The sequence below is a fragment of the Anolis carolinensis genome, chromosome 6 (assembly GCF_035594765.1).
Source record: "Anolis carolinensis isolate JA03-04 chromosome 6, rAnoCar3.1.pri, whole genome shotgun sequence".
Taxonomy (NCBI): domain Eukaryota; kingdom Metazoa; phylum Chordata; class Lepidosauria; order Squamata; family Dactyloidae; genus Anolis; species Anolis carolinensis.
This window is the reverse complement of record NC_085846.1, coordinates 115,384,244-115,491,513: the sequence shown is the minus strand read 5'-3', so window position 1 is coordinate 115,491,513 and position 107,270 is coordinate 115,384,244. Positions and strand designations below refer to the sequence as shown.

The 107,270-nt window shown below is 42.1% G+C and overlaps 1 protein-coding gene across 1 annotated transcript; it reads left to right on the top strand.

Annotated features, from left to right (window-relative positions):
* Positions 1–18,877: 18,877 nt before the first annotated feature.
* Positions 18,878–106,828, top strand: wnt3a (Wnt family member 3A). The gene is made up of 4 exons (XM_062984458.1): positions 18,878–19,990; positions 66,556–66,797; positions 98,331–98,596; positions 99,742–106,828. Exons 1-4 carry the CDS (start codon positions 19,857–19,859, stop codon positions 100,219–100,221), a joined length of 1,122 nt encoding a protein of 373 aa, XP_062840528.1. The 5' UTR covers positions 18,878–19,856; the 3' UTR covers positions 100,222–106,828.
* The last annotated feature ends 442 nt before the right edge of the window (positions 106,829–107,270 follow it).

Genomic DNA, 107,270 nt, shown 5'->3' with positions numbered 1-107,270 from the left:
TGATTCCGGGCATGAAAGCCTTCAACAACACATTTAAAACTTTTAATAAGAAGCCACTCCTAAACCAACAAGACTAGATGGCCTCAATTGGTCCCTTCAAAATCATAACATTGGTGCCAATGAATCCTGGTTTCATTTGTTGCCACTGCTCCTAGAAAAAGCAACCGAGCGAGCTTAGATGGGAAAGGTTTCATGCTGCTCTTGTATCTTGCCTTTATAAGATTTAATATTCGGGATCTGGTGTTTATTTTCTTGCCGAGGCTTGATATGCACCAGGGGTTTCAGAGACGAGGATGGTCGAACCAAAAAGGTCCGATTGAATCAATAAAGGGACACGTTCCTCCGCTGTGGGTTGTTTGCCTTCGCAGTTTATCGCAGGTCAGGACCGAGCTGGAGTTGACTTAGCCGGCAGGTGACCCGCAGCTGGGCCTCGGAAACATCTGGAAATCTCTCCCGCTCCATCTGAGAAGGAAGGAATGCCAGGCCACAGGTTGCCTTTGGCTTTGGATACGTTGCTATGATTTTTAAGGAACCCTAGCATGACTCTACTATAGAGCAGTCCTGGGCCAACTTGGGCCCTCCGGGTGTTTTGGACTTCAACTCCCACAATTCCTAACAGCCAGTAGGCTGTTAGGAATTGTGGGAGTTGAAGTCCAAAACACCCGGAGGGCCCAAGTTGGCCCAGGACTGCTCTATAGTAGAGTCAACATCTTCTAAGTCATCTAGTCCTTCAATAAGCAATGTTTTGTTGGCTATGATTGCTTTACTGTAAGAGGAGAAGAAGGACTCTGGTCACTGAGGATGGACCCATGGACCATTTTTCTGAGTGACAAACAGCGACATCTAGTGGCGATGGTGAGCACTGCACGTGAAGAGTCACTTCATCCCGAAAGACACAACTGTTGGTTCCTATTTTGCCCCAGAACAGAGCTAACAGATGAGAAATGCCTTCAAGGAAACACCAAACAACTACATATTGTGTGTTCCTGTGTTCAATTTATTTGCAAGCACATCGCATGTTTAGGCCATTTGATACTGATTTTTCTCTAGGTATCTATGTGTTTCTTTGTGCCGTATGACAAAAAAACTTGTCCAGTTGTTTCAAATCTTGAGTGGACTTTTCAATCTCATACTTGGGTTGTTCTTTTTTTAAAAAAAATTATTGGTTTTCTTAAGATACATCAATACATCAGTACCATCAACATTCTTATATTTCACACTTATTTAATTGCATCAACTGTATATGGCCCAGGCTGTGGTGCAGGCGGGAGAGCAAGCCAGCTGCAACCAGCTGCAATGAATCACTCTGACCAGGAGGTCATGAGTTCGAGGCCCGCTCGGAGCCTATGTTTGTCTTGTCTTTGTTCTATGTTAAAAGGCATTGAATGTTTGCCTATATGTGTAATGTGATCCACCCTGAGTCCCCTTCGGGGTGAGAAGGGTGGAATATAAATGCTGTAAATAAGTAATAAATAAATATGTATATATATCTTGTATGTTGTTTTATTCACCTCTGTGCTGCCGCCCCTCTGAACCACTTCTATTTACATTCTCCTTCCAAAATACCATTTCTTCTTGTGGAGGTAACTTCCCATCTACTTCTTTTAAATGCCAAATTTATTTAATGCTTAGACCATAGGTCTTTCGCATGCAAGACAAACAAACAAATACACAAAAGCCAGACCATCAAATACAATATAAAACATGCCATTAAAACCCTATATAAATCATTAAAACATTAAAATGCTGCAAATATCAATCTCAGGATATGCCCTTCAAATACTACATATGTCATGGATTAGCACCAACATAATTAAAAACAAGATAAAACCAAGTAAGTACAGCATTATTAAAACCCAAGCAGTGAACACCTTGGATATAAAAAACCACTATTAGTTAAAAGCATCCCCAGCACAGTTGACCGCGACATCCGAGATCAGTTTTGCCCGGATCTACTTCTTTTAAACCCTTCTCAATAAATTTTTCCCAAACCTCGTCATTTTCCTTCCATACCCCTTTCCTAACTCTTAACCTACATGTCAACTTATCATTTATTGCTAATTTCCATAGTTCTTTATACCATTTTTCTATTTGTATATTTATTTTACCTTTCCAGTTCCTTGCTGTCAACAACCTTGCTACCGTTAACATGTTGTTTATGGCATCCTTCTCTGTTTTTTGTTTTTTTTTTCAAATTTCTTGACATTAAATAATGACAACAATGCAATACTTGCACTTTTTCCCATCTTCATATCCATTATGGCTTCTATTTCTCTAAATACCTTCCCCCAAAATTCATTTACATATTTACATTGCCATCACGTATGTATATATGTACCCATCTCCAACAATTTTTTGTGGCATTTTTATTGATGTTTGCTATTTTTACTGGTGTTAAATACCATTTCCAAACCAATTTATAATAATTTTCTTTAACACGTATCGATAAGTTCCTTAAATGTCTTTGATTCCATAGCTGTATCCAATCCACTTCCCTTATCTTAATTTATTTATTTATTTATTTACAGCATTTATATTCCACCCTTCTCACCCCGAAGGGGACTCAGGGCGGATCACATTACACATATAGGCAAACATTCAATGCCTTTTTTAACATAGAACAAAGACAAGACAAACACAGGCTCCGAGCGGGCCTCGAACTCATGACCTCCTGGTCAGAGTGATTCATTGCAGCTGGTTGCAGCTGGCTTGCTCTCCAGCCTGCGCCACAGCCCGGGCCTAAATCTAATCCCTAAATCTTCCTCCCATATCTCTCTTTATAATGCATCCTTTATTTTTTTCCCCTTGATTTCAATTATTATCTTGTATGTTTTGCTGCTTATTCCTTTTATTCCTAATACTTGGGATGTTCTGATTGGTCTTGGACAAATCATAGAATCATATTTCTATGATTCTATTATTTATCATTATCTATCATAATCCTCAATGCAGTGTTTTGGCAACAATGCGCACCAGCGGGGAGGGGTGACCAGCTGGTTGAGGACGCAAGTGGCAGAGTTTTGTGGGGAAGGAGTTGCCAAGCTCATTCATTGCTATGAGAAGTGCCTAGATTTGAATGGCGACTACGTGAGCTGTGGTATTCGGGTGTGGCTTTCAACTGCATATAGTAAATGTTTTCTCCTATACTTTGTTCATTTTTAATTCCAAAACGTAATCTACATTCTGGATAACCCTCATATATTACAGAATGATAATCTTGGAAGAAGTACCCAATAGGTCAGTGGTTCTCAACCTGTGGGTTCTCAGGTGTTTTGGCCTACAACTCCCAGAAATCCCGGCCAGTTTACCAACTGTTAGGATTTCTGGGAGTTGAAGGCCAAAACATCTGGAGACCCACAGGTTGAGAACCACTGCCATAGGTCATCTAGTCTGACTCTCTGCTCCATTTAGGATCTTAATATAAAGCATCATAAGCAGGGAAACAGAATGGAAAGAGACCCTTTTCTCTGGGCAATTGGCTCCATTGCCAAACTGCTCTTATGATCAAGATGTTCCTTCTCATGTGCAACCAAGATCTACCCTCCTGTTTCCTCAAACCATTAGACCTGGTTCTATCTTCTGAGATATTGAACAAAGCGGCCCCCTCTATTAGCAGTACTCTAATATCAATTAAAATAGCAGGGAATACATCCAAGGTGTAGTATTATTCCAGGGAATTAAGCACACAGTTGTTATCTAAATACTGCCAGTAAGTGGCAGCAGAGCCTCAACGGTATCATGATTTTCTTTTTTGGAGAACTCAAGGTGAGGAAAATATGGCTTGAATATAGGGCAGGCATGGGCAAACTTTGGCCCTCCAGGTGTTTTGGACTCCAACTCCCACAATTCCTAACAGCCGGTAGGCTGTTAGGAATTGTGGGAGTTGAAGTCCAAAACACCTGGAGGGCCCAAGTTTGCTTGTGCTTGATATATATAATATAATAATATAAAATTATCATTAATTATAGTATTATTGGGTTTGCACTTGGGTCCCATCTCCAAAATAATTCACAATTATGAGTATACGCAAGTATTCCAACATGTTGGAAAACAATTCAAATTACAGCACATTTCTAACCTTTTGGATAAGGAAGGCTGAACCTGTCCTTCTCAGAACACCAGGCGGCAGTCTTGGCTGGGAAAATCCATATCCAAGGAACTGCAAGATTTCCTTGACTAATTCCTTGTATCTGTTTGTTCTGTCCCCCAAATCCTGCTCTTTGCCAAGGGCTAGCATTTAAATTTTGCCTCCTTTTGCTCCTGATTTGCTCACCACTCCATCCCTTGGCCACATCCTTCAATAGTTTGAATTAAATGAGGACTAAAAAGCACCAGATCCTGATCTTGGGAGCTAAGCAGGGTCAACCCTGGTTAGCATTTGGATGGGAGACCACTGATAAATATCGCTATGGGCTGGATTTCTGAGGAAGGGACTTGCAAAGCTGCCTCTAGATCCTCCCTACCTTAAAAAACCCCTACAAAACTCATAAGATCATCCTAAGTAAATGAGCAACTTGATGGACATCTGCCGGGGGTGCTTTGATTGTGCTTTTCCTGCATGTCAGGTTGTTGGACTAGATGGCCCATATGGGCTCTTACAACTCTGTTATTCTATGACTCTAAAGCACATATGCATACAAGATCTGACCACAGGCCCCTTCTACACTGCCATATAAAATCCAGATTATTCAACTGGATTATATTGCAGTGTAGACTCATATAATCAAGTTCAAAACAGATAACCTGGATTTATCTGATTTGATAATCTGGATTATATGGCTGTTTAGAAGGGGCCTCAGTCCTTCTTGTCCAATTGCAGCAGGCCTTGAATTTCCAAAGGACAGTAGAGTCTCACTTATCCAACATTCGCTTATCCAATGTTCTGGATTATCCAACGCAGTCTGCGTTTTAGTAGACAATGTTTTTGTAGTCAATCTTTTCAATATATTGTGATATTTTGGTGCTAGATTCGTAAATAACAGTAATTACTACGTAGCATTACTGTGTATTGAACTATTTTTTTCTGACAAATTTGTTGTATAACATGATGTTTAGGTGCTTCATTTGTAAAATCATAACCTAATTTGATGTTTAATAGGCTTTTCCTTAATGCCTCCTTATTATCCACCATATTCACTTGTCCAACGTTCTGCTGGCCCGTTTATGTTGGATAAGTGAGACTCTACTGTATCAGGAAAGCTGCCTTTTTGGACTGTCACTCAAAAAGGACTAGGCTATGATGGAGACCAGGGTTCGAATCTTTGATAGTGAAAGAATCTATATATATAAAAGAGTGATGGCATCACGGCAGTGGACAAAACAACAAAAGTAAACACCCCACAACCTCAAAAATTGACAGCACAACCCCTCATCCATGCCTCTAGGTTGATACAACAAAAAGCAAAGAAAAATAAAGTCCTAATTAGAGGGAGAGGAAGAATTGTTTTTATCCAATTGCTGCCAGTTAGAAGGCTAAGCTCCACCCACTTGGTCTCCTAGCAACCCACTCAGCCCAGGGGACCCTTTACCTTAACTACCACCAATTCCTCAATACTTTATTTCCCATACCACCATACTTCGCCACAGCAACGCGTGGCCGGGCACAACTAGTTGCTATATATGTAAAAGACCCTTCCACACAGCCATATAACCCAGAATATCAAGGCAGATAATGTACATTATCTGATTTGAATTGGATTATCTGAGTGCACATTGCCATATAATCCAGTTCAATGTGAATTTTATATGGCAGTGTGGAAGGAGTCAAAGTCAGGCCTTGATGCAGAAAGAATTGCTATATTCTAAGATGAAGACCCAGGTTTCAAATGCTTTGCTTTGATAGGAAAATAGACTCCAAAACAAGTGGAGCAACCAAAACTCCTGGCTTGGAGGGATCTGCCCAGCCATGCCCTCTTCCACACATTTTTGGGAGATGATGCACATTAACCGGGAATGTGCATCATTAAGGTGCATGCATGCTCCAAGGAGCTCTCGGGGAGGATGTGTATTGGCCATTGATGATATCACGGTGAGACAATAATGCATTCGCCATTGAAACAATGCCATTCCCCTGAGAATACCCAACAAACCTGTGGGAGATTCCCCCCATTGCGCCAAAGGGTACAACATTCCTCTGAGAACTATGTCTCCCTTAAGGCCGGGGAGGAGGAGATATCTTGACCAGGGAATAAGCACAATTCCCTTCCCATGAATAGATCATTATGCGCACATTCTTCACAGGAGTGGTCATGAACCCAAAGGCAAACCATTACCATACCTACGTATATGAGATGCCCAGTTTACCTTAGCCGTAACATCTATCTCCAGATTTGTGCATCTACACTGTGGAATTTATGCAGTTTGACACCACTTTAACGGCCCATAGCTCATTGCTATGGGATCCTGGGAGTTGTAGTTTGGTGAGACACCCAAAGGCTAAAGATCTTGCAAAACTACAACTCCATGGGGTTGCCTAGCATTGAGCCATTGACAATTCAAATGGTGTCAAACTGCATTCTTTCTACAATGTAGACTCACTCTCAGTCTCCATATTAAGATATAGTCACTCTTTCCCAACAAAGGACAGGATTGAAACCCATGTTTCCATCTTATTATATCTATCTATCTATCTATCTATCTATCTATCTATCTATCTATCTATCTATCTATATATAAATGCAATGTGCATAATTAGGACTGAGTTAACAACAAAACCACTGGGCCAAATCACACCAAATTTGGACACAATATTCATCACTTTCCAAGGAGTAACCATCAAAAAAGAAAGGGAAAAAATAGAGACAGGGCCAGAAAAAGCCCATTGTTACCCAACTTGAATAATAATAATAATAATAATAATAATAATAATAATAATAATAGACACTGACAAAATTATGATCTGACAACTGCAAAAGGCCACCCTACTGGGACCTGCACGCATCATCCGAAAATACATCACACAGTCCTAAATGCTTGGGAAGTGTTTAACTTGTGATTTTGTGATACGAAATCCAGCATGTCTATCTTGTTTGCTGTGTCATAATAAAATAATAGTAATAAAATAAAACTTTATTTATACCCCGCCACCATCTTCCCACGGGGACTCGGGGCGGCTCACATGGGGCAAGGCCCGACCACCATAATTTACAAAGACAACAGCATAAATACATTGCACAATATACAAAAAATAAAACACAGTAAGACAATAAAACAGGAGTTAATACAGCAGTAATAATATCAATCAACCACCAAGTACAATTCAGTCGACTTCATTGGGGGGGGGGGGGACTGAATAGCCTTGCAGCTTCAAAGCCTGGCTGCTTCATACCTAAGGAGTCCATTGTTGGCCAAATTGAATACCACTGAATAGCCTTGCAACTTCAAAGCCTGGCTGATTCATACCTAGGGGAGTCCATTGTTGGCCAACTTGAATATCATTGAATAGCCTTGCAGCTTTAAAGCCTGTCTGCTTCATACCTAAGGGACTGTTTTCTAGGCCATCTTGAATGCCACAAAAAAAACAAAAACAAAAAAACACTTAGAACTACACCAGAGCAACGCGTGGCCGGACACAGCTATTTATTGTGTGTGTGTGTGTGTGTATATATGTGTGTGTGTGTGTGTGTGTGTGTGTGTGTGTGTGTGTGTATATATATATATATATATATATATATATATATATATATAATATAAGATGAAAACGTGGGTTTGAATCCTGTCATGTTAAATATCATTCAGCCTCCATTGAATGATAAATTAGGGTCGTGTAAGCCCCATTCATTTAATGGGGCTACCAATTTGATATCATGTTAAATATGTTTGAAGGCATCAATCAATGTAAATGATGTGATATAGTAAAGTTTTCCCCCTGAGGTTAAGTCCAGTCATGACCGACTCTGGGGGTTGGTGCTCATTTCCATTTCTAAGCCAAAGAGCCAGCGTTGTCCTTAGACACCTCCAAGGTCATGTGGCTGCCATGACTGCATGGAGCTCTGTTACCTTCCCACCGGAGCGGTACCTATTGATCTACTCACATCTGCATGTTTTCGAACTGCTAGAAGAGAGAGGGGGGGGGGAATATATTTATATTTATATATATATATATATATACACACACACACACACACACACATATATACATACATACAGTAGAGTCTCACTTATCCAACATTCTGGATTATCCAATGCATTTTTGTAGTCAATGTTTTCAATGCATCGTGATATTTTGGTGCTAAATTCGTAAATACAGTAATTACTACATAGCATTACTGCATATTGAACTACTTTTTCTACTATTTAACTTTTTCTGTCAAATTTGTTGTCTAACATGATGTTTTGGGGCTTAATTTGTAAAATCCTAACCTAATTTGATGTTTAATAGGCTTTTCCTTAATCCTTCCTTATTATCCAACATATTCGCTTATCCAACGTTCTGCCGGCCCATTTATGTTAGATAAGTGAGACTCTACTGTATATCTCACATCATTTACATTGACTGATGCCTTCAAACATATTTAACATGATATCAAATTGGTAGCCCCACTGAATGAATTGGACTTCTATGCCTCAGTCAATGGAGACCCAGTGGGAAATATTGGTTTGCATGTTGACTCTAGAGACCAGGGTTTGACTCCCCGCATGGCCATCAAAACCCATTGAGTGACCTTGGAAAAGTCACACTCTCTAAGTTTCGGAGGAATGCAATCACTGGACAAATCTCTCGAGGTCAACCCTGTGATAGGTTCACCTCAAGGCCTCCATGAATCGGAAATGTCTTCAAGGCACAGCACCGCATTCCTTTCATAATCCAAATGGCTGGAAGGAGCACTTAAGCATCATAAACCTTACAAAAGACCTGCTCCTTGCCGGAAGCGAAAGCGCCCAGAACAGATTTCCTTTTGTAACCCAAGTCCCTCTGCCTTGAGTGGGCAGTTAAGAGCTATGGCCCTCGCCCACGGAAACTAGCTCTTGAGCCAAAGGGGAAACTCTGAGAATGGATTCCCTTTCATAATCCTAAAGGTTGAAGGTGTGGGAAAGTAACTTTATCTTCAATAGACAGACAAGTCTAATTGGCTTTACCAGGGAGTGCATCTACACTTAACAGTTTGGCACCACTTTAACTGCCATGGCTCAGTGAGAGGGAATGCTGGGGTTGCTAGTTTGGTGAGGCAAAGGCATTCTTGGGCAGAGAAGGCTAAAGATCTTATCAAACTACAGCTCCTTGAATTTCATAGCATTGAACCTTGGAAAGCTACAACTCTTGGGAGTTCATAGCGTTAAACCTTGTAAAATTACAACTCCTGGGATTTCGTAGCATTGAACCTTGGAAAACTACAACTCCTGGAGTTCAAAGCGTTAAACCTTGTAAAATTGCAACTCCTGGGATTTCATAGCATTGAACCTTGTAAAACTTAGAATCCTGGGAAGTCATAGCATTGAAACTTGTCAAACTACAACTCCCAGTATTTCATAGCACTAATCCTTGAAAAACTACAACTCCCAGGATTTCATAGCATTGAACTTTTTCAAACTACAACTCTACAAACTACAAACTACGGAATTCATAGCACTAAACCTTGCAAAACAACAATGGGAATTTCGTAGCATCAGATCTTTAAAACTACAACTCCTGAGGTTTCATAGCCTTGAACCTTATCAAACGACAACTCCCATGATTTCATAGTATTGAACCTAGTCAAACTACAACTGGGATTTCATAGCTTTGAACCTTATAAAACTACAACTCCCAGGATTTCATAGCATTGAACCTTGTCAAACAGGCATGGCCAAACTTCGACCCTCCAGGTGTTTTGGACTTCAACTCCCACAATTTCTAAAAGCCAGTAGACTGTTAGGAATTGTGGGAGCTGAAGTCCAAAACACCCGGAGAGCTGAAATTTGCCCATGCTTGTTTTAAAATTACAACTCCTGGGGGTTCATAGCATTGAACCTTGTAAAAACTACAACTCTGGGAATTTCATAGCATTGAATCTGGTCAAACTACAACACCTGGGACATCTATGGGTTGCTGTGAGTTTTCCAGGCTGTATGGCCATGTTCCAGAAGCATTCTCTCCTGACGTTCCAGAGAAGTCAGCCATAGCAAAGCACTTGTTGAACCAATCTGGACACAGCATATTATTATTTCTGGACACAGAAATGCTGGACCACTTTCACAACCAGCATGCCAGACTACACAGAGAGGCCATTGAAATCCACAAGAAGCATGTGGACAATTACAACAGAAAGGAGGAAACCATGAAAATGAACACAATCTAGTTACCAGTACAGTAGAGTCTCACTTATCTGCTTATCCAACATTCTGGATTATCCAACACAGTCTGCTATTTAGTAGTCAATGTTTTTGTAGTTACTGTTTTCAATACATCGTGATATTTTGGTGCTAAATTTGTAAATACAGTAATTATAACATAGCATTACTGCGTATTGAACTACTTTTTCTGTCAAATTTGTTGTATAACATGATGTTTTGGTGCTTAATTTGTAAAATCATAACCTAATTTGATGTTTAATAGGCTTTTCCTTAATCCCTCCTTAATATCCAACATATTCGCTTATCCAACGTTCTGCTGGCCTGTTTATGTTGGATAAGTGGGACTCTACTGTATTTTAAAAATCAGGACAGTAAATAAAGAGCAACACTAAAAAGCAGGGGAATTCCAGACAGAAAACAATCAGGGCCAGCTAACACCTCACAACAAAGGGTTCCCCCAGGCAGGAAGCAACCAGGATTTGAAGCTGCAAGAATTTTCAGTGCTAATCAAGGTGATTAATTGCAGCATTCACACTTGCTTCAAACAGACAAGAGTTCTTTCTTGCACCCTGGACATTATTCCACAGATACATAAATCTCACTTGCCTCGTTTCCAACAGACCTTACAACCTCTGATAATGTCTGCCATAGATGTGGGTGAAACATCAGGAGAGAATGCTTCTGGAACATGGCCATACAGCCCGGAAAAATCAGAGCAACCCAGTTATTCCAGCCATGAAAGCCTTTGACAACACATCATCATCATCATCATCATCCTCATCATTATGGATCATGTTAAACCCTTTCCCCAAAAAAACCATTAGCAAAACTGGGCTTTTCATGTTCTTTTGTTTTGTATTGGGAAGGGCACGTGTTTGGGGCTGTGCACCGCAGTTTGCAAGAGAAACCCTCTCCTTTGAAACAAGGCTGTGAAAAAACAAATCACAATAATAATATTATGAAAGAGGGAGAAAGAGACAGAGTGAAAGAAATCCCCCTGCCTTTGAACGCTGGGGAGCTTGGGCTCTTTTTTCCCCCTGAGTGGGTAATGCCATAATTGCTTGGGATTTTCATCTAATGCAGTCGGAAAATCCTGGAGAGAGAGAAAAGAGACTGGGTTTTGCCTCTTTTCTGTCTCCTTCCCTCCCTTCCTGAGATGTCTCCTTGTCCTTCCCTCAGTCTCTCCCACTCCCACCTTAGTATTTCCCTAGTGGTTGGACTGAAACTCCCATCATCCACAACCTGTCATGGGAGAATGGGGTTTTTAGTCCATGTTCGCCCTCCCATTCCCCCTTATCATCATCTCCTTGTTCTTTCCTCATTCTCTACCATTCACATCACCACTTTTTTCTCCACGTAATTGGGCTGAAATGCCCATCATCCACAGCCTGAGATATTGGGGATGATGGAGTGTGTAGTACACATCCTCCTTCCCTAACTCTCCCCAACTTTTCCCTCCTCTCCTTGCCCATTCTTCATTCTTTACCACTTCCGCTCTCAGCTTTGGACTGAAATGCCCATCATCCACAGCCTGAGATATTGGGGATGATGGAGTGTGTAGTACACATCCTCCTTCCTAAATTCTCCCCAACTTTTCCCTCCTCTCCTTGTCCATTCTTCATTCTTTACCACTTCCGCCTCTCAGCTTTGGACTGAAATGCCCATCATCCACAGCCTGAGAGGTTGGGGATGATGGGCTGTGTAGTACACATCCTACTTCTCTAGCTCTCCCCAACTTTCCCCTCCTCTCCTTGTCCATTCTTCATTCTTTACCACTTCCGCCTCTCAGCTTTGGACTGAAATGCCCATCATCCACAGCCTGAGAGGTTGGGGATGATGGGACGTGTAGTACATATCCTCCTTTCCTAACTTCCCAACTTTCCCCTCCACTCCTTGTCCTTTCTGCATTCTTTACCACCTCCGCTCTTAGCTTATTTTATTGATTTATTGATTTATTTACAACATTTCTACCTTGCAGAGGGGACTCAAGGCTTTGGACTGAAATGCCCATGATCCACAATCTGAGAGGTTGGGGATTATGGGGTGTGAAATACATATCCTCCTTCCCTAACTCTTCCCTCTTCTCCTTGTCCTTTCTTCATTCGGCCCTCAGCTTTGGACTGAAAATCCCATCATCCATGCCCTGTGATGTTGGGGATGATTGGGTGTGTAGTCCACATTCTTCTCTCATTGTCTCCTTGTTCTTTCTCCATTCTCCATCAAGTGAAGCCAAGGCTGGCTTTGCAAGACTGGAGCAGGGCTGCGGTAGGCCAGGAAGACTTGGAGGTCTTCCATTCTTAGGTTGGGGTTGACTTGACAACACCCAAGGAGAAGAATAAGGTAGAAGAGATGAAGAAAAGAGGAAAGATGTATTCCAAGCAGATAGACTTCATCAAGGAAGAATTAAGTTTGCAAGACCTGAGCAACCTTGTTGGGGAAAAGTTGAATTGGAGGTCTCTCCTTCATGGGATCATCACAAGTTGAAGTCTACTTGATGGCATTTGAGATCAACAAGAAGGGAGAAGGCCTTATTCCAGATGGAGAGACTCCAACAAGGAAGCCATGAAAGTGTTGTTGATGCTTTCATGGCCGGACTCACTGGGTTTACTCATTTACCTAGTTTCCAACAGACCTCACAACCTCTGAGGATGCCTGCCATAGATGTGTGCGAAACATCAGGAGAAAATGCTTCTGGAACATGACCAGACAGCCTGGAAAACTAACAGCAACCCAAGCCATGGAAGACTGTGCAAGACCAAAGCAGAGCTGTTGAGGATAGAGGGACTTGAAGGTCTGTCATTTATGGAGTCATCATAGGTTGAGGTTGACTGGAGAGAAGTTAAGGACACCAAGAAGGAAGAAGGAGAGCTGTTGAGGATAGAGGGACTTGAAGGTCTGTCATTCATAGGTTCATCATTGGTTGAGGTTGACTGCAGAGAAGTTAAGGACACCAAGAAGGTAGAAGGAGAGCTGTTGAGGACAGAGGGACTTGAAGGTCTGTCATTCATAGGGTCATTATTGGTTGAGGTTGACTGGAGAGAAGTTAAGGACACCAAGAAGGTAGAAGGAGAGCTGTTGAGGACAGAGGGACTTGAAGGTCTGTCATTCATAGGTTCATCCTAGGTTGAGGTTGACTGGAGAGAAGTTAAGGACACCAAGAAGGTAGAAGGAGAGCTGTTATGGACAGAGGGACTTGAAGGTCTGTCATTCATAGGTTCATCCTAGGTTGAGGTTGACTGGAGAGAAGTTAAGGACACCAAGAAGGTAGAAGGAGAGCTGTTATGGACAGAGGGACTTGAAGACCTGTCATTCATAAGTTGAGGTTAACTGGAGAGAAGTTAAAGACAGGAATAAGGAAGAAGGCAGTCAGAAAAGAAGGCCTTGTACCAGATGGAGAGACTCCATCATCGTTGGAAGACACTGCTGACATGAGTTTGCAAGACGTGAGAATGGGGCAACTTGGTGACCTCTCCTTCATAGGATCACCAGAGGTTGAAGTGTACCTGGTGGAGATGAAGAGCAAAAAGGTCGAAGACCTTAGGAAAAGAGGAAAGCCATATTCCAGAGGGAAAGACTCCATCAAGGAAGCCATGGTGAATTTTGCAAGACCTGAGCAGATCTATTGAGGATATGTGTGCCTTGGAGATCCCTCCTTCATGGGATCACTAGAAATTGAAGTTGACTTGTGTTGGAAATAGCAACCTCCCAAGCAACCTCCTACATTTGTTAATGTATATATTTGCTAAGCTTTATTCTATGTGTATGTTGATTTGACAGTTTACTGCACTTCTATGGTGTGGAAAGGTTTATAGACATGTGATTATACTGAGCATGTTCAGACTCAGGACTCTATTGTGTACTCAGTATCTGTTAACACCTGGTGGATGTGTATCTGCTATCACCTCAGTGGAGGTGGATACATGTCACTGTTTGGACTTCAGTAGAGAAGTATGACTTATGGACTTCAGAGAGTACAACTATACCTAAAAGCTATAGACTATTGATTAAGGATGATACCCTGTGTACTCAACACACAGAGAGAACTGCATCCTATCTGTAACTGAACTTAAATAAGAAATGTGCCTGTATGGTGAATTAATACAAGATGTTTGTGAGTAAACAATATATGTTATTTTTCAAAAAAAAAAGACTTTGGTTTTTTTATCTCTGAGTGCATATTTTAAACTAAGAGGTTTCAAGAGAGTGTATATCTTTTGGGAAACTGGAATTACAAATTACAGATTGAAACTGCAATTTCAGCTTCAAAGAAAAAACCATCATCTACTAACCATATATACAATATATATTGTAACGAAATCAGTTTTTGTCTATCATTTATCTATATATATACAGTAGAGTCTCACTTATCCAACACTCGCTTACCCAGCGTTCTGGATTATCCAATGCATTTTTGTAGACAATGTTTTCAATACATTGTGATATTTTGGTGCTAAATTCGTAAATACAGTAATTACTACATAGCATTACCATGTATTGAACTACTTTTTCTGTCAGATTTGTTGTATAACATGATGTTTTGGTGCTTAATTTGTAAAACCATAACCTAATTTGATGTTTAATAGGCTTTTTCTTAATCCCTCCTTATTATCCAACATATTTGCTTATCCAACATTCTGCTCGCCCGTTTATGTTGGATAGGTGAGACTCTACTGTATGTGTGTGTGTGTGTGTGTGTGTGTGTGTATTAGCACGTCTTTGTCCTTGGAAGTTCAAAGACATGGTTCTTCAGTTTAACAGCTGAGTCACCTGTGTGCCCTTACATGAATGCTTATGAATATCACTTGTTCAAAGGGCTGACTTCCAACAAAGTAATGCTTTTCTTGACTAACGGTTTTCAAAAGGTGGTCTTCACATGTTCATGGAGATTCACATTTGCCAGACGGATATGACATCATTCTTTCCCCCTTTTCAATAAGGTTGTGATTGCGTTTATTACCAAAGTGATATCTGCCCAGAGACTGGATGCAGTTATTTCCAATAGGTTATGTCCAATAATTTGATACCAATTTAAACCAGGACGGGCTTTTGGGATGCTTAAAATGAAAGAACGCCTGCACTGACTTTATCCTCTTATAAGTAATTTTATTATTATTATTATTATTATTATTATTATTATTATTATTATTATTATTATTATTATTATTATTTTCCAGGGGGGGTTGAGGAGGAGCCTTTGTTATAAGAAGTAAGAGACCTACAAGCTCCAAAAACCACTCTACACCAATTGCAAACATAAGGAACCCTTGTAACGAAACCGGTTTCAATCCGGATTATCCCCGACTGCCAACCCAAGGATCCCCTTGCGTTTGACTTGATGTAACCAAGCCTGGGGGGAGTTCCTTGAAGAAACTACACATCCCATCATCTTCAACCAGCATCTGTGAGCAAAGAATATGGCTGAAGGCTTGCCTGATGACTGAGGAGTGAAGTCCCCTTGTTTTGGAACAACAGCTCCCAGAATCCCCCAGACAGCTGGGACCTGCAGTCTAACAACAGAGGACGGGGAATAATATACAGTTAAACCTCTCTACTTATTATTTATCTCTATCATCTATTAACCTATTATTTATTGAAAGTCTTGTAAAGCAGTGCAGATTTTTTTTCATTCCTTTCCCCCTTTTTTGGATTACAACTCCCCCTGATTTTTTGTAACTACAGATCCCAGAATCCCCCGCCACCTGGGAGCTGTAGTCCAAACTACATATATATCGCAATTTAGAAGCGGTTCTGTTGGGGCGGGAAGCGTCAGATCCTGAAGAACAAAACGAAGCGATTCCTAGATAGATAGATAGATAGATAGAAACATAGATGATAGATAGATAGATAGATAGATAGATAGATAGATAGATAGACAGAGATAGATAGACAGACAGATAGATACATAGATAGATACATAGATAGATAGATAGATAGATAGATAGATAGATAGATAGATAGATAGAAACATAGATGATAGATAGATAGATAGATAGATAGATAGATAGATAGACAGAGATAGATAGACAGACAGATAGATACATAGATAGATACATAGATAGATAGATAGATAGATAGATAGATAGATAGATAGATAGATAGATAGATAGACACATAGATAGGCAGATGGATAGATACATAGATAGACACATAGATAGATAGATAGATAGATAGATAGATAGATAGATAGATAGATAGATAGATAGATAGATAGACAGACACATAGATAGGCAGATGGATAGATACATAGATAGACACATAGATAGATAGATAGATAGATAGATAGATAGATAGATAGATAGACAGACAGAGATAGATAGACAGACAGATAGATACATAGATAGATAGATAGACACATAGATAGACAGATGGATAGATACATAGATAGACACATGATAGATAGATAGATAGATAGATAGATATAGATAGATACATAGACAGATAGATAGATAGATAGATAGATAGATAGATAGATAGATAGATAGATAGATAGTCGATATAGACAGACACATAGATAGACAGATAGATAGACAGACAGATAGATAGATAAATAGATAGATAGATAGATAGATAGACAGACAGACAGATAGATACATAGATAGACAGATAGATAGACAGACAGATAGATAGATAAATAGATAGATAGATAGATAGATAGATAGATAGATAGATAGATAGATAGATAGACAGACAGACAGACAGACAGACAGACAGACAGACAGACAGACAGACAGACAGATAGATAGATAGATAGATAGATAGATAGATAGATAGATAGGCAGACAGATGGATAGATAGATAGATAGATAGACAGATAGATAGATAGATAGACACATAGATAGATAGATAGATAGATAGATAGATAGATAGATAGATAGATAGATAGATAGATAGATAGATAGATAGATAGATAGATAGGCAGACAGATGGATAGATAGATAGATAGATAGATAGATAGATAGATAGATAGATAGATAGATAGACACATAGATAGATAGATAGATAGATAGATAGATAGATAGATAGATAGATAGATACCTAGATAGATAGATAGATAGATAGATAGATAGATAGATAGATAGATGGATAGATAGATAGATAGACACATAGATGATAGATAGATACTACTAGACACTAGTATATCCCCAATTGCTCCAATTTGGAAGTGAAATGTAAATATTACACATGCGAAAGGGGGAATAGACTTGGGGAAAGAAAAGAGGGGAGAAGAAGGAAGGAACGAAGGAAGATGGGAAAGAAAGAGAAAGGGGGGAAGAAAAAAGAATCATGGAATCCTAGGGTTGGAAGAGACCTCATGGGCCATCCAGTCCAACCCCATTCTGCCAAGAAGTAGGAAAATCTCCTTCAAAACACCCCCGACAGATGGCCATCCAGCCTCTGTTTAAAAGCCTCCACAGAAGGAGCCTCCACCACACTCCGAGGCAGAGAGTTCCACTGTTGAACAGCTCTCTCTCACAGTGAGGAAGTTCTTCCTCATGTTCAGTTGGAATCTCCTTTTTTTCCTGAAGTTTGAAGCCATTGGAAGGAAGGGAAAGGGAAAAAGAAGGGAGGAATTGGGGTAAAGGAAGAAGGAAAGAAAGAAAAGAAAGGAGGAAAAGAAAGGAAGGAAGATTTAAAAGGAAGGGAAAGGAGGAAGGAAAAGCTAGAGGAAGAAAGAAGGAAGGAGAAGAAACAAAGAGAAGAGGAGGGAGGAAGAAAAAAGAAAGAGAAAGGAAGGAGGGAGGGAGGGAGGGAGGGAGGAGGAAGGAAGGAAAAAAAGAAAGGAGGGAGGAATAGGATGGGACGGACGATCGAAGGAAGAAAAAGAAAAGAAAAGAAAAAGAAAAGAAAGGAGAAGGAAGGATGGAAGGAAGGAAGGAGAGAAGGGAAGACCCGGCATAGGGCGGAGAGAGGCCCGGGAAGCTCTTTTCCCTTGAGGGAGGGGAGAAGGATAGGAAAGAAAGAGAAAGGGAGGAAGAAAAAAGAAGGAAAAACGAAGGAAGGAGAGAGAAAGAAGAATGGAGAGAGGAAGGAAGGAAGGGAGGTAGAGAGAAAAAGAAGAAAAGAAGGCAGAAAGGGATGGAAAGAGGAAGGAAGGAAGGGTTAGGAAGGGAGGGATAAAAAAAGGAAGGGAAAGGGAAAAGAAGGAAATAAGGGAAAAGAAAGAAGGGAGGAAAGAAAAGAAGGGAGTAAGGAAAAGAGAGAAAGGATTTAAAAGGAAGGAAAGGAAGGAAGGAAAAGCAAGAGGAAGGTGGAGTGAAAGAAGGAGAAACAAAGAGAGGAAGGAAGAAAAAAAGAAAGAGAAAGGAAGGAAGGAAGGAAGGAAAAGGAAGGAAAGAAAGTAAAGAAGGAAGGAAGGAATAAGGAAGGAAAGAAGAGAGAAGGGGAGAAAAGAAGGAAGGCAAAGGGGAAAGAGGGAAGGAATAGGGGAAAAGAAAGAAGGGCGGTAAGAAAAGAAGAATATGAGGAAAGGAAAGGAAGGATAGAAAGGAAGGAAAAGCAAGAGAAAGGTGGAGTGAAAGAAGGAGAAACAAAGAGAGGAAGGAAGAAAAAGAAAGTGGAAGGAAGGAAGGAAAGGAGGAAAGAAGAAATGAATAAGGAAGGAAGGAAAAGGAAGGAAGGAAAGAAAGTAAAGAAGGAAGGAAGGAAGGAATAAGGAAGGAAAGAAGGACGAAAAGAAAGAAGGAAGGAAGGAATAAGGAAGGAAAGAAGGAAGAAAGGAGAGAAGGAAGGAAGGAAGGAAGGAAGGAAGGAAGGAAGGAAGGAAGAGAAGGGAAGACCCGGTCCAGGGCGGAGAGAGTCCAGGGAAGGCCCTTTCCCCTCCTTTCCCCGCGTGGCGTGTTCCTGCGTGTTTCTGTCACGCGTGACCCCGAGAGCCAGCCCCCCAGTTTCCCATAAGTGAACATTGGACGACCCTCCTTCCCCAAAGACACCCCCACCCAAACCCACCCAGAGGCACGCGCTTCGGAAGCCCTTCCACGCAGGGAGTGAAACGCGAGGGTTCCCTTCCCTCCTCCCCACGCCCCGGGGGATCTTTCCTCCTCCAGACCTCCCTTCCCTTTTTTTTTTCTTTGATTCCTTCTCTCTTTTTTTGGCAACACCCTCCCCTTCTCCTTCTCCTTCTTCTTCTTCTCCTTCCCTCCCTCCTTCCCCTTTCGCTCCACTTCGCTTCCCTTTGGCCCGACTTCTCCTTAATCCGTATTAAAGCCCCATCCTGAGGCCACGAGCTCAGTCCTTGCTGCCTGTCGGGACTGAGAAGCCGGATTTCCACCCACAACCTTGACTCTCTCTTTTTTTTTTGCCTTTTCAAACCTTTCCCTCCCTCACCTCGAAGCAGGGAAGAGGAGGAAGAGGAGGAGGAGAGAGCGACTTATAGAGAGAGACCGAGAAGGGATCCACTCGGAGATCCATCTGTCCCGGGAAGGAAGTCAGTCGGACCAGAGAGATCCACCTGCGTGGGCTGGAGGGGTCTCATTCCTATTACTATTAGTATTATTCTCACTATCTTGGTGGGAAATAATTTGTTGGGAGAATAAAATCTCCCTTTTTTTTCCCTTTTTGCCTGGAAGAAGACTTGGGTCTACTAGATGTTAATACAGATAATCCGAATTTGGCCAAGTGTGGGACCCCCGCGTGGGGAGGGCGAAATGGCCCTCTTGGGATCTTGCCTCGTCTTCCTCGTCGGGATCTCGCCCGTCTTCTCCAGCTATCCCATCTGGTGGTGAGTCGCCTTTTTTTATCTCTATTGATACCCTATTCCATGCATTTCCGTGTATTTTCCACGAGGGAATGATTCACGCGTGGGAGGCGGACAGGATTTGACTTCGGGTTTCTCTCCGCCAGATGTCGTTGGCTTTCTACATTGCTTTTTTCCCTCTTTCGCCTGTGGATTATTATTATTATTATTATTATTATTATTTTATTGTATAACACAGCAAACACAGCAAACAGCTGGATATCATATCACAAAATCCCAAGTCGAACACTTCCCAAGTGTCTAGGACTGTGTGATGTATTTTCGGATGGTGCGCGCAGATCCCAGTAGGGTGGCCCTTTTGCAGTTGGCAGAACGTAATTTTGTCCATGTCTATTGTTTCCAAATGCCCATCACCACCGGGACCACCTGCACTGGTTATTATTATTATTATTATTATTATTATTATTATTATTATTATTATTATTATTATTATTATTATTATTTTGCCCAAAAGCGATTTGAAGACCTCTAATCTGTTTACTTTTCCTATTTATCTAAGCGCCGGTTTAGATAGAGCCATTGGTCTCCTACCTACTGTACAAAGGAAGAAAATGATATGATAGGTAGACAGACAGATAGATGCACACATACATATAAATATACATACACAGCACATGCACACCCTTCTTCCCTTCCTTCTTCCCTTCCTTATTCATTCTTCCCTTCTTCCCTTCTTTCTTTCTTTCCTTCCTTCCTTCTTTCCTTCTTCCTTCCTTTCTTTCTTTCTCTCTCTCTCTCTTTCTTTCTTTCTTTCTTTCTTTCTTTCTTTCTTTCTTTCTTTCTTTCTTTCTTTCTTTCTTTCTTTCTTTCTTCTTCCTTCCTTCCTTCTTCCCTTCCTTCGTTCCTTCGTTCCTTCCTTCGTTCCTTCCTTCCTTCCTTCTTTCTTTCTTCTTTCTTTCTTCCCTTCCCTTCCCTTCCCTTCCCTTCCCTTCCTTCCTTCCTTCCTTCCTTCCTTCCTTCCTTCCTTCCTTCCTTCCTTTCTTCCTTCCTTCTTCGTTCGTTCCTTCTTTCTTTCCTTCTTCCCTTCCTTCTTTCCTTCCTTCTTTCCTTCCTCTCTTCCTTCCCTTCCTTCTTTCTTTCCTTCCTGATTCCTTCCTTCCTTTACAGTAGGAAAAATGTGTGTGTGTGCATATGTATTTGACTTTCTCCTACTTTCTCCTACACACACACACACACACACACATTTCCAACTTTGCTATAAGATAAAGTAGGAGATATATGTGTGTTTTTTCTCCAACTGAAAAATAAGAAATTAATATAGACATATATGTCTATATTAATATATAATGTCAATATATATATAATGAGATCTATAGACAGATAGATAGATAGATAGATAGATAGATAGATACTAGACATACATACATACAGATCTCGTTATATACATACACACACTTTCCCAACTTTGCAGTAGGGGAAAGTAGGATAGCTATAGATATATTTTTACCTTACTATAAAGTTGGAAAAGTATATCCAGACATTTTCCCAGCTTTACCGAGGGGATAGCTTTATGATCTATCCATTTAGCTATTCAGCTATCTATCTATCTGTATATAATCTATCTAGTCTTCTATCTTTCTGTATATCTTCTATCTTTCTGGAAGGGACTCAAGGCGGCTTACAACTATATATATATTACACGCACACACTTTTCTAACAGTAAATATTAAAGAACAACACTCAGGGAAATTCTAGACAGGAAACAATCAGGGCCAGCTAACACCTCCCAACAAAGGATTCCCCCAGGCAGGAAGCAGCCAGGCTTTGAAGCTGCAAGCTAATCAAGGTGGCCAATTGCCTCCAACAGAGAAGAATTCCTTCTCCCATCCTGGACATTATTCTACATATATATATAAATCCGGCTCGCATAGTTTTCCAACAGACCTCACAACCTCTGAGGATGCCTGCCATAGATGTGGGCGAAACATCAGGAGGGAATGCTTCTGGAATATCACTATATAGCCGGAAAACTTTCAACAACCCAGGCCAACATGATCTTTCTATCTATATCTATATTCCTATTTTTCCCTACTGTAAAGTTGGAAAATTGTGTGTGTGTGTGTATTATACACACACATACATGCACTTTTCTAACTATACCTTAAGAGAAAGTAGGATATATCTTCAGCTATCTCTATTTACATATGATTTTCCAACTTTCCCGCATGGGAAAGTGGCATAAATATATTCATTCATATACAGCTTCACCACTTCAAGGGGAAAGTCTTATGTCGGTCTCCACTTTTTCCTTACTGTAAAGTTGAGAAATAATGACAATCTCTGTCTGTCTGTCTGCCTGGGAAAGAGAAAGCCAGGAGAAGAGGAGAGTCTTGTCTCTCTGTCTCTCTCTCTCTCTTTTTTTCCTCCCCAAAAAAGAAAGTGCGCTTTGATCCTCTCCTGCCAAGAACAAAAGGTACCGGGCGAATTAAATAGATAGTGATACAAGTCAACACGAGTTTTTGCAAGGTGGTTTTAAGCTCGTCATGTGGAAAAGCAGGAGGAGGGAGGGAAGGAGGGAGGAAAGAAAGAAAGAAAGAAAGAAAGAAAGAAAGAAAGAAAGAAAGAAAGAAAGAAAGAAAGAAGAGGAGAGGATGGATGGAAGGGGTTTCTTGCCTTTTTCAAGGGTCTCCTGGACCAGAACAGGGCAAATAATTTGCTGATTTGGAAGCAAAAGGAAAAAAGAGCATCAAACTCAAGGGGAATCCCGAAAGAGAAGGGAAATCGCGTAAAATAGAGAGAAAGTGCCTGACTTCTCACTCAGAACCCCAAAGGAGAGTGTTGAAAATGTTGGATAAGATTCCGAGATATATTATATTTTTGTATAATATACATATTATATTTTATTATTTATTATGTATAATATACATATTATATTGTATAATATCTTTGTAATTTATTATATTTGTGTATAATATATATATCATATTTTTGCAATATATTATATTTTTGTAATATATTTTATTTTTGTATTACATATAATTCGATATTATATTTTTGTATAACATATCATATTACATTGTACGTGTGTATATTTATATACACTATATTATATTATAACTTTGCATTATATATAATAATATATTTTATTTTTGTATTATATTATATTTATGTGTGTGTGTATATATATATATATATATTGTATAATATATCATATTATTTTATACTTGTGTGTATAAACTATTATAGATTTTTGTTTATAATATAATATTTTTGTATTGTATATTATATTTTGTATTATAAATAATACCATATTATATTTGTGTGTATATATAAACATAGTAATATATTTTAATATAATATAATATATTTTGTATTATATATATATATATATATATATATATATATATATATATTGTATTATATATAATACCATATTATATTTGTGTGTATAGTAATATATTTTATATAATATATTTTTGTACAATATAATAATTTATATATATATATATATATATATATATATATATATATATATATATATAATACTATGTTATATTTTAGTATAATATATACTATTATATTTGATATAGTTCGGCAAAGGGACACTTTAATAGTATTTTATCTTCTTTTTTTCTTTCTTTTTTTGCAAACCTGCTAGGAGTAAAACAAGGCACGAAAAATGAACAGCTCCACCAAATACGCACACAATGCATATAGTCTTCCAAATATATATAAAAATATATATTCCGGAAAGCTCTTAGTCTTCCCCCTATATTTTTGTCTGCCTTCCCGAAAACTCTTAATCTTCCAAATATTGCTATAGATATATCAATAGAGAATCCTGAAAGTCTCCTGTGCATGTGTATTCGTGTGTGTGTGTGTGTGTGTATTCTGCCTTCCTGAAAACTCTTTAGACTTTCAAATATCGATGTACCATATGTAGATAAGGATAGATATTCCGGAAAGTGCTTAGTCCTCTCATATATCTCGTAGTCTCCCAAATATAGATCTATATTCCTGAAAGCCCTGAACGTTCAATGTGTGTGTATTTTTGCCTTCCAAATATTTGCATAGATCTAGATTCCTCAAAGATTTAAATCTATCTATCTATTCATCTATCTATTTGAGGACCAAGATCTTTCAGAAGTATATGTAACACCTCCCAACAAAGGATTCCCCCAGGCAGTAAGCAGCCAGACCTTGAAGCTGAAAGGCTCTTCAATGCTAATCAAGCATGGCCAATTGCAACATTCACACTTGTCTCAGGCAGATAAGAGTTCTTTCTCCCACCCTGGACATTATTCCACAGATATATAAACCCCACTTGCTTAGTTTCCAACATACCTCACAACCTCTGAGGATGCCTGCCATAGATGTGGGCGAAACGTCAGGAGAGAATGCTTCTGGAACATGGCCAGACAGCCCGGAAAACTCATAGCAACCCAATCTATATGTGTGTTTAAGAATATCTATATCAGGCCTGGACAAACTTGGGCCCTCCAGGTGTTTTGGACTCCAACTCCCACAATTCCTAACAGCCGGTAGGCTGTTAGGAATTGTGGGAGTTGGAGTCCAAAACACCTGGAGGGCCAAAGTTTGCCCAAGCCTGATCTATATGCATGTATCAATTCTGCCTTGGTGAAAAATCTTAGTTTTCCAAATACTGATATTGATATTACATACACACACATATGCATATATATGTATATAATATATATATATATATACATATGTATATGTATAGATAATGTATATACATGTATTCCGAAGTGATATTGATATATATTCCGAAGCCCAGCATCTCGCTTAGGGATTCTATAGGATAAAGGTCTGGGGGAGGAAAGAGAAGCCCCTCTTGCAATTTGGGGTCCTAGGAAAGTTCCAGGCAAATATTTGGTCTGAATATCCGAATATTTGGCTCCTTTTCCCCATCCATATTCACTCTGGGATTTCTGGAGGGAAAATAGACATCATGGCAAAGAGTTAGGGAGAGATTCAGCCCAAGAAGCTTCCACTACATGGAATATGGGAGCTTTGTCGGGGGGAAATAGACTTAGAAGGACGTGAAGATCTCACTCGTTTGGATGGGAGAACTTGGTTCTGATCAGGAGAAAGGTAAAGGAAAGAAGGAGCAAGAGCCCCAGAGAAGAGGGGCTGGAGAAAGAGGAGGAGGAGGAGGAGGAGGAGGAGGAGGGCTGTTGTCGGCTCCTCCGCCGGGCAAGTCGGAGCAGATCCCACCCACCGGCGGTAATGATAGACTCCAGGCTGGGATTGTTTTGGGGGGGAAGAAGAAGAAGGAGAAGGAGAAGGAGGAGAAGTTCCTTCCCTCTCAAACCCCCAAGTCCCTTGGCAGGGAAGGATCAAGAAGGCGAGGAAATGGGCCCCAGAGGAGGAAGAAGCAAAAGGGAGAGAGGGAGTAAGAAGGGTTTTTTGGCATTGGGTTCCCAGGAAAGAACATTGCGCTTAGGGAGGAAAGAAGGAGAGAAAATGGAAGGGAGAGAAAGAAGCGAAGGAAGGAAGGAAGGAGGGAGGGAGGGAGGGAGGGAGGGAGAGAGAGAGAGAGAGAGAGAGAGAGAGAGAGAGAGAGAGAGGAAGGAAGGAAGGAAGGAAGGAAGGAAGAAGAGAGAGAGATGGTAGGGAAAAGAAAGACGGAACCCAAGGAAGGAATGAGAGAGGGGGACTAAGAAAGGAAGGAGAGAGAGAGAGAAAGGGAGGGAGGGAGGAAGACAAGGAGGAGAAAGAAGTAAGGGGAAAAGAAATGAGGAGGAAAATAGGAAGGAAGGAATGAAGGGAGGGAGGGAGGGAGGGAGGAAAGAAGAAAGAGAAAGAGAGGTAGAAAAAAAGAAAGATGGATCCCAAGGAAAGAATGAGTGAAGTGGAAGAAGAAAGGAAGTAGAGAGAGAGAGAGAAAGGAAGGAAGGAAGGAAGGAAGGAAGGAAGGAAGGAAGGAAGGAAGGAAGGAAGGAAGGAAGGAAGGAAGGAAGGAAGGCAAAGAGGAGAAAGTAGTAAGGAAAAAAGAAATGAGGAGGAAAATAAAAGGAAGGAAGAAAGGGGAGAGAGAAAGAAAGGGAGGGAGGAAGACAAGGAGGAGAAAGAAGTAAGAGAAAAAGAAATGAGGAAGAAAATAGGAAGGAGAGAGAGAGAAAGGGAGAGAGAGAAGGTAGGGAAAAGAAAGACGGGAACCCAAGGAAAGAATGAGAGAATTGGAACAAGAAAGGAAGGAGAGAGAGACAGAAAGGGAGGGAGGAAGACAAGGAGGAGAAGGAAGTAAGGGAAAAAGAAACGAGGAGGAAAATAGGAAGGAAGGAAGGAAAGGGAGGGAGAAAAAAGAAAGCAGGAGGCAAAGGAAAAGAGTGGTAGGGGAGGAAGGAAGGAAGAAAAGAGAGAGGGGGAAGACAAGGAGGAGAAAGAAGGAAGGAAAAGAGGGGAAGAGGAAAATAGGAAGGAAGGAGAAGGGAGGAATGAGAAAGAATGAGAGAGTGAGAGAAGGGAAGGAGGAAGGAAAAACGAAGGAAGGGAGGAAATAGATAAAGAGAGAAGGAAGGAAGACAAGAAGGAAAAAGCAGTGAGGAGAAAAGAAAGGAGGAGGAAAATAGGAAGGAAGAATGGAGAAGGAAGGAAGGAAGGAAGGGAGGAAGGGGCAGGCAAAGAGAAAGAGAGAAAAAAGGAAGGAAGACAAGAAGAAAGAAGTAAGGAAAAAAGAAAGGAGGGGGAAATAGGAGGGAAGGATGGAGAAAGAAGAGAGAAAGGAAGGAAAGAAAGCAGGAGGTAAAGAGGAAGAATGATAGGGGAAGAAGGTTGGAAGAAAAGAGAGAGGAAGAATGGAATGCAGAAGAAAAAGGAAGAAAAGTAAAAAGAAGTAGGGAAAAAGAAAGGAGGAAAAATAGGAAGGAAGAACAGGGAGGGAGAGAGGGAGGAAAGAGGATGAATGAGAGAGGGAGAAAAAAGGAAGGAAGGGGGAGGAGAGAGAGGGAGAGGAGGAGGAAGAAAAAGGAAGGAGGGAAGGAGGAGAGAGAAGGTAGGAAAAAGAAAGACAGAAACAAAGATGAGAGAAGTGGAAGAAGAAAGGAAGGAAAGATAGAGAGAGAGAGAAAGAAAAGGAAGAAAGACAAGAATTCCTACTGGCTGTTAGGAATTGTAGGAGTTGGAATCCAAAACACCTGGAGGGCCCAAATTTGCCCATGCCTGATCTAGACACCATCCTCCTCTGGATGCAGCCTAGAATTACATTGGGTTTTTTGGCTGCACATCACACTCTTGGCTCCTGTTCAGCTTGTGGTCTCCTAAAACTCCGAGATCTTTTTCAGGTGGAAGGTATCCAAGCCAGGTGTCAGTCATCCAATACCTGTGCATTTCATGTTTTCTACCTACACTGGTTTAATGAATGCAGTTTGACCCCACTTGAACTGCCATGACTTATAGAATCCTAGAATTGGAAAAGAACTGGTGGGCCATCCAGTCCAACCCCATTCTGCCAAGAAGCAGGAAAATCACATTCAAAGCACCCTCAACAGATGGCCATCCAGCCTCTGCTTCAAAGCCTCCAAAGAAGGGGCCTCCGCCACATTCCTGGGCAGAGAGTTCCACTGCTAAACAACTCTTCTCACAGTTAGGAAGTTCTTAGAATCATAGAATTCTTCCTCATGTTCAGGTGTTCATGTTCACGTGGAATCTCCTTTCCTGTTGTTTGAAGCTGTTGTTCCATTGCGTCCTAGTCTCCAGGGCAGCAGAAAACTAGCTTGCTCCCTCCTCCCTAGGACTTCCCCTCACATGTTTATATATGGCTCTCATGTCTCCTCTCAGCCTTCTCTTCTGCAGGCTAAACATGCCCAACTCTTTCAGCCGCTCCTCATAGGAATTGTTCTCCAGACCCTTGATCATTTAGTTGCCCTCCTCTAGACGTTTTCCAGCTTGGAGTCAACATCTTCCTTAAATTGCGATGCCAGAATTGGACACAGTGTGATTCCAAGTGTGTTCTTCCCAAAGCAGAATAGAATAGAGAAGTAGCATGACTCCCCTGGATCTAGACACGAGACTCCTCTTGATGCAGGCCAAAATCGCATTGGTTTTTTTGACTGCTGCATGACATTCCTGGCTCATGTTCTCCTTCCTCCCCAGGAGGACTCCAAGACCTTTTTCACACGTCCTGCTGTCGAGCCAGGCATCCTCTATTCTGTCTCTTTGCACTTCACGTGTGATCCGGTTTCTTCTTTCAGAGCCAAGGAGAACCTGGTTGAAGAATTCCCCAAATTCTTCAGGAATGGCTGAGGGCGCAAGATAATAAAATGCAAATAGAGGCTTTGATAAGACAGGTTGCCTGCGCACCTGGGATTGCGAGCAGTGGTTTTGGAGAAAGAAAGAAAGAAAACAACCAACCATACTGCACTTGCATTTGTCTTTAAGCAAAAAATCCCCTGATATAGAAAAGCCTGTTTGGGAAATTTTCCTCCTTGCATGGCAGATATCAAATGGGAAAGGCAAAGATTGGGGGTGCATCTACATGGTAGAATTAATGCAGTTTGATACCATTTTAAATGCCGTGGAGTCCTGGAAGTTGTAGTTTGGGACACTAGCACTCTGCAGAAAAGGTTAAAAAGGCCTTGACAAACTACAACTCCCAGGATTCCATAGCACAGAGCTGTGGCAACTGAAATGGTGCTAAACTGCATTATATCTATAGTATGGATGCACCCATTGGTACATGTCAGTGGGAGATGTTGAAAGTAGATCCTTTCATTTAAACCAAATGTCAGTACTGTAGTAGATGTTGAAAGAAGTTCCTTTCATTTAAAGCCGAGAAACCAAATCGCTGTCCAATCAAAACAAAGCAAAGTAATTGAGCAAAGGAGGTGAATCTACACTTTAGATCCATGCTATTGAGGAGTAATTGGGAGGAAAAGGTTAAGATAAGATAAGGAAATAGGAGAAAAAGGCTAAAACAAAAAATGCAATATCTTAAGTGTTGAACCTCCATTGGAAAATAATGCTAATCAAGGTGATTAATTACAACATTCACACTTGCCGCCATCATACAAGAGTACTGTATATACTCGAGTATAAGCCTAGTTTTTCAGCCCTTTTTTAGGGCTGAAAAGGCTCCCCTCGGCTTATACTCGAGTGAGGATCCTGGCCAGCTTCTATTCAGGTCGGCTTATACTTGAGTATAGAGGTATTCAGAGTTGGACAGTCTTATTATTATCTTAAATTACAGTTTTATATAATATTCAAAAACATTTATCTTACTGATCCCTCAAAAGCATTTAACCTACATAGCATAGCACCTACCACTGCATAGTTGTCTGTTGTGTGAAAAAGTGACAAAAAGGCTTATGAGATGTAAAGACGAACATGTTGTTGTTGTTGTTGTTGTTGTTGTATGCCTTTAAGTGGTCTCTGACTTATTGAGACCCTAAGTCAGGCATGGGCAAACTTGGGCCCTCCGGGTGTTTTGGACTGCAACTCCCACAATTCCTAGCAGCCGGTAGGCTGCTAGGAATTGTGGGAGTTGCAGTCCAAAACACCCGGAGGGCCCAAGTTTGCCCATGCCTGCCCTAGGTCGTTTTCTGGGGTTCCCTTCTTTGAAAAATAAATGTGTTTTCTTCTCCACCAGAAAAAATAGGAAGAGGAGGGAGGGAATCAGATAGGATCTGGCATTATTTTGCGGTGAGCATTTTTTTTCCTTGCCGCCTCAAAACCCGAAATTCCAACTGCCTTGAAACTGCCTGGAAGGTTTTGTCGAGGTGTAATTTTCTGGGGAATCGGTGCCATCTGTCTACACACCTAATTTGTTTCCCTGTGTAAACTAGTTTGGATTGCTTAATGATTTTATTTCAAAAGCGTCATTATTTCAGGGGCTTGGATGCAGGCAAACGATCCTGGCAAGTCGATTTGGTGTGACTCAGGGGTGCCAATGCTGTTGTTGTTGGAAAATAATGCCTTTGAATTGCAGAAAAAAAGACTTTCAAGGTGACCTCATCATGAAATATAATCAAAGAGTAGGAAAAAATGGCATCAAATTGCAAAAAAAGGCTTTCACCTTACTATTAGGGAGGTTTTTCAGCAGAGGGTAGATGGCCATCTGTCTGGAGGGCTTTGGTTGTGTTTTCTTGTGTTGGAATGGATTGCCTTTAGGGACATCTTCCAATTTGAGTGAAATATAGACTATCTTTGAGTCTGGTAGAGTCTCCTTCTCTGGAGGGTTTCAGAGGCTAGATGGCCATCTGTCTGGAAGGTTTGAATTGTGTCTTTCTATACAGTAGAATGGATTGCCCTTTGGGTTTCTTCCAACTACAGGATTGTAGACCAAAGTCCTATTTAGTAGATGTAGCTGATGGTGGCTTCCATGTCAACATAGCATTGATCCATTCCATTTCAGTTCAAACTCTAAAGGAAGTCTCCAAGGTGCTGAATGAGGGTTGGACTAGATGGCCATTGGGGTCTCTTCCATATCTAGGATTCTGATTCTAAACCTTGATGATATTATTGTCCGCAGTTGCCCATAATCTGCCATTCAAATTCAACATACATACAACATACAGAAGATGGGTTGCTGTGAGTTTTCCAGGCTGTATGGCCATGTTCCAGAAGCATTCTCTCCTGACGTTTCACCCACATCTATGGCAGGCATCCTCAGAGGTTGTGACCTCAAAACCTCTGAAGATGCCTGGCATAGATGCGGGTGAAATGCCAGGAAAGAAGGCTTCTGGAACATGGCCATACAGCCTGGAAAACTCACAGCAACCTAGGGATTCTGGCCATGAAAGCCTTCAACAATAGAGAAGATGCATTTACAGTAGATTCTCAATTAACTCATGTCCCCCATGAAGACTGATAGATGCCGAATAAATGTTGTTTCCGGTTGCTTGAGAGTTATTGTTAAAAATAGGCCTAATATTATACTCAATGCTATAGTCTCTGTTTTAATATCAGTATTGAGATACAGTCATTAAAAGCAAATTGAGGCAATATAGACTGCCTGGGAGTCTGGTGAAGTGTCTGTCTCTGGAGGGTTTTGAATGCTAGCTGGCCACCTTTTGGGAGGGTTTGGATTGTGCCTTCCTGAATGGAAAAGTGTATAGCTGAATACAGATTTTTTTTCCTATAAAGTATTATTTTTTCCGTGTTGCAAGTCACTTCTGGTTGTGAGAAAATCAACCGTCTACAAAGAATTTGCACAGGGGATGCCCGGATGTGTCATGATCCTGCAGGGGGCCGGGCTGTGGTGCAGGCTGTTGAGCAACCAGCTGCAGCCAGCTGCAACAAATCACTCTGACCAAGAGGTCATGAGTTCGAGGCCAGCTCGGAGCCTATGTTTGTCTCTGTTTTTGTTCTATGTTAAGGCATTGAATGTCTGCCTTATATGTGTAATGTGATCCGCCCTGAGTCCCCTTCGGGGTGAGAAGGGCAGAATATAAATACTGTAAATAAATACATAAATAAATTCTCTCCTGTTCCCCACTGCCTGGGAAGGAATCCCACTGGAGCATTGCAGCACACCAAAATACCTGGGAGTTACCCTGGACTGTGCTCTGACTTACAAGAAGCACTGCTTGAATATCAAGCAAAAAGTGGGCGCTAGAAATAATATCCTACGAAAGCAGACTGGCACAACCTGGGGATCACAACCAGACACAGTGAAGACATCTGTCCTTGCGCTTTGCTACTCTGTGCTGAATACGCAGTGTGGAACACATCTCACCACATTAAAACAGTGGATGTGGCTCTTAATGAGACATGCCACATTATCATAGCATGCCTACACCTGGCACTGCTGGAGGAATTATACTGCTTAGCCGGCATTGCACCACCTGACATCTGTTGAGAAGTAGCAGCCAGCAATGAAAGGACCAAGGCATTGACATCTCCAGTCCATCCTCTGTTCGGATATCAGTCAGCATGGTAACACCTTAAATCAAGAAATAGCTTTCTAAGATCTACAGAGATACTCGCAGTAACACTTCAGCAAGCAAGAGTCCAAAAGTGGCAGGTTAAAACCCAGTGGCTGATAGCGGATGAGAGATTCCCTCCTGGGCACACAGAAGACTGGGTGACTTGGAAGGTGCTGAACAGACTGTGTTCTGGCACAATGAGGTGCAGAGCCAGTCTTAGGAAATGAGGCAACAAAGTGGAGTCCACGACATGCAAGTGTGAAGAAGAACAAACCACATACCACTTACTGCAATGCAGTCTGAGCCCTGCAACATGCACAATGGAGAACCTTCTTTTAACAACACCAGAGGCACTCCAAGTGACCAGCTACTGGTCAAAGAACATTTACCGTGTTTCCCCGAAAATAAGACAGTGTCTTATATTAATTTTTGCTCCCAAAGATGTGCTAGGTCTTATTTTCAGGGGATGTCTTATTTTTCCATGAAGAAGAATTCACTTTTATTGTTGAACAAAAAAATGGACATTTATTATATACTGTACAGTGGATGTCATTGCAAACCAACATAACCAAACAAACTGTAGAATCATAGAATCATAGAATCATAGAATCATAGAATAGTAGAGTTGGAAGAGACCTCAAGGGCCATCTAGTCCAACCCCCCGCTAAGAAGCAGGAAATCGCATTCAAAGCACCCCTGACAGATGGCCATCCAGCCTCTGCTTAAAAGCCTCCAAAGAAGGAGCCTCCACCACAGTCCGGGGGAGAGAGTTCCACTGCCGAACAGCCCTCACAGTGAGGAAGTTCTTCCTGATGTTCAGGTGGAATCTCCTTTCCTGTAGTTTGAAGCCATTGTTCCGTGTCCTAGTCTGCAGGGCAGCAGAAAATAAGCTTGCTCCCTCCTCCCTATGACTTCCCCTCACATATTTGTACATGGCTATCATGTCTCCTCTCAGCCTTCTCTTCTGCAGGCTAAACATGCCCAGCTCTTTAAGCCTCTCCTCATAGGGCTTGTTCTCCAGACCCTTAATCATTTTAGTTGCCCTCCTCTGGACGCTTTCCAGCTTGTCAGCATCTCCCTTCATCTGCGGTGCCCAAAACTGGACACAGTATTCCAGGTGTGGTCTGACCAAGGCAGAATAGAGGGGGAGCATGACTTCCCTGGATCTAGACGTTATTCCCCTATTGATGCAGGCCAAAATCCCATTGGCTTTTTTAGCTGCCGCATCACATTGTAGGCTCATGTTTAACTTGTTGTCCACGAGGACTCCAAGATCTTTTTCGCACACACTGCTGTCAATCCTAGCAAGAATTTCTTGTTACTACAGTAGAGTCTCACGTATCCAACACTCGCTTATCCAACGTTCTGGATTATCCAACGCATTTTTGTAGTCAATGTTTTCAATAAATCGTGATATTTTGGTGCTAAATTCGTAAATACAGTAATTACTACATAGCATTATTTCGTATTGAACTACTTTTTCTGTCAAATTTGTTGTATAACATGATGTTTTGGTGCTTAATTTGTAAAATCATAAACTAAGTTGATGTTTAATAGGCTTTTCCATAATGCCTCCTTATTATCCAACATATTCGCTTATCCAACGTTCTGCCGGCCCGTTTATGTTGGATAAGCGAGACTCTACTGTACCATTATTTTCATGTATGTACATTTACGAATCCTGCATTCTCTGGTGTGCTGTTTGGCGAGCATAATTCCAAACAAAAACTTTGCTAGGTCTTACTTTTGGGGGAAGCCTTATATTTAGCAATTCAGGTCTTATTTTCTGGGGATGTCTTATTTTCGGGGAAACAGGGTAGTATAATGCCAAGTCTTTTTAACTTTGTTTTTGTTTTCAAATACATCAAGAAAGAACTTGAAGACCTGTCTGTTCCAATGTGCCTTCCCAGATTAATAGGAAATCTCCAATACCTAGTCCTATAAGCACTTTATTAGAACTTAGATTGCATATTGCACCCTGCACTTGCCCTATAAGCCTGTCACATTAGCACTTTTAATCTTGTACCCATTACTCTGGCCCGGCCCAGTTTTATTGTGTTTTAGCGTATTGTTTACTGCTTGTTGTTTATACTGTTTTAATTGTTTTAATTTGCCTTTTGTTGTATTGTTATATTGTGTGTTGAGGCCTTGGCCTTTGTAAGCCGCATCGAGTCCTTCGGGAGATGCTAGCGGAGTACAAATAAAGTTTAATAATAATAATAATAATAATAATAATAATAATAATAATAATAATAATTACAACTTGTACCTTCAGTTCACTTCTGACACGATAAATAAATCAATATCTTTCCCCAAAGTTCCAGTTAACTCAAAGTTTTCAAGACTGTGTTCTCACCCTTTGCTTGAAGGCCAGAGAAGGTGCTTCAGGCCCTGAGATCAGAGAACTTGGTTGGCGAGATGTATTTGGTGGCTTTGTATGTGTGTATTTGTGGCCCAAGTCCTAGGTTGTACCAAAGACCATAAAAGGCACCGTGTGGTTGTGATGTGACCCACAACATAAACCCGTTCCGCTGCAATGTGGCAACAGGGCGAATGATTTGAGGGCACATTGGTTGCAACCGCGGCTCCCACCCCTGCTGCCGACACGCCTGGCGTTCTCCCCATCAAAGGCGTGCGCTAAGCCGGCGGAGTTAAGAAGCGCTCTCCCTGGAACGGTTTTGAAACTGGATGGGACAAAGCCCTGAAAAAATGTACAGTAGGGAACATGTCCCCGGAGGGAATGGAATGCATGAGCTCATCCCAGAGGCTCTGCAGCCAGGTATGTGCGCCACGGGAGCAAAGCGGCTCTTCTGTTCCTCCGAGTCCCCTTACACCCAGTTGCAAAATCCCAGCTGGGAAGAATAATAGCAATCATGGCTCAGACATCAACTTGGAGAAGATGTTCTGCTTGCATTTCATGTGGGATAGAGCAGGCCTGGCAAACTTTGTCCCTCCAGGTGTTTTGGACTTCAACTCCCACCATTCCTAACAGCCTCAGGCCCCTTCCTTTTCCCTCTCAGCCGCTTAAGCAGCTGAGAGGGAAAAGGAAAGGGCCTGAGGCTGTTAGGAATGGTGGGAGTTGAAGTCCAAAACACCTGGAGGGACAAAGTTGGTCCATGCCTGGGAGAGAACCATGGCAATTAAAGCAACATACATGTTATATAGAAAGTGAAAGAGGAAATACGCCATGTGCCTTCTCTTTATTGAGCAACGTTTCAGCTTCCGTTCCCATTCCTCGAGTACACGGTTTGAATAACAGGATGCCCTGAAATGGACTTTATGAGCCATGATCGCTGGACTGACTAAGCACTTCACAAGCAGAAGGAAATCCTCTGTTCTGAGTCACACCATTTCATGTTCAGGATGGGTAGTGCTGGAACGCTCCCTGGCACACTGGTGTAGTGGCACACGAACGGCATACAATGTATATGGACCACAGGTAATTTTCAAGTGTAAGCGAACAGAATTTTGGCGCTGCCCCCCCCCCCCAAACCAATCACTGAAAAATAAAAGCGTTGGATAAGCAAAAATGTTGGATAATAAGGAGGGATTAAGGAAAAGCCTACTAAACACCAAATTACATGATGGTTTTACAAATTAAGCACCAAAACATATTTCACAACAAATCAACAGAAAAAGCAGTTCAATACATGGTAATGTTATGTAGGAATTACTATATTTGTGAATTTAGCACCAAACATTGAACTGGGCTATAGGGTGGAGGTCCCTCAATGGCGTCCCCTAGAGGTTGGCGCCTTCAGCAACCGCATAATTTGCCTAATGGTTGAATCACCCCTGATAGACCATATCTCCAAAAGGATGCTGTGAGATTGCCAAGAGAGCAGTTAGCAAAGCTATTTTCAGGGTGCTTAACCAACTTTATGATTCTGTTCTATATACGAGGGTTATCCAGAAAGTAGATTACGTTTTGGAATTAAAAATGAACAAAGTATAGAAGAAAACATTTACTATATGCAGTTGAAAGCCACACCGAAATACCACTTCTCAACATAGTCGCCATTCAAATCTAGGAACTTATCATAGCGATGAATGAGCTTGGAAACTCCTTCCCCACAAAACTCTGCTGCTTACGTCCTCAAAAAGTATAGGAGAAAACATTTACCATATGCAGTTGAAAGCCACACCCAAATACCACTTCTCAACATAGTCGCCATTCAAATCTAGGCACTTCTCATAGTGATGAATAAGCTTGGCAACTCCTTCCCCACAAAACTCTGCTGCTTACATCCTCAAAAAGTATAGGAGAAAACATTTACCATATGCAGTTGAAAGCCAGACCCAAATACCACTTCTCAACATAGTCGCCATTCAAATCTAGGCACTTCTCATAGTGATGAATGAGCTTTGCAACTCCTTCCCCGCAAAACTCTGCCGCTTGTGTCCTCAACCAGAACGAGCGTGGGGGAAAGTTCAGCGCGTTTAGGCGACGATGCGCATCAGCAGGAAGGGGTGACCAGCTGGTTGAGGACGCAATTGGCAGAGTTTTGTGGGGAAGGAGTTGCCAAGCTCATTCATCAATATGATAAGTGCCTAGATTTGAATGGCGACTATGTTGAGAAGTGGCATTTGAGTATGGTTTTCAACTGCATATGGTAAATGTTACTCTCTCATTCTGGAAATGGAGACATGCCCGTACATGTTGCGGGGTGGCAATTGGCCACTTCCAAATCATGAAAAGGAAACCCATCTTCCTCTCACCCCCAACACACAAACATACAAAGAGGTCCAGAGACAATGTTATTGTGTCCCATTTATGTGCAAATTTGCAAGTTTATGTGCCCATCTGCAAGCATTCATGACAAGAATTTTAAATGTATTGCAAATGTCTGAGAGTATGTGATGTGCTTGCGCCTTGTAAATCCATGCATGCTTTGTGGATGCATTTATTTAAAGTATTCTGTTATTAATATCTTGCCCATGGCTTCTCCCAAAATGATAAATACATAAACACCAATAAAAAGCATTGCAATACAATGATCAAAACATTTTTGAAACACATTAAAATACTCCTTAAAGGGCAGCCTAAAACATAGTTTTGAAATAGTCAGAACAAATGGTTCAAATGCTGAATATGAAACAACAGTTGGGGCTAGTTTCACTTTGAGTCTACTTGTTGTAGTTTTGCAAGATGTGTATTCTTCCCTGTCAGAGAGTGCAGGTGCCTCACCAAACTAAAGCTCCCAGGATTCCATAGCATAGAGCCATGGAAGTTAAAGTGGTTTCAAACTGCATTAATTCTTACAGTGTAGATGCACTCTTGGACTATTTGTGTCTCTATCTGTTCAGGACAGGAGGATTATAGCTGGGCGGAAGAGTGCATGGTTTGCATGCAGAAGGTCTCAAAGCCAATCCTGGGCATTTCCAGGTACAGCTGGCAAAGACAACTGCCTAAAAGCGCGGTACAGGTGTTACCAGTCCATGTGAATGGTTGTAGGCTCCATGGGACAGTGGTCAGTTTGGATGAGGCAGAGTAATACAAGGGCAGGAGAAATACATTTTAGAGAGCTATCTATGCATCTGGTAGCTTCTGCTCTGTCCAAGTCTGCTTGTTGTAGTGATATGCTACTCTCTTTACACCCCTGCAATTAGAATCATAGATTCCTAGAGTTGGAAGAGACCACAAGAGACCATCTAGTCCAATCCCCATCTTCCCTGCAGGAAGACACAATGCAAACCCTTCCGAAAGATGGCCATCCAATCTTTGCTTTGAAACCTCCAGTGAAGGAGACTCCAATGAACTCCAAGGAAGCAGATGGACAACTCCTGTGTTGAACAGATCTTTCCATCAGGAGATTCCTCCTAAAATTTATGTAGAATCACTTTTTCTGTAAATTGAATCCATCGCTCCATTCTGTCCTAGTCTTTGGAGCACCCTTTCAGCCATTTAAACATGGCTTTCATGTTCCTTCTTCACCTTCTCTTCTCCCAGCTAAATATCCCCATCTCCCTAAGACATTCCACAGAAGGATATATGCTTTCCAGACCTCTGACTATATCAGTGGTCCTCCTCCAGACATCTTTAGTCTTGTCCATGTTCTCCATGAATTTGGTGCCTAGCACTGGACACAGGGTTATTCCAGGTGACCAAAGGAGAATAAAGTGGGATGACGACTTTCCTCTATGCAGACATTATACTCCTCTTGATGCTCCTATTGATGCAGCCTAGAATCACATTTGCTTTTTTGCTTCATTCCTGCCTGGCAGGAGAGGGTTGGACTGGATGGCCCTTGAGATCCCTTCCAAGTCAATGAATCCATGAATCTATCTAAGCTCAATGGTCATTCCCTGGAGCAGGAGAGAGATATTGCAGAGTATGATTCTGTCCAAGCTCAGTGAAACAATGTTCAGTCCCAGGATAAGTCAAGGGCAAGAAAGAGATATTGGAGAGACCTTGCAATACCTCTGGTAGCTTCTGCGCTCTCCAATCTGCCCATCATTGTGACGGACAGCTCCCTCTCCACCTGCAAAACAGCAAGGAAACACAACTTGAGGTTGAAACGATTGCAGTCAGGGCTTCCTCTGTGTGTTTTTCCAGTTGATTGTTGGCATCACCTGCCAGTGCCGAATGAAAAGCAGTTAATAGCTGTCTTCGGCTGATGTTGGCAAGCGGAGAGATTGAGAGGGAGCAGGGCCCAGCCTCCTGTCACCGCTGTTGTGATAGCGGCTTAGCTCTCGCAAAGTCATATTGAGTTACAGCAAACAGGTCTCGGTGCCAATCCTCCAGTGACTGATCTGCAGCAGCCTTTTGTGGGTTGCCCCTCCCTAGACTCCGGTGTGCCTGGTGGCCTTAAAGTCCCACAAAATGACATTGAGTAGAGAGAGTCTACTTTTGCAATTTATTAGAATATATATATATATATATATATATATATATATATATATATATATATATATACATACATACATACATACACACTAGCTGTGCCCGGCCACGTGTTGCTGTGGCATAGACCTAAGTGGGGTTTTCTTCATGGCACTCAAGGTTGCCTAGAAAGGATTCCCCTAGGTATGAAGCAGCCAGGCTTTGAAGCTGCAAGGCTATTCAATGGTATTCAGGTTTGCCAACAATGTAGTCCCCTACTATGAAGCAGCCAGGCTGTGAAGTTGCAAGAGTATTCAATGGTATTCAGGTTTGCCAACAATGTAGTCCCTTAGGTATGAAGCAGCCAGGCTGTGAAGCTGCAAGGCTATTCAATGGTATTCAAGTTGACCAAAAATGTAGTCCCTTAGGTATGAAGCAGCCAGGCTTTGAAGCTGCAAGGTCACTCCTCAGAAAGTGATAAGTATTGTGGCCAAATTTGGTGTGATGTGGACCAGTGGTTTTGTTGTTAACTCGGTCCTAATTACGCACTATACACACACACACACACACACATATATCTTCTTCTATCATGATCTGAAGGAAGCATAAAATACAACCAAGCTCACCAATTTCAAAGGAATGTGATCAGAAGTCTCCATGCACCTGAAGCTGCAGGCTAAGGCTTCATTGTAGACTGTATGCAGTTTGAAACTACTTGAACTGCAGTGACTCAATACAATTGAATCATGAGAAATGTAGCTTTACAAGAACTTTAGCCTTCTCTGCCAAAGAGTGCTGGGGCCTCACCAAACTACAGATCCCGGGATTGATCTCATTGAACAATGGCAGCTAATGTAGCATCAAACTGCATTTATTCTACAGTGTAGATGTGCTCTAAGTAACAGCAGACATCAAACTGGGGAGTTGTTGGGATCTCTGGTTTCAGATAGAAAAGAAATATGGATGCATCTGCATCAGGCATGAGAAAACTTGGTCTCTCCAGGTGTTTTGGACTTCAACTCCCACAATTCCTAACAGTCTATTGGGGTTTGAAGTCCAAAACACCTGGAGGACCCAAGTTTGCCCATGCCTGATCTACACTGTGGACATAATTTTAACTGCAACGGCTCAGTCCTATAGAATCCTGGGAGTTCTAGTTTGGTGAGGCATCAGAAATCTTTGGCAGAGAGGGCCAAAGATCTTGCAAAACCACAACTCCCAGGATTCCATAGCATTGAGCCATGGCAGTTCAAGTGGTGCCAAACTGCATTCATTCTCCAGTGTAGATGCATCCAGTGAGGTGCCAATCGCAAACCCAGCTTGAGAGCCACCATGAGAAGAACTCAATGGCACCAAGGCCACAGAAGTTAATTTCACAAGAGGCTCTTCTATGGAAATTTCCAGCGCAAACCTGAAATCCTCGGAGGAACCTGCTTGCCCAAGGACACATTCCTCATGACCGCGGGTGCTTATCTTGAAGGGACCCAAACACCATTGACGTCTTTGCGGAGGGTTCCAAAGGGAGAAACAGCAGATAGGCCTCAATCAGAGCAAGGCTTGAGGCTCTCCCAATCCTGTTCGTCCATCCACATCAGAGAGGTAGCAATAAAGGAGGCATATTTCTGCCCCATCACCTGAGCTGGGGTTATCGGGGTATCTTCAGCTATCTCTGAGGGTTCATCGCAGTAGGGCAGAGGATAGCGCCTGGGGTTGTGTTTGCAACCTGTAGCATTCCCATTCAAAGCAACCACATGCTAATCCTGGATCTACTCTGTAGAATTAATGGTGTTTGATACCACTCTAACTGCCACAGCTCAATGCTTGCAATCCTGGGAGCTGTAAAAGATCTTTAGCCTTCTCTGGCAAAGAATGCTGCTGCTTCACCAAACTACAACTCTCCTCATTCCATAGCATTGTGGCAATTAATGTGGTGGCAAACTGCATTAATTCTACAGTGTAGATAGAACCAAAGTTGAGTTCAGCATCATCTTTAGCTTGAGGGCTGTTGATTGCTCAGTGTATACAAACGTTGTTTCATGCACATAACTATTAAAACATTGCACATGAGATTACCTTCAGACAATGTGTATATGAAATATAAATTAGACTTGGGACCCATCTCCAAGATATTGCAGCATATATATATACTAGCTATGCCCGGCCACGCGTTGCTGTGGCAAAGTGGTGGTGGTATTGGTTAAAAATTGTTGTGTAATTTTTATTTGACGTTATTTGCAATTTTTTAATTAATTTTATTGTAAGTTATATTTTTATTTATTATATTTTATTATTTTCTTGTATTATTTTTAGTTATTTTCTGTTAGTATAGTATTTTATTGTATTAATTTTTAGTGTTTTTTATTATTTTTATTGGGTTGCTAGGAGACCAAGTTGGAGGAGCTTAGCCTTCTAACTGGCAGCAATTGGATAAAAGCAATTATTCCTCTCTCTCTAATTAGGACTTTATTTTCCTTTTCTACCTAGAGGCGTGGATGATGGATTGTGTTGTCAAATTTTGAAGTTGGGGGGCCTGTAGTTTTGTTGTTTTGTGGGTCGCTGTGATGCCATCACTCTTTTATTTATATATATATATATATATATATATATATATATATATATGTACATTTGTAGGACTGAGTAAACAACAAAACCAATGAACCAAATCATACCAAAATTGGCCACAATACACCAACACATCCAAGGTATGTCCTTCACTCAAACCCCCCCTCCCCCCAAAAAAACCCGGATTGGCCTAGGTATAACACAGGCAGGCATTGAAGCTGCAAGGCTATTGAGTGCAATTTAACCAGACCAACAAAAGATTAACCTTGGTAGAAGGTGGCCATGCTTTGATGCAGCGATACTACTCTGTTGAAGCTGGCCAACTAAAGAATCCCCTAGGTAGCAAGCAGCCAGGCTTTGAAGCAGCGAGGCTATTTATTGCAATTCTAGCAGCCCAAAAAACCATTCCCCTAGAACACAAGTACCCAGGCTTCCAAGCAGCAAGCCTATTCTGTTGCATTCTAACTCACTAAACAAGGATTCCCATAAGAAGGAAATGGCCAGGCTTTGAGGCTGCAAGGCTATTCACTGATATTCCACCTGGATAACAAAGGATTCCCATATGCCACAGCAACACGTGGCCGGGTACAGCTAGTGTGTGTGTGTGTGTGTGTGTGTGTGTGTGTGTGTGTGTGTGTATATATACACACACAGTATGTATATATGTGTGTGTGTGTGTGTGTGTGTGTGTGTGTGTGTGTGTATGCATTTGCAAAATTACAAAACATTTTAAAAAATCTGGTTCTTAGAATTTCATATACAAGGGATATTCTGGGGTTTTCTTTTTTAAAAGGCCAAAGTTTGACCGCAATATGAAACGAACAACAAAGGAAACCATATGAAATTCGAGCAGTTTAACAGTGTTTCAAACATCACAGGACAAAGGATGAATCAAAGAAGGCTTACCTGGTTAAAAGCAACATTTTTGGAGAGGAGGGAGACTGGGGAAATGCTTATCCCCTCCTCATCGGGACAGCTATTTATGACAGGGCATGCTTATTGGATCAAGCGCTTCATATTAATGCTGGACCCTCTGGGGATGTTTTGCAGGGAGAAAAGAAACCTGTTGATTGCTAGGTTGGAAGCCCAGTTCATAATGCAGCTCATGCCATTTAGGTTGAAGATTCAATATTGCCAATTGATATGACAGTTAGAAGGTGCAAAGACTGCTCTCCAAGGCTGCAGTATAGACCAAGCATGGGCCAACTTTGGCCTTCCAGGTGTTTGGACCTCAACTCCCATCATTCCTAACAGCCTCAGGCCCCTTCCTTTTCCCCCTCAGCCGCTTAAGCGGCTGAGGGGGAAAAGGAAAGGGCCTGAGGCTGTTAGGAATGATGGGAGTTGAGGTCCAAAATACCTGGAGGGCCCAAGTTGGCCCATGCCTGGTATAGACATACCCCACTGTGATATCTGCAGAATTTGCTGTAGTTTGCATTCAGCATTTGGAGCCAAAGAATCCACTGGAATTGGAATGAAGCTCAGAAATTAACTTGTCCAACTTCTTACTTGGAGATCTACTTCTGAGCAGGATTGGTGGCCAATCTCCTCTTACTTCAAGGGTTTATGGCACCTTTTGGTTTTCAGCACCCTTGCACCTCTAAGACCCAGCACTGGTTAAGATTAAGTGATATAACGAATTGTTTACAAGCACTCATGGGATCTAAGAGTCTTAGTAGACCAGAAGCTGAAGAGGAGTCAACAATGTGATGTGGCAGCTAAAGAAGCCTGGGTGATTCTAGGCTGGGGAAGTCATAGTCTCATTCTATTCTGCCTTGGTGAGATCTCACCTGGAATAATACTACGTCCTGTTATGGACAAAGCAATTCAAGAAGGATGTGGACAAGCTAGAATGAGTACAGAGAAGGAAGACCAGAAAGGGTTGGAGATCTGGAAACCATGAATCCTTCTGAGAAGCAGCTGAGGGAGCTGGTGATGTTTGGTTTGGAGAAGAGAAGGTTGAGAGAAGAGGACATCAGAGCCAGGTTTAGGCATCTGAAAGGATGTAATATTGAAGAGAAGGCAACTTGTTTTCCAAGACTCCAAAGATATGGAGTAATGTATTCATACTGCAGAAAAAGAGATTCAATATTAGAAACACCTTCCTTGAAGTCAGAGCTGTTTGACAGCAATATATGTTGCCTCAGAATCAGTGAAGTCTCATTCTTTGGTGGTTTTTCAAAAGATAGTGGGTTTTCCTCTGTCGAGAAGGCTTGGATTGTGTATTCCTTCATGGAAGAATGGGGTCAAGCTGGATGGCCCTTTGGGTCTCTTCCAACTTTGAGTTTCACCCATTGCTCATGATTTAATCTCTGGAGCAATGGATTCATATAGCAGGAAAAGGGATTCCACTTGAATATTAGGAAGAACTTCCCAATGGTAAGAGTTGTTCAACAGCAGAATCTGTGGCTGCCTGGTAGTTAATAATAATAATAATAATAATAATAATAATAATAATAATAATAATAACAACTTTATTCTTGTATCCTGCCTCATCTCCCCGGAGGGACTCGGGGCAGCTCACATGGGGACGAAGCCCGGTACATCCTATAATACAGTGTCAAATGCATTTAAAACAAGAACACATAAAACAAGCATATAAAAACAAGCATATAAACAATAAAACATGATCAACAGTAGACAAGGCACTGTTAAGGAATTTGATGGGGTCAGGCGATAAAATATGTGTGCAGTCTTTCCAATTTCTGAACCTGGGCCAGAATCTCCTTCTCTGGAGGTTTTTTCAACGGAGGCTGGATGATTGATCATCTGTTGAGAGGGCTTGAATTGTGTCTTCTTGCCTGGCAGAAGGGGGTTGGACTGGATGGCCCTTGGAATTTCCTCCAACTTTCCCAACTCTATGATACCACAATTTTGGAGAAACTATTCACACAAATGTAAAACCTGGCTATGCCAAGGTGAATCCATGGTTCTATTAGGGAATCCTGCTGAATCCTTTTGGTGATCACCGAAAGGATTCCAGCCAGCAAATCTCGCTCTCTGTCCTATTCCCCAGGTTCAAATCTCACTTTTCTCCTGTGTAAAGGCCAGAGCTGACCATGTTCACACAAGCAAATGGCAAGGCCAGTTCTCAGAGTGTGTTCATCTCTGCCTCCACACCATTCACAAGTTTGCCAAGCAAGGATGTTCACAGCTAAATGTGTGTGTCTTTTTGGTGTTGCTGCTTTCTTCCTGTGCACTGTGGGTTTAATTTTTTTCACTGCCTGCTCCGGATAAATAGCTTGGGGTGAAAGCCTGCTGTTGTACATTCTTTATTAAGGGAGGAAAAAATATGCTGGGAAAGTAAGGAGGCAAAATCTGTGGCCCAGGGCACCATGTGCAAAGGAGAACGTCTCCGATGCTTTGCACAGGCTTGTTTGAAATATGCAGCAATCGCAGCCGAAGTAGCTGCCTTCTCCTTGGAACGTGGCAAAGGAGAGAAAATGGAGAGGAAATCACCCACAGTTTGGTCAGGAAAGTCCAGAGGGAGACAAAGGGGACTTTATATATAATAAATATATACATAAAGAGAGAAACCTACTTTTGTGTTCCCCTCTGGACTTTCATGACCAAACTGTAGGTGAATTACTCTCCAGTTTCTCTTCTTTGCCATGCTCCACGTCCCATATATATATATATCATGTTCACATATTCAGTACATATCCAGCAATGCAGAAATCTGTATATTTGATACCATTTTGATCTCCGCTTTGTATGACTGCAAGGAAGGGACCTCCATGGTTTGGGGTCAAGGGATCTTTAGAGGCCAAGGAGACCATTGCACAGGTCCTTCCAATGTGACAACTACAATGCCAACTCATGGCTTTGAAGACAGTGTGGCAAATCTCTTTCAGGCTTTGCTCCATCTTTTAAAGGAGCTCTCCAAGGTCTTGGAGCCCAGTCACTGCATTATCTTCAGCACCATGGACAGTTCTTCACAAGTTTGGAGTGAAACCCAGAACAGATTCAATGCTCCCTCAAAATAGGATAGGGAGGGCAAAGATGGGTTGGATGGGCTATTTTTGTAGCAATACAGGAAAAAAGGAAGTGTAGGTCCCACAGGAAAAAATGACTTCCTCTGTTAGAGTTTGGTGATGTCTTTAGTAGGGTACCCACTTTGCATACACAGTGATCCTGTTCCAACATCCCTGGGAGAATGACTCCGTCTTCCAGGCCAACATTTAATGGACATATTAAGGAAACTATCAGCCCAGATATCTGAACGACACCAGATCGTATCTGATCTTGGAAGTCAAGCAGGGTGCAATTTTATGGTTGACCAAAGAGCCATGTTGAGGAGGTGTGGTCTCAGGTTAAAATGAAACTTAATTTTGAAATCTAGAATTTTCACTTTCCTGGAGGTCCTGTGCTTCTAATCCTAATGACTCTGAAAGGCTGGTTGAAAGTTCTTCTTTGGAGCCAGACTGTTTCCATCCTTTGAGAGTCCACAGTCTTCTTTCATATACAGATATAAGAAGCCACAAACTTAGCCTTAGAGGAAGAATTAGTCAATGGGAACACATCTAGCAAAGATAACCCTTGGAAAGTTACGTCATAGGCCATCCAGTCCAACCCCATTCTGCCGAGAAGCAGGAAAATCATATTCAAATAACTCCCATCAGATGGCCATCCAACCTCTATTTAAAAGCCTCCAAAGAAGGAGCCTCCACGACACTCTGGGGCAGGGAGTTCCACTGCTGAACAGCTCTCACAGTTAGGAAGTCCTTCCTAACGTTCAGGTGGAATCTCCTTTCCTGAAATTTGAAGCCATTGTTCCGTGTCTTAGTCTCCAGGGCAGCAGGGAAAAAGCCTGCTTCCTCCTCCCTATGACTTTCCCTCACATATTTATCTATGGCCCTCATCATGTCTCCTCTCAGCCTTCCCTTCTGCAGGCTAAACATGCCCAGTTCTTTAAGCCGCTCCTCATAGAGCTTGTTCTCCAGACCCTTGATTATTTTAATTGCCCTCTTCTGGACACATTCCAGCTTGTCAACATCTCCCTTCAGCTGCGGTGCCCAGAATTGGGCACAGTGTGATTCCAGGTGTGGTCTGGCCAAGGCAGAATAGAGGAGTAACATAACTTCCCTGGATCTAGATACTAGACTCCTATTTATGCAGGCCAAAATCCTATATATTGAAGAACAACACAACAGTTGTCCAAGCAAACCTTGCTCCATTGCACATTTACGGGTGTGTGTAGTTCTACACCTGAACGCTTTATGCTCTGCCCAATCATCTGAAAACACTCTTCATTCCTATCGAAGTCACCCAACTTGGATGCTTTGGAGTGTCCAAAAAAACATCCTTGTTCCAAGCTTCCTTCAGCAGTTCTGGAAGTCTCACGGCATGTTCTTTCTGCCCTTCCGTCCTCCTCCAGAGCAGAGGTTGGGTTCAGCAGCTGTCGCCCTGGCAGGGACTCAAACATCTCAAGGAAAGGCCCAAGCACGGGTGTCCTCCGTTTGTTTTGGTGAATCAATATTTGCCTTTGCCTTTTGGGAGGACTGCTGGAGGACTGCCGACGAGAAGGAGGAGGAGGACTTGTTTTGTGACCCGGGTCGAAAGAATTACCGGCTCCTTTGCCAGCCGAGTTTCCTCAAGGCGAGATTCCTTCTGTCTTGCATAACGGAGATCTCTCATCACTCAACGGGGCGATGCTCATTCCTCCTTTTGACCCAAGGTGGATTGATGCAAATCAGCCAGAAAATAAACACTGGTTGAAATCAGCCATTTAAAACCAAGTTTTCCATTGCTACCGTTTCCTCGTACATTTGTTGTTGTGGGTGCCATTAAGCACTTCTGACTTACAGCGACACTAAGGCAAAACTATTGCAGGGTTTTCCTGGCAAGATTTGTTCAGAAGTATTTTCCCCCTGAGGTTGAGAGAGTGTGACTTGCCCAAGGTCACCCAGTGAGTTTCCATAGCTGAGTCTGGTTTACAACATCCATATCATGCTGGGTTTCTATATGTTTCCTCAATAGGGCACATCTGACTATCAAACTGTCTTTACAACTCTAAGCAAAGTATAATTTTCATGAAATCTATATCTCCATGGCTACCTCCTGGATTCTTACTAAGTGGTACAAATGTGACCATTAAACCCTTCCAAAGTGTCCCAACTACTGTAGTCCCATTGGATTCATTGTTGGATAATGGAACAACAATGCAACAGAGAAAATATCCAGATGGTGATTTTGGGAATGTATTTGTATTCCATCTAAACTTGAGAAAGGATATTTTATCTGTAGGAGTGATTCAGCACTGGAATGGACTACCTTGCAGTGTGGCTGACTCTCCTTTCAAGGTCTTCAATCAGGTGGACATCTCTTGGAAGTGCTTTAGTTGTGTCTTTTTGCATGACAGAAGGGGGCATTTACTGGTCCTTGACTACACTTCTAAACCAAGGATTCCATGAGACCATCCACACTGTAGAGTTATAGCAGTTCAATGCCACTTTAACTGCCATGAAATCCTGAGATTTGTAGTTTGCTGAAGCACAAGAGTTCTCTGAAAGAAGTAGATCTCTTACTAGACTGCCTATCCCTGAATTCCTTAGTCCTGAGCCATGGCAGTTAATGTGGTGCTAAACTGGTATAACTCTGCAGTGTGGATACAGTATTGTAGTCTTAAGTAAAAAAGGTAAAGGTTTCCCCTGATGTTAAGTCCGTCATGCCCGACTCTGGAGGTTGATGCTCATCTCCATTTCTAAGCCGAAGAGCCAGCATTGTCCATAGACACTTCCAAGGTCATGTGGCTGGCATGACTGCATGGAGCGCCGTTACCTTCCCGCTGGAGCGGTACCTATTGATCTACTCACATTTGCATGTTTTTGAACTGCTAGGTTGGCAAAAGCTGGAGCTAACAGCAGGTGCTCTCTCTGCTCCCTGGATTTGAACATGCGACCTTTCAGTAACTCAGTGCTTTAACACACTGCACCATTAAGGGCTCCATTGTAGTCTAAGAACTCATATTTGCTGCATTCACATTGCCTTGGCTATTTTCTCTGCTCCTTCTCTTCAGGTGCCTACACTTCATTTGTAAATGCTCAGTCCAAGTTTTATGTTTCTACCATGCTAGAAATTTGGAGACTAAAGGGAAATGGTATGTGTAGGGTTGGAATTCTTTTTCTTTGGAGTGGGCAATGCCAACGCTTTGTTTTGACTGTGTTTTCCTGCATTGCAAGATGTGGTTGGGTTGGATGGCCTTTGGGAGTCTCTTCCAATTCTAGGATTTTAAAAACTTGGAAAAGTTACTTCAGGGGATGTGATTTCCAGAATCCTTCAGTCAACATGGGAGGTATAACTGCCAGAATTCCCCAGCCAGCATGAGCATGCTTAAAGGGGGGGATTATGAGCACTGGAGTCCAAAACATGACGTTTTCTGAATGTTAGTGAGAACTGCTAATGGGTTGGTTGTGTGAGACAATTAATTGTGTAATGAAAGCCTCCTGGTGCGTTCAAGGCATCCACCCATTCGGTGGTTTTCCTATATGACTCCGTGGAGAAGGCAAGCCCAGAGAAGCACTGGTTATTAATAGTTTGGGGTTTATTATTACTTTTAATTGCATTGGCATTCATGCGTTGCCTTCTAATTGTGCGAAGGTGCCTTCGGAAGCAGAGAAGACAGTTTTATGCAATATAAGCAAAAGAAAGGCATAACTCACTCCACTTCCGAAGGGGGCATATGGGTGCGGGTGTGATTAGATCATTGATTTAATACTGATATTGGGCTATAAAAGAATTATCTGTTTGAAGACGAGGCGTCCTGGTGTCTATTTGTATGATTCACTGTTTCGGATGTAGAAAGGAAATGCAAGCAAAATTCTTCCTCCTCCTCCTCCTCTCCTTTTCCCCTTGAGTGCTAATGCCTTCTGCACTTAGTTTCCAGCAGTTGAAGCAAGATGGGAACCAAGTGGGGAAAGTGGAATGAGAAAGAAACCAAGACAATTAGCATCTCATAAAAAAACAGACTGGTAGGATTAATGGGCACTGTCCAGTACCAAATAAGGATGGTGAATGCTCTTGTAAGACTCCAAAATTTGGTTTTTCAAGTGCCAACTTGGACCAGAAATACTTTTGGATCTACTGGATTTGAAGCCACTCTGGTCCTTGAGGAATGCAAGTTTCTTGGAGGAAATGGGTCATTTGGATCCATTCCAATCTGGATTATGGGGCAGAAGCAGCCTTGGTCGCCTTGGTGCAGTGGTTCCCAACTTTTTTTTGGCCAGGGCCCACTTTGGCCAGGGACCACTCTGCAACATTAGTACCAAAAGGGTTAGGAATCAGTTTTTGGTCAACTTTATATTTGGTTTGGTTATTTGGGGTGCTGATTCAGAAAATTGCATTGGACAGATCACATCAAATCTAGTTTCTCATACAGAACATATGCCATTCAGTAGTCACCATCTGCTCACCCACAGAAAACCATATTTAATAATCTAGAACTGATGTGGTCTGTCCAATGCAATGGTCAACTCCACGGAAAGGAGTGGTAATAAAATTAATAAAATAAAATAAAATAAAATAAAGAGGAAGGAGTTTCATGGACCAGATTTTCATTCTCTTGGCCCATTGCTGGGCTGCGGCCCATAGTTTGAGAACCATTGCCTTGGTGGATGACCTAGACTGCGATTTGGAATGAGGAAATGAATCGCTATTGGTTCTCCTTGATACCATCTACCATGGTGTCATTCTGGGCTACCTAGCATGGGACTTGGGAGGCAGTGGTTCTGGTTTTTCTTGGCTAAATGGTTCCCAAAGGTTGGCGCTGATGGATCATGGTTCAAACTTTTGTTCATCAACTTGTGGGCCATCAACACTGTCCCTATGCTTGTCAATATCTCCATGAAGCTGCTTGGAGAGGTTAACTGGAGCTCTGAGCCTGGGTGTCATTGGCATGCTGTATGTAGGGCATAGGAAAACCCCTAAGCACAACATAATATAAATACAAGACACCAAAGCAACACCCTATAGAACAGAAAGTTGGGAATTTTGGTTGTTGCTAACTTAGATCTAGTCAACTTCAAATTGGTGACTCCATGAATGAGAGACGTTGAAGTTACCGTGTCATTGGAGACTCCATAATCTATCCATCTGGAATGCATTCTTCCTTTTCTCCTACTGCCTTAGCAAACATTATCAATCATCTCACAATATGGCCAATGTACAACATCCTCAGTTTAGTCACCTTAGTTTCTAGGGAGGGTTCAGGCCTGGTTTATTCTCAGATCTGTTTATTCGTCTTCTTAGCAGTCCACGGTATCCACAGAACTCTTTTTTCAACACCACGTCTCAAATGAGTTGATTTTCTTCCTGTCAGCTTTCTTCTCAGTCCAGCTTTCACAACCATAAATAGCAATGGCATGAACCATCCTAACTTTAGTCTTCGGTAATCTATCTTGACAATTCAGGATCTTGTCTTGGGAATTTATGGCATCATAAACCAATTGTACAGTTGCATAGCTTGGGAGAGGGGTATGGAGCAATGGTCGTATTCCCTGAGCATTGCATTTTGTTATGGGATCATTGGTGCTTTATATTTTGAAAAATCTAGAATTTCCTGGAAAAGAAGGGAAGAAAGTTATATCTATATTGTGTTGGAAAATGGCTTCTATCTTTGAGAGGGTTTCTTTCCATTTCACAAAGTCTGGAGCCTTCTCTGCCAAAGAATGTTGGTGCCTCACCAAATTGCAGCTCCCGGCATTCAATAGCACTGGAGCTTGGCAGTTCAAGTGGTGCCAAACTTCATTAATTCTACAGTATAGATCAACGATGGGCAACCATTTGCGCTTGGTGTGTCAAAATTCACCAAACAAAAACCTAGCATGACTTGGGTAGTGTGTCACTTCGAGAAAAAAACCACCATAATTTTGCAATATGTATAGTTTAAATAACAAAAATGTATAATTGTAATATATAACTGTATTTAATAAATCAAAAACGATTTACTACCCTTATTTCCATGTACAACAATCTATGGTACCTCTTGCAGTTTCCACGCTGATTTCTCTCTATTCTAGTTTCAATGTAGTCATGAATAATGAATAATATAATAGTAATAATATGATAATATACTACAACAATAATAGAATAATAATAGAATGATATAATGATAATGTAATGTGCATAATCCCCATGGAGTAAACAACAAAACCACTGGACCAAATCACACCGAATTTGGCCACAAAAGACATAGTCATCCAATCAATCTGCATGCAGCAGCGTGTCAGCAAAAATGGCTAGGCATGTCAGTGCTGACACGCGTGTCATAGGTTGGCCATCACTGGTATAGATGGATCCTAAGTCCTCCCAGTAGCCTTTTCTAACATAACCAAAGGAGATGAATGCTGAGACGCACACTCTAATGATGTTTTGGCGAACCGTGTGGCTTCCCCGCCCTATCAGCAAGATTTGGACTGTTTGCCTTGAGTCATCCACATTCTTTGAGGAAATTCTGAGACCCACCTTGGGGTTCCCTTCCGCTTTGTGAAGGCCCTTCAAGCCCTCCACCTGCCCTACCAAATGTCTGTTTGGCAAAGCCCTGACTCATCTCCACCGCAGTCATTTGGCCCGTTCCCTGGAAGCCCTGCCGGTGATGAGAGACGACAGACAAGTCCGGAGCACTGAGTCACCCTTGAGGTGCCAAGTGATGTCTCCGGCTCTTTGGGTGAAGGAACCAAGTCAAGCATCAACCCGGAGCGGCGGCACGCTCGGATGCACGCTCCTGTCATCCAGACCTTGTAGCAACTGGAACGGCGTTGTGTTTTGGCGATTGCAGACCAATTTTTGGCAGATCATTGCCTTCCAGCTTGGAGGTGGTTTCCACTCCACCTCTGCCCTCCTTTGGCATCAAAAATAATCATGACAGTCATAAAGATGAGCTGACATGGCCCAAAAATATGCTATGTGGGTTTTTTCTGCATTAGTAACTATCTCTAAGGCTCTTGAAGAGCAAGGAAGTCCAGTTCCATGCATGAAAGTATCCAAGTCTTGTTCTGCAGGAATTTGGGGAAAGATTCAGTCTTTTTTTGGAAGATGTCCAGAGGAGACTTCACTAATCTTTGTAAGCCAATGTTTTGATTGCCAAATTGCTCTTGTTATCAAGACATTTCTTCTAATGTTCAGTCAAAATCTATATTCTTATTGTCAGGCATTTCTTCAACCTGAAGCAGAGTTTCTCAGCTCAAACTGTCAACCTATATTAAAGTACTGAGCAATATTATAGTATGAGCAATACTTGCAATAAACAGCAGATGCAAGACCTGCTTTCCACAGGAAGGTTTTATCTTTTGTTGCAACTATTTACAGTATTCACAGCTCTCTCCAGAATCCTGCAATTCACCATAGTGTCATGTCCAGCAGTTGATGGTGGTTAGAAGGCCATACTTGGCTGTGGATACTGGTGGTGTTTCCCCCAGGTTGGTGCATTATGGTATCCAGACCTGTGTCATGAACTCTTGTAAAGCCTTATACTTTGTGGAACCTTGAACCAAGAAAATTGTTGTGTTGTGTTGGTACACTGCTGTGGAATTTGATGAACTGCAAAACCCTGGACTGACCCTCGGCTACTTGAACTTTGGCTTCTCTGACTTGACCCATGGAAAGATGATTAGGTTTTAGACTCTTTAGACTCTTGCTCCTTGGACATTTCTCATTGACTCTTGGCATTTGTAATATGCGCCTGACACATACATCATCACATCACCCAACCCCAACTTATTCTGTTGGTGTTCTTATATCCACTTGCATGATGCAATATTCAATTCATGCTTTCATTATCTTATACACCTGATGCAAACCTAACTTCAGGGTTTCATTAGCCTCGTGCATAATCACTGTAACTGTGACTCAGCACTTACAATACTCAAAGTAACCCAGAATAGATTAAGATATTTTAAAATTCCAACACTTATAACTTTAAACCATTAGGCCTGGTCCTGCCTTCTGGGGCTCCATCCTTCTTTCTGTGTTGGCCCTAAAGGCCTTTAAAAAGAGGGAAACTATGCCAACTCTCCATCTTCTCTTCACCAAGCTGAACATGGCCAGCTCCCTCAACTTTTCTTCCTACTTTGGGTTCTCCGTACTTCTTCTCATTCTGGTCCTTTTCTGGACCTGCTCCCCACTAAATATGGTTCTGTCTTCTTGGGCTTTTAATAGTGTGTAGATTATTTTGTAGTTCTTCCGGAGTCTTAAAAAGTTGTTGTAAGATAACATGGAGGACATCAAACTCAAATCTGGTTTTTGAGGAAGTCATGGAGATCCCTTTCAACCCAAAGGCTGAATGCAAGCTCGAAGATGTTCTTGGAGGCCATTTTCCGGAGGTGGGCAAAGTTGAAACCCAAAATATAAATGCCTTGGTCTTTAAACCAAGGCTGGGGAACATGAGACCTTCTGGAAGCTGCAGAACTACAACACTTGGTTCTGTCTACCAGAGCTTTGCCATCCAACAAAAACTGGAGACTTGCATGGCTTCCATCCCTAAATTAAGGCTTAGGAAAAGCATTTTGACCTTTTAGAATAGTGGTTAGGTATATGAAAGGTGGTAAACCACCAAACTGTGATGCCATGGGTAAATATGTCCATTTGAGGATGAGATTTGGGATGTCAGGAGAGCCAAATGCTCTGAGATAGCTGACAATGGATTCCTCCTGGAGAATCTACAGAAATAAATGGCTTAATTGTAAGACTGTAGTCAAACCTAGAAGGTTTTATAGGCAGCTATGGAATGCCACACAATCTATTCTGGCTCATAGATGACGTTTTCTTGTTCACCCTGTTGGTTCCCATCATAGAAAAAGTGATAATGCTTAGAATTGATAAAAGTACCAAACTTCATCTGATTTTGGATGCTAAGCATTGTTAGTACTTGAATGGAAGTCCACCAATGAATCCCAGTGCTGTAGGGTCTATTTTGAAGGAGTATCTGGAAAAACCACCTCTATGACTATGAAAATCCTATGGAATTCATGGAGTTGCCATAAGTCAACAGGGGACTTGAAGGCACACAAAAACACACACAAAAATACACTTTGTCCATCCATCTTTCAGGACCTAATATTAACTAGCTGTACCACTGATGGTAATGTTTAATAATGTCCCATCTCTAATATAGGAATATATATATATATATATATATATATATATATATATATATATATATATATATATGGAAAGTGATCTCACAAGATTTTGCAGGGCTTTAGCGGGGAAAGAGGGAGGGAGAATGTTTATGGTTCCTTAAAGAGCTTCGAGGTATGTCTCAAGTCGGGTTTGACCGGTCTCCGTTGACAAGGCAATGCCTCCAATTATTCAGCATGCTCTAGCCTGCATGTGAAAAATCAATTTGTAACATTAATATATTTATATGTTTCTTCCTCCTTGCCTTTGCTAGAGGTACGCAGGTTTCTGGTAGTTTGCTTAAATAAGAGTGGGACCCCTGGCAAAATAGTCCACAACCCAATTCAAAGCTGTGGGAGCCTAGCTCTCTTCTTCAATCTTCGGAGCAAGAGCATTTATTTGAAAGATGTGCAAAATCCTACGTAACTTACGCATTGCACAATTCTGGCACTTTGACAGAATTGCTTATCAGTGGTGTAGTGGTTTGAGCATTGGATTAAACTTTGGAGGCCAGGGATCAAATCCCCTTTTGGTCATTGGAGACCCTCTTGTTGACCTCATGAAAACCACACTCTCTCAGCCTCAGAGAAAAGGCAAACCTCTGATCAAATCTTGCTAAGCAAACCCCATGCTAGGTTCACCTTGTGGTCACCATAAATCAGAAATGATGTGAAGGCACAACAACAACAAAACTATCAGCATTTACTCATTCCTCCATCTGTGCACTACCTCCAGTTCCAGAGAAAATGCACCTCTGGCTATAAGCGGCACTGTTATGGTTGTTGAAACCATTCCAGTTTTTAATCCAAACTTTAAAGGCAATCTGTAAAGGACTAAACCCCATCCAACAGTTAACACACTGGAAAGCTAAGGTTAAAACTGATCATGGCTGAACAATTGCCTCATTGACATCGGCACCACCATTTGTTGGCTAGTGGTTGAACCAAGGCCACACCAGATGGGTCTTTGGTCTCCTTCTGATGTTCTTCGGGGTCAAATGAAACAGATTGAGTAGCCCTTTGACAAATAAGCCTACTCCAGACACAACCAGATTGCCTTGAACCCCTACCCACACTATCCAGCTACTATATGTATTTTTATCCTTTACAATTTTATCTTGTAAATCGCCTAGAGCATCGTGGATGGAGGGCGATTAATAAGTAATTAAATGATGATGATGATGATGATGATGATGATGATGATAATCAGTTGCCACCAGATGGATATTTCTGATAGGATTGTTGGGCTACTCATCTTCTACCTATGAATAAATTTACATAGCTTGGCTCAACATCTTGTTGTTGCCAGTCATCATTAGTCTGCTAGGCGCCGCAGTGGTGCAATGGGTTAAACCCTTGTGCTGGCTGAACTGCTGACTTGAAGGATGGGTTGCTGACCTGAAGGATGCCGGTTCAAAACCATGAGATGGGGTGAGCTCCCATCTGTCAGCTCTAGCTTGTGGGGACATGAGAGAAGCCTCCCATTAGGATGGTAACACATCCGGGCATCCCCTGCGCAACGTCTCTGTAGACGGCCAATTCTCTCACACCAGAAGTGACTTGCAGTATGTTCTCAAGTCACTTCTGACATGATAAAATTAGTCTGCTCGGTAACAGTGAGTAGTCAGATCAACTCTAAACAGGCAGCCCCCAAGTTACTAACAAGATAAGTTCTGTAGGTTTGTTATCAAGTTGAATTTGTACATAACCTGTAACAGGTACATTTTTTCAGTGTAACTCCAGCCATATATGCAAACACACACACATATACATAATTATATATCTTTGGATAGCCTAGGGAAGGATTAAGCTAACACACCTGTTGTGTTTGTTTTGTTGTCTGTGCTACTGTTTAGAAGATTTCGCTGCACTTTCTGTCCCTGGGATGACTGGATTTTTTAAAAATTGGTTTGTTGTGGAAACAGGGATTGGGGATAAAGCTTCAGTTGAGACACTTTTCTGATGATAATAACTCTTTCCAGAGTGGATTTCTCTTCTGAGCGGGAGATTTCTCTCACTTCCTGTTGTTTCCCCCCAATTCTTAACTAGGAGTCATTTGTAAGCTGCATGTTTGTAACTCAGCAACTGCATGTATTTTAATCTGGTTATTCAAGGAGCTCTCCAAGGTGTTGAAGCTATTTGGCGGAGGTATTTCAGCACCATGGAGAGCTCACAGGAAGCTCCATCAACTGTTTCATCACGAAGTTTCTTCTCCAAGGTCTGGATGGATGAATTTCTGGTCTGTATAAATTTGCACATGGACATCAGTAGATTCTATCCAAGATCTGCATCATCCAATTCCCCCAAAATGACTGTATTTATTTTCATATGCAAATATGTTCATCCAGATAAGGCTTTTTCAATGCTAATCAAGGAGATTAATTGCAGCATTCCCACTTGCCTCCAACAGACAAGAGTTCTGTCTCCCACCTTGAACATCATGCCACATGTATATAAACCTTCCTTGCTAAGTTTCCAATATACCATATATACTCGAGTATAAGCCGACCCGAATATAAGCCGAGGCACCTTATTTTACCACAAAAAAACTGGGAAAACGTTGACTCCAGTATGAGCCGAGAGTGGTAAATTTCAGAAATAAAAACAGATACCAATAAAATTACATGAATTGAGGCATCAGTAGGTTAAATGTTTTTGAATATTTACATAAAGCTCTAATTTAAGATAAGACTGTCCAACTCTGATTAAATCATTATTCTCATCTTCTTCAATGTAAATGTGCTTATGTATCCTTTTAATAATAATAGAGTAAAATAATACATGTAATAATAATAATAATACAGGAAAATAATACATGTAGTAATAAATAGAGTAAAATAATAAATATAATAATAATAAGTTCAGAATGAAATTCAGTAGAGTCTCACTTATCCAACACTCATCCAACGTTCTGGATTATCCAATGCATTTTTGTAGTCAATGGTTTCAATACATCGTGATATTTTGGTGCTAAATTCGTAAATACAGTAATTACTACATAGCATTACTGCGTATTGAACTACTTTTTCTGTGAATTTTGTTGTATAACATGATGTTTTAGTGCTTAATTTGTAAAATCATAACCTAATTTGATGTTTAATAGGCTTTTCCTTAATCTCTCCTTATTATCCAACATATTCGCTTATCCAACATTCTGCCGGGCCATTTACGTTGGATAAGCGAGATTCTACTGTAATAAATGTATTAAGAATAATAATAAAAATAGAGTAAAATAAATATAATAGTAGCAACAATAATAGAGAAAAATAATAAATGTAATAATACCAGTAATAATAGAGAAAAATAATAAATGTACCATATATTCTCAAGTATAAGCTGACCCAAATATAAGCCAACCAGGACCCTGACTTAAGTATAAGCCGAGGGGGGCTTTTTCAGTCTTAAAAAAGGGCTGAAAAACTAGGCTTATACTCGAGTATATACAGTACCTCACGACCTCTGAGGATGCCTGCAACAGATGTGGGCGAAACGTCAGGAGAGAATGCTTCTGGAACATGGCCACACAGCCCAGAAAACTCACAGCAACCCAGTGATTCTGGCCATGAAAGCCTTCAACGACATATAAATAAATAGACGTTTAGAAGCCACCCTCTGGCTAGATGGTAAGGAGGAGTTTTGGGGTCTTGGGCCACAAGAAAACATTTGGATGCATAACATTTCAATGACTTCCAATTCCCTTTGCAAACGCCAGCTCACCTTGACGTCTCCTGCATGGCCCCAGGGCAGTCTGGAAGAGACGGGAGGCTTCCAGCCACAAATAAAGCCTCCTGGTGCTGAACCGCCAGGGCCTTGTGGAGGCAACCGCACACCGACATGTCTCCATTTTCGCATTTCTTCGCAAAATCCTTAATCAGCAAATCACTCATTTAACCTGTCAAGTTGCTTCTGGAAGGCTGGGTGGAAATGCAGGGGATCTACCTGTCTTAAGGTCTGCCCAGACCTGCAGCCTCACCACAAGGCACTATGGAGAGGGCTTGGCTTCTTTCGAATAAGACTTCTCTGCTCTTCCTTTCACCAATACCCAAAGATCTTTATCATCTATCTATCTATCTATCTATCTATCCATCCATCCATCCATCCATCTATCATCTATCTATCTATCTATCTATCTATCTATCTATCTATCCATCCATCCATCTATCATCTATCTATCTATCTATCTATCTATCTATCCATCCATCCATCCATCTATCATCTATCTATCTATCTATCTATCTATCTATCTATCTATCTATCTATTTATCTTATCTATCTACAGTAGAGTCTCACTTATCCAACATAAACGGGTCAGCAGAATGTTGGATAAGTGAATATCTTGGATAATAAGGAGAGATCAAGGAAAAGCCTATTAAACATCAAATTAGGTTATGATTTTACCAATTAATCACCAAAACATCATGTTATACAACAAAATTGACAGAAAAAGTAGTTCAATATGCAGTAATGCTATGTAGTAATTACAGTATTTACGAATTTAGCACCAAAATATCACTATGTATTGAAAACATTGACTACACAAATGTGTTGGATAATCAAGAATGTTGGATAAATGAGTGTTGGATAAGTGAGACTCTACTGTATCTGTCTATCTATCATATTAATTATCTATCATATTAGTCTATCATATTAATGATAATCTATCTATCATATTAATGGCTCCCGGTAGCATAGTGTGTTAAAGCGCTGAGCTGCTGAACTTGCGGACCAAAAAGTCGCAGGTTCGAATCCCGGGAGCAGAATGAGCTCCCGCTGTTAGCCCCAGCTTCTACCAACCTAGCAGTTCGAAAACATGCCAATATGAGTAGATCAATAGGTACTGCTCCGGCGGGAATGTAACGGCACTCCATGCAGTCATGCCAATGGCCACATGACCTTGGAGGTGTCTATGAAGAACGCCGGTAGTTTGGCTTAGAAATGGAGATGAGCACCAACCCCCAGAGTCGGACGCGACTGGACTTAACGTCAGCGGAAACATTTACCTTTACTAACATATTAAGATCTATCATATCCCCCCCTTATATCCATTGTTGCTTTGATTGTGCTTTTCCTGCAGGGCACGGGGTTGGACTAAATGGCCTAGGTGGTCTCTTCCAACCCTATGAGTCTATCTACGTCCAGCAAAAAATATTCTCTCTCTAGCCACTTTCTAGGTCCTCCAACAGATATCCTTGGGGCAGAAGACCTTTATTTTAATAAAGTTTGCATGGCTTTGCATATCCATGCAAAGTTCAGGAACAAGGGTCATAACTCTCCTTAAATGTTCAACCATCCCTCCACATGGGCAGTTTTGACCTTTTGCAGGTTTGATTTTTCATAGGTTTGATTTAAAGTGCTCTCTCTAGGACTATCTTGGTTCTCCAAATCTTGGTCAAAGATTTCAAGAGAGAACCCCTTTCCTCTTATCACCATATTATTTCTTTCTGTTTGGTGAGGCATAGATGGTTATGTGTGTATGCATCTTCAAGTTGCCTCCGGATTGATGGTGAGCCTATGGCTTTACTAGTGTTTCCTTAGGCAAGTTAGAGATGGTTTTGCCAATTCCTTCCTTTGAATTAGCATCTACAACAGGCATGAGCCAACTTGGGCCCTCCAGGTGTTTTGGACTTCAACTCCCACAATTCCTAACAGCCAGTAGGCTGTTAGGAATTGTGGGAGTTGAAGTCCAAAACACCTGGAGGGCCCAAGTTGGCCCATGCCTGATCTACACTATTTGTTATTCCTTGCTTAGATCTTACATATGTAGGTGTCCTCAAGTCAACTCATGGCAACCCCATTGATTTGATAGGGTTTCCACTCAGAGGTGGTTCTTCTGAAATGAAGCCAACAGAACTTGGGTTTCTGCTGGCGGTCTCCCATCCAGGTAGTAACCAGGGTTGACCCTGCTTAGCTTCCAAGATCAAACCAGATCCAGTGCCTTGAGGGCATGTTGTAAAATAGATGTCATCTTGCCAGGGTCAAGCGGAGGTGGCATTCTTGGTTTGCAGGATCCAGGAATTCCTGGGCGTTTCCAAAAAAGCTCAGACACCCTTTGCGGACTCCCTTGGTTCACCTCCAGGTCACAGACTCCCTTCGGGGAAATGGGAATTCCATCGATCAGATATGACAATTGCCTTGGTATAATACTAATTCAGCCTTCCAAAGGCTGGACTAGAACTCTCCTAGTTGTGGAGTTGCTTTACCAAGTCTTCCTTCTGCTGCTTTCCAAAGTTCTGGCAAACATATATTCATTAGCAAAGTGAACTATAACAATGATTTAAAGTTCTTCCATCCCCTCCTTATGAAATCTGTTAGTTGCTAAGAAACGAAAAATGGATTGATTTGGCGAAGATGCCTGAACAAGAAAACTTTGCTAAGTTCCTATAAAAGTAACTAGCTGTGCCCGGCCGCACATTGCTGTGGCAAAGTGGTGGTGGTATTGGTTAAAAATTGTTGTGTAATTTTTATTTGACATTATTTGTAAATTTTTAAATTAATTTTATTGTAAGTTATCTTTTTATTTATTATATTTTATTATTTTCTTGTATTATTTTTAGTTATTTTCTGTTATTATAGTATTTTATTGTATTAATTTTTTAGTGTTTTTAATTATTTTTTGTGTTTTTTATTATTTTTTATTGGGTTGCTAGGAGACCAAGTTGGAGGAGCTTAGCCTTCTAACTGGCAGCAATTGGATAAAAGCAATTATTCCTCTCTCTCTAATTAGGACTTTATTTTTCTTTTCTTTTTGTTGTATCAACCTAGAGTTGTGGATGATGGGTTGTGTTGTCAAATTTAGAGGATGGGGGGCCTGTAGTTTTGTTGTTTTGTGGGTCGCCGTGATGCCATCACTCTTTTATATATATAGATATACAGCTAACTAGGCATTTAATATTATAAGGGTTTTATTAAAGTAATCTGCAACCACTTCTGCATTTAATATTATAAGGGTTTGTACATATCAATTCATTTTAGAAGAACATTTTATAGGTCATATCAAAGTACCAAGACAAACAACCAGGCTTGAAAAGACCTGATTACATTCTATACAAAAATTAAATAAAACACTTGCAACAATACAATAAATAAATATGATACAACTGAATGTATACATCATATTTCATTGTCACCCCTACAATTTACCCCCATCAGCCCCACATATGTGGATCTCAAACGTATTATTTTGCTCAAATACAGAGCCGTTTTATATGTTACTAGCTTTGCCCGGCCACGCGTTGCTGTGGCTTAATGGGAATCCTTTGTTGGCCAGGTGGAATAGCAGTGAATAGCCTTGCAGTCTCAAAGCCTGGCCATTTTCTGGAGTAGCTGGAGCTTTTTGTTGTATGAACATAGAGGCATGGATGAGGCATTGTGCTGCCAAGTTTAGTGTTTCTGGGATGTGTAGTTTCGTTGTTTTGTCCTAGGCCGAAATTTCATTACCCTTTTATATATATAGATTTTTGGATCTTGACTGCACATAAAATACGTTGTTCTGCATTTAATATTATCAGGATTTGTACATATCAATTCAGATTCCCAAATAATTTTCCTTCCAACTATCATTCAGACTCCCTATATGCCTGTTATTCCTATTGCTTGTGTTGATTAAGACTGCTGGGACTTGCAGTCCAGCAATCTCTGAAAGACCTCATAAACATCACTCTTGATTTAAATATTAATTTCTTCTGGATATGGAAAAGAGATAGATGGAAAGTGATGTTGTCTCCAAGGAATTGGAGCTATACCAAAGGGAGTGCATCTACATTGTAGAATTAATACAGTTTGACACTACTTTAATGTCTTAATGTTATAGAATCAAGGAAGATGTTGTTGTCTTTTGCCTTCCAAAAAGTGCTGGTGTCTCACCAAACTGCATCTCCCAGGCTTCCATAGTAATGTGACTTAAAGTACTGTCAAAACTGCATTAATTGCACAATGTAGATGATGCATGGGCAAACTTAGGTCCTCCAGGTGTTTTGGTCTCCAACTCTCACAATTCGTAATAGCCTACCGGCTGTTACGAATTGTGGGAGTTGGAGTCCAAAACACCTGGAGAACCTAAGTTTGCCCATGCCTGGTGTAGATGCAACTCTACAATTGGAAGGGACCCCCAAGAATCATCTAGTCCAACCTCCTGCCTTGCAGGAAACCACAATCCTTCCAAATGCCTCCGAGAAGGTGGCTTGATTGTGCAAATTATTTCATCATCGGGTTTGCAACGTTGGCGTTGCAAATGCCTACCGTGCAATATTGGGTGCTTTCCTTGTTGTTGTTGTTTACCGCCCTGACAGACAGGCTCAAACCGGTTTCAAGATGTAAATGGGGGGAAAAGGGGAAGCAAACAGACTAAACAAAATCCAAATCTGCTGCACCTAAAAGCTGCCATAAACACGTCTCTGGGCAGGAATGCGAATTTCCTCGAGGCCCAAAGGCAACACCTGAGCAAAATGCCACATTTATCTTTCCGAGGGTTGTCTGTGGGATTTCCCAGATGTGCAGGGACCGGTTGGGCGTGAGCAAGGCGGATGGAGTCAGGGGAGGATCCGGGTTCGTTATAGGTTTTTAATGCTTTTTAATGCTTGTATAATGTATTCTTATTGATTATTGTTAATGGTTATAATGGAGCCTCCGATGGTCTAGGGCAGGGGTCCCCAAACTTTTTAAACAGGGGGCCAGTTCACAATCCTTCGGACCGTTGGAGGGCCGGACTATAGTTGACCACCGAGCAATTAATAATAATAATAATAATAATAATAATAAATAACAACAGCAATAATAATAAAAAGAGGGTTGGAAGAGACCCTTTGGGCCATTGAGTCCAATCCCCTTCCGCCTTTGTGTACCGAAAGCACAAGCAAAGCACCCCTGACAGATGGCCACCCAGCCTCAATGTTAATAATAATAATAATAATAATAATAATAATAATAATAATAATAATAGTAATTAATAAAGAGGGTTGGAAGAGACACCTTGGGTCATTAAGTCCAACCCTCGTCTACCTCTATGCACCAAAAGCACAAGCAAAGCACCCCTGACAGATGGCCACCCAGCCTCAATGTTAATAATAATAATAACAATAGTAATAGCAATAATAATTTAAAAAGGGTTGGAAGAGACCCTTTGGGCCATTGAGTCCAATCCCCTTCTGCCTTTGTGTACTGAAAACACAAGCAAAGCACCCCTGACAGATGGCCACCCAGCCTCAATGTTAATAATAATAATTAATAAAGAGGGTTGGAAGAGACACCTTGGGCCATTAAGTCCAACCCTCGTCTGCCTCTGTGCACCAAAGGCACAAGCAAAGCACCCCTGACAGATGGTCACCCAGCCTTAATGTTAATAATAATAATAAAGGTTGGAAGAGAAGAAGAGACCTCTTGGGTCATTTAGCCCAACCCCCTTCTGCCTTTGTGCTGTGGGGGCCGGATGAATGGCTTCGATGGGCCGCATCCGGCCCCCGGGCCTTAGTTTGGGGACCCCTGGTCTAGGGGATAAAAGCCTTGTGACTTGAAGGTTGGGTTGCTGACGTGAAGGCTGCCAGGTTTGAATCCAACCCGGGGAGAGCGCGGATGAGCTGCCTCTATAAGCTCCAGCTCCATATGGGGACATGAGAGAAGCCTCCCACAAGGATGGTAAAACATCAAAACATCCGGGCGTCCCCTGGGCAACGTCTTTGCAGACGGCCAATTCTCTCACTCCAGAAGCAACTCTGGTTGCTCCTGACACGAAAAAAAAATGGTTTTTAATGTGTTGTTAATTTTTACTGATTTGTTTGGCATTGAATCTTGCCGGGTGTTGTAAGACGCCTTGAGTCCCCTCGGGTGAGAAAGGCGGGGTAAAAATGTTGTAAATAAATAAATAAATAAATAATTTTATTATTTATGGAGTGATCCAAACTGGGCATAACACAACAGAAGTGTAGAGTTGGAAGGGACCACTGTGGCCATCCAGTCCAACCATGTGACACAATCCAAGCCCTCCTGGCAGATGACCATCCAGCCTCTGCTTAAAAACCTCCAAAGTAAGAGACTCCATCAGACTCCAAGGCAGAATATTCAACTATGAAACAGCCATTATTGTCAGAAAGTTCTTCCTAATGTTAGGTGGAATCTATTTTTTATTTTATTTTTTGCAATTTGAATCAGTTGCTTCATTGTGTCCTAGTCTCCAGAGCAACAGGAAACAAGCTTGCCCCTTTCTCCTCAATGGGATATTCCTTCCAACATACCATGTTTCCCCGAAAATAAGACAGTGTCTTATATTAATTTTTGCTTCCAAAGATGCACTAGGTCTTATTTTCAGGGGATGTCTTATTTCTCCATGAAGAAGAATTCACATTTATTGTTGAACAAAAAAAATGAACATTTATTATATACTATATAGTGGTTGTCATTACAAACCAGCATAATCAGACAAACTGTGAATCCTATCAAGAATTTCTTGTTACTACCATTATTTCTATGTATAACAATCTATGGTATGTACATTTACCGATACTGCATGCTCTGGTGTTCTGTTTGCTGGGCATGCATCCAAACAAAAACTTTGCTAGGTCTTACTTTTGGGGGAGGCCTTATATTTAGCAATTCAGCAAAACTTCTACTAGGTCTTATTTTCTGAGGATGTCTTATTTTAGGGGAAACAGGGTAGCTATCAGTCTTCTTTTCTCCAAGCTAAGCATGCCAGGTCTCTAAGTAGCTTCTTATAGGGCTTGGCTTCCAAAATTGGACCATTTTGGTAGCCTATCTCTGTCCAACTTGTCAATATCCTTCTTCAATTGGGGAACTGGACACAGGGTTATTCCAAGTGAGCTTCTCACAAATGCAGAATATATGGGGACTATGACTTTCCAGTATATTCCTACTGATGCAATTTAGAATCGTATTGGCTTTTTGAGCTGTCGCATGACACTGTTGGCTAATGTTTGGCTTGTGGTCTGCTAAGACTCCTACAACTCTTTCACATAGACTATTGTCAAGATAGGTGTCACCCTTATGATATCTCTGCATTTGATTTTTCCTGGTTGTTTCTTCCTGAAAGCAAATTCAGCTATTTTGGTTGAAAGTCTTCCAGAAGAATACCCATGTCTGTACATATCACATCATGGTTTTGGTCCCATCCTCTATGCTTCACCTCTCCTTCATTGCTTTCCATGTACTGTTGTCAATCCATCCTGTATCTGTCCAAAACACCTGGAGGACTGAAGTTGGCTCATGCCTGCTATATCTGCTCATCTATATATATAAAAATGTAATGTGTTTTTTTCCCATGGAGTAAACAACAAAACCACCAAACCAAATCACACCAAATTTGACCACAAAAGGCATAGTCATCCAATCTATGTCTTTCAGTTAAAAAACCTAGAAAAATAAAGTCCAAATTACAGAGGATGAGGAAGGGTCGTTCTCCCCCTGGCTGCCAGTTAGAAGGGTAGCTCCCTTTTAGGCCCCGCCCCCTTCATGTCATACCCCGTTTCCCCTAAAATAAGACATCCCCAGAAAATAAAACCTAGTAGAGGTTTTGCTGAATTGCTAAATATAAGGCCTCCCCCAAAAGTAAGACCTAGCAAAGTTTTTGTTTGGAAGCATGCCTGCCAAACAGAACACCAGACCAGGCAGGATCAGTAAATGTACGTACCATAGAGTGTTGTACATGGAAATATTGATAGTAACAAGAAATTCTTGATAGGATTCACAGTTTGGTTGGTTATGCTGGTTTGTGATGACAACTACTGTACAGTATATAATAAATGTTCTTTTTTTTTTGTTCAACAATAAATGTGAATTCTTTTTCATGGAAAAATAAGACATCCCCTGAAAATAAGACCTAGAGCATCTTTGGGAGCAAAAATTAATATAAGACACTGCCTTATTTTCAGAGAAACACGGTAGCAACCTCCTCAGCCACAATGGGTTCACTTAGGCCTCTTTTACACTGCTTATAAAATACAGATTATCTGATTTGAACTGGATTATATGGCAGTGTAGACTCAAGGCCCTTCCACACAGCTATATAACCCAGAATGACAATATATATTCACAAGCTTTAGGAAATAACGTATACTAACTATCACCAATTCCTTAATACTTTATTTCCCATATCACCACACTTCACCACAGCAACACGTGGCCGGGCACAGCTAGTTTCATATATATTTTTGGTCCTAAGTGTCTGGGGAATGACTCCTCTTGTCCGTTCTCCTCCTGCAGGTCCCTGGCCATCGGCCATCAATACTCCTCCCTGGGCATGCAGCCCATTCTCTGCGGAAGCATCCCTGGCCTGGTGCCCAAGCAGCTCCGCTTCTGCAGGAACTACGTGGAGATCATGCCCAGCGTGGCCGAAGGGGTGAAGATCGGCATTCAGGAGTGCCAGCACCAGTTTCGCGGGCGGAGGTGGAACTGCACCACGGTCAACGACAGCTTGGCCATCTTTGGGCCCGTATTGGATAAAGGTAAGCAATGTTGGCCAAGAGGAAGAAGCAACAGAGGCAACAGGTCCAAGATCTATCTTGGTTTTGTAAACAGAGAGTCTATCTGACAAATGTTCCTTGGAAAGTGATGATTGTTTTCTCCAAGGACTCAAAGTGTGCATCTATATCAGGCATGAGCCAATTTTGGCCCATACCTGATCTATGTACTATTGAATGCATGCAATTTGCCAACACAAATCTCAGCATATGGAATTATCCAAACTCTATCTCCTTGTGTTCAATGGCAATTTTGCATAAGTGCAAGATCTTGCATAGACACAACCAAACGTGCCATCAAATGAGTATCGTTACCAACTTCTGATGCAACAAAAATGTACCTTATCTAAGCATGTGCATCCCCACACACATTGGCACCACATGTCAGATTCCATTTCCATAATCTTCAACCAGAGGTGATTGCAAAGAAGCTCACATGTCATAAACCACCAACCATCATGCCTGTAGCTTTAGTTATGAACTGTTGTTAGCATTGTGCACTTGTATGTCAACCGTCATACTTCAACTAAGACCTTATGATGTGATAGAATATCACAAACTTTCATGTAGATGAATACTATAGAGATATTGGGTTGGTCATGTTTGACAATAGTCCACGTGAAAGGGTCTAGGAACCTTGTTAGACCAGAAGCTGAACATGAGTCAACAGTGTGATGTGGCAGCTAAAAAGGCCAATGCGATTCTAAACTGTATCAATAGAAGTATATTGTAAAGATTGAGGGAAGTCACAGTTCCATTTCATTCTGCTTTGGTCAGACCTTCCAATCCAAGATATTGATATGAACATGATGGAAGGTGTCCAGGGAAGGGTGAGCAAAATGATCTGAGAGTCCAGTAGAGTTTCCTTTTCTCAAGGTTTTGATGGCCATCTGTCAGGAGTGCTTTAACTGTATCTTTTTTGCATGGCAGAATGGAATTGACTGGATGGCCCTTGGGGTCCCTTCCAACTCAAAGAGTCTAGGATTCTAGATTAAATCTGAGCTACAGTAGAGTCTCGCTTATCCAAGCTAAAAGGGCCGGCAGAACCTTGGATAAGTGAATATCTTGGATAATAAGGAGGGATTAAGGAAAAGCCTATTAAACATCAAATTAGGTTATGATTTTACAAATTAAGCACCAAAACATCATGTTATACAACAAATTTTGACAGAAAAAGTAGTTCAATATGCAGTAATGTTATGTTGTAATTACTGTATTTACGAATTTAGCACCAAAATATCATGATATATTGAAAACGTTGACTACCATATCCAATGCCTTGGATAATCCAGAACCTTGGATAAGTGAGTCTTGGATAAGTGAGACTCTACTGTATATATATTAGGTAGAAGACTTCCCTGACTTGAAGGGGAGAGAAATGTAAGCTGAGCTTGGATGATAGAAAACTTTTTTTTCTCTCTTTGAGTCAAGGAAGTCTGGTAAAGTATCTCCAATGGGATAAATTGTGTTTAATGCATGGAATCAGTTAAATGAGTTGTATTTAATTAGCTGTTCCATGAGATGTAGGCTGAGTCCTAGCCAATGTAAATATTACACCGTGGTGAGAATTAGGAGGGAATCACACATTGCATTCCTCAAGAGAAAATTTTTCAGAATGGACAATAGTGTGAGCTTTCATTGGCTATAACCCAATTACTCAGATGCATAAAGTATTATTTAGATGTCAGCTTGCAATAAGACTGCAGAGGCTCGTGAGTCTGCAATATCAGCCTGAGAGTAGAAGGAAGTGAAAATACAAAAAAATTACCATCAGTTACAAATTCCTTTACTAACCCTAATCCATCACAAAATGGTTAGGAATAGCAGCAACATCTAGCTACAAAGGTTTCCCTAAAAGACCAGTATTAACAAGGTAATTGACACTTTCAAGTTGTTTTCAACTTAAGGCGACCATAAGGCAAGCCTGTTGTGTTTTCCTTTTTCTGGCAAGATTTATTTAGAAGTCATTTGTCACTGGATTTCATTACTGAACCCTGGGATTGTTGTTTGTTGAGGCACCAGCTATTTTTTGCTGTAAAATGACAACTCCCAGGATTCTATAGCATTGAGCCATTGGCAGTTAAAGTGGTGTCAAACTGCATTAATGCTACATTGTAGATGTACCCTCAGAGAAGAGGACTTGCCTTTGCGTCTTGGGAGTTGTAGTTTGGTGGAGACATGAGCACTCTTTGGCAGGTCTGGCTTTAGACCTTGCCAAACTACAGAGAAGAGAACTTGCCTTCATATCTCGGGAATTGTAGTTTGGTGGAGACTCCAGCACTCTTGGGCAGGTCTGACTTAAGACCTTGCCAAACTACAGATTTGGTATCATTGAGCCATGGTGGCTAATAATGAGCAAGTATTGTGGATCTAGTGGCCAACCTCAAGGGTCACAAAAGGTTATAAAGGCTGCCAGGGAAGAACAATGCCAGAAATAGAAACCATATGGAGATTTGGAGAAACTGTCAATTTGATTTTTCCTTAATGGTCACTTTATCGTCACTCTATGACTTACTATCACCCTTTGGCAAACCCTGAGGGATCTGTAGTCTTCAAGGCCCACAGAACCAACCTTGGAGTTCACATTTTGGCCACCTCTTCCTTGCATCCGGTTCCTGACTCATCCTTCTGAGCATGACCTCCATCGAAGTCAAAAGCCGCAGTCCGAGGAAGGATGGCTGAATGCAATGCCCTTCACCTTCCAGCCGGCTTGGCTTTTTCCTTGGTCTAGACATAAGCCTTTGAGGATGTAATTATCAAAACACTTGGCAGCCCTCCCCACTCCTCCCCAAAGGACCAAAGGGTCTGCAAAGATTAGCCGGCCCTAATGCCAGCGCAAACACCAATTGACCTCCGGTTAGAAGTGCAAGGTGACCTCCAGAAGGCAAAGAAGGGGAGCCCGTCCTTGGGCTATGTGCACGCTTGACCTTTGGTGTTCACCCTTGGAAAAGCCAGAGGTTGCACTAACAAGCCATTTAGAGGTTTCATAGGAAGACCGGGGGAGTCTTCACTTGTGGGGAAGTGAAGAGGCTAACCTGGGCGTTTTCTCTCCATTTGTTATATGCTATTATTATCCCCCAACTTTATAAGTATGGCACAGTGGCTTGGGTGCTGGGTTAAGGCTCTGGAGAACAGGGTTCAAATCCTAGGATAAGAGGGAATGGAGTCAAATGTCAAGGAAAGAGATTCCACCTAAACATTGGGAAGAAGCTGGAGGTTGGAACTGTTCTACAGTGGAATCTGCTCTCTCGGAGTTTAATGGAATCTCCTTCTCTGGAGGTTTTGAAGCAGAGGCATGGTGGCCATCTGTAAAGAGGGCTTGGATTGTGTACATCTGCATGGCAAAAAGGGGTATTGGACTGAGTAGTTTCTATGTCAGCATGGCAGAGAATAAATTACATTTTAGTTCAAACTCTGAAGGAACTCTCCGAGGTGCTGGATGCTCTTCCCAAATCAAGGTTCAGGACTTAAGGCTGAATCTAGACTGCAATACTATACTGCAGAATGAAAGCAGTTTGGCACCACTTGAACTGCCCTGGCTCAATGCTTTGGGATCCTGGGAGTTGTAGTTTTATAAGGTCTTTAGTTTTGTCTGTCCAAGAGAGACGGTGCCTCTCCAAATTACAACTCCCAGCACAAAATGTTAAAAACCTACGAACTACAAATTGAGTGTCTCTTGACTGAAATGCTTGGAATCAGAAGTGTTTTGGATCTGGGGTTTGTTTCAGATCTTGGAATTCCTGTATTTGCATATAATTAGATATTTTGGAACTTGAGTCTAAACATGAAATCTGTATATTTCATATAAACATAGCCTGAAATTATGCAATTTTGTATCATTTTGTGCATGAAACACAAAGCATCCGAAAGCAAAGGTGTCACTATCTCATCCATCCATATGGATAATTTTCAATTCTAGAGTATTCCAGATTTGGAAATTCTGGATAAAGGACACTCAGCATTAAATAAGACTGAATTTACTATAACCAATAAAATCTAGCTCTTAAATTCAAAGTCCAGCCCAAAATTTCACCCACTGTGCTGGGAATGGACATTTTTTTGTCCCTCGAAGACCATCCACCCGCCTTCCAAATCAAATGGAGAGACCGAGACTGGGTTTCAGAGGGGGCTGCTGTTTCATAAGCGAAGAATGTTGTGCCTCGAGGGCGAATCCAGCCACCCTTTCAGCTCTGCTTCACCTGCAGCAACGGAGGAGGCAGGGAAAGGGGCCGAAAGAGGGAGAGACAGGAGTGAAGCAACCTCTCAGACACATTCTTCAGGGCTCCCTCCGGCAAAAGAGCAGTTTTTAAATCATTATATTTCAGAGCTAAAATGAGCATCGGGCCCACACGGTCGACTCTTTCAGCTCCCGGAGGTCTGAGCAAAGTTGTTGTATCATAGGATTTGTGTGGCAAGATCCATTCAGAGAAGGATCACCGTTGCTTTCTTCTGCCTCTAAGAGAGTGTGACTTGGTCTCCAGAGTCATAATCCAGCATTCTTATGATAAACTGGAACTCTGCCTGCAAGAAGATGGGTTTTAGGATTCCTTTTTGGCCAAACCTATAATATATTGTTCTTTCATTATTATTATTATTATTATTATTATTATTATTATTATTATTATTATTTTATTATGACACAGCAAACAACATAGACATGCTGGATTTCATATCACAAAACCACAAGTCAAACACTTCCCAAGTGTCTAGGACTGTGTGATGTATTTTCGGATGATGCGTGCAGATCCCAGTAGGGTGGCCTTTTGCAGCTGGCAGATCGTAATTTTGTCAATGTCCATTGTTTCCAAATGCCGGCTGAGATCTTTTGGCATGGCACCCAGTGTGCCCATCACCACCGGGACCACCTGCACTGGTTTCTGCCAGAGTCTTTGAAGTTCAATCTTGAGGTCCTGATAGCGGCTGAGTTTTTCCTGTTGTTTTTCGTCAATGCGACTGTCACCTGGGATGGCAACATCAATGATCCAAACCTTTTTCTTTTCCACAACTGTGATGTCTGGTGTGTTGTGTTCCAGAACCATTATTATTATTATTATTATTATTATTATTATTATTATTATTATTATTTTGCACTGCAAATGGGAAATGTGCAGTGCGCATTGGAATTCGTTCCATGGATGGCTGAGATAGTGACACCTTTGCTTTCTGATGCTTCAGTGTACACATTTGTGTTTCATGTGCAATTTTTTTTAAGAAACCATTGGAATCCAATGCTAGTAACTGCTATTCTGTAGAAGTTACATTTTAGCAACTCAATCCAACCCACATGGGTTTGGCAGTTTGAGGCTGGGCAGAGTTATAAAGGCTGGCCATGGATTTATGGAGTGAATTTTAGACTGATATTAACCTCTTTGAGCAATTAATGAGCAGAGCGGAATGGACTATATTTTCCCAAAGAATACATTCATATGTTGGATCGACACTGGCATACAATGCAGTTTGAAATCTGAAGTGTAGCTCCAGCCTATGATTGTATTCCTTGCTTCCCAAAGAATACATTCATAGTGTGGATCGACACTGGCATATAATGCAGTTTGAAATCTCTCAACTCCTGGAACTCTGGACAGTGTAGACCATGGGTCCTCAAACTTGGAATGAATTCCAATTCACACTGTACATATCTTATTTGCAGTGTAAAAACACATGGAAGAACCATGCAATATTTAGAATTTGGAACAATTTTAACTAACATAAACTAGTGTTTATGTTAGTTATACCTGTGGAATAATGTCCAGGGTGAGAGAAAGAACTCTTGTCTGTTCGAGGCAAATATAAATATTGCAATTGGCTAGCTTGATTAGCATTGAATAGCCTTGCAGCTTCCAAGCCTGGATGCTTCCTGCCTGGGGGAATCTAACAACCTCCATGTCAGACTATACATAGAAGCCAGTGAAATCCACAAACATGTGGACAATTTCAACAAAAATGAGGGAAACCATGAAAATGAACAAAATCTGGCTACCAGTATATTTTTTTTTTTAAAAAAAACTCTAGAATCAGGACAGTAATTAAAGAACGACATTCAGAAAACAGGGGAATTCCAGACAAGAAACAATCAGGGCCAGCTAACCCTCCCAACAAAGGATTCCCTCAGGCAGGAATCAGCTAGGCTTTGAAACTGCAAGCTTTTTTAATGCTAATCAAGCTGGCCAGTTGCAACATTCACACTTGCCTTTAAAAGACAAGAGTTCTTTCTCCCACCTTGGCCTTTCCACAGATATATAAACCCCTCTTGCCCAGTTTCAAGCAAATCTCACAACCTCTGAGTATGCCTACCATAGATGTGGGTGAAATATCAGGAGAGAATGCTTCTGGAACATGGCCAGACAGCCAGGAAAACTCACAGCAGCCCAGTGATTCTGGCTATGAAAGTCGTCAACAACACAGTTTCTAAATGTTTACCTGAGAAAAGCAGGATAGAAATGAAATAATAATAATAATAATAATAATAATAATAATAATAATAATAATGAAAAATCAGCTGATGACCCAAAATGCAGACTGTGAAAGGAAACTGACGAAACCATTGATCATATCCTCAGCTGCTGTAAGAAAATTGCACAGACAGACTACAGACAGAGGCACAACTATGTGGCCCAAATGATTCATTGGAACTTATGCCTCAAGTACCACCTCCCAGCAGCAGAGAACTGGTGGGATCACAAACCTGCAAAAGTATTGGAAAATGAGCAGGCAAAGATACTGTGGGACTTCCGAATCCAGACTGACAAAGTTCTGGAACACAACACACCAGACATCACAGTTGTGGAAAAGAACAAGGTTTGGATCATTGATGTCGCCATCCCAGGTGACAGTCGCATTGACGAAAAACAACAGGAAAAACTCAGCCGCTATCAGGACCTCAAGATTGAACTTCAAAGACTCTGGCAGAAACCAGTACAGGTGGTCCCGGTGGTGATGGGCACGTTGGGTGCCGTGCCAAAAGATCTCAGCCGGCATTTGGAAATTATAGACATTGACAAAATTACAATCTGCCAACTGCAAAAGGCCACCCTGCTGGGATCTGCGCGCATCATCCAAAAATACATCACACAGTCCTAGACACTTGGGAAGTGTTCGACTTGTGATTTTGTGATACGAAATCCAGCAAGTCTATCTTGTTTGCTGTGTCATAAAATAATAATAATAATAATAATAATAATAATAATAATAATAATAATAATAATAATAAATAATAATAATAGTTTTCATTTACTGCATTGCTAGCGGTTTAAAGAACCAAAGGACGATTTCATTTGGGAAGGCCAGAATTTGAATGCAGGGTGGTGGTGCTTCCAATTGATCCACATCTGCATCTCTGTGCATGGGTGACTCATGCTTCGTATCTTGTAAAAATAACATCCGAAGCAGCTTGCAATGACTGAGCCACACTCTCAAGTCCAAAAGAGAGAAAGAGAGAGAGAGAGAGAGTCATTATTCCGCTAAGTCCCCTCCTCATCCACCCACTTACATGATGCCAAATGCTCTGGTGTCCTTCCTCCACTTTCCTTAATGCCACCAAGTTCCTAAACCAGCTTTTATTGGCGACTCCATCCTTGGAGGGAAGATAAAAACCCACATAATTAACTCAGAAGAAAAGTTCCCCTCCCTCTTTGCAGTCTCAAGCAAATGACCCACCAAGGCCCCTTCTTTTGGCTTGGGCTCCCTTCCCGGGCCCATTCATTTCCATCCCCCCCCCCACCCTTCCCCAGCTCTAAACCTGCCAAGTGGGCTGAGAAATGGCCCAGAGTCTTTGTGGTGAAAGAGCTTTTAATGAACTTTTGGGGAGCGGAGACTGCTGGAAGTCACCTCTCCGGCCTTTGTGGTGCAAATGCGGCCCATGCCCTCCCACTGTTTGGCTGGGCCGAGAGAGAAGGGGACGCAAGGGGGTCAAGGCATAGGGTCTCTGCCCCAGTTAATCAATCCGATTGGATTAGGGTCGCTGCAAGCCCTAATAGTGTCAAAGTGTCGTGCCCAAAGGGATTAGGCACTTTGTTGAAGGCAGAGACCGTATCCTCTGGACCGTCAACTGTCTTTTGATAGAAAAGGGTGGCTTTTTGGTGTCCGTGCATGCCTTGTCCAGATGAGGGCAAAGACTTGCACGTCCACCATGTGTAAAGGTCTGAACTGGTCCTCAGAAGTGTCCGACGGTGGAATATACTGCTTTGGAGCCCAGTGGGATCTCACTGAACTCCCTGGATGTCATAGCATTGAGTTTGGATGGCTATCTGTCTGGAGTGCTTTGAGTGTGTCTTCCCATTGGAAGGACCCTTCCAACTCTAATTCATCTATCCATCCAACCATTTATAAGAGATGTTCAACAGTGGAACCTACCACTGCCTGGGAATCTGGTGGAGAGTCCTTCTCTGTGTTGGGAATCACCCTGGACTACTCAAGTCTAGATGTAGTCAGATAGAGGATAGAGTTAGATTGAGGGAATCCATTCCCTGTTTCCAAAGCATGCCTAGACAGGCTTTACTGTGTTTCACTCTATCCTGTTTACGTCACATCCCTTACTTTGAAGTTAGCAGAAATGTGAATCTCTAGGGACACTAACTTCTCATTGGTCAGAATGTCTTTTATGGCCCCAATAAACTGGACCATGAGGTTGGAACCATTTGGATTCTCTCTTCTCCCTTTGTTCTTCAAGCTAACAAGAAGCGTCTCACCATCTCTTCTGGCAAGATGTAACTATTTAGAAGTTTGTTATTTTTCCTTTCTTATTTTTTCCTTAGAAACCAGTCTAGAGTAGACTAGACAGCTCCCAAGCCTTTCTATCTACAATGGAGTTCTTTTTACCTGAATAAATACTTTTTGAACTTTTATTGAGACTCTGCAGTCCATTGCAATCCTAAATGGTCAAAAGCTTCTCTTTGCTCGCCCCGTGTAAGTAACTGTTGCATTTGAAAGCTTTGCTTTTGCTACTCTGCTGATTTTGGTGGAATCTCCCCCAGAGAGGGTTAAATTGAGTCTAACCGCTCAGAGATTACCACAACACTCTGAATGTTTTTAGTAGAAGCTGGATGGTCATCTGTCAAGAGGTCTTGGATGGAAGCATAGGGGTAGACAAGATGTCCTTTGGGGTCTCTTTTCTAGGAGTCTGTGTTATCTCCAATAGCGTTGCCAGAGTAAAAACAAATTCATGGTCCAAGAATAGTTGGGTAAAAGAAGGGATTGCAACAGGTTGTGTGTGGCCTCCTAAATGGTCATCAGCAGAAGTTCTCTTACTTACATCTACTTAGGTGATCCCTGATAGTTCAAGGATGATGGTCCTCCATTCCTGTTGTCTTGAGGGTGGGTTCTTAGGTGGCTGAAGAGACCTATTCTTGATCTGCATGTTCTCCCTTCCGCAGTGAGGACATCGGTTTCCAGGTGGAAGGTGGTCTCAGTCAGGGTTGGCTTGACAGGCCTTCCTCTTGGCACGTTTCTCCATTCGTGCCTCTTCGAACTCCACAGCACTGCTGGTCACGGCTGACCTCCAGTTAGAGCGCTCAAGGGCCAGGGCTTCCCAGTTCTCACTGTCTATGCCACAGTTTTTAAGGTTGGCTTTGAGCCCATCTTTCAATCTCTTTTCCTGCCCACCAACATTACGTTTCCTGTTCTTGAGTTCGGAGTAGAGCAACTGCTTTGGGAGACAGTGATCTTTGGGTATTCGGACAACATGGCCTTCAGTCCAGTAGAGTTGATGGCGTAGGAGCATCGCTTCAATGCTAGTGGTCTTTGCTTCCTCAAGCATGCTGACATTTATCCGCCTGTCTTCCCAAGAGATTTGCAGGATTTTCCTGAGGCAACGCTGATGGAAACGCTCCAGGAGTTGAGTGTGACATCTGTAGACCGTCCACGTTTTGCAGGCGTAGAGCAGAGTTGGGAGGACAATGGCTTTATAAACAAGCACCTTGGTATTTCTACGGATGTGCCGATCATCAAACACTCTCTGCTTCATTCTGAAAAATGATGCACTCGCAGAGCTCAGGCAGTGTTGTATTTCAGAGTCGATGTTGACTTTTGTGGAGAGGTGGCTGCCAAGGGAGCAGAAATGGTCAATGGTTTCTAATGTTACACCATTAAGTTGTATTCCTGGCTTTGCAGAGGGATTGGCTGGTGCCTGTTGGAAGAGCACTTTGGTTTTCTCGATGTTCAATGAGAGGCCAAGCTTCTCATATGCTTCTGCGAAGGTGTTTAGAGTGGCTTAGAAGTTCTACAGAATGATGAAAAGTACAGGATTGATATAGCTCCATAGAGTTGGAAGAGACCTCCCCAAAGGACTGTCCAGTTCAATGACATTTTGCCAGACATGAAGACACAATCCTAGCCCTCCTGACAGATGGCCATCCGGCTGTTAGGAATTGTGGGAGTTGAAGTCCAAACCACCTGGAGGGCCCAAGTTTGCCCATACTTAATATAGATGCACTAAAGGCCTACCAATGCAAGGAGATGCTCATGAAACGTGGTTGAACGTGGACACTGTTTCCCGCTCCTAAATCACTGCTTTTAAGAGCTCCGAAACCCATCATCTCATAGGGCTATAAAACCGATGATATCAACACCATTTGGTTTTTATGATACCTTTCACTGTCATTAAATGAGGTGGAAAAAAAGAGCTGCTCTACAATGGAGGCCCAAGGCTTGGAATCTCCATTGCACAAAATGCTATCTTTGTGCACAGAGTCACGCCGTATATTTTTCCCCTCCTGTGCCTTCAAGTCCTCTCCTGAGTGATGGTAAGCTCATGAGTTTCACAGGCAAAGAATGCTCAGAGGAGGTTTTGCCAGCTGAAATAGAGCTTAGAGCACCGGGTATTTGTCGGCAGTCTCCCATCCACTTACTAACCAGGCTTGACCCTGCTTAGCTTCCAAGACCAGAAGGTTTCTTTAGGATTTTTAGTTTGCAACACCTTTAATAGCAGCATTATATAGTCAGGAATGCTCAGAGCAGGTTTTGCCAGCTGAAATAGAGCTTAGAGCACTGGGTGTTCATCAACGGTCTCCCATCCACTTACTAACCAGGCTTGACCCTGCTTAGCTTCCAAAACCAGAAGGTTTCTTTAGGATTTTTCGTCCCCTACACCTTTAATAGCAGTCATATATAGTCAGCAAGCAAGGATTTTCTGTAAATCCACTGTAAAATTAATGCAGTTTGACACCCCTTGATCTGCGAGTTCCATAGCATTGATGTCTTGTGGAGGACCTCACAACCTGTGAGGAAGACATGCCATAGATGTGGGTGAAACGTTGGGAGAGAATGCTTCTGAAACATGGACATACAGCCTGGAAAACTCACAACAATGCTGGGAGTTGTAGTTTTACAAGGCATTGAGTCTTCTCTGCCAAAGAAGCCCAGGTTCCTCACCAAACTACAACTCCCATGATTCCATAGCATTAAGTCATTGTAGTCCAAGTGGTGTCAAACTGTTCTTTCTGCCACCCTGGACATACTGGAGTTCTCCTTCTACAGATATATAAACCCCCCCTTGCCTAGTTTCCAGCAGACCCCACAACCTCTGAGGATGCCTGCCATAGATGTGGGCGAAACATCAGGAGAGAGTGCTTCTGGAACATGGCCAGACAGCCCGAAAAACTCACCACAACCTGGTGTCAAACTGCATTCATTCTACAGTGTAGAGGCACCTTTAGGTAAAGGTTTCCCCTGATGTTAAGTCCAGTCATGTCTGACTCTGGGGGTTGGTGCTCATCTCAATTTCTAAGCTGAAGAGCCAGCGTTATCCGTAGACACCTCCAAGGTCATGTGGCCATAGGCTTGACTGCATGGAGCACTGTTACCTTCCCGCCAGAGCGGTACCTATTGATCTACTCACATTTGCATGTTTTCGAACTGCTAGGTTGGCAGGAGCTGGAGCTAACATCGGGCGCTCAAACTGCTCCCGAGATTTGAACCTGGGACCTTTCGGTCTGCAAGTTCAGCAGCTCAGCGCTTTAACCCACTTCGCCACCGGGGCTCCTCCAGACAGCCATATAACTCATAATATCAAGGCAGATAATCCACAATATCTGCTTTGAACTGCATTATCTGAGTCCACAACTGTCATATAATCCGGTTCAATGTGGATTTTTATACAGCTGTGTGGAAGGGGCCTTAGATAGATGTGATATAATATAATGTCAAAGGGAAACACACAGAGACCTCGTGTTTGATCTCCCCTCCTTTCCATCCCAGTGCCACCAGTAACTTCAGAACCGGAGACCAGTCCATGCCATTTCCCCAGTGCCAAGGGTGCTCCAAAATGCTCCATGGGGCGAATGGGGCAGAAACGGAGCCTCTTGCGAGTGCTTAAGGCCCAATGATCGTGATTTATGGGAAGGGAAATTCCTGGCAGTTAATGACCAGCTTGGGTTGAAAGCCTGGGGCCTTTTGGGAGCGTTCCCCATTCTCTTGCCAGGAAAAGCCCAACCCTCCGAAAAATACAGATCCTTGATCCGAAACTTTGGCAATAGGCATGCAAAGAGGATCTCGACACTGGAGAATGAATGCAAGATTGACACTGCTTGGACTGCCATGGCTCCATAGTATGGAAGGCTCTCGGTTGTAGTTTGTTTACTCATAGAGTGAATGAGCACATTGCAGTAAATGAAGGTGGAAGACCTTGTAAAATGGCAACTCCCAGGATGATCTCAAAGCTCCCCACGACTCGGAGAAGCACTACCAACATCATCTCCAGACTCCTGATCTTCACAGAATCATATACAGTAGAGTCTCACTTATCCATCATAAATGGGCCAGCAGAACGTTGGATATTACTGTATTTGTTGTAATTACTGTATTTATGAATTTAGCACCAAAATATCACGATGTATTGAAAACATTGACTACAAAAATGCATTGGATAATCCAGAACCTTGGATAAGTGAGACTCTACTGTAGTTGGAAGAAACCCCAAGGGCCATCTAGTCCAACCCATGTAGTCCAAAAAGCGCAATCAAAGTATCCCTGACAGATGGCCATCCAGCTTCTGTTTAACAGTCTCCAAGGAAGAAGCTTCCACCACACTACGAAGCATTGAGTTCCACTGCTGAACAGCTCTTCTTACAGTCAGAAGTTCTTCCTAATGTTCAGGTGGAACCTTCTTTCTTGTAATTTGAACTCATGGCTCCATTGAGTCCTAATTTCCAAGGTGGCAAAAAACAAGGTCTACTCCCTCTTCCTTATGACAGCATCTACATTAATAATAATAATAATAATAATAATAATAATAATAATAATAATAATAATACATCACACAGTCCTAGATACTTGGGAAGGGTCCAAAGTTTGATCCAATTCAACATCCAGCAGTGTGCATGCTGTGGACTCATCTTGTTGTGTAATAATAATAATAATAATAATAATAATAATAATAATAATAATAATAATAATCAGCTGTTGACCCAAAATGCAGACTGTGCAAGGAAACCGACGAAACCATTGATCATATCCTCAGCTGCTGTAAGAAAATTGCACAGACAGACTACAAACAGAGGCACAACTATGTGGCCCAAATGATTCATTGGAACTTATGCCTCAAGTACCACCTGCCAGCAGCAAAGAACTGGTGGGATCACAAACCTGCAAAAGTACTGGAAAATGAGCAGGCAAAGATACTATGGGACTTCCGAATCCAGACTGACAAAGTTCTGGAACACAACACACCAGACATCACAGTTGTGGAAAAGAAAAAGGTTTGGATCATTGATGTCGCCATCCCAGGTGACAGTCGCATTGACGAAAAACAACAGGAAAAACTCAGCCGCTATCAGGACCTCAAGATTGAACTGCAAAGACTCTGGCAGAAACCAGTGCAGGTGGTCCCGGTGGTGATGGGCACACTGGGTGCCGTGCCAAAAGATCTCAGCCGGCATTTGGAAACAATAGACATTGACAAAATTACGATCTGCCAACTGCAAAAGGTCACCCTGCTGGGATCTGCGCGCATCATCCAAAAATACATCACACAGTCCTAGACACTTGGGAAGTGTTCGACTTGTGATTTTGTGATATGAAATTCAGCATATTTATCTTGTTTGCAGTGTCATAATAAAATAAAATAATAATAATAATAATAATAATAATAATAATAATAATAATAATACATCACACAGTCCTAGACACTTAGGAAGGGTCCAACGTGTGATCCAATTCAACATCCAGCAGAGTATCTGCTGTGGACTCATCTTGTTGTGTTTCAAATAATAATAATGATGATGATGATGATGATGATGATGATTGGCACATTGGGTGCCGTGCCAAAAGATCTCAGCTGGCATTTGGAAACAATAGACATTGACAAAATTACGATCTGCCAACTGCAAAAGGCCACCCTACTGGGATCTGCGCGCATCACCCGAAAATACATCACACAGTCCTAGACACTTGGGAAGTGTCCGACTTGTGATTTTGTGATACGAAATCCAGCATATATATCTCGTTTCCTGTTTCATACTATGTCATTATGTCAATAATAATAATAATAATAATAAGAAGAAGAAGAAGAAGAAGAAGAAGTTTATTTTTATATCCCACGCCATCTCCCCAAAGGGACTCGGGGCAGCTCACATGGGGCCAAGCCCAACAACATACATTAAAATACAACAGTGTAAAATACACAATATAAAATACATAACAATCACAGTAGATCAATAACACAACCGTCCATTGAATGCGGTTTGACATCATTTTAACTGCCATGGCTCAGTGCTATGTAATCCTGGGAGTTGTAGTTTGGTGAAGCTTCATAATGGTGTTTGGTATGTTTGTAATGATGGAATTATAATTGTATTATTGCGTATATTTTCAGTCTATACAAGGCATGGCAAACTTGGGCTCTTCAGGTGTTTTGGACTTCAACTCCCACAATTCCTAACCACCATAGGCGGTTAGGAATTGTGGGAGTTGAAGTCCAAAACACCTGAAGAGCCACCCCAGATTCCAACCCAGGTCTTTAGTTTCACGGTGCAATGCTCAAACCACTATGCCAAACTGCTTCCCATGCTTATGTATCATATCTGAAGGAAAGCCAATGGTTAAAAACCTTTTCCCGGTCCCCACCCCGCCTCCCAAGATTATGACTAAGAATGGCTCAGGTGCACACCTGGGGCTGGATAAGGATCTGGGACATCAACTCAGGCGTGCTCAGAGGCTGGAATTCGTGTCTCGCTGAGATGATTTAGAAGCGACAGCTGGGGAGAGAAAGGGAATCCCTGCTTGAGAGCTGGCCGGTGATTGGAGATAAGAGCAGGGCGTGTCCGCACTCTTATCTCGGATCATGGGTGCGAAATACAGCGGGGATTCCCTTTCTCCTTCTCCATCACCCATGTGTGCATCTACGCAGCAGATTGACACCCCTTGAACTTCCATGGCTCTATGTTATGGAAACCTGGGAGTTGTAGTTTCTGTTCTTTGGCAGAGAAAGCAAAAGACAACTACAGATTCCATGATTCCATCGCATTGCACCATAGGAGCCTCCGGTGGCCTAGGGGATAAAAGCCTTGTGACTTGAAGGTTGGGTTGCTGACCTGAAGGCTGCCAGGTTCGAATCCCACCCGGGGAGAGTGCAGATGAGCTCCCTCTATCAGCTCCAGCTCCATCTGGGGACATGAGAGAAGCCTCCCACAAGGATGGTAAAACATCAAAACATCCGGGCAATGTCCCTGGGCAACGTCCTTCCTGACGGCCAATTCTCTCACTCCAGAAGCAATTCCGGTTGCTCCTGACACGAAAAAAAAATTGCACGATGGCAGCAAAAGTGAAGTAATCCAACAGGGTAGATTCAAACTTTGCAAAACTCTCTTTATTCCACAGCATAGTTACTTTCACTCCCTCTAGGTTTTTGCAAAACACATAGGGTGCATTAGAAGTGATGCAGTTTGACACCACTTTCCATCGCATTGAGCTGTGGCTGTTGAAGTGGTGCGCAAGTGCATTCTATAACAATGCACTTCGGCACCACTTGAACGGCCATGGCTCAATGGAATGACACTAGCAGCAGTACAAGCATCGTTGTGCATATAGTTACACTAGTTGTGCCCTGCCATGCGTTGCTGTGGCCCATTGGAATTGGACTGAATAGCTCCAGTTTTTGGGTTTTTTTAGGCCTTGTGGAGGTTCGTGACGTGATATTTTTTGGTTTCAACCTCGAGGTGTGGATGATGGATTGTGTTGTGAAATTTCGAGGTTGTGGGGTGTTTAGTTTTGTTGTTTTGCTCGGTGCCAGGATTTCATCACTCTTTTATATATATAGATTGCACGTTTTGGTTGTACGTTAAGCATTGAGCAGTATAGTTACACATCGAAACTTACCGTGGCACAATGGCACCACCTCATTGGCACATGTTGCATAATAATGCTCTTTTGCAGAGATTGGTTACTGTTGGCACTGCGTATCTCTGCAGGTGGACATTTGTACGATGGGTTGTTGTATGTTTTTTGGGCTGTATGGCCATGTTCCAGAAGTATTCTCTCCTGACGTTTCGCCCACATCCATGGCAGGCATCCTCAGAGGTTGTGAGCCATGTTCCAGAAGTATTCTCTCCTGACGTTTCGCCCACATCTATGGCAGGCATCCTCAGAGGTTGTGAGCCATGTTCCAGAAGTATTCTCTCCTGACGTTTCACCCACATCTATGGCAGGCATCCTCAAAGATTGTGAGCCATGTTCCAGAAGTATTCTCTCCTGACGTTTCGCCCACATCTATGGCAGGCATCCTCAGAGGTTGTGAGCCATGTTCCAGAAGTATTATCTCCTGACGTTTCGCCCACATCTATGGCAGGCATCCTCAGAGGTTGTGAGCCATGTTCCAGAAGCATTCTCTCCTGATGTTTCACCCATATCTATGGCAGGCATCCTCATAGGTTGTGAGGTATGGAGAAACTAAGCAAGGAAGGTTTATATATATCTGTGGAAAGTCCAGGGTGAGAGAAGAACTCTTGTCTATCTTTATTTGTAGTCAATTAGTTATTAGCCAATGTCTTTGTAGTTATAATGTTTTCAATATTTATTTATTTATTTACAACAATTTTACTCTGCCTTTCTCACCCATAAGGGACGCAAGGCAGCTTACAAGGGTTGGCAAAATTCAATGCCCAAAAAACAGCACAAAAATCAAACAGCACAATTACATCAATTAAATGCTTAATAAAAAACATTATACAAGTTTAAAACACACAAATAATTCAGTCCATTCATCCAAATACCTCATACATAAACCTTAGTTCGGACCATGTCGGATCATAATACTTATTCGTTAAAAGCTTGCGTACATAGCTCCGTCTTACATTGTGATGTTTTGGTGCTAAATTTGTAGATACAGTAATTACTACATAACGTTACCATGTACAGTAGAATCTCACTTGGAGATTGGAGGTCAGTGTGAATGTTGTAGTTAATCATCTTCATTAGCACTGAATAGCTTCATCTCCTGGCTTCTTCCTGCCTGGGGGCATCCTTTGTTCAGAGTCGTTAGCTGCCCCTGGTTGATTCATGTCTGGAACTCCTCTGTTTTCAGAGTGTTGCTTCTTATTACTGTTCTTATTTTTGAGTTTCTCCACACCTCACAACCTCTGAGGATGCCTGCCATAGATGTGGGCGAAATGTCAGGAGAGAATACTTCTGGAACATGGCCATACAGCCTGGAAAACATACAACAGCCCTGTGATCCCGGCCATGAATGCCTTCGACAACACATTTATATGATGCTCAGGTGATGCTGTTTTAAAGCTGTTGTCTCCAACGAAACAAAAGGTGTATAAGGATCATTCTTGGAGAAATGTGAAGATGTCATGAGAATCCCAACTGCTTGTGATGCTGCTCCTTCTCTCCCTCACCCATTCTCTTAAATGTATGACATGAGTTGGAGTTTTACAAGGTCTTTATCTTTTTTCTGCCTTACTGTGGTGGTGGCTCACCAAACCAGAAATCTCAGCATCCCATAGCTTTGAGCAATGGCAAAGACAGATTTCTTTTGAGCACCTCTGCAGCTTGTGTTTGCCCCAAATCTTTCACTGCTGGCTATTTCTTCTTAAACCCCAGTAGTGCAAATATTTGCACACAACTAGTTGGAGTAATTTGTGTCGTGCAATGCACAGACATTATCTTTTCGTCAAGGTCCTCTAAGACTACCATGTTTTCCAAGCACTAGGCAGAATAGGTTATTTATTGCACGTTAATCCTATCCTTCAAAGAGGAAATCCATCCTCTTAGGTCTCTTTTCCAGGCCAGCTTCGTTCATTCGGCACAGTTGCGGCCTCACAGGCCTCGGGGCCACGCAGTTCACTCAGCTCTTCCTTGAGAGCAGGCAAGTCTCGACAAAAACCTTCGCTATATCCTCGAAAAGAGGGGCTGGATGAACAACAGCAACAGGAGAGAAAGCAAGTGGCAGTAATTGCTTAGAAGTTGGTATCCAGGCAGCAGAATCAATGCATTTTGGCACCACTTCAACTGCCATAGCTCAATGTGTTGGAATTCTGGGAGTTGTAGTTTTACAAGATCTTGACTCTTTCCTTGCCCAAAGATGCCGCTATCTCACCGAATCACATAACCTAGTGGCAGCAGTGGCAATTAAAGTGCTGTCCAAATGCATTAATTCTGCAACCTTTTCTGACCGAACTTCACGTACTCATGTAGGGACCATAAGCCAGAAAATAGTAAACGATTGCCCATGTAGCTTTGCTTGTGCATATGCCCCTCCCTTTCTGTGAGCTGGTGCCTTTCTCCAGGAAGTTCCAAAGGGAGAAAAAAGATCAGAGTAAACAAGTTAGGTCATTGGTATCACTTGTGCCAAATAGGTGTGGAAGGTGAGGAAGACCCTCAGCCATTGGTCAATTTTAGATAAGCCGAGATATAAAATTCTTTATTTGCTAAGCACATGTTGCAATGGCCATTTGCATGGTACGGACCCACTAAAATGGGTACCTACAACTGTTTTGCCTTATCATCACCGGGATAACAATAAAAGGCTTGTTTTATTGCTCTCCTGCAATTTTCACCTTTACTTCCGCTCCGGGCTAGTCTCCAACACTCACGGTAAATCCATGTTCAGCCATGGAAAACCATTAGGTAGCATTGGGCAGGTCATGCCTGATCTAGTTGGTGCATTTCTGGATAGGATGGAGACTTGCACCCGCCTTCCTCGTGGCGCATTCCTCCAAATATGATTGTGGTTTTGATGCATGCTCCCTCTCCTCCTTTTCTCCCCCCTTTCCACATTCTTTATCATATTGAATTGGATGGCTTTGATTTTGGCAGGGGGTAAAGCAAGGAACGGGGAGAAGAAGTGACTGCGGATAGATAGAGGCGGCTCTGCCATCCCTCCCGTGCGCTAATTGGAAAACGCCCCTCGGATATTTGAAAAAAATTGGCCCTGATCTGCTCTTTAATGAATAACATTTTAATTAAATTTTTACATATTAAGTGGCAGGAATCGTTTAGGGAACTGGCACAAGCCTCCGCCGTGTCCCAGTGAGTCAGTCCGAGGAGGCCGAGGCATCAGGAGGGCTGAGGAAACACCCTCGCCTTTGAAGAAGATGTAAAGGAGGAGGAGGAGGAGGAGGCGGATAATTAAAACGAGAGATGGATACAAGCGATAGGAGATACATTTGGGGCGGAGAGGGGGGAAGGAATAATCAGAGGAGGAAATATATTGAAGAACTGCAGTGGGATGTCACAAAAATCTAAGGACGAGAACTTCCGGCATTGGACGGAGCAGAGGATTTGCAGGTCCATTTGTAGAAGGATAGCTTTCCATTGCATCACATGGATCCATATGGTTCTTGAAGGTCAAAATGTAGGCTATCAATTGGCTCAAATGTCTTTTGATTTGCTGTCATCCAGGGCCTCATCTGCACCGCCATATGATACAATTTGAAACTGCATTATAAGATCAGTGTGGACTTGTATAGGAGCCCCTGGTGACGCAGCAAATTAAACCGCTGAGCTGCTGAACTTGCGGACCAAAAAGTTGCAGGTTTGAATACAGGGAGCAGAGTGAGCGCCTGCTGTTAGTACAGTTTCTGCCAACCTAGCAGTTTGAAAACATGTAAATGTGAGTAGATCAATAGGTACCGCTCCAGCACTCCATGTAGTCATGCCAGCCACATGACCTTGGAGGCATCTAAGGACAATGCCGGCTCTTCAGCTTAGAAATGGAGATGAGCACCAACCCCGAGTCGAACACGACTGGACAATGTCAGGGGAAAACCTTTACCTTTACCCAGACTGGTATAATACAGTTTGACTGCGTTGAATTGCATTATATGAATCTATATTTACCATTGTCAATGTAGTTTCAAACTGCATTACACAACAGTGCAGATAGGTTTGGTTTCCATATTTGAGTGATAATAAACTGCAGTGGTTCTCAACCTTCCTAATGCCACGACCTCTTGACACAGTTCCTCGCATTGTGCTGAATCCCGACCATAAAATTATTTTTGTTGCTACTTCATAACTGTAATTTTTGCTACCGTTACGAATCATAATGTAAATATCTGATATGCAAAATGTATTTTCATTCAATGAACCAAATTTGGTACAAAAACCCAATAATGCCCAAATTTGAACACTGGTGGAGTTTGGGGAAAATAGACCTTGACATTTGGGAGTTGTAGTTGCAGTTCACCTACAATTGGCTGAAATGTCTTTTGATTCTCTGGCATCCAGGGCTTCATCTGCACTGCCATATAATTGAAACTGCATTATATGGTCAGTGTAGACTTGTATAATACAGTTTGACTGCATTGAATTGCATTGTATTGTCAATGTAGTTTCAAACTGCATAATACAACAGTGCATATGGGGCCAAGGTTAATGTTTCCCTTCCTTCTTTGGTTTCCATATTGGGTGATAATATCCTGGGATGAAAATAAGTGTTTCAAGTGCAAAAATGTGTGCCACTGAGTGCATCTGCACTGTAGGATGAATACAGTGCAGTCACGGTTCAATGCTATGGCATCCTAGGAGTTGTAGCATTAAAAGGTCTTCAGCTTTCCCTGCCAAAGAATGCTGGTGCTTCCCCAAACTACAGCTATTATAATTCCCACAGCATTGAGCCATGGAAGTTAAAGTGATGTCAAGCTGGACTACTTCTACAATATAGATGCATCCTAAGACTTCTCCTGAGTGACCAGTTGGTGCTAGATGTCCAAATAGCATCTTACAAGCATTGTATTTGTTCACTTAGTGGTGTCAAGCTCCATCTTCTATATCCACATATCTAAATGCCAAGGTATGTTTGTTTGTTTGTCTGTCTGTACCACAAAGACTGTAGCTATGTGAAGTGGCCTTCCATGATGACACTGGATTGGTTGTTGCTAGGTGAAGTGGCCTTTTATGATGTCACTAGATTGGCTTTTGCTAGAGAAGTGGCCCTCTGTGATGTCACTGACTGGCTGTTGCTGGGTTAGTGGACTTTTGTAATGTCACTGTATTGGCTGCTGCTAGACAAAGTGGCCATCTGTGCTGTGACTATATTGGCAGTTGCTAGGTGAAGTGGCCCTCTGTGATGTCACTAGGTTGGCTGTTGCTAGGTGGAGTGGGCCTCTGTGATGTCACTGGATTTGCTGTTGATAGGTGAATTGGCCATCTGCGATGTCACTGAATTGGCTGTTGCTAGGTGAAGTGGCCCTATGTGATGTCACTGGATTAGCTGTTGCTAGGTGAAGTGGCCTTTTGTTATGTCACTGGATTGGTAGTTGCTAGGTGAAGTGGCCCTATGTGATGTCTCTGGATTGGCTGTTGCTAAGTGAGGTGGCCCTATGTGATGTCACTAGATTGGCTATTGCTAGGTGAAGTGGCCTTTTGTTATGTCACTGGATTGGTAGTTGCTAGGTGAAGTGGCCCTCTGTGATGTCGCTGGATTTGCAGTTGCTAGGTGAAGTGACCTTTTGTTACGACACTGGATTGGATGTTGCTAGGTGAAGTGGCCCTTTGTGATTGTCACTGGGGAAGAAAAGTGACATGTGTATGAGGGGAAGGGAGGAAGGAAAAAGAATTGAAAGAAAGAAAAGGGGGAAGAATATGAAGGGAAGGGAGGTAAGAAAGATGCTAGGAATGGATGCTAGTTAATTCTACAGTGTAGACACACCCTGAGTAAATATGGTGTTTATATACAAATGGAGGCATCTCCTGGAATCCTCCTCCCTTGCGTCGTCGTCGTCGTCTTCTTCTTCTTCTTCTTCTTCTTCTTCTTCTTCTTCTTCTTCTTCTTCTTCTTCTTCTTCTTCTTCTTGGCTGCCTGTTTTTGGGTGTGGGTCTGAGCCAGGCCCTTGGGAGCCACCCCGAGTCCAGCCGACTGGTTCGACATCCCTCCGAAAAGGCAGGTTACGACCTGTGACCCCTGGGTGAGAAACGGGTAGCCTTTTAGGATGTGTTCCTGGCTCCATCCTTTTCATCCCCGGCATGTTTCTCCTTGCTGTGGGAGGCAAGGACACCGGTATATCATTAACTCGGAGAGAAAAGGGGGCCCTTAAAAACACACACCCGATGGGGGGCTTGAGCCTGCGCCCCGCTGGGGTCTGTGCCGAGGCACAATGTCCCCGAGACCGGGAGATTAAGCGCCGGAGAGAGCGCTCTCCCCCATTCACACGCCCTTTGGATTGTTTTATGAAACCGTCCTGAATAGGGATTTCCCTTTCGGAGGGCGGCGGGGCCCGGCCAGCGCATAGTTCTGGGTTGCTATGACTGGGCCGGTTCCTGCGAATCAGCCGCCGGGGCAAACTTCATCGAAAATATCTGGGGCCTTTGTGGGCCTAACGCGCCGTGACCCTCCCCGGACAAAAGGGGATTCATTCCCCGCAGCAGGTAATAAGGACCACTTGCCATCCCGACCGAGCCGGCCTGTCAAGAGGAATCATGCCAAGGGGAGACCGAGGGCTCGCATTCCTTTCTCAGGTGGGACCAGAGACACACACACACACACACACACGCACATGCACACAGAAAGGACGGCCCTTTTGTCCACGCACAGCCTAGTGATCACAGAAGACTTCTCAGGGGTCATCCTTTGCACCATACTTTTGCACGCTTGCATCACGTTTAAAAACCCTGGAAAGATTGCTTCTCCAAGTGATGTCTTGCACATTTGGCCTCTGCTACCAGTGATACTTAAGGCTACGTCTATACAATGGACTTAATGCAATTGGATGCCTCTTGACTTTGCAAAACTACAAACACCATGATTACATAGCAGGGTTGTGCAGGGAGTGCAAATGTTTAAGTTGTTTGGAAAACCTCAGAAAAGTCGCTTATCCAAATGAAGTATTGCACTTTTGGCCTCTGCTACCAATGGGACTTAAAGCTACGACTACACACTGGACTTAATGCAATTGGATGCTACTCGACCTTGCAAAACTACAACTACCATTTTTTTTTTCGTGTCAGCAGCAACCGGAGTTGCTTCTGGAGTGAGAGAATTGGCCGTCTCCAAGGACGTTGCCCAGGAGACGCCCGGATGTTTTGATGTTTTACCATCCTTGTGGGAGGCTTCTCTCATGTCCCCACATGGAGCTGGAGCTGATAGAGGGAGCTCATCCATGCTCTCCGCGGGTGGGATACGAACCTGGCAGCTTTCAGGTCAGCAACCCAACCTTCAAGTCACGAGGCTTTTATCCCCTAGGCCACCGGAGGCTCCTACAACTACCATGATTCTGTAGCATGGTTGCGCAGGGAGTGCAAATGTTTACATTGTTTGGAAGACCCCAGAAAAGTCGCTTCTCCAAATGAAGTGTTGCACATTTGGCCTCTGCTACCAATGGTACTTAAGGCTATGTCTATGCAATGGACTTAATGCAATTGGATGCTACTCAACCTTGTAATATTACAACTGCCATGATTCTGTAGCATCATTGTGCGGGGAGTGCAAATGTTTACGTTGTGTGGAAGACCCCAGAAATGTTGTTTCTCCAAGTGAAATGTTGCACATTTGGCCTCTGCTACCAATAGGACTTAAGGCTATATCTACACACCAGATGTAATGCAATTAGATGCTACTCAACCTTGTAAAACAACAACTGCCATAATTCAGTAGCATGGTTGCACAGGGAGTGCAAATGTTTAGGTTGTTTGGAAGACCCCAGAAAAGTTGCTTCTCCAAGTGAAGTGTTGCAAATTTGGTCTCTGCTATCACTGGGATTTTAGGCTACATCCACACGGTGGACTTAATGCAGTTAGTTAGTGCTTGACCTTGTAAAAACTACAGCTCCCTCAATTCCATAGCATGGATGCATATGGGGGGGGGGGCTTCTGTGTATGTAAGCTGTTGGGAAGATCCCAGAAAGACGTCTTCTTCAAGTGATGTTTCATTTGTTGGAAAGATCCTAAAAATACTGCCTTTTCAAGCAATGTGTTGACATTTGGCATCTCCCACCATTGGGACTTTAGGCTACATCCACACGGTGGACTTAATGCAGTTAGATAGTGCTCAACCGTGTAAAAACTACAACTCCCACAATTCCATAGCATGGATGCTTCTCTGTGGGTGTTTAAGTTGTTGGGCATCTCCAGAAAGATGGTTTATTCAAGTGATGTGTTTCACATTTGGCCTCTGCTACCACTGGGGCTTAAGGCTACATCTATAATGCAGTTAGAGGTTTCTTGATCTTGTAAAGTCTACAACTCCCATGACCCTGTAGCATGGTTGCATGTGAGGTGCTTCTGTGTATGTTTAAGGAAGATGCCAAACAGGTTGCTTCTCCAAGCAATGTGTTGTAAATTTGGCCTCTTCTACCAGATGTTGGAGTGCTGAAGCACACATCTACACTATGGACTGAATGCAGCTTAATGCCACCTAAACTGACATGACTCCATTCTATGAAATTATGGGCATTGTAATTTGATGAGTCACCAGCTCACTTTGGCAGAAAGGCAAAAAACCTTGTCAAACTACAACTCCCATGATTCTGTAACATACAGTAGAGTCTCACTTATCCAAGCCTCGCTTATCCAAGCTTCTGGATTATCCAAGCCATTTTTGTCATCAATGTTTTCAATATATCATGATATTTTGGTGCTAAATTTGTAAATACGGTAATTGCAACATAGCATTACTGTGTATTGAACTACTTTTTCTGTCAAATTTGTTGTATAACATGATATTTTGGTACTTAATTTGTAAAATCATAACCTAATTTGATGTTTAATAGGCTTTTCCTTAATCCCTCCTTATTATCCAAGATATTCACTTATCCAAGCTTCTGCCGGCCCATTTAGCTTGGATAAGCGAGACTCTGCTGTAGTTCTGTTCTGGAAAGATTGCTTCTCTAAGAAGTGAAGCAAATTTGACCTCTTCTATCAGGCCGTGGTGCTGAAACATGCATCCACACTATGGACTTAATGCAGTGTAATGCCACTTGGATTGCCATGGCTCCATGCTATGAAATCTCAGGCATTGTAGTTTGGTGAGGCACCAGGCCACTTTGACAGAGAAGGTGAAAGACCCTGTCAAACTACAATTCCCGTGATTCTGTTCATGGGGGAGTGCTTCTGTGTGTGTTCAGTTTGCTGGGAAGATGCCAGAAAGGTTGTTTCTCCAAGTAGTAGAGCAATTGTGACCTCTTCTACCAGGTGTTGGTGCTGAAACATGCATCTACACTGTGGACTTATTACAGTTTGGTGCCACTTGAGCTGCCATGACCTTATGCTAATCCAGCCTGTGATATGGAGTCCGGGAAGATGTAATTTGGTGAGGAAGCAGCACTCTTTGGCAAAGAAGGCAAAAGGCCTTGTCAAACTACAACTCCCATGATTTTGTTGCATGGGAGAAGCCCAGGAGTGCTGGTGCCTCACCAAACTACAGCTCCCAGAATCCATGGCAATTCAAGTGGTATTAAGTCTACAGAGTAGATGCACCCTTCGTCTTCTTCTGATGGACCAATTGGCGCTAAATGTCTCAATGGCATAATCCAACCAAACCTTCCCTTGTTTCCATTCATTTAGTTTCATACCACCAATTAAATTTTAATTGGAAATGGGCTTCGGAATACACCCATATCCTTAATAAAAAAAAATAATGCCTCTGCCCCATCTTCAGTGATTTGCCTACACGTATTCCTGGCTTGAGTTCCCCTCTTAATAACTTAATAACTTTCCCACAATTATTATTCGGAGGGCTGCTTATCTGATGCAAGCTGTTTATTGGATGTGAGTGTCCTCAGGACAATTGGGTGCATCCAGATGGAATCGGGGGAGTTGCAGCCTTGCAAAGTCACTCTTTCGCCTTCTCTGCAAAATACGGCTGGTGCCCCACCAAACTCCCAGGATTTGAGTCATGGCAGTTAAACTGGGGTCAAACTGCATTAGATTGACAGTGTAGACGCACACAAGAGAAGATTTCTTTCCTGCTTGTTAATCGGTTTTGCAATCTTTACTGCATTCTTAATATTGCTTGGCTACATGGGTCCTGGTTCCCATCCATGAAATGTTGGAGGATAAAGAAAGGATCGTATTTGGTAACCTCTGGGCAGCAATTTGCTCGTCGGCATCCCATTGATCCGTGGGCTGTGAAGTCATAGAAGCACATAGGAAATTCCCTTTCTCAGACACATTTCTCTCCCTGGGGCCAAGTGAAGGTAGCACATAAATGTATTTTGTTTTTAAAGGCATTTATGATCACACAGGAATGGATAGTTTGCTAATCCAAACTATTAAGCTTTGGCAAGTGCCCAAGAGGAGAGATGGAGATGCCGAGAAGCAACTTGGAAGTCTCTGGCACGTCTTTAATTTATGACAAAGGCCCGGAGTGCAAGGAGAGGGTGTGCCCAAAAAAGTGGCAAGGAGGATGTAATTCATTGCTTCCATCCCAAAGCGGAGAGGAAGGAAAACCGAGGGAATTTGACTTTGCTGGTGGCGAAAATATTGGGAACGTTGGAAACCAAACAGTAATTATTGTTGTTGTTGTTGTTTGGTTTGTTTCTATGAGGAATTTGCTGAAACGCGATTTTCACCTGGGTATGTTTGAGGGAAGTAAATAGCAAAAGGAATCCGAGGAATCCTAAGAAAATCCAATAAGATCCATGAGGTTGCCATAAATACAGTAAAGTCTCACTTATCCAACCTTCGCTTATCCAATGTTCTGAATTATCCAAGGCAGTCTGCCTTTTAGTAGACAATGTTTTTGCAGTCAATGTTTTCAATACATTGTGATGTTTTGGCCCTAAATTCATAAATACAGTAATTATTATGTAACGTTACCGGGTATTGAACTGTTTTTTTTTAATGGATTTATTGTAAAACATAATGTTTTGGTGCTTAATTTGTAAAATCATAATGTAATTTGATGTTTAATAGGTCTTTTCTTAATTCCTGCTTATTATCCAACATTTTCACTTATCCAACATTCTTGTTGGATAAGCGAGACTCTACTATAGTCAACTTAATGACATACGTACCATGGACCATTGGTGTGAATTTCACTGGATTTTTTAAAGCAAGGAATACTCAGAGGGTTTTTTTGCCAGTTGTTTCAATGAAGGCACCGGGCCTTCATTGATGGTCTCCCATTCAAGTACTAACCAAGGCTGACCCTGCTTAGCAAGGTCAGATGTGATATTTAGCATTATATATGTGTGCATTCATAGGTTTGCTTAGGCAAGGAATATTCAAACATGGCCTTGCCAGTTCCTTCCTCTGAAGCCTACAGCGCCTGGCACTCATTGGTGGTCTCCCATCCATGTAGTAACCAGGGATGGCCCTACTTAGCTTCCATGACCTGGATGCCAGGTCGAGACCACTTTGTGGGTCAGTTTAGAAGGTCCCCTTGGCAGCGGGGAGGCAGATCCCCTTTGGATTCTAACCTGAACTTTCCATGAGCTCTCCAAGGTGCTGAACCTATTTGGATGAAATCATTCAGGACTTTAGACGCCCACTTTGAAGACTAGAAAGAAACATACAGGTTTTTTGGCAATGTTATAGAAGTCATCAACAGTCATTGGCTAGACCCCAGTCCCACTCCAAATGGACCCCAAAAGAAGTTCGGTCTCACTTTTGAGTTTCCTGGAGATGCTCAAAGAGATGCTCACAAGGGGAGAAGCTTCAAGATAAGCAGAACACCCTGAGCCAAGGAAAATGTTGTATATTCATGGACTACAACTCCCAGTTGTTGGCTGGGGGGATTCTGGGAGTTGTGGTCCACAAAATCACAAGCTTTACTATCTCTGGAAATGCTGTGGTTTTGCCCTCCACTGTAAGGACTGCTCCCTGTATCCCCGAGATAAGGATCAGAGCTCATTTTTTTGGCTTAGATTAGGCAAGCCCTTACTCTGTCCTTCCATAAAGAACTGAAAACCTGGTGGTTCCGGCAGGTTTTTAAATAATCCATTCGGGTTATGCTGCCTTTCCATGCCCTGAAGTGTGTAAGATTCATGCTATATAAGATTCATCCAACCCTGTATATGGATAATGTTAACTTATTGATCAATGTTCCCTGTCCCCCAATTGGTGATTGTTGTGACTGTTATTTATTGTTATTTTAGCTGTAACAGTTTTGGTTCCATTTATAATGTGTTTTTATGCTGCAGATGTATTGTATGTGGTATATTCATTGTTGGAAATTGCCCTGAGTCCCTTTAGGGAGATAGAGCAGTATATAAATAAAGTTTTACTTACTTACTTACTTACATGATAATTGGCAGTATTTCAAGGCTCAAGGTTCTTCTTTTTGAACTGCTACTCCAAGAATAACTGGCTGGGGATTCTTGGAGAGATAGTCCAAAAAGGCACCTTATATCGTGCTTTGCAAATTCTAGCTTGCAGCATTTGGACCAAAGTCAGATGGGTACTTTTGTGCCTTCAAGTCACCAGTTGACTTATGGTGATTCCCATGAATTTCATAGGGTTTTTGAGCGGTGTTTTGCCTGCTCCTTCCTTAGAAAGGGAGCTACAGCACCTGGAGGTCTCCCATTCAAGTGCTAACCAGGACTAGCCCAGCTTATTTGCTGAGATCAGATGAGACCTGGTGCCTTTGGGGTACTATTTGGGCTTATATGTTTGTGTGTTATATGCCTTCAAGTCAGCAATGCTTCCTATAACTACTAGGTACGGATTCTCCTCTGGCCAACCCTGTTTTTGCTCCTGTTCCAGCTGACTTTCCATTAGGCCTCCTTTCTCAAGTCGTGACCTGCTGCCTGTCTCTCCTGCGGTGCGGACCCAAGAGAACCACCCAAGCTGGCTGACAAATAAGCTCTCATCCCCAAAAAAGCACACACACGCATGACGCCCTGGGGCCATCACCCGGCTCGGCTCTCCTCTTATCTCCGCTCAGGCTCTTACATTTTTATATGGCACCTTAATAACCCCTCATTTCCATTACAAGTGCGTGCTTTTCCTCCTGTTTATCTTCATTTTGGAAAGAGAGAGATGTTCTCCTGGTAGCATATTGCACCTGGGGCAAGCTTTGGGAAGCTAAAGGAACGCCATGCTATTAGCCAGCAGGGTGGCAAAGGTTAGCGAAGGAGCCATATCTCTTTCTCATGGCAAGGAGTCCTTTGCAAATGGCCAGATTCTCTTCTGCCCTCCTTCTCTTCCCACGTTCACTCTGGAGCCAAATCATTACGTCCTTTCAAACAAGCTGTAGGTGCTGCTTTCCATGTGCCAGGGCTGTGAACCTTCAAGAAGCTTATGGAAGCTAAACTGAAAAGCTGGACTTCTTGGGAGAGATAAGGGAATAATGCAGTATAATAGTTGAACGTTAGACCAGGACTTTAGTAATCCAGGGTTCCCATCCCTGATCTGCCACTGAAACCTATTGGGAGACTTGGATAGGGTGCCATAAGTTGGAGCCAACTCGTAGACATGTAACATCCAAGTTTGAAGTGTGGTTTGCAATTCAGAGTCTGAGATCTGGTTTGTAGTTTGTGGCTGTGTGTAACATGGTTAGTTTGGATTATCAAGCCCAGTCTTGAAGGAACTTGGAGAATCCTAGAGTTGGAAGAGACTGTCATGGTCATCCATGCCAACCCCATTCTGCCATGCAGGAAAACACAGTTAAAGGCCTCTAGATCTGTCCTTCTCAACCTGTGGGTCCCCAGATGTTTTGATCATCAACTCCCAAAAATCTAACAGCTGGTAAACAGGCTGGGATTTCTAGAAGTTGTAGGCCAGAACACATGGGGACCCACAGGTTGAGAACCATGGCTCTAGAAAGACAGCCATTCAGACTCCCAGGAAGCAGCGGATTCCACCAAAGGAAGTTCTTCCCAATTGTTCAGTGGAATCCCATTTTTGTTGCCCTGTGTCTTAGTCTGTAAAGCAGCAGAAAGCTCAGTATGACAACCTTTCAAATGTTTAAACATGGCTTTCATGTCCCCTTTACTCAGCCTTCTTTTCTCCAGGTTAAACATCCCAATTCCTTAAGATGCTCTTCAGAGAGATTTGTGGTTTTGAGATCTTTTCACCATTTTGGTGACCCTTCTCTGGACACTTTCTGCTTGTACATCTCCTTCTTGAATTGTGGTGCCCAAAACTAGACACAATATTATCCTAGGTGAGATCTGACCAAAGTTAAGCAGAGTGAGACTAGGACTTCCCTCAGTTTAGACACTACACTCCTATTGATGCAGCCTAGGATGCATTGACCTTTTTAGCAGCTGCATCGCACTGTTGACTGATGTTATCTTGTAATCTTCTAAGCCTCACATATCACTTTTACACGGACTGTTTTCAAGACAGGTGTTGCCTATCCTATACTGTACCTATGCATTTCATTTTTATTGCCTAAATGTAGTACCAGCAAAATAGAAAAAAGGAAAAGTATGGTATATAATATAATATAAAGTAAGTTATGTTATAGTTCTATACTTCTATAGTGATATAGTCACTTATATATTATGATTGTAGTATCAGTTTATATATTCCAACTGTACAGATAAGTACATATAATTCAAAATTGTCTCGAATCTGAATTGGATTTAAATAAACCTGATGATTGACCGTAACTCCGTTCCTGTGGTTTACAGGTAGACTTATGTATAGTATCAATATCAATATAACAAACCACGTATAATCCAATGTCCAGTTTTAACAAATATAAGTAGTCTTATTAAAGTCTTGATAATATTCTCAAGGTTTGTAACACTCTTCTTCAAAATCAATCATTCAAAGTAAATCAAAGTTCCATGTCAATAGTAACAAAGAAGGATAACTCCCTGGTTATGTGGGATGTATATAAACTGATACTACAATCCTAATATATAAGTGACTATATCACTATAGAAGCATAGAACTATAACATAACTTACTTTATATTATGTTATATACCATACTTTTCCTTTTTTTTCCATTTTGCTGTATATAGTAGACATCTGTGCATATAGCTAAGTGTAGTACCATACATTTTTCCCTGTTAATTCTGTCCCAGCTCTCCAGTCTGTTAAGGTCATGTTGGATCCTATGGGGCATTTGCTGTCCTTCCCAATTTGGTGTCATCTGCAACTGTGATAAGCATGCTTTCTATTCCATCATCCAAGTCACTAATAATTGTCCAAGAAGGTTATTAATATTTCTCTTCTCCCCTCCATCCCGCAGCCACCAGGGAGTCAGCCTTTGTCCACGCCATTGCCTCTGCCGGGGTGGCTTTTGCGGTGACCCGGTCCTGTGCCGAAGGCTCGGCCACCATCTGCGGCTGCGACACCCGTCACAAGGGACCCCCGGGCGAAGGGTGGAAATGGGGCGGCTGCAGCGAGGATGTTGAATTCGGGAGTATGGTGTCACGGGAGTTTGCAGACGCGAGAGAGAACAGGCCGGACGCCCGCTCCGCCATGAACAGGCACAACAACGAAGCTGGAAGGACGGTGAGAAAAGAAAGCGGAGGTGTTTGTACCTTTGCCCCTTATATCAACTGAAAGCTTGTGACACTTTTAAGGAAGACCCTAGCACCCTTGGAACAATATAGGGTGCATCTACCTCAGTGACTCACAACCCTTGGTCCTCCTAGTGTCTTGGACTTCAGCTCCAAGACTGAGGACTTCAGCCTCAGCTACTCAAAATGTTATGGCTTAATGCTGTGTAGTCCTGGGAGTTGCAGTTTGCTGATGCACAATTTGGCAAAGAAAGCTTACGACCTTCTAAAACTACAACTTCTGAGATTTCATAGCATTGAACCCTGGCAGTCCAAGTAGTGTCTAACATCATTCATTCCACAGTGTGGATGCACCCAAGGAAAGCCATATTCAGCCATTTCATTCCATTGAACAAGAACATTGAAGAACCTAGAAAGTCCTAGTTGCAATATCTAAAACTGGCTTTCCATCAATAAGTCAGTCAAAGCTTTAGATGAGTCAGCTGTCCATTAAATTATGTTATCACTTATCGATTTGCCTATCCTATATTTCATGGCTTTGGTTAAATGCAACTTGTAGAACTAGATGAGAAGCATTTTAGACAGAATTAATAAAGCTTAACACCACTCAAACTGCTTTGAGTCAATGCTATGGAATTCTGGGAGTTGTAGTTTCGTGGGAAACCCACGTTCTTTGACAGAGATGGCTAAAGATCTTGTAATACTGCAACTCCCATGATTCCACAGCATTGTGTCATGGGTTTGCATTCCCTTGCCCCCGTGGCCTAGTGGATTAAAGCCTTGTGACTTGAAGGTTGGGTTGCTGACCTGAAGGCTGCCAGGTTCGAATCCCACCCGTGGAGAGGGTGGATGAGCTCCCTCTATCAGCTCCAGCTCCATGCGGGGACATGAGAGAAGCCTCCCCAAGGATGGGAAAACATCAAAATATCTGGGTGTCCCCTGGGCAACATTCTTGCAAACAGCAAATTCTCTCACACCAGAAGCAACTCAGCTTGCTCCTGACACACACAAAAAATTCCCTTGCTCTCGTTGCCCATCTTTTTCTTTGGATGCCTAAACTTTGTTTCCAAATGCTTTTTTCCTGCATTTTCTTGCATAGCAAACTAATCCTATCTTCCGCCTTCCTTTTGTTTCCAGTCCATCATTGAGCACATGCACCTGAAATGCAAGTGCCATGGGTTGTCGGGCAGCTGCGAAGTGAAGACCTGCTGGTGGTCACAGCCCGACTTCCGGGTCATCGGCGACTACCTCAAGGACAAATACGACAGCGCCTCGGAGATGGTGGTGGAGAAGCACCGGGAGTCCCGTGGCTGGGTCGAGACGTTGCGGCCGAAATACAACTTCTTCAAAGCCCCCACCGAGAGAGATTTGGTCTACTATGAGAACTCGCCCAACTTCTGCGAGCCGAACCCGGAGACCGGCTCCTTTGGCACCCGAGACCGGATCTGCAACGTCACCTCGCACGGGATCGACGGCTGCGACCTCTTGTGCTGCGGCCGGGGCCACAACACGCGGACTGAGAAGCGGAAAGAGAAGTGCCACTGCATCTTCCACTGGTGCTGCTACGTCAGCTGCCAGGAGTGCATACGGATCTATGATGTCCACACGTGCAAGTAAAAGGGAAGGCCCTTCGCTTTGTCGGAAACTCCCCTTTCAGCGGGGAAAGTCAAACTCAAGACTGAATGGAGACTGGAAGTCAACACAAATGTGCACATATCTGGAAGCTAAAACTGGTGGGCTCATATATTGAATTCATTTCTTCTTGACTCTCACTTCTGGAGGTCCACCGTGCCACTCCAGGCAAGATGAGCAACCAAGCAACCATCCATGGCCATGGGATTGTGCAGGGTTGGGTGCTGTTGTCCACAGTCTAGACTTGAGAGATGGATGACGAACTGGTTTCCTGAGACTCCCTCAATCTGCTCTTTCTTTGCTCAAAATGTATGGCGAGACTCGTGCTGTTAAGTGTCCTTTTGAAAGTTGTGGATCTTCCTCAAACATGGCCTGAATCTTGTGCATTACAAGGACGGAGAATGCTTTCTGGTCAATGACTCTTACAGGAACCAACCCGGCCTGCTATCTCAACTGCTAAGTTTCTATGTATAGAATTAACCATTGGTCGTTGTTCTTCAGATGCCCTCATTACAACTTCTTATAAGAACTGGAAGACCTGGCAAATGTGTTCATTGCGTTCTGTGGAATGGCCCTTTATCCCGATCCTGAACTGGTTGACGTAGTGGTTTGTAACATATACATAGGAAGTGAAGATCAAAATGGTGCTTCTCCCATGAGAAAAGGGGACATGGTCAATCTTGTATGGCATCTTGTTTTGGTTCAGGGTGCTAAACCAGATCAGTGGGCTGTGAAGGTAAGACCTGGCTCATTGGCCCACTTTGTACCAAGCAAGGATCCCATAGGAAGTGGGTTTCACACATGGGAAGTATGGGCTGCTCAGATGTTGAGATTTCAGTAGATATCTCCTAGGGACAAAACACAGATGTTCCTTACTTCAGTGTTCAAACAATATTGCAACGCAGTAGTCCTGACTCCTCAACTCAACTGTACAATATGTGACATAAAATGTTGAATGCACATTTCTTGGGTCCACCACCTCCATGGCTCAGGGAGGCTTCTGGAGCATATTCACACTGCACTGTTTTAACAATTTGACATCACTTTACCTGCCACAACTCCGTTCTTCAGAACCCCGGGGATTGTCGTGTGGCGGTACTTGGAATTCTCAAATCTGTTCCCATGATCTGAAGCATTGAGACTCTCAGGCAGAAAATGTAAAGCATCTCACAAAACTATAAACCTCAAAGTTTAATGCCACAGCAGTCAAAGTGGTGTCAAAAAGCTTTTGATTGAGTAGTGTGGACACACGATTGGTCAAAGGTCCATCCTCAAGCTAGAGCTTCTCAGATGCTATTCCCACATCACCCCTGAGTGCTGTTTTCTCATGAGACATTCCTGGTAGGCATGCCTTCAGCTCCCACACAACCAAAATCTTTGTTAACAATTGGGCAAATCCCCCCCCCCCATTAAGTCACATTTTTAGAAGAAAATATTTCAGATCTCAGCTTGGGAGAGCCTATAATTTCAGCTTCCCAAGTAAATATCTCTCTTTCATTGGTTGGTTATTGTAATGCAGTAGTCAAGTAGTTAAATTTATGGGCACGGGAAATATTTTTTCAAATTTGGATAAGGTTGAGGGATCTGGTTCTTCTCGCTGCCTTTAAGGACCAACCAAATTGATGTGAGCCACAGAAGTGTCTCCCCTTATTCAGCACACAAAGGAAGTTCAAGATATCTGTGTTTCATCCCAACTTCCTAGTGTATGCTTCAACAGTGTGTCAACCATTGGCTCTTTGGTTATTTTGGACTATAGCTCCCATAACTCTTGGCTTTTGTCCATACTTGACCGACACACCTAGGATGATGTCCAAAACATCTCAAGGGCTAAAGGCTCAGAATCATCTTGCCTACAGAACCTGAAGACCTCCTTAGAAGTCTTTCAGAGGTGGGATGTGTTTGTAATAATGATGCATTTGAGGGCAAATACAGATGACCTTTGGTCTTAGTTTTTCAGAGAAGTCCACATTTAGTTTTCCAACCTTTCTGCAGGGTCCTATAATAGTGTTTTATGATAAATTAGACCCCCAAAGAGTTGTGTGGAGAAGGAACCACCTTCTTTCTCCTTGATGAAAGTTCTCGTTGCCTTGGTTGCCCAAAACTAATCCTCACTCATCACCAGAGCTTGGTAAGGTTACTTTTTCAGATGCCAACCCCCATCCAGCATGACCCTTGGGGATTGTGGTGTTTCCAGGGTCTGCTCTCCACTAGTAAACAAACAAGGTGAGGGACCAATTTGTATACTCAGTTTGATCCATCTGTCTGCAGCTTCTCCTTATATCAGGTCATTTAGTCTCCTGACTGGCCACTTGCCTAAATGACAGTAGCCTCACAAAGGAGTCCAGACACAGGGTGGCAGGTCATTACTCCTTGAGAAGTGGTCATCTGCAAGGGCTCTAAGCTTTCCTTGAATGTTGCAGGTTGAAGTGGGTCAAAAAAGGTGATAACACAAGTGGGAACTGTAGCCCTTTCAAATGTCAAACTCTCCTTTTCAGCCCATAGAAAATGTGTTAAAATACCATCATTTTCACATGATAGGTGCAATCCCATATCCTCTGAAAGTAACATAAATGCCCACATGCAGAAGTATGTTGCACTCGCAGAATAGCGATATTGCACCTCACATGCCAATAACTGCATTTGGAAAGCACAATTGTGAAACTGTCAAATGTGATACTATTGTATGCACAGCTGAGTTTCCATCACTCTCAACAGCGTCCATCCACTGTGTTATGGCAAATAATAATTGACCTTGAATGCATTGCACAGCTTTGCCTGAATATGTCTCAAATGGGATGCCAGGTCAAATGCATGGCACAAGAAACATATTATGCTTCCAAATACACCAGAGACAGAACTGAATAGAACAATCCAAATCTTCTTGTTTGAATCCTGACACTAATATAGAGTATTTTCAGATGTAGTTATGGAAAGGGGAGGCAAATGAGGGGCACTATCTCCCCAAAATAAAAATTCTGCTCCATAAAATGAAACATTTTCCTTCTGCTCACCAATAGCTGCAAATTGGGGAGTAAAATTATCAGGTGTTGCAGTGGCTTCTTACGTTCCCAAAAGCATAACACCCCAATTGGCTACACAACCAGGAGAATAACACTCAGGGCAAGTTGAATCCAGTCTGCATTACATCAGAAAGAGGTGCAGGAATAAGCGAAGGCCTTGCTCTCCATTTCGGAGATGGGATTTAGGAGCGCTTAGCACTGGCAGCATTGCGCCCTGGTGTCATCATGCCCGTTCTGCTGGGATATGCAGTCGGCAAATGCCAACCTCAGGGATGCACAACGTGGGAGATTATCCTCTTTTCCCCCCCAACCTGCCCTCCTCTGCCTTCTCTGGTGATGTCAGATATTTGTTTGAATGATGGAAAGCTTAGGAATTCTTGCATATCCACCCCAGGGCAGAGACGCAGCTGCAGGAATATGATCTGTCAAGTTTCAAAAGGAATGAGCTGGTTCGGGGTGGCTTTTACTCTTCTTTCACTTTTGATCCCATTTCTCTTTCTTTCTTTCTTTCTTTCTTTCTTTCTTTCTTTCTTTCTTTCTTTCTTTTTTTCTTTCTTTCTTTCTTTCTTTCTCTTTTGCCCTGGTTTTCCCACCTCTTGGGAGACTTTGAAAAGGGCCCCAGAGCTACATTTCTCTTCCATGCTCCGAATTGGTTCCCTTTAAAAATATATATATTATTATTTGCTAGGAGTACATCTACAAGGGAGAATGAATGCAATTCGATGCCACTTCGAACTGCTATAGAATTCTGGAAACTACTTTGGTGATGCACCAGCCATCTTTTGCAAAGAAGGATTGGGATCCTGGGAGTTGCAGTTTGGAGATGTACCAGCACTCTTTGAGAGAGCTGAAGACCTTCTTCCAAAATTACAATTCCTGGGATTCCATAGCATTGTGCCATGGCAGTAAAAGTGTGTCAAACCACATTCATTCTACAGTGTAGATCAGCCATGGGCAAACTTGGGCCCTCAAGGTGCTTTGGACTTCCGTTCCCACAATTCCTAACAGCCTCAAGGCCTTTCCTTATCCCAAAAAGGAAAAGCAACTCCCCTAATGTCTGATTCCAGTTGAAAGGGATGGTGCAGTCCATTATTAGGCAATTACTATCCATCTCGCCAATGCCAGTCTTGCCTGTTCTGCATCAGTCACTTCAATTGGCCCAGCACTAAAAAGCATTGCATTTTTTCAATGTTTTTGGAGGGACAGGAGACAGAAGATGACCCCTTCCCTGGCTCTTTTGATTAGTTTTAATAATAATAATAATAATAATAATAATAATAATAATAATAATAATAATAATAATAATCTGCCAGCTGCAAAAAGCCACCCTACTGGGATCTGCAAGCATCATCCGAAAATACATCACACAGTCCTAGACACTTGGGAAGTGTTTGACTTGTGATTTTGTGATACGAAATCCAGCATGTCTATCCTGTTTGCTGTGTAATAATAATAATAATAATAATAATAATAATAATAATAATAATAATAATAACTTTATTTTTGTATGCCGCCTTCATCTCCCCAACGGGGACTCGGAGAGGCTCACATGGGGCCAAGCCCAGCATATCATATAACATCATAAAATGAATAGTTAAGACAAGCATCAACATCATAATTTAAATAAAACATGATTAAAACAAAAATATTAAAACAATCATTTAAGGCATTAAAAGTCTAGTATAGCATAACAATATGGGCGACGGTCAAACTGAGGAGAGAATGTCTATGTCAAAATAGAACATATATCCAAAAGACAAGACAGGTAGAGAGATCAATCTGGAATGGAAGACAAACTATAAAATGACAGGGAGGTTTTCAATATGGATATGGGCCAGGTTATAATGGGCTTGTCCAGTCAAAAACACAACAAATCTGTAGTTGGTTTTGGCACAAAAGAAAGGAGACTGAGAAGATCGTATTCTTTGTGGACACCGCAAGTCCAAAATGCTTGCTTCTCAAAGAGGCGAAAGGGCTCCCTCACCTTCGCATGTTAAGACTTCACAAAATTGTAGGATTGAGGACTTTGGCAGGTGATCAAGGGTTGAAATCTGATTGTTAGTAGTAGTCAAGGAAGCCCGTTGAATCAATGGGAATTGGAAAGTAAACACTTGGGTGTGTTGTGTTGATTCAGTGGACCTGTTCTAATTGGGAGGAACAATTCAATTATTTTTATTATTTTTTAATATTAATTTTTATTTACATACATTAATAATTTACAGTGAAACAGAACACAGAACAGTAAACATTTTACAAACAACAACCCCACCACCAAGTCCTGAACAAGTATCATTTCATTTACCATAAAATTTATAATTCTACCATTAAACCAATGTCATTTCCAAAATTCCTGACCAACAAGGTTGTATTGTTTTCCTTTTTCACTTTCAAGGACAAATTTAATAAAAACTGACCAGTATAAATCAAAATCAGATCTATTAATTTCTCCCCTGAACACCCTCATTTCCATTGATAATTGATCATTTAGAGCTACATTCCATACCTCCCATTCTTCAGTGTGAGATGGGTTACTACCTTCCAATTCCTTGCAATTATAAGTCTCGCCGCTGTGAGTAAAATAATTACCAATTCTTTCTTTTCCATTTCTAAATTCAACTTGGTGGCATCCATTAATAATGCTAACCTCGCATCCGGCGTGATGTTTAAACCTATAATGTTACTGATTTCTATAAATATGTTATTCCAAAAACACCTGAAGGACCCAAGTTTGCCCATGGCTGGTGTAGAAGCACCCATAGAAGTCGCCAATTTTCATTCAAATTAAACTGATTTTTGCATGATGTTTCAGTGTATGTCTCCATGGCCCAAGAAGCAGCGTTCAACTTGAACTCACCCCAATTGCCTCACAAACTTCTTAAATCTGCTCCCCAAAACCAATGGTCCACATTCACAGTCCAGTCCTGCGAAAAACACCTCCGTAATGGTTCTTAACTCAATACTCTTTATCTTGAACGCATTGATGAATCAACAGAAAATACAAACCACAACAGAGAGAGAGAAAAGCCCTGAAATTCCAAAGCTGTTATATAAAGTAGAGTTGTCACTTTCTTGGGGGGGTATTTTGTTGAGTCTTGATGGGGGTTTTTTATGCTTATTTATTTTATGAATAAATGTATATATTAGTAAGAGTCTATATTTGCAGAAATAACCAGCGTTGTCAGTCGGCCACTCTCCTTGTCATCCGGAACCCAGCTGCTCACGTTATATGCATTGAATTAGGAAAATAACAGGGACCTTTTGTGTTATGTATTTGGACATTCGCAAGCCATGGAGTGGCTTCTGCTGTGTTGTCGGCACTCAGATGTTGTCCACGTGGAGCCTTTCCATGGGTGTGCGAGGATCCTGTATGGCTCCAGGCAATGGCCCCGTCGTTATCCAGTTTTGCACTGACATCCTGCTAGAAATGTCATGTAATTATTATTATTATTATTATTATTATTATTATTATTATTATTATTATTATTATTATTATTATTTTGTTTTTGGTACCACTTCTGTTTCATAGATGTGTTTAACTTTATAATGAAAATTAAAAATATGCATTAATTTTATGCTAGTTGCTTTCCATTCTTGGCTGAGATTATCTCGTTGCTTTGGCAGAGTGACATTAACAGGACGCAATCTTTAAGCTCGACACATTCAGGTTTTAAACAGAAAAAAACACAAAGAAAACTACAACACTCCTACATACATAAACACAAACATGCTTGAACAATAACTAGCTACACAATTCCTCTTATCAGCATACATCCTTACTTTAATTGAATGTACAGTAGAGTCTTGCTTATCCAACGTAAATGGGCTGGCAGAACGTTGGATAAGCGAATATGTTGGATAATAAGGAGAGATTAAGGAAAAGCCTATTAAACACCAAATTAGGTTATGATTTTACAAATTAAGCACCAAAACATAATGTTATACAACAAATCTGACAGAAAAAGTAGTTCAATATGCAGTAATGCTATGTAGTAATTACTGTATTTACAAATTTAG

Bases quoted from the DNA above. Each gene is read 5' to 3' on its own strand.
- wnt3a (XM_062984458.1), top strand. From the start codon at position 19,857: ATGTTAATACAGATAATCCGAATTTGGCCAAGTGTGGGACCCCCGCGT. The intron at 19,991-66,555 runs GTGAGTCGCCTT...CTCCTCCTGCAG, and splicing joins TCCAGCTATCCCATCTGGTG to GTCCCTGGCCATCGGCCATC. The intron at 66,798-98,330 runs GTAAGCAATGTT...TCCATCCCGCAG, and splicing joins TGGGCCCGTATTGGATAAAG to CCACCAGGGAGTCAGCCTTT.